The 144,179-nt window shown below is 48.1% G+C and overlaps 2 protein-coding genes across 2 annotated transcripts in view; both read left to right on the top strand.

The window, feature by feature from the left end:
- Positions 1 to 14,939, top strand: part of ESPL1 (extra spindle pole bodies like 1, separase) — a 196,879-nt gene extending 181,940 nt beyond the window's left edge. The window contains exons 29-31 of the mRNA XM_075337218.1: positions 4,671 to 4,754; positions 4,827 to 4,991; positions 13,996 to 14,939. Of these exons, the coding sequence (XP_075193333.1) occupies positions 4,671 to 4,754; positions 4,827 to 4,991; positions 13,996 to 14,197 (451 nt within the window). The 3' untranslated portion in view covers positions 14,198 to 14,939. The remainder of the gene's footprint in view (positions 1 to 4,670; positions 4,755 to 4,826; positions 4,992 to 13,995) is intronic.
- Positions 14,940 to 28,468: 13,529 nt separating this feature from the next.
- Positions 28,469 to 133,352, top strand: AAAS (aladin WD repeat nucleoporin). The gene is made up of 17 exons (XM_075334535.1): positions 28,469 to 28,603; positions 35,431 to 35,559; positions 50,738 to 50,865; positions 50,954 to 51,009; positions 51,117 to 51,208; positions 53,227 to 53,273; positions 62,112 to 62,210; positions 64,758 to 64,901; positions 72,319 to 72,439; positions 80,784 to 80,908; positions 80,985 to 81,045; positions 81,165 to 81,255; positions 99,503 to 99,596; positions 99,673 to 99,740; positions 100,118 to 100,199; positions 105,774 to 105,858; positions 132,885 to 133,352. Exons 2-17 carry the CDS (start codon positions 35,437 to 35,439, stop codon positions 133,026 to 133,028), a joined length of 1,560 nt encoding a protein of 519 aa, XP_075190650.1. The 5' UTR covers positions 28,469 to 28,603; positions 35,431 to 35,436; the 3' UTR covers positions 133,029 to 133,352.
- The last annotated feature ends 10,827 nt before the right edge of the window (positions 133,353 to 144,179 follow it).

The following is a 144,179-nucleotide window of genomic DNA, read 5'->3' as shown; positions in this document are numbered from 1 at the left end:
TACAATGTGATACAATGTGAAATAAGACTTTTCTGAAATGCATATCAATAGCAAATCTGTTGATTTTTTTTTTTTTTTCCCTCATATATTACAGGGGCGCAGGGTTTAATTTTACTTTACCAGAGTGCAAGGTCTAGATATTCTTCTTCTCTGGAATGTACCAACTGTATGTGAGGCAGGGGGTGGACTGCTCTAGTTTTATGCAGCATTGGTATGATAAATGGACGCCTTTTTGTAGCTTTTCAATCTGTAGCGGCATCATGATCTGTATACTGTTGAAGATACATCTCCTGCTCTCTACTGGAGATAAGCAAAGCACAAGACTTAGAGGATTTATAGAATGGAGTGCATGATGGAGCTGTATCTAGAAAGGCTAAGGACCAATATACTGCAGGATGTGTCTTTAAATACAGGGGTTGAGAGCAGTAATGTATTGCAGGAGTGTGCTATATATATAGAACACTGAGACGAGCTGCATACTACAGGATGGGACTGTATATACAGGGGTTGAGAGGAGGACAAGAGTGATGTACTGGAGGATGGAGCTGTATATAGAGGGGCTGTGAGGACTAATGCACTACAGGATGAAGCTAAATATATGTGGACTAAAGCTGGTGTCACACACAGCGACAACGACGTCGCTGCTACGTCACCATTTTCTGTGACGTTGCAGCGACGTCCCGTCGCTGTCGCTGTGTGTGACATCCAGCAACGAGCTGGCCCCTGCTGTGAGGTCGCAGGTCGTTGCTGAATGTCCAGCTTCATTTTTTGGTCGTCACTCTCCCGCTGTGACACACACATCGCTGTGTGTGACAGCGAGAGAGCGACGAAATGAAGCGAGCAGGGAGCAGGAGCCGGCGTCTGGCAGCTGCGGTAAGCTGTAACCAGCGTAAACATCGGGTAACCAAGGGAAGACCTTTCCCTGGTTACCCGATATTTACCTTAGTTACCAGCCTCCGCTCTTGCTGCCAGTGCCGGCTCCTGCTCTGTGCACATGTGGCTGCAGTACACATCGGGTAATTAACCCGATGTATACTGTAGCAAGGAGAGCAAGGAGCCAGCGCTAAGCAGTGTGCGCGGCTCCCTGCTCTCTGCACTGTGACATGTAGCTGCAGCACACATCGGGTTAATTAACCCGATGTGTACTGTACCTAGGAGAGCAAGGAGCCAGCGCTAAGCGCGGCTCCCTGCTCTCTGCACATGTAGCACAGCGACGTTATGATCGCTGCTTCTGCTGTGTTTGACAGCTAAGCAGCGATCATAACAGCGACTTACAAGGTCGCTGTTACGTCACCGAAAATGGTGACTTAACAGCGACGTCGTTGTCGCTGTCGCTTAGTGTGAACCCAGCTTAAGTGTAATGATGTACTGTATAATGGGGCTTTAGAGGGGGTTGAAGATCATGCTGCTTGATCAGTTAGTATATAAAAGGGCTAAGTGGAGTGATGTGCACATGATGGTCCTTGTACACAGTCAGGGTGGAATCATTAATTTGCCTATTCTGCTATATTGTCAAGTCACACTGGTCCATTAAATATAGAATCAATTAACATATATTTCTTATAAATTTAGCCTAGAAACATGGTGAATCATTCATCAATGCATCCCAATTAGGCATGAATCCGTGAAATTGGCCAAAAATGTTCTTTTCAATCGAAAGCCTAAACTTATTATTTATCAGTCTTGTAATAAGATGTCCTTGTTTATTGTGCAGCCCAGCTGGAGGATACAGATGCTTAATCTATAGGAGAACATGGCTGTTTCTAAGGGGTTAATCTACAAAAAAAACACTGCTGCTTATAAAGGGTTAATCTCAGTCTTTAATACATATACTGTATAGAGCCAAAAGCCAAACCATACAGAGAAGGCTGTAAGGCTACATCCGCATGCTGCGTCTTTGTGGTGACCCACAAAACTGAACCTTGTGGTCCGAAGAAAACGCAGCCTGTGGTCACAAAAACACATCCAAACACATGTGTTTACCAAGGGTTTTGCCCTGTGTTTTTGACGATGCTTTTATTTATGTAAAGGGTGAAAAATGATGGGCAGACCAGACTGTAAAGTCCAACCCCCACGGATTCAAAGGCACGCTAGTGCTGGGGCTGGAATTCCCAGGGAATTGGGATCAGGCACTCGAAATAAGTAAAAATAAGGAAAAAATAATAAAGCGAGCATGCTGTACTTGCTGAGTTACCTATGCGGCTGTAACTGCTCCTGCAGCCTCTCATGCACTTGCAGGGCCGCTCATTACCTTCATTGCATATGCACTGCTTCCCCCGCCCACCAGCGTCTGTGATTGGTTGCAGTCAGATGCCCCCCCACACTGAGTGACCGGATCTGACATTTACAATCACAGACCCAATTGATGTAGGGTCCCCCCATAATATGATACCCAGCACAGATAAAGCATACGCCTACAGGCTCTAGCCTCCAGCCGCACGCTTATCTTTGAGGTTCATCAAAATAGGAGAAACCACTTGAGGCTTTTTTTTAGTTTTAAATAAATAAAAATTAAAACAAAACTGCGCGGTGCCCCCCCAATTGATACCCAGTCAAGATGAGGCCCAACAACTGAGGGCTGGTATTCTCAGGCTGGGGAGAGCCATGCTTAGTGCGCTCCCTCCAGCCTAAAAATAGCAGCCGCCTAGGATTGCAGCATCCATTAGATGTGATAATCCCAGCATTTTACCTTGCTCTTCCTAATTGCCCTAGTGCGGTCGCAATCTGGCTAATAAGGGGTTACTGTCAGCTCACAGCTGCCATTAATACTTAGATTAGTAATGGGAGGTGTCTGAGACCCCCCACTATTACTAATCAGTAAGTGAAAAATGTACACACACCCAAAAAATCCTTCATTTGAACTAAAATACAGAAAGTACCCTCTTTCACCACTTTAACCCCCAAAATACCCCTGCAGGTCCGACATAATCCATTGATCTACGAGTCCTCCGAACACTAGTGAGAAAAGCAGGAACAAAACTCCAAAATAATTGACATGCTGCATCTTTGTGGTCACCAAGCTGCAACGTGCGCACAGCAAAAATGAAATCTGTCTTTGCTGGGGAGGAAACAAATGCAGTTTAGTGATCCAAACTGCACCCAAAAAACGTGGCAATAAAAGCAGCTCGCACATAAGGCCTGTTACTTATAATGCTGCTTCTATCCTACTTCTGATGCTCGATTTTATATACAGGAATCCATTTTCCATTGTAGCGTTATATAACTACGTTCAGCATGAAGAGACTCCCCTCTGCTCCCCTAGTCTCCCCCAGCACAATGGTATCTCCCAGCTAAGCAGCAAGAAGTCTCACAAAGCTGTGAAAATGACAGTGGAGAGCGCAGACGTCCGCCTCCGCTTCTGGAAACTCCAGAGCTTTTATCTAACTTACTGAGCAACTTTTAATTGTAGATATTTGATAGACGTTTTATATTTTATTTTATTTTTTGCTTTGAGATTTTCCAGGAGGTGGTAGGTCACTATGCTACAGCTATGTGACAGAGGCTTTATGATGTACGGTTTTGTGTGACCGCAGTATGTAGTGAACAGCAGGAGCCTGGGGGTGTTAACAGCAAGAGATCCGCTCAAGGGCTGGATGAGAGAAACCTCTGCTCCTGGCCTTTAAACCCCTGAGATTCCGCTGTCAAGAGCAACCTTGGCATATAAGGAGTAGGGGGCTGTATTACACTGAAATAAGGTAATGTTTTACAAAGGAACATATTCTATACTCCCCTACCATTCCATGCCTGGGTCCCCAGTCTGTCTCTGTTCCTCCTGATGGGGCTGGGCATCTGATTGGTGGTCACCTGCCTGTATGGTCATAACACTGTACAGACAGGTGGGGGATGGGAAGTTAAGGATACATTGCTTTTTATTTTTATTTTCTGCTGGGGAACCTGTCAGGTGGAATATGCACCCAGAGCCACGAGCAGTTCTGGGTGCATATTGCTACTCCCTGCCTAACCGTCCCTGTATACACTAGTATAGGTAACGAGATCTTTAGAAAGTGTTTCTAAAGATCTTTTACCATATGTTAATGAGCGAGGGCAGTTGTCCCCAGGGCCTTAGTTCCCTTGGCCAGTGGCCCCCATTAGCATGCCCACAGGGGCGTACTAACATGCTATCATGCTAATGAATATGCAGCGTCACAGGATGAGCTCACTCACCTCTCCACCGCAATTGCTGGATTTTGGCTCTGCACATGACCCCAGAGGTTCGGTCATGCGCACTACTTCAGTTTGAGTCCAGGATGCGTACACCCGGCTTCATAGTGCGCATGATCCAAACTCCGAGGTCATGCACATTGAGCCGAAATCCCCTATCGGACGCGATGGAGAGGTGAGTGAGATCATCCTCTGACACTGCACATTGATTAGCATGTTAGCACACCCATGGGGGCATACTAACATGCTTATGGGGGTGACTGGCTGGGAACTAACGCCCAGGGGACTAGTCCACTCATTCATTAGCATACGATATAAGATGTTTAGAAATACTTTTTATAAAGATCTCTATCTATGCGAGTGTATACAGGGACGGTTAGGCAGGGAATAGCAATATACACCCAGAACTGCTCATGGTTCTGAGTGCATATTGCACCTGACAGGTTCCCTTTAAGTGATATATTAGTTGCCTCCTCAGTCAGTGACCTTGAGATTGAATTGTCTTACAGTGAGCCTGGATGGAAAGGAGTGATCCGATCCACTCCAAAGTCTGAGGAGCTCCAGTCTGCCCTGACTAAACAGGATCTCTATATGTAAGTATATGGTGTAGAGCTTGTGATACCGATGAGACCAGCCAAGCCCATGACTCTGTGTCCTCTGTACAGTTACGTGGGACATGGCGCTGGCGCACACTTCTTGGATGCTCAGACACTGCAGCGATTGGACTGTAATGCGGTAGTGCTGCTGTTTGGATGTAGCAGTGCTGCCTTGGCGGTTCGAGGAGACCTGGAAGGAGCAGGCATAGTCCTGAAGTACTTAATGGCTGGATGGTAAGTGTAGTGTCCGTTGTATTCTACATTACTATAGTACATGTGTGACTGTATGGTGTCTGAACATGTGGCCCTGGATCTTCTGATATGTGGTAAGTTATGTTTTGCACACTACCAACCCTTCACATGGTGTGTAACTGAGATGCTTGTCCATCTTTTAGAATTTTTTTTTTTTCTTTTTAAATGAATTTATTTTATTTCATTAAATGCATGGTTTGCCTTCTGTAGCCTCTCTACTGTCTATTGCTGGCTGCAGAATGGTTTAACTGAGAATTCATCAGTGAGCTCATTCTCCTAGCCAGATGGAAGAGTTTATAACTGTCTTTCTTTATCGTTCCTATGGGAGACCCAGACCATGGGTGTATAGCTACTGCCTCCGGAGGACACACAAAGTTACTACACTCAAAACGTGTAGCTCCTCCCTCCTAGCATATACACCCCCTGCTAGCCAGACCTAGCCAGTTTTCATGCTTTGTGTCAGGAGGATCACACACACACATGCATCCTTTTTTTGATTTTTCATTTTTTTTCTACAGATTTGGAAGAAAAGCGGGTCCACTGGACCCCCGGCATGTCCCTTCACACCCCCCTGGCGGCGGTGCTGTTAAGGTTGATTCAGGGCAAGAGCCCTTCATGCCGTGCTCCTTCACCATCCCTTAGGGGCTCTGGCTTGAAGTTAGAGCCAACACGGTTCTCACTGCCTTGCAGGAGACCGGCCTCCATCCGCAGCCCTTTGGCAGGACCCTGCTGGACGGAGCACTGGACCCCCACCCCACCAGGGACTGGACCCTGCGTCTCAAAGCTAAGTATAGAGACGTTATTCAGAGGGTCCTTCTGCAATGTGGGGCACTTTATTGGGGGGACAGTGATTGACTTTGATAATGCTGCTTTTACTGTGTTTCCGGCCGGTTCCACGATTTTTACTGTGTACCGCGCCGATGATGCCTGATTTTCGGCCGCATGCATAACTCTAGGCCCCGGCTTCAGCCGCGGCCTACTTTCGTTTCGTTCCCCTGCATGTCAGTCATGCAGGGGGACGCTGCAGCGCCGCCCAACCGCCGCTCTGCACAGGGGAGGACACTCCTTGTTGGGGAGATGATTCCCTCCCCTGTACATCTTCTTAGCCCTCCGATTCCCGCTCCTGGGTTAACCCCCGCCCTCCCCCCTCGCTCTAGCGCCATTTTCTCAGCGTTCTTAGTACGCTGATCGGCGCTGGCTGCTCTGCAGTGCAGAGGGAGTGGATCTGGGGGTCCAGGCTTGGAACCTGGGGGGCACTCACAATAGCGGCCTGATAAGTCACAACCTCTGGTTGTGCACTTTTTATACACTATCAGGGCATTCTGAAGGAGTTAATTCTTTATTTTAGAACCTCCTCCTCAGCAGCATGTCTCACTAGGAGCAAAGCTCCAGGGCTGTACACTACATGTTCTGCATGTAAGCTTATATTGCCTGAACCGGCCCATACTGTAATGGTTCTTATGTGGTGGTGCCTCAGCCTGGAGTCGCCCCAGGCTGAACCCCTGTCTTGAGTATTCTAGACATTCTAGACAGAGCCCCCCACCTCTGCAGCAGGTCTCACAGAGCGAGGCTGCAGGCTGTTTTTATTATCCACTGCTGGTAGGCTCGTACGGCGAGCTCATAACCACTGTGGCCCCTCAGCTTGGAGGCTCATTCATGGTCCCTCCAGCTGCTCCGGGGTCGGCTGTCCCGGCATCTGCTGAGCATGCAGCCCCCTTCTCAGGGCGTTTTCTGCTTGCTCAGCAAAGCTCACAGACCCCGTCCTCCTGACAGGGAGACGCAGGGTCCCCTGTCCTCCCCGTCCCGCAGCTCCGATACGAGCTGACTCTCTGGACGAGGAGGATGTCTCTATCAGGGGCTCGGACGCTGCTTTAGGTACTTTGATCCGTCCGTAGGTGACGCGGATGCGAATGATTGGATTGCGTCCATTATACTTGTATTGGACCTCCATCCGCCTGTATCAGGGGAGTATTCCCCGCTGGCAAAAGGCATCAGTATACCTTTAACAAGACGAGGAGTGTGTTCCTTAACCACTCCAGTTTTCAGCCCGCTGCGTCCAAGCCCGCAGCCTGTCCTGCAGATCCCACAGCGGGGTTCTGCTGCCTGTCTCCCCCTCCCATCAGAGGTGGTCAAGGAGTGTACTCATTCGCCAAGGGTGGCCACTCCGGTGTCTAGACTTTCAGCCCGGATAGTTGTATCAGTTGCTGACGGCACCTCTATAAGGATCCCACGGTACATTAATTTTGTACTGTACCTCAATCCGCCGGAGTTACCTTATCTAGGTGAACACAACGTGTGTTCCTTAAACCACTCCAGTTTTCAGGCCCCTGTGACCAGCCCAGGGTCCGCTCTGACAGTCGCTTCCCATGAAGCGTGATTCTGAGGACTGGGTTTCCCCCGTCCACCAATGGTGGTCAAGAGGTGGGCTCATTCACCTCAGGTGGCTCAGCCCGGACCGTTATGTCAGTGGCTGATGGCTCCTCAGAGGAGATGCATTCCCTCACAGGGACTCTATGCCCAAGACGGTTGCCTGACCTTCCAGACTTCAGTCTTTTCATCCTCTGCCAAGTCTGCCATGCTGGACACCGCACGGCGGTGGTCTTGGCTACTTTCCTCGCTATCCGCAGGCTCCTGTGGCTTCGGAAATGGAAGGCAGATGCCTCTATAGAGGTTCCTTACTGGGCTCCCCTTTGGTGGGACCAGTCTCTTCGGAACCAACTAGATGAAATTTAGGAAGCTCTCGGCGAGGAGAGTTCTTCCTTGCCACAAACCTAAACCAGGGAACCTGTCCAGGGCAGGAATCAGTTGAGGTTTCGGTGGTTTCCGTTCCTCCATCTGATCGTCCTCTAGCTCGGCCTAGGTTCATAGAACCAATTGGCTTGAAGCTGCGTCTTTAGAAGACCGCAGGAGATGCTGCCACTTAGTCAGTCAGCTTCCTCCGAGCTATCTAGCCGCCAACCTCCTCCTGGTCGGTGGCAGGCTCTCTCCACTTGGCAACGTATGGTTCGAACACGTCTCCGTTCAGTGGGGGCGGGATTATATCTCCCATGGCTACAGGATGGAATTCTGTCCACCCGCCAAACAGATTTTTTCTGTCACCTCCTCCCGGCTCCAAGGCTTCTCACAGGCCGTGCATTTCTTGCAGGCCAATGGAGTAATTGTACCGGTTCCCAACTGGGAACGGTTCTGAGATTTTTGTTTAAATCTATTTCCAGTCCCCGAACAGGGCGGTGCCTTCCGGCCTGGATCTTTAGCTTTTCAAGCATGGTCAGGTGTGGCGTTTTCACATGGAGTCTCAGTCTTGTTCCGTGTGTTTTTTTCACCGGACCAATCAAGAACCCAAGGAGATTCCCTAGCAGCCATCGGCATCAGAGATGCCTTTCTGCAGGGGTCAATCGCAGGTTCACACCAGCGTTGACTACGTTTTGCCATCAGAGTGGTCCAATTCGTGGCTCTTCCCTTGGGGTTAGCCACGGCCCATCGAGTATTCTCATGGGGCTGCTGTGATTAGGGTCCTGCACCCCTAGGGATTGGCAGTGATCGGTTGCCCTGGACGGCCTTCTTCTCAGGGCTTCATCCAGTGCAGACTCTTAGCAGAGTACTTCGCTTACTCTCGCCACTCTAACCTATTCGGGTGGCTTGTCATTCTGTTCAAGTCCACTCTGACTTCGAACCAGAGGTTCTCAGGGACGCGATTCGAGACTCTGTCGGCTCTTATGAAGCCGCTCTTAGTCGATCAGTAGTCCCTCCGCTGGCGGTCGACGTCGTTCTATCAGACACCAAATACAGGTGCTGGTCAGACGGTGGCGTCAATGGAAGCGATTCCTTGCCCGCCTGCGTCCTCTGAGACTGGATGTTTTCCGCTGTACACGCGAACTCCCTCCTTCCACGGTGTGGTGGCTTTGCCACTGACCGGGGGCTTGTTTGCAGTGGTGGTTTCGGCCACTCTGTCTCAGGGACGCTCCTTCCTGGCCCCGTCCCGGGTGATCCTCACCACGGTGCTGGTCTTTCCGCCTTGGGAGCAGTATATCTCCACCGCGGAGCGCAGGGCGCTTGGACTCTGTCCGAATCAGCCCTCTAGATCAATGGGCTGGAAATCAGAGCTGTATTCTAGCTCTCTAAGCCTTCACCATCTGTTGGCGGCTAGGCACATTCGAGTTCAGTCGGATAACGTGACAGCGTTTTCCTACGTCAACTTCCAGGGCGGGACACTCAGCCGCCTGGCAATCTTGGCGCCTCAACATTCTTCAGTGGACAAGGGACTCCTAGTCCACCGTATCCGCAGCCCACATCCTAGATGTCAAAACTGCAAGGCAGACTATTTCAGCTGTCCAACCGTGGTCCACAATCCTCAGGTTTTGCAGTAGACACACTGGTTCATGTTTGATCCAGCTTCGCCTCTACCTCTTGCCCAGAGTCCTGCGCAAGATCAGTAAACAAAAAAAAAAAAAAAAGAGGGGGCCGTCGGGTCATTCTCTTACTCCAGACTGCCCCAGGCAGGCTTGGTATCCTGACCTGCTCCTTCTGTCCGTTGGGTTGCCATGGCATCTTCCGGACCGTCCAGACCTTTTCTCAAAGGTCCGTTTTTTCTGTCAGAATTCTGGATTCTCAGATTGACGGCGTAGCTATTGAGTCCTGGATCTTGGCGACTTCTGGTATCCTTCCTGAAGTCATCTCCGCTATGACTCGAGCTCCAAGGTGTCCTTGGACCTTTTTAGCCTTGCCGACCCTCCTGTCCCTTCCACAGTCCGGTCTACAGCTAGGACTATCCCTCAATAACGGACAGGTCTCGGCTCTGTCAGTATGTGCCAGCGGCGTATCGTCCGGCTGGCTCCGGTGCGCTCCTTTAAGGGCGCGTCTCACATCATTCCGCCTTTCCGGCGGCCTATGGAACCCTGGGACCTTCATCCGGTCCTCCCGGTTCCCGGAAACCCCCCTCTACGCCTCTTAGGGAGGTTTCTTTGTTTTATCTTTCACAGAAAATAGTCTTTCTAGTGGCTATAATTTCCCGCCAGGGAGTTCTGGCTGCACTCTGAGTCACCCCCTTCTTTGGTCTTTTGCATCAAGACAAGGTGGTCTCCGTCCGACTCCGGACTTTTTTCCCTAAGGTGGTTACTGCTTCCACCTTATCCGGGGCAATTTTCCTGCCTTCCTTTTGTCCGGCTCCTGTTCATCGCTTTGAGGAAGCGTTGCATCTCCTGGATCTGGTGCGGGCGCCCCGGATCTATGTGTCTCGCACCGCCGTTATTAGGCGGTGCACCTCTCTCTCTGGTACTGACTGCTAGTCAGCGTAGCGGTCTCGGTATCTAAGCCGACCCTGGTTCGTTGGCTTAGGTCGGCCATTTCCGAGGCCTACAAGGTACTCAAGTGCCTTCCCCGCCGGGGATCAGAGCACATTTGATCAGACCGGTCCGTGCCTTTTGGGCTTTCAAGCACCAGGCTACGGCTCAGTAGGTCTGTCAGACTGCAGCTCGAATTAGTCTGCGTACTTTTTCGAAGCTCTATCCAAGGCATGCTCTTGCCTTGGCAGACGCGGGCTTGGGCTGACGCATCTTTCAGGCGTCTGTCGCCCATTTGTGAAGTTGGGTTTTCCTGCTTCTCAGTTGTCTGTTTATTCCCACCCATGGACTGCTTTAGGACGTCCCATGGTCTGGGTCTCCCATAGGAACGATAAAGAAAAAGAGAATTTTGTTACTTACCGTAAATTCTTTTTCTTATAGTTCCGTCATGGGAGACCCAGCACCCTCCCTATTGCCTGTTGGCAGGTTTCTTATTCCGTGTGTCTTCACCGGCTGTTATTGTTGTAGACAGAGATCCCGGTTCTTCCGGATTTTCCTTTGTCTCTTCTTGTGGGTGGATGTCCTCCTTCAGCTTTTGCACTAAACTGGCTAGGTCTGGCTAGCAGGGGGTGTATATGCTAGGAGGGAGGAGCTACACGTTTTGAGTGTAGTAACTTTGTGTGTCCTCCGGAGGCAGTAGCTATACACCCATGGTCTGGGTCTCCCATGACGGAACTATAAGAAAAAGAATTTACGGTAAGTAACAAAATTCTCTTTTTTCCTAAGCCCCTCTCAGCTGATTTATGACCATAGACCACATCAAAGTTGAATATGGTGAAAAACTAAGAGCCTCTAAAAGCCAAATGGTGCAAAAAAACAAGAAACAATTGCAAAATGATTTTCTCAATCACTTCATTAGGGACACAGGATGACCACGGGGTGTATGCGGCTTCCAGGGGGCGGCCTATGACACTATGCAAGTGTCTCCTCCTCAGCAGGGTACACCCAACAAACGTGTATTTAAGAAAAGAAAATAGTCTCCAGAGATCTACAGTATCATCTATCCATTTGGCCTCTGAGATACCCTCTAATCACAAGAATGGGCTTGTAAAATGCGCCCTTGGGATCCCATGGATGGCAGAGTGCAGTGTTTACACAGGCATGGTCACCACTCCATGTTAACGGCATCGCAGTGGACCATTCTCAGGATCAGTGGGGGTCCCAGCAGTCAGACCCTAAGCCATCAGGGCGTAGGTGATAAAGATTTTTTTTTCACATTTTAGCAAATGAACTCTTCTGTAAACTCTTCACCAGTAGGACATGGCATCACTTCTTGGTAGTTGGGAATTTAACTAAGGGTCTGCCATCATCTTCAGACTGACAGGAGTCGCAGTCATGGCATGTCTTGGGTTGCCCTAACATATGGATCTATTCCTTTTTGAAGGGACCGTAATTCTACGAATTTATATAGAAATTTAAAAAAAAGTAATTTTTAAAAAGTTTGCTGAAAAAAGTGGCAAAGTCTGTTCCATTCGGCTTTAGGCTATGTGTGCACGTGTGCGTATTACATGCTGTTACGCTGCGATCTGCAGCACAGCGTAACTGCATGCGTCCTTCGTCTCCTGCACAGTCTATGGAGATTGTGCAGGGGCCGTGCGCACGTGGCATATTAGAACGCAGCGATTCGGCTGCTGCCCGAATCGCTGCGTTCTAAGAAGTGACATGTCACTTCTTCCGTACGGTTTGCATGCGGTCTATAGGGAGAGGCAGCATGCAGAGCGCACGTTCTCTGCTGGCACCATGCGCTTCAGAACGCAGCTTTTCAGCTGTGCTCTGAAGCGCACCTTTTAGGTGCGGTGCAGAGCGCACACGTGCACACATAGCCTTAGGGTAGAGGGAAGGACTTAAAGGAAATCTGTCAGCAGGATTTTTCTACCCCACCTGAGAACAGCATGAGGTAGCGGCAGAGACCCTCATAATAGTGATGTGCCATTTAGTTTACTGGGTGCAACAGTTTTGATAAACTCATTGTTCTTCTGCTGCAGTGTTTAGAAAGCTGATCTGTGTATAACCCTGAGCACACCTCTGATTGGCAGCTGTGTACACTGTACATGGAGATAAAGCTGCTAATCAGTAGTGGTGTGAGGCTACACAGCAGCAGTAGGCCGGGGCCACATGAGGATCTACTGCGATCCTCGCATGACACTCAGCTCACGCTGGCAGCACAGCAGCTGAGGAGGGGCGGGCCGGCTCTGAGGAGGGGCTGGCTGGCTGGCTCTGAGGAGGGGCTGGCTGGCTCTCCTCCGTTGCCGGCTATTGCCATTCTTCCCCCGCACTCGTAGTACACTGCTGTACCGCAAGAGCAGTGAGATATATTTATTCCCCCCCCTCTATTCTCTTGCCCCATAGACTTGACCGATTAGGGCTGAGAAAATAATCGCTCATGTGCGCTGGGACATAGGCTAATATTGGTCCGAGTGTAATGCGATAAAACATTGCATTCCACTCGCTCAGATTTTCATGCCGTGTGGCGTAGGCCTTAGGAGGTGTAACAGCTAGTCCAGTAGTGATTTTCTGCTGGTAAAACACTGATTTTTATTGAACCAAACAGCCCAGTAAGTGACACATTCTTTGAATCCGACTCTCTGCCCCTACTTCATACTGTTCTCACATTACTTAGTAAAAACCTGCTGACAGATTCCCTTTTTAAAAGGCTGTTATACGAATTAATTAAAAATCACTCTACAAGCAGCAATGCTGCTAAAATAAGAACACAATCTTTATTTGGCCTTTTACGCCTTTACACTCCCCAACTCTTCCTGTGTTCTCCTGTGTACTGTGCCAGCAGATGTCACTACCTGTGTACCCCAAGCGTAGCTCATCGCTGCACGCATTGTTCTTCTTATACGGTATAATGCTTGAGGCCGGTGATTGGCTGCTGTGGGGCAAACGGGGTGCAATGTCCCAATCCAATGTAAAGAGGGAATTGGGGAGGGAGGGAAATTTGAGCTGCAGGCCTGGAGTGTGTGTGTGTGTGTGTGTGTGTGTGTGTGTGTGTGTGTGTGTGTGTGTGTGTGTGTGTGTGTGTGTGTGTGTGTGTGTGTGTGTGTGTGTGTGTGTGTGTGTGTGTGTGTGTGTGTGTGTGTGTGTGTGTGTGTGTGTGTATGTATGTATGTGTATATATATATATATAATATATGTGTATATATAATATATGTGTATATATATATTTATTTATCTGCTTGCATATGTGCACACACATATACACATCTATATAATATATATATCACATTTATGTACAGTATGTGTGTGGAGATTATATAATGCTACCGTTCCAAGGCTGCAGCCCAAAACTCTCCCCTTATTCCCTTTACATTTGGATATATAATTATCTGTACTTGCCTGTATTGCTGGTTGTTGGGTGATTTTCAATTAAGTTGCAGGACCCTGGTAATATACCCAGTCTTGAAGGGTTTTTTGTCCCCTCCCCCATTGACATTGTGCCTCCACATTCCCGATACCTGTTGATCGTACATTTTCCGGCAGCATTGACCTCTCCCAATAAGGAAAGTGAGCAGCGTCGGTCTGATTTATGTTCCCCTCATATCTTGCCCATTGACTATACCTAGTAATATTTGGGGGAAAGGCACTGTAGGTTAAATGATTTGCTTATTCAAGTCTTATGCTTTTTATTTTTTTTAACACAGCCCCCTGGTTGTTGGTAACTTGTGGGACGTCACAGACCGAGAGATTGATCGCTACACGGTGGCTTTCTTGCAAGGCTGGATGAAGGCCGGGCCTGGAGCCTCTCTCCTGAAATACTTATTTAAGTCTCGCCAGGCTCCTAAGCTGAAGTACATCATTGGCGCGGCTCCTGTGGCTTATGGGTTACCGGTGGCCCTGCAGTGACGCTGACTGTTCTGTGCACCATTCAGTGCATTGTATAGACACATGCTTACAGGCTGACTCCGTGTAATCTATGTAAATGCTATTGTATATGTACAAACACCTAAACTGCATTTCTCATATTTAAACGACTTATTTGTGACGTAGGAAGAAAATGAAATGTATTGTGGCATTAAATGCAACACACAGGTCTCGCCTGCGGGCCAAGGACCCATGGGTTTTATATTATTCCAGAAGTCGAGTAAATGGTCGCTTATGATCAATAACGTGTATATAAGTTCAGCTATTTATTGGCAGGATCTGAGGGAGCACATGAACTCTGCACTCACAGGGGCTGTTTTATACATTGGAACATTTTGTATACCGTATGTGGTTTTTAGAGTTGAAAAATAAATTAAAAGTTGAACTTGTGATTTTTAATATATATATTTTTTTTTATGTTGTAAGCTTTTTGAATGTGACATACGTGTGGGGGGGGTCTTTGTTCAGAGACCCTCGCCGATCACACTGTGCAGAAGGGCTCAGAGTTGTACACACTCAATAGAAAGTCTGTGGGGTCCGTACACAGCTGTGCAGTTTTTGGAGCGAGCAATAGGGGGTTCTCAGGACCTGGACCCCTACCGATCTCCACCATGTTCAATGGGCTACAATATATGAAAAAGATTTAAAATGACAGTTACGTTATAAATATATTTCTAATGGATGAGCGTGTTAAGGGAAATTATATAAACTTGCATAATAAAGACGTTGCCTTCTATTTATGTCTTATGCTTTTACTTTCATTTTCACTATTCTGGACTATGCACTTTAGTTTTAGATTATCAAACAACTACAAAAAAATATACTAAAATGATATAGCTTATAGTAATATATACAAGGCTTCAATAGAGCAATGTACAGATCTGTAGACTTACTATTGAGTATACACTGCTTATGTAGGACCTGCACACTTCAGAGAGGCATTTTGACTAATTGGAGGTCTCAGGCCTCAGCCCCACCCACAATTAAAGGGGTTGTCCGGTCATAGGCTTCAGAAGCCTGCAATCACAAAGTAACTATTAACAATAGAGTACAGGAGTTCATAATGTATATATTATTAATCGACTAAAGTCACCATATCATACATTACTATAAAAATTAGACTTAGTCTGAACGTTGAATAGACTATCAATAAGGGCATCAATGCACACAGTTTTTTGAAAAAGTATGACAAATTATTTCTACCTTGTATTAAGTACAGGTCTTACAAGACTGGATGTGTCTGGCCACCTGGGTACTGGGCAGTGGTGCCACCCATATCTTGTCCACCACCACACTTATAACTGTTTTTGTCAAGTGTTCATTGGTTACCTGGACCATTATTGAGTAGAGCACTCATGGCAGAGAAAGCTTACCGCCCTTTAAGCACAGACCTTCCTCAGACAGATGGCTCCCTGCGTCTCACACGCCGTTCCTTGCTGAATCCCTTGTTCCTGTAAGGATTTAAGAACACGAAGAGTGACAGATGTCACGGACGTGACAGGTGCCACCGAGGTATCGTGCTGGTCTGCATTGGTAAAGGACTCAACTCTAGGCCCGTTCACTGTTTCTTTGTTATCTGCACCTGTGCGAGCATCTCCTCCAGCTCCCTCAGTCAGCTCAGACGTGAGCCCTATCTTCCACTGTACCAGGCTCATTTGATAACAGGAGAGCCTCCACCTGGGCTCATGAACTCTACGGTCTTTTATAGGTTTATCACGTCACACTAAAAAAAGATCTGCTGCCTATATCCACATTTGACTATCTTACCACTTTCCGCACAACAGCGATTGCAAATCTTCATCTTTCTCCTATTCCGATGGGAGAGGAGCGAGTGGTTCAATTTTTATTACCTCATGTTGTGTAACCTCAGCATATCCAGTGTAGAATCAATCAGCATCTTGGTATCTGGATCAATCTACGGATAAACTGAAAATCTGCATTAGCAATGGGCTCATCTGAGACATGTTCAAAACCTGACAATTCTTGTTACATCAGAGCAACCGTTAGATATGTGTATGTCTGCTGTATCCTCCATTACAGATAAAAATATAAAGAAACTTGAAAGAAAAACTCAATCGATGAACAAATTAAAAACTTAAAAATAGGTGTGACTTTTCATATCTTTCCCCCCCCCCCTTTTTGAATATATTATCCAAAGCATAACTAGATTCAAAAAGTGTGTGGCACCAGAGCTCTACATTTAGGCATAAAAGTCACATTGTGTGGATTGTACATATCTAGGAACATCTTTAATATTGTTTTCATCTGTAACTTAATAATGGAAAACCATTTCAATGGCTTTTTACCCTTTGCTTGAACTACAGAAATCTGTATTACAATCTTTCTTTCTACAAAAAGAAAACAAATGATTCAAGACATTAAATATCATAAACTCAGAATGCCAAAAATCATCCACATACCTTAAACCAAATTATTATTAATAAATTAGATTATTAATACAGATTATAACTAACGCAACACAACAGATTTGTAAAATATATTATCAGCGAATTGTCAGCATCTCTGTGTCCAAATATACTATAACTTATTTATGTGCATGAAGGGAGAAAGAAAGAACTAGAACAACTAAATGCTGGCCATCTAGTAAATCACCATAAAATGCTGATTTGCCAAAGAAAATTATCTGACTAACAGACTTCTATGCTCCAGTTTCTACCAATAAATCCAAACATGTCCGCAATTAATTATATTCTTTTAGAATAAACTTAGTAAAATAAACTATTTTTAATTACGTTTTCCAATACAATTTACAATGAATTAAATGTGGAAACACCCCCATGTTTGGCCCTCTCTTTCACAGCTTGTCCACAATAGATCCCACTGCAAGGTGAGATAAAAAATCCTGCTCCACAAGTATTTTTTGTTGTTTTTTTTCTAAAAGTTACTCCTCCCCCCCAAAACCAGAAGCAAATAGGCTTCTTCAATACCAGGACACAAGTCAAATCTCTCTTCTTCCGTTGGATTTTTTTTCCTTTTTTTTCTAAAACATGTAACTCAGGATTTATTCACCCCATTCATAACTGGAATATGTATTTTTATTTTTCATCATATCTGTATTTAAGTTGTTTTTTTTTTCCTCTTATTCTTTTATTGCTTACTAATTAATAAGACATTCCCCCTATGACTGTCCTGACTCAATCCAACCTGCACACTGGATCTATTTTAAGTGTCTTTCACAGCCACCTCCAGCACAACTACTCAATCATTCAATCTTTTAGTACTATAAACTTTTTCTAATGGCTTTAATTTATTATTTTTAATATAGTAATGGACTTTAACATTTTGATCTCTGAGACTCACATTGCAAATACTCATTATATCCAATTCCCTACTAATCTGACACTCTATGACTGTCCCAACTCCCAAATATTACTTTATCAATATGTGTAGTTTCCCTTACTAACACTTCATGTTATTCAGTGGGTGCACTGAAGGCTATAGAGGGATGGCTCCCACAGATTTACTAACAAAATGGCCACTGCCAGAATAGCACATGGTTTTTGTCTAAGGGTGGTTAAACCATGTGGGCGGGGGGAAGGGAGAAACTGATTTTATTTCTGCTAAACTTAAAAGTTTAAACAATTATCCTTCCTGCCTATATTCAATACTTTATACATACACACACATGATCTTAGTCTAATTATAGACAAAAACACTTATTTTTCTGGCTAAGTATGTGGTAGTCTATTGTTCAAACATTTACAGGGCACATGTTCTTCTTCACACATCCCCCCACTCACTTCCTGTCTTTGTCTCTGGCCACCATCTTGGGTGTAAATAAAAACACATGCTCTGTCTTAAAATGGCTGCCACCAGGAATATCACATGGTTTATCAACACAGTATTACGGCCAAGAGTCCCCACATCCACAACAAAGTTTACTCTCATTCGGATTTTTACGGTCATAACTAGAACAGGCCCATACCTCACCATCGCCATTATATGGTGGTGGCATTTCACAAGGTATATTTTTGTAATATACCTAACTCGAAACTCAGTCTTTCTTTTTCCTTTCCCCTTCTACCCAATTCTCTCTATATAGACACTAAATAAACTTTCAGAAACCCTTCCCCTTCCCCATGCGCAAGCAGCATATAATCCATTGTAACATGACTTTTCATGAGTCTCAACTGATGTACATGGGTCTAATTTGCCATCTGAATTTGGCCTAGTGCCAATACAACACAACTACATCAATTTCTTTTTCTATGCAGACCAAGATAAAAACACCAACAAACAAAAAGACAAGGGATATGACTCACAACTGAAAACACTAAGTAAAGTTTTGTTAAGTCTGCAGCAGGCGCCTATTCACTGTATCCCTGCCCAGTTCCTACATGTTCCGTAATTCACAAAGACACCAATAGTGTCACCCCTGGCTACAAGGTGCCCGTACCAGCCAATTCACATCCAGCGCTCTTTCTAGACCCCAAGACACCTCATACCAATTATATCACCCAAACTTGCGCTAAAAGCCCCAATAGTATCCATACCAGCCACTTCACGACCAGCGTTAGGCCCCAAGACTACCACATACCAGCCTTAACTTAAACGCTATGCCCCAATGGTATCCGTACCAGCCCTTCCACGCTACACTGCGCTAGGCCCCAAGATTACCACATACCAGCAGTCCCATGTATTTCCTCACAGAACCATAAACTGTACCACAGGCGACAACCATATACTAGACCACAGACAGTATCCTTTACGTTTCCAGACGACTCTCACAAACCCACTTGCTCTCCTGACTACCAGTCAATCTCCCCTTTAGACAACACAGAACAGGCAGCAGGCAACTAAACATGTGGACGGTTCTTCCACAATTAATATGGCCAACAGCCGTGAGACCCGTCTGCCGTCTATACAGATACCCTGAAAACCGGACACACTCAGGCAATCAGCGCAGCACACCCCAAGAGGCACATGAAAAGGCTAGAGATTATGAAAATCAGCAGACTTACCGTGCTCTGGGTTAGGAGGAGATCAATCTACTGTCTCCTGTGGTGTGTAGCTCATCCTGACATTCCAATTGCCGGATTCCATGGGTTTTTGGGCATCTACGTCTGATGGCCCCATGTTGGGCACCAATTTGTTAGAGTGAACACTTAACCTGGGGTTCACTCGTTGCCTACTGCCTGATTCTAATTAATGTTGGATCGAGTGAATGCTTGAAAAATGACATCAGACACACACAGTCGGATATTCATCTTTCCTCGATCAGAGGTGGCCCAGAAACAGAGATTTATTCAAGAACATGCCTTTATAAAAACTAGGAAAGGGGTCATGGTCAGCTCAACAGTGGGCATACTTGGATGTGTCCATTCGTCAGTGGGTTGAACAATGTGTTAGTCCATGAGCTGATTGGTGGGTGTCATCGTAGGTGGATCTATGACGTCATTGGATGCATCAATGGTGATGCTGATGGAAGGGACGTCATCTGGTGGATCCATGCTGATGGGAGGGTCTATGATGTCATCGGTGGCCATCTTAGTTATCTCTGAAAACCTGGTTCATGTAAGGCAAATCGACACACTTCTCACAATCCCCTATCAAGAGGTTAATCAAGTATTTCATCTAATGGCTCTCCTCAACATACTGAACTCTAAAGGGCCATTTACACACTGTGACATCGCTAACGATATATCGTTGGGTCACAGTGTTTGTGACGCACATCCGGCGTCGTTAGCGACATCGCAGTGTGTGACACGTACGAGCGACCTTCAACGATCGCAAAAGAGAGAACCTCATTGGTTTTGGAGAGGTCGTTTACCAAAAATCGTTGTATGTGCAGTAATGAGGTTGTTCCTCGTTCCTGTGCCAGCACACATCGCTATGTGTGACACAGCAGGAACGAGGAACATCTCCTTACATGTGGCCGCCGGCAATGAGGAAGGAAGGAGGTGGGCAGGATGTTACGTCCCGCTCATCTCCGCCCCTCCGCATCTATTGGGCGGCCGCTTAGTGACGTCGCTATGACGCCGAACGAACTGCCCCCTTAGGAGGCGGTTCGCCGGTCACAGCGACATCGCTAGGCAGGTATGTGTGACTGTTCCTATCGATGTTGTGCGCGCCATGGGCAGCGATGTGCCCGTGACGCACAACTGACGGGGGCAGGTATGCTCGCTAGCGAGACCGCAGCGTTTAAAGTACCCTTAAGACTGTGTGCCCACGATCAGGGTTCACTGTGTTTTGGATGCAGTGTGTGTTGGATGCGTCAAAAATGATGCGTTGTACAGTATAAGCACAGTGGTTGGGATTTCTAGAACTCCCATGCCCACTGTGTTTAATTTTCTCGCAGCGTAAAATGACATGTGGAGCGGATTTCCGAACCACAAACATGTCAATTTATTGCTGTGGAGCCGCAAGTGTTCTCCACAGGGAGAATAGAAAGTCCATGCAATATGCAAAAACTGTAGAAAAAGATATGAATCGCAAATCCCGCAAATCATACTTTGATCTAATGCCGTTAGGCATAAGTTACATAACTGATCATAAGGTTCTTGGTTTAACATTCTGATCAGACTGTATGAAGCCCACTGCCACGTCACAGCGAACCTCTGAGTGGGTCCCTAACTCTAATGCCTTAAAGGTGCAGCGCCGAGTGACAACCACCGCTTCTACGGCGATGCACCAGCAGGGCAGGTGACTTGGTGCCTCACAACACCATTCTACAAGGCAGAGCCCCCATGACTCCAGGCCACACCGCCCCACCGACAGAAAACCACCACAACAGTGACCGCCACACAGCACTAGCACAACATGAAATGGGAGGAGTGCTGATTCAAGTAAAAACAGAGGTGACAGACAATGCAATATGCAAAAACTGTAGAAAAAGACATGAGTCGCACATCCCAAAATCAAACTTTGATCTAATGCCTTCATACAGTCTGATCAGGTCACCTGCCCTGCTGGTGAATTGACGCTGACTCAGTTGTTGGCGCACGGCGCCGCACTTTTGAGGCATAGATTATGAACTCACTCAGAGGTTCGCTGTGACGTAACAGGGGGCTTCATACAGTCTGATCAGAATGTTAAACAAAGAACCTCATGTTCAGTTATTTAATTTTTGTCTAGTGGCATTAGAAGTGTGATTTTGGGATGTGCGATACATGTCTTTTTCTTCAGGTGTGCTATTTTGCATTCTATTCCCCTTTGTTATTTACTTGTGTGACGCCCTGGCGCCGCCAGGTGGTCACACAGAATAGGCCCCCGCATAACACCTTCCCACACAGGGCTACACCTAGCCAACAAAATCCTAGTCACTCCCCCAGGGTAGGAAAGGCACACCAGTGGGCGGGACCAGGCAGATGGAGAACGCCCACCTAGGGGTCTAGAGAACCCGGGGCGGGAAAAGCAGTAGTTGAGAGTTGAAAGTTGACATTCAAGTGGAAAGGTGTCAGTTTAGTGGAGTGGAGTAGTTGAGAGGAGAAAGTGAAGTGAAAGTCAGAAAGGAAAGGCGTCGGGGTTGGAGCCCCGGCGTACTGGCTAGGTGGCAGATGGTGGTCCGTGTCTGTCAGGAGATGGGAAGACAGCTGCAGGAGATCCGAGGTGGACCAGAACAGGGTAGGAGCCCGCCGGTACCGACACCGGAGAACCGACCCGGAAACCGTGCACAGAGGGGGTACTTGGACCCTGAAGCCAGGACCGGAACCAACGGCCTAGCTAATTAACCAATTGAGGGCAGGATTATAGGTCCTGTCCCGACCAAAGTCCCAAAAGCAGACAACCACCCACTGTGGGGGATAGGGCATCCGCCAGGGCCCGGTAGATCCCAAGGGTCAGCGTCAGCGGGCAAGGCTCCCAACCAAAGTACCGGGAGTGGATTCCTGTGTTTCACACCGGGAAGTCCACCACACCAAAAACACAGTGCAGAGGAAAGTGACACAGACCATCAGCCCGGGTGTGGGACCAGAATACACCCGGCCGCGGCGGCTGGCCACCAGCACCTTGGTTTACCATTGGACTTGTGTGATTCATTCAATCGTGAGTAAACCAACATTCCCCGGTGTGACCAGGCGTGCCGGCCCCTGCAATCACCACCCTCAGCACAGAGACACTGGGCCCCGGGGCATCGATCCCTACTCACAGAGGGGTTAACATCCAGCTGCCATCCCATCGCCCCCCGGGTGCCCCACAACGGCAGCGGTGGTGCCACACTTCACCACACATCGTGGGTGGCGTCACAGACTGTTTACGGCAAATCCCGTACAAATACGTCACCTTTTATTTGAAGTGTCCGCGTGACCCCCAGGTCCGGTAGAATCCCTCGAGCCACACTGCGGATCCAGATCCGAGCAGCACGACTACTGGCACGGGGGCGGCACACCTCAAAACCTGGTGTCACGAACAGGATTGTAACCCATTCACCTACCTGGAGGAAGTGCTCCTTGGTCTGGACTGTCAGCGGTGTTCCGCTGCAAAAATTTTGAAAAGCCGCAATTTTGCCGCCATTTTTGAGCGCGAAAAACAACAACCCAGCGTCTTCTTCCCCGGGAAAGGGCGCAAAGTTGAAGCCCCGCCCCCTGGGAACACGGTCGGAAGGAAGTAACTCCGGAGGCTGAAAACGAAACTAGTGAGCCGCGCGAAGAGACTGCTCCCGAAAAACCAGGGGAGCGAGCGGAAAACTGTGGCACCAGGACTCTGCCATCTTCGGTTCCTGGACACCATCTCGAGAGGATGTCTGACCGGTCCGGCAACCCGACCATGGAGGAACCTGCTCCCGGGACTGCTGACTTGGTAGAAGCCCAGACCGCAAGGATGTGCCACAGGATCCAGACCTAGGCTAATAATATGCTGGCAAGATGGATGGCCGAGATGAGGCATCTGGCCGCAGCCGTTCAGGCACGCGAAGAGGAGATGGCCTCGGAGGAGCGGGTAAGCGACCCACTCCCCTATGTTCCACCAGAACCGGCCCAACCGGTTGAGGAGTTCATTCTGCCCCCGTCCGCCACGTCGCCCGCACCTGCAGTTAGTGCCCCAATCGGTCCACTGCCCCAAGCCACGGCAGCGGTACCCGTTACATCTGCCAGCGAGGAGTCGGCAACGGGGTCCTCGGGCCATGAGCACACCACCGCTCCGGCACCCGTACCAGCCCCGGGCCAAACCCAAACCGGAAGACATCCCCTCCGGCCCCAAGCCCCGATCCAGAGGATGGCAGCGCGCTTGATGACGTCGGCTCCAGCAGCCCGCCCGGCCGCAACAGAGGCGGCGCCCGACCAGAAGTTGGCCACAGCAACGACGCCGACCGCTCCCCAGTACCCGGTTGAGGCGCAACCGGGATGCACCTATAGGACGGCAGAGCAGGCCGCGAGTCATCGGAGCCCTCCACTTCAAGGGAGGCCAGTTGTAGCTGGCAGTGAGGGTATCCGGATGAGCCAAGCCCAGGAGCAGGAGGAAACGGAGCACGGAACCAGTGCCCCGTACTGGGAGCGGCAACGGCAGCAGCTGAAGGTTGAAATCGCTGCCCGAGAAAAGCGGAAGGCGGAAGTGTTAACCCGCACCTACCGGGAGAAGGACAATCTCTGGCAAGCAACCTTCCAGGTGCGGGGCCCGACCTATCAAGGACAGGTCTGGCATTTGAACGCTCAGAAAGGATGGGGCTTCATTTATGAGCCGGGCATGGATGCCGAAATTTTTGTTTCCCGGAGGTATGTGGCCCCACAACTGTCTACGGGCCACCTGGATCGAGACCTGGAGCCCGGAGAGCTGGTCTCCTAAACCCGACACTGTGGAGAGAGGGGGTGGTTCGCCCTAGACATAAGGAAGTGGGTGAAGATGGGGGGGAGCAGCTGTACCTTCACCCCTCTCTGCCATCCCCAACTACAGATGATGAGTAATGTAGCTGTTCCCGGCTACCCCAGTTGTTGACCCCGTTGGAGTTTTCCCAGTTTTAAAATGGACCATCAGAGGAAGAGAGTTCCGGCACACTGTACTGTTTCACAAATTAGAGGAAATACACTGATTCAAGTATTCTTAATCCGTTTTTCTTTATTGATAAATAATGTAGTGCTGTACATGAATAGAAAATCCGCCAGGACGTTTCGGCCCTAGGCCTTCATCAGGTCAGACAATCTGACTGGAGTATATTTATATGTGAATAAAACAGAAAAACAGATATCAGCGGGTGTAAATAATATATACAGTAGTGACAATCCAAATGAAAATAACATAGTACATATTTGAGGAGATATAACATAGAGGGCAAATTCACAACAAAATGACATACAATATGTTGTATTACCGAGAATGAATACAATTATAATAGCCTGGTAACACACAAAGTACCAGGGAAGGGCCCATAATGACGGTGTGGTATGCTAAGAAGAGGACAAGTGGCTCACCCATGCCAAGCAAAGATCCGTAATTAGGGGAAATAGTGAATAGCCGATCGTTATAAATACATAATCCAGCATGGAATCTAGTCCTATGGCAAAAATTGGTAATATACCATCCTCATTATATCCCGCCATGTTACATTGTTCTATATGACATACAATGTCCATTCATTGTTGTCCACAGACATATCCATTGCTACTGGCAACAGCAGTACATATAACGTGGATAGTTCATTGATTACCCAATCTGAAATAAACGGATCCCGAGCCATAATAACTAATAGGCCTTTAGCCTTATTACATCCACGCAGGTATTGGCTATACTTACCTCATACTTACATACCCCACTTGGATATCCACTCATTACCTTACATGTATACTCTCTTTCTGTATAGGACATTTTAGGGTGCTTTCACACATCCGGATTTTTGCTCTGCGGCACAATACGGCGTTCTGCAGAAAAACCGCAACCGGCTTTTATAACGCCGGTTGCGTTTTTTTTTGCATAGACTTACATTAGTGCCGTATTGTGCCGCAGGGGCTTGCGTTCGGTCCGGTTTTGGCCGCATGCGGCAGATTTAGCCGATGCGGCGGCCGGATCGAACGTCCCCTGCAACGTTTTTTGCTCCGGCAAAAAACACCGCATTGCGCCGCATCCGGCCGCTGCGGCGCATTTTTCAATGCATACCTATGGAGGCCGGATGCGGCGCGATGCGGAAAAAAACCGCATCCGGTCGCCGCATGCGGTTTTTTCCACTGCGCATGCTCAGTAGCGTGCCGCAACCGGAAAAAAACGGACGGGCCGCATGTAAAAACTTATGCAAAGGATGCGGTGTTTTCGCCGCATCCGTTGCATAGTTTTCACAGCCGGATTGAGCCGCAGGGCTCAAACCGGATGTGTGAAAGTAGCCTTAGTCCACCCAGCCCACAGAGTCTTCCCACAGGACTTTCCTAAGATTCCTACCTCTCCACAGGTATGCTCATATATACACTATACCCCATTTTTTCTCGCTATATAGGCTTTTTTGCTTATTTGATTTATTCTCCCCCTTTTTTTGCCATAGGACTAGATTCCATACTGGATCTTATGTATTTATAACGATCGGCTATTCACTATTTCCCCTAATTACGGATCTTTGCTTGGCATGGGTGAGCCACTTGTCCTCTTCTTAGCATACCACACCGTCATTATGGGCCCTTCCCTGGTACTTTGTGTGTTACCAGGCTATTATAATTGTATTCATTCTCGGTAATACAACATATTGTATGTCATTTGTTGTGAATTTGCCCTCTATGTTATATCTCCTCAAATATGTACTATGTTATTTTCATTTGGATTGTCACTACTGTGTATATTATTTACACCCGCTGATATCTGTTTTTCTGTTTTATTCACATATAAATATACTCCAGTCAGATTGTCCGACCTGATGAAGGCCTAGGGCCGAAACGTCCTGGCGGATTTTCTATTCATGTACAGCACTACATTATTTTTCAATAAAGAAAAACGGATTAAGAATACTTGAATCAGTGTATTTCCTCTAATTTGGGAAACAGTACAGTGTGCCGGAACTCTCTTCCTCTGAGTACTATATTTATTTTTCCAGAGCACCTGCCCTAGGTGATGCTAGGTCTTATCTCTTTTGTGGACTGTTAAAATGGACCATGGCCGAGAACTGGCAGGCCAACCCAAAAACTTTTGGGCTTTATAAATACCCCTACCTACCTTCTTATTGTGCACGGCACAGTCTCTGGAGAGGCTGATTGGAGGAAGGGCCTGCGGTGGAGTAGGCCGAGGCCCAGTCACTACTGCAATCGGTGACTAACCTCCAGGTCAAGGGTCCCCGGACTATGGGACCCTCAACAAGGACTGTCGGGTAAGGAACTTTTTACCCGGCCCGTGTGGGCATCACCCGGACCCATTCCTGGACTTGGGAAAAGGGGTGTGCACCAGTTTTAGTGGTGGCACAAGGGAACAGGTTGTTTTGGGTGGGGGCGCAATAAGAAGGTGGTCCGTTCCGTCCCGTTCCGGTTTTTGCAACGTTTAAGAATGGTGCCTCCCATTAAGGGAAGAAATGTTTTAAATGTTAATATTCTTGTTATTCCCTTTTTCTTTATATTTAACAGTTCCGGTTACAATAAATGTTGGTGGTCGGACAGCCCGCGGACGGTCTGTATTTAACCAAGGGGAAATGTGACGCCCTGGCGCCGCCAGGTGGTGACACAGAATAGGCCCCCGCTTAACACCTTCCCATATAGGGTTACACCTAGCCAACAAAATCCTAGTCACCCCCCCCCCCCCAGGGTAGGATAGGCACACCAGTGGCGGGACCAGGCGGAAGGAGAACGCCCACCTAGGGGTCTAGAGAACCCGGGGCAGGAAAAGTAGTAGTTGAGAGTTGAAAGTTGACATTCAAGTGGAAAGGTGTCAGACTAGTGGAGTAGTTGAGAGGAGAAAGTGAAGTGGAAGTCAGAAAGGAAAGGGTGGCGTCACAGACTGTTTACGGCAAATTCCGTACAAATACGTCCCCTTTTATTTGAAGTGTCTGTGCGACCCCCAGGTCCGGTAGAGTCTCTCGAGCCACACTGCAGATCCAGATCCAAGCAGCCCGGCTGCTGGCACGGGGGCAGCACACTTGAACCAGCACTCCTCCCATTTGGCACAGGCGTTTTTTAATTAGCAGGAGACTGCAAAAAGGGGTTCTGCCATTTTTGCTCCTAATTCACACACTGGAAGCTTGTGGAAGGTGCGTGTACAGCTCCTTTCACAGTGTGCTAGTGCTGTGTGGTGGCCATTGTAGTGGTGGTTTTGTGTCAGTGGGGCCTGGAGTCATGGGGACTCTGCCTTGCAGCATGGGCGCTGTGAGGCACCAGGTCACCTGCCCTGCCGGTGCATTGTCTCTGCTGCAGCGGTTGGCGCAGCACCGCACTTTCTAGGTATAGATTAGGGGCCCACTCAGAGGTTCCCCGTGACGTGGCAGGGGGCCTCATACAGTCTGATCAGAATGTTAAACCAAGAACCTCACGTTCAGTTATGTAATTTTCGCCTAGTGGCATTAGATCAAAGTATGATTTTGGGACGTGCGGTTCTTAGCACTCCTGGAGAAAAAGTCCACAGCGGCCGAACCTCGATCGTGGGCACAGGCAGCTGCGGTCTCCTGTGGACAGCACTCGCGGCCCTGCAGGAGAGGACACGTCCAGGATGCAGCATGTCTAGATCGTGGGCACGTATTCTTAGGCTATGTGCACACATTGCGTTTTTTTCATGCATTTTTGCTTACATATTTTCACAAATCTGCAAAGAAATTCTTATTCCAGCAAAGTCAATGAAAATCCTAAAGTATTGTGCTCACGTTCAGGATTTTTTCTGTGCAGAGTTGGTTGCAGAAAAAACATACAGCAGGTCAATTCTTTCTGCATTTTTGGCTGCTTAGTCATCATTGAAAGCAATGGAAAAACGCATAAAAAACGTGGCAAAACAAGCGGCTTTCCTGTCAAGAGATGCTGATTTGGTGATTTCTCTGAAGAAATTTCTTCAAAGAAATCTGCAATGTGTGCACATAGGCATAAATGCCGCTATCCAGCTTGCGAATGGCATTTAAGAGGTTAAACTTTAAATTTTCCATCTGACACATCTCTTTAGTCATTTTCTGTCTACAGCAAATTCCGGCTCCCGTGAGCGCGCGCCGCAGATCCAACGATCCCGGCGGCTCCACTATACTGAGGGCTCACGTGATCAGCCTTGTGGGCGTGGCCAAAGGTGCTATATCCGTAGGCGGCTCCGTGGACACGCCTCCTTCCCAACCACGCTTTGCCTGACGTCATCGTTGGAGACCGCGCCCCTCAGCGCTGGACGGAGACTCCCATCAGGCAGCCTCATACTGGATAAGCTTCATGGCAGTCACATGACCTGCAAACGTCTGCGGCTGCGCTACTCATCTGCCGTGAATGACGTCATCCATCCGCGTCCCCGTGCCCGCTCTCAGCTCTGATTCGTCAGGCCGGAGGCGCGGATTTCTGAATATCCCCTCAGGTCGGTGCAGTGTGACGTGGTGTTAGGTCTTTATATCGCGATTATGTACACGACATATGATTAATGTAGAATGCAGGGAATGGCTGATGCTATCAGCGGTGATTGACAGGTCATGCTGGAGCTTGTGGTTCCACAGCAGCCTGGGTGCAGCATGTCGCCTGTTGTCATCAGAGGTTTGGTGTCTGTGGTGTCAGGGTTATATATTTAATGCCCCATTACCAGCTCTGCCATAAACCCTGCAAAACCTTCACAGGGGGCAGATCCCACAACAAAGGGGTAGATCTGGAGCCATGAAGTAGAATTTAGCCTGATGGCTTTTCAGGAGGCGGCCGTGGCTTTCCAGGAGGCGGCCGTGGCTTTTCAGGAGCCGGCAGTGGCTTTCCAGGAGGCGGCCGTGGCTTTTCAGGAGCCGGCAGTGGCTTTCCTGAAGCGTCTGCCGTGGCCTCTCTTATGCTGGGGATTTGTCACTGGCTTATAAAACTCATAGGGTGCCCGTGTCTAATGACTGTGTGCACATCCTGTTTAAAGGGACTCTGCCAGCAGGTTTTTGCTATGTAATCCTAGAGCTGCAGGACGTAGGGGCTGAGACCCTGATTACAGTGATGTCACTTACTCAGCTGTATTTTGCTGTTTTCAATACAGTGTTTTATCAGCAGGAGATTATCACTATAGGACAACTGGCCTTCTAATACACCTTGTTCCTAGCACTGATTAGCAGCTCTGTCACTATACAATATGCACAGAAAGCTGCCAATCAGTGGCGTAGGCTGGGTTACTTTAGTGATGGGCAGTTTGCCTCTGGGGTGAGCCGAATCACTTGGCTCTGCTCACCAAAAAGTGCTGACTCCTTTGGATCCTAAATAGATCCGTATTAAAGAGGTGGTTCACTAAACTGATAGGGAAGGCTTTTTTTAAATACCTTGTTCAGCCAATTCTGCCTCTGAGCAGCGCTATTGCAGTCTGCTCCTCCCCAGGAAGTGCCCCCCTGGCTTCGTGACCTGTGAGAGTCGGTGATGTCACGTCAACTCCCAGTTGACTCGACATCACCATGGCAGGCCCAGTCTTCCTGAGTGCTCGTCACAGCCCAGCATCGCTCCTGCTTGCGGCGCTCTGCAGCAAAGGAGGGAGAGCACGACATGCTGGGCTGTGACGAGCGGTGATACACTGCCCACAGCCCAGTCACTTAGGAAGACCGGGGTCTGCTGCGGTGATGTCAGGTCAACTGGAAGTTGAAGTGACATCACCGGATCTCAGAGGTCACGGAGCCCGGGGAGGGTCACTTCTTTGGGATGAGCAGACCACAGTAGCACCGCTCAGAGGCAGAATTAACTGATCAAGGTATTTAGGAAAAGCCTTCCCTATCAGTTTTACAGGTATGTGGCCACTACTGCAGAGTAGTGAAGCACCTCTTTTAAATGTGTTCATCATAGGTGAGCACACACTTAAAATGAAATTAACGTAGCCAAAATCCTGCTAATTTCAGCCAGCCAATGAAATTGATTCATAGGGATAGTGTCATTTTATGTCTGGTGAGAGCCCCTCAGGGAATTTAGTGCCTTTCACTGGGATGCCGGCTCTTTGTGTTGGATTGCTCGCGAATGACCCATTACTAGGTTATATATGTGGCGCCCCTGAGGCTCAAGTCGCCACAGGGTACTGTACCCCTCTCCGGGTGTGGTGCTGATCATGGATCCAAAAGGAGGTCTGTACTGGTTTCATCATCCATAACCACAAAAGGCCCCTTTACACACTGCAACATCGCAAACAACATCACGGTAACGTCACCGGTTTTGTGACGTAATAGCGACCTCCCCAGCGACATTGCAGTGTGTGAAACACATCAGCGACCTGGCCCCTGCTGTGAGGTCGCTGATCACTACACATCTCTCAGGACCATTCTTTGGTCCTTTGTTTCCCGCTGTGCAGCATGATCGCTAGAAAGTCTCAGTGTGTAAAGGGGACTTTACAGCGACTTCGTTAGCGACTTCCCTTTCAAAAAGCTACTTTACAACGTCCCCACTGACTAGCTAGGTCGTTCTGCAGGTCCGGATTGCTGTTTTCCAGGTTTGCCTGTTTGACAGCTCACCAGCGACTCAGAGACTTTGTAGCGATCCCGGCCAGGTTGGGATCGCCGGTGGGATTGCTAGAAAGTCTCAGTGTGTAAAGGGGCCTATACACACATGGGTTGTCGCTTCCCCACTGGAGACTGGGCTAGGGTCGGGTATAAAAGGGGTTTCCAACAGTGTGTGGCATTAACAGGATGCCATTACAACAGGGGCCCCAATTCACTAGCTTAGGACCTGGTTAGGGGGAGGAACGGCCACCAGGGGGAGTTAGGCTACTTTCACACACCAGTTTTCTGCATTCAGGCACAATCCTTTTTTTTCCTGATCCAACGGATCCGGCAAAAAATGTAAAAACCTTATCCACCGGATCCGTTTTTTAACGGATCCGTTATGCCGGATGCGTAAAAAAAAACGGATCCGTTGGATCCGTTTTGCATTCGTTTTTGCATCCGTTTTGTCCGTTTTTTGGGGGGTTTTTGTGCTGCATCCGTTTTTTTTTCAAAATATTATAGCATGCTCAGTTTACAAAAACGGATCCGGCAGCTGCATCCGTTTTTTGCCGGATCCAGCGTCCATAGGCTTCCATTGTAAAACACGCCGTATCACGCCGGATCCGGCGCGATGCAGTTTTTTTTGCCGGACAAAAAAACGTTACAAGATACGTTGCCTCCGGCCGCCGCTTTAGACAATTATGACGGATCCGGCAAAAGCCGGATGCAACGCAAGGCTATCAGGCAGAATCCGACGCTAATACAAATCAATGGGGATAAAACGGATCCAGCGCCGGATCTTGTTTATCCGTTTTTTTCCGGATTGTGCCTGATGGAAAAAACTGATGTGTGAAAGTAGCCTTAGGCTATGTGTCCACGGTAGAATGTACCTGCAGATTTTTCTGCATGAAAATCCGCGACTTTCGCGACAAATCCGCACCTTATTTTTGCCGCAGATTTACCGCAAAATTGCCGCGGATTTTGATGCGGATTTTTTATTTTTTTTCCCCATTCTATACCCAAAATCCGCACCAAAATCCGCAACAATAATTGACATGCTGCAGATTTTTCCGGATCAAAATCCGCGGCAAATCCGCCGCGGAAAAATCCGCGGCATGTACACAGCATTTCCAAAATGTCATTGAAATGGCTTGGAAGTGCCGCTGCTGCAGATGTTCGGAAAATCCGCAGCAAATCCGCGGCAAAATCCGCGGTAAATCCGCAGCGTGGGCACATAGTTTTAGGCTGCTTTCACACATCAGTTTTTTGGCATCAGGCACAATCCGGCGAAAAAACTGAACATTTGCATCAGTTTTTTCCATCAGTTCCTTCAGTTTTTTTGACAGATCCGGTGTGATGCTGAGCATGCTCAATTAAAAAAAAACGGATCCGACGGCCGGATCCGTTTTTTGCCGGATCCGGCGTCCATAGGCTTCCATTATAAAACATGCCGGATCCGGCGCGATCCGTTTTTTGTTTTTTTTTTGCCGGACACAAACGTTCACTTTAACGCAGGGCTGTGGAGTCGGTAAACCAAACCTTCGACTCAAACTTCTCAATTTCTCTTGCACCGACTCCAACTCCGAAATATATTGCTTATAGTTAGGGGAAAAATGTATTGTAGTACATGAACATGTGTATGTGAACATCAGACATTTCATTATTTTTATGATACAATAATCAAGATATTTGAATAGAACATAAAATATATTTATTGGATACAACTTTAGAACACAAAAAACTGTAAATTGCAAATATGTAATACACTATGTAATATACAGTAGATTACAGATATATCTTGTGTGTGTATATATATATATATTGTATTACATATTTACAATTTATTATTTTTTTGTGTTCTAAAGTTGTATTCCAATAAATATATTTTATGTTCTATCCAAATATATTGATTATTGTATCATAAAAATAATTCAATGTCTGATCACATTGTACTACAATACATTTTTCACTTAAATATAAGCATTATGCTAAATGCTATTATTTAGTAAAATATTCAGCACATTCTGCGTTGCACTACTGTCCCCAATTTATTATATATTTTCGGAGTCGGTGCATTTTATACCGACTCCGACTCCACCAAAATGAGCTCCGACCACGACTCCGACTCAACAGCCCTGCTTCAACGTTTCATCCAGCTGCCGGACAAGTAAATTTTGCCGGATTATGCAAAAAACGGATGAAACGCAAGGCCATCCGGCACAATCCAGCGCTAATTAAAGTCTATGGAGGAAAAAACGGATCCAGCGATAACAGACACCGGATCCGGTTTTTCATGTTTTTGCCGGATTGTGCCTGATGGCAAAAAACTGATGTGTGAAAGCAGCCTTAGGCTAAGGTCACATTTCCGTTGTTTTGCATCAGTCACAATTTATCGCCTTGAGGGATTACAGTATCCTGCAAAATATTTTGCAGAAATCCTGTTTTTCCCCATAGACTTCTATTAGTGACGGATTGTGACTGATGATGCTGCGTTGCATCCGCTGCGTCGCGGTTAGTAGTTTTTTAACTGACCGCCGGGTGGGAGCAACACAGCCTGTAACGTTTTTTGAGCAGCGCAATCCGTAGGATTTTGCTGCGCATGCTCTCTCTGCCTCCCTGCCCCCGTAACCAGGATACACATCGGGTAACCAAGCAATGCGCTTTGGTTAGTTACCCGATATTTACAGTGGTTACGTGTGCAGGGAGCCAGCACTAAGCGGTGTATGCTGGTAACCAAGATAAATATCGGGTAACCAAGCAAAAAGTGCTTTGCTTTTACCCGATATTTACCCTGGCTGTGCAGGGAGCCCGACACTTCCCCGCATTCAGCATGTACTCACACACACACTCGCCTGTCCCCAGCCCTGCAGTCCCCGCGGCACTGACGTCCTCAGTGCCACGGCCTCGCTCGGCTCCACCCACCCCGAGCTCCGCCCCCCGCACACAACGGAGTCCGACAAAATTTTGTTCTTTATCATCCGTTGTACAGCGCATCAGTCACATACGTCAAGCAACGCACGTGACTGATGCAAAACAACGGAAATGTGAACTTAGCCTTAGCAGTCACATACTCAGTTTACAGAGTTTAGGGAGTTCTCCAGCAGGCGTGACAGCGTGTGGACGTCTTTGCCGGTAGCTCCTGTGGGACACAGGAGTTTAATTGTCGCTGAGGAGGATACTGTGTCAGTTCCCCCGTGGCCAGTGCTGTTCAGGGTGCAGCACCCTAGGGTGGTGTAATTCCACGTAGCACCACCAGATTCTGCCGGACAGAGGAGTTCCATGCCCATCCGACCACACAAGTTTCCAGAGCCAGGTGACATATAGGACTTCCGGAGCCTAGATCATGGTCCGACTCAAGGGGATCCCCGCTACTGGCATAGGGAACTGTACTCTACCTAGTACGGAAGGGACTCTAACTGCGTCAAGCCACAGGGACCCGCACTAAAAAGTGCAGTGAGGAAGCGCCCACAGACTACCGGACCGGTTCTGACCTCCCGCGGATTCGGGATCGACCTGAGCCCATCACTGCAGTGACCAGTGTGACCCGGCTGGCAGCTGAAATTGTGAGTAAACTACACCCTGATCCTGCAGAGACTGTGTTGGCTCGTTCTTACTGGCGCTGCCGCCCAGCGCTTTGGTTCCAATGGCCATTATAACCCTCATCATCCACCCGCGGCCAGCTCCGCCTCTGGGGAGTGACACCATCCCGCCTGCCTTAACACCTGCCTCGGTGAGAAATCCGGCAGCCACATACCACAGGTGGCATCATGAAAAACGTTTCCTAATACCCAGCTTCCCCCACAATTTACTGTATGCTTTGGGGCAACGGAACCGGGCAAGCCAACCCTGTGACAACACCTGACCCGACCCAGCGAAGAGTAGGTTAACCGCCTGCCCTGTGGGGCGCTACATATACAGCTCGAGAAAACTGAGTCTGCTGCACCCAGTATACTAAGTAATTCATTGCAGGAATCAGGGTCTCTGTCCCTTCCTCATGTTGTGGTCAGATTATACAGCACAAACTTGCTGACAGATTCACTTTGAGGTTTTCCATTTTAAGTGTTTTATTTGAGGGGGGGTTTGCACCGGAATGCATTGTTAACAATAGATAAATATAGCTGTTTTTACTCTTGTGATTCCACTGCGCCTCTGGTCTTTATGTAAAGATGTTCAGAGCAATCACTCGGCAGGTGTTGCTGTCTACGTAAGCATCACCATTGAGCTCAGTCATTGGTAGCATTTGTCATGCATCATGCAGGGAAATAGACTTCCTATTCCTACATGGAGCTTAGAAGGCATGGGCTATTCAGTTTTTAATGACATGTCAAATGCCTGATGGAAAAGAGAAGAAATAACTGGATAGAAAGTAAAAATGAGCAATTGTAAGTGCACAGTGCTATATAATATGATGACTTTAATATATGAAATAGGTAAAATTTTTCATTGGCTGAGCAGTCATTAAAAAGGACTCCGCTGTCTGTAGCAATGACCCACCTCCACCAGTGATTGGCTGCAGCAGTTACATGTCCCTGTGTCACTTCCACTTCCGCTGCAGGAAGTAAAAGCTCATAGGGGAGCAGTGGGGGGTAGCGATGTAGTCATGTGTGGACATAGTTTGGTGATGTTTACCGTAATTGGGAGATGCTCAACCATTTTTTCCCATAATTTCTGGATGCACACAGAATGTTAGCGCTAATGTGATTCAAGACTGTTGAGCTATTTTCAAACTAACAATACACTTTGTGCCCTGTGCTCCCTCTGTCATACACAGATCACCATGTGCTCCCTGGACCTGTTCCCTCCACCTCTGCCTAGTGGCAATGTCTCGCTATATGAATACAACAATTCGATGATTCCCTGGATGGCGGATGAGAGCCCACCTCCCTCCTTCCACACTGCGGTAAGAGCTTGTGTTACCAGAATGGATAATGGGTAATAGTCTGCTGGAGAACATAATAAACTTGTAGATGGTGGGACATATCAGAAGTCATCAGACCTCTGTAGAGTTTCCCTGCATCTGGAACATACACCCAAACTGAAGATTGGTGCGGTGGGCTCCACTACTGCGCTCTCAGGAGCTCGTGAATACATCCTCATTATCAGCCACTCATAAGGCACTGATTCTCCAAAAGTTTGGTGATGTACACTGATCCTCCACACTATACCTGCTATGTAGGTCAACAGATGTCATTTAAAATGGTCTCTGATTCCCAAGCCAAAAGATTAAAATCCGAATAAACCCCCCCCCACCCCTTCCCCGATCTACAGATCCGAGGTCTCTTGTCATCAATTTGAACTCAAGCTGGGCATTTGCACATTCAATTCTACATTCAAAGTCTATGGGACTGGTGGAGATACCCAAGCGCAATACTCAAATCTACAAAATCTAAGCATCTTATTGGTTGCATGAGCATTTTACCACTGATTGGTTGTATTTTAATCTGCTACATGATTGGATATTAATTTCAACTAACGTTCTTATAGGTGATTTCATACCTTTTGATTAACAGTGTGGGCATACTGCCATGGGAGGGGGTGTATGTGTGTTGTTCTCTTATCTATATAAAGAATGAGCATTGCGTTCCTTCTCAAGCAGAAAACAGTAGAAGACGGGTTTTCAAAGCCACGCTATTAACCAATCCAGATCGATGACAGAATTAATGTTTCTTTATTATCATGCACAGGTCAACGCGTTTCAGGAGTACAGTGGAACCTTGGTTAACAAGAACAATCCGTTCTGGGAGTGTGCTTGTTAACCAAGTTACTCGTTCAGCAAAGCAAGATTTCCCATAGGAAATCATTGCAATGCAGACAATTCGTTCCACAGCTTAAGTGTCCCATCCTGGTCCCCTATTGTGCCATTCCAGACACGTACAAACACACACAAACACACACATTATTATGCTCACCTTACCTTCCGTTCCCTCGACCGCCTCATGGAACTTGTAGGTCGCCGGTACAGGATGTGTATCAGGTAACCATCACGACGAGGAAGGAACTTCCGCTGCCAGAGCGCTGACGTCAAAGGCAGGAGCCGCTTGCCTCTGATTGGCCAGCGTGCTGCCTTTGAGTAGCGGCTGACAGGCGAAGTTCCTGCCTCGTCGCGATGATTGCCGATACACATCCTATACCGGCGAACTACAAGAACCATGAGGCCGGCGATGGAACGGAAGGTAAGGTGAGCATGATATATGTACCATCGCCGGCCTCATGGATCTTGCAGTTCGCCGCGAGGATTCCTCCCTCGACGCAAACTTCAAGAACCATGAGGCCGGTGATGAAACGGAAAGTAAGGTGAGCATAATACTTTATGTGTGTTTTTGTTTGTACGTGTTTGGGGTTGTTTGTGTGGACTGCATGAGCGGGTTAGAGCGCGGTGGATGTACGGAACTGGAAGTGTGTGCGGTGAGCATTCTGCTCTTACAGCAAAGCTTTCACGTAAACAGAGTTACAAATTTACAGAAAGCTTTGCTCGTTCAGTGAAATACTCGCTAACTGGGTTACTCGTTAAGCGAGGTTCCACTGTACTCCGCTCCCTTCATCAGGACGACAGGCCAAAAGCATCAAATCACTGCCTGTTGTTATGATGAAGGGAGCGGAGTACTCCTGAAACGCGTTGACCTGTGCATGAAAATAAAGAAACATTAATGGGGGCTTTACACGCTACGATATCGTTAATGAAGTATCGTCGGGGGTCACGATGTTTGTGACGCACATCTGGCGTCATTAACGATATCGCAGTGTGTGACACTTATGAGCGACCTTAAACGATCGCAAAAGCGGCCAAAATCGTTTGTCGCAGAGAGGTCGTCCTAAAACAAAAAAGCGTTTTCCTCTCATTAGAGATGTTGTTCCTCGTTCCTGCGGCAGCACACATCGCTGTGTGTGAATCAGCAGGAGCGACGAACATCTCCTTACCTGCGTCCACCGGCAATTTCGGAAGGAAGAGGTGGGCGGGATGTTTATGTCCCGCTCATCTCCACCCCTCCGCTTCCATTGGCCACCTGCCGTGTGATGTCGCTGTGACGCCGCACGACCCGCCCCCTTAGGAAGGAGGCGAGTCGCTGGCCAGAGCAACGTTGCAGGGCAGGTAAGTGCATGTGACTGGGGTAAGCGAGGTTGTGCGACACGGGCAGCGATATGCCCGTGTCGCACAACCGATGGGGGCGGGTACGATCGCTAGCAAGATCGCAGCGTGTAAAGCCCGCCTTATTCTATCACTTTCATCGATCCGGATTGGTTAATAGCGCAGCTTTGAAAACCCGTCTTCTACTGTTTTCCGTTATCTGCCAAACCCAGGGCTACAGCTTTTGACCTGGACTGTACATGTGTTTATAGGAGTTAAAAGAAAAAGGTTTTGGTACTGTTAGCCAGTTGAAAAATGATTGATTGCTCTCAGTGAGAGAAACAAAATTAAAATTTTGTAGTTGTGATACCTTTTAATGGCTAACTAAAAATAAAAATAAAATGTGATGTTATAAAGCAAGCTTTCGAGACATCTCAGGTCTCTTCCTCAGGCATGGTATGACAAAATATCTGAAGAAACACAAATATATACACAAAACAGGGCAGAGCGATGCATAGAAAAAGGACATTTAAATAAACAAACACTGAGCTTGGAAAGTGAATCCTTAATTAGCTTTGATTAGTGGTGTGAGTTTTATTGTCCCAATATCCATGTAGGATCAGAGGCATGGTGCCCTAGCAGTCTCTGGAGCTGACCTCTCAGATTTTGTAATGAGTCATAAATCCTCCTGAGAGGGTGAGTCGAAGTTCTATGCCCTCAGACACACCAAGAGGAACTTATCCTTGCAATGTAAAGAGCTGCAAAACCTGCGCTCATGTAGAGACCAAAGACCGGATACAGAGACCAAAGACCGGATACAGAGACCAAAGACCGGATACAGAGACCAAAGGGCGGATACAGAGACCAAAGACCGGATACAGATCCCTAACACGCAGAAGGACTATAAGATTCCTGAGACATTCACATGCTCCTCTTCCAACGTGGTGTACTTAATCCTGTGCACTATATGTCCTATTGGGGGCCTCTATGTTGGAGAAACAGGACAGAGACTGAGAGCAAGGATGAGATCTCACCACACACAATTACAGACAAAAAAAATCCATTTACCTGTGGCTAAACATTTCTGTGCTCCAGGACACAACATAAACACATGCAAGTTGTCATATTAAAAGGCAACTTCAGATCACAGAGCCATCGCAGGGTCTGGGAATACAAATTCATCACAATGTTTAACTCTGTGGACACAGGACCCTACCTCTCAGGAGGATTTATGACTCATTACAAAATCTGAGAAGTCAGCTCCAAAGACTGCTAGGGCACCAGGCCTCTGATCCTACATGGATATTGGGACAATAAAACTCACACCACTAATCAAAGCTAATTAAGGATTCACTTTCCAAGCTCAGTATTTGTTTATTTAAATGTCCTTTTACTATGCATCACTCTGCCCTGTTTTGTGTATATATTTGTGTTTCTTCAGATATTTTGTCATACCATGCCTGAGGATGAGACCTGAGATGTCTCGAAAGCTTGCTTTATAACATCATATTTTATTTTTAGTTATCTATTAAAAGGTATCACAACTACAAAATTTTAATTTTGTTTCTCTCACTGAGAGCAATCAATCATTTTATAGGAGTTGTGACTGGCACTACTTCTATAGGTGAGTTTCATTTTAATTATTACTCCTTCCCTATTGGGGTAAAACACTATTTGCGCTTTTGTCCACAGCTTTTTATATTTACAAGGAAAAATATAGACCGTGTGTTAACTCGAAGGTCAGTGCGTGTAGAAAATGTGTCTTCTTAGAAATTTGAACATGAACGCATTGTGCAACAAAAACCCATATGGTGTTTAAAAACACCATGCAGAAGACAAAATGGATGCTGGTGTTATATTCCAAAAGGGTTATCACCGTCATGCCTGCTTTCTTTTATTGTGGTTAAAGTGAACCTGTCAGGTCCAATATGCACCCAGAACCATGAGCAGTTCTGTGTGTATATTGCTAATCCCTGCCTAACTGTCCCTGTATACACTAGGATAGATAAAGAGATGTTTAGAAAAATTATTTCTAAACATCTTTTATTGTAAGCTAATGAGCGAGGGGACTAGTCCCCTGGGCGTTGCTTGCCTTGTTAGTTGGCCCCATTAGCATGTTAGTACACCCCTGTGGGCGTGCTAACATGCTAATGAATACGCAGCGTCAGAGGATGATCTCACTCACCTGTCCGCAGCCATCACATCCGATGCTGGATTTCGGCTCAGTGCGCATGATCCCGGACTTCGATCATGCGCACTATGAAGTCGGGTGTACGCTTCCTACCTTCAAAATGAAGGAGTGCGCATGACTGGAAGTTCAGGATCATGCGCAATGAGCTGAAATCCAGCGTCGGATGCGATGGCAGTGGAGAGGTGAGATCATCCTGTGACGCTGCACATTCATCAGCATGTTAGTACGGCCCTGTGGGTGTGCTAGCATGCTAAGATGGCCGACTAGAATGGGAAGCAACACCCGTGGGACTACCGTATTTTTCGGACCATAAGACGCACTTTTTCCCCCCCAAATGTTAGGGGAAAGTTGGGGGTGCGTCTTATGGTCTGACTATAGGGCTGCGGCCGGGAACGAGGGTGCTGCGGTGGAGCGGGTCATCGGGGGCACGAGCAGGCAGCAGCAGCAGCGCCTGCCGTGACCACGTGGGCCCGCTCATTACATATGCATGCCCATTTCTCAGCGCAGAAGCCGGCACTGACAGGTGGGCGGGAGGATGAGCAGGGACGCGCGCATAGTAAAGAGCCGGTCCGCATGATCACCCCTGGCAATTACAGCCTGAAGTGATCATGTGCGGCTGTATTCACTGCCCCCCGCGCGTCATCATCAGCGCGGGGGTGCAGTGAATCAGTACACTCACCCGTCCCCGTGTGTGGAGCCGTCCCCCTGCTGCACGCGATGTCTTCCTGTCTGTGCTGGTCAGCTGATCTGTGCTGGTCAGCTGATCTGTGCTGGTCAGCTGATCTGTGCTGGTCAGCTGATCTGTGCTGGTCAGCTGATCTGTGCTGGTCAGCTGATCGGCACAGACAGGAAGACATCGCGTGCTGCAGGGGAACGGCTCCACACACACAGGTCATTGCCGCTGAGAGGAAGATGATCGGTGCTGCAGGGAGTGAGGAAAAGGTGAGTATAAACGTTTATTTTTTTTCTCTGTGCTATAGGATACAGGCCATATACCAGGATGGTATATGAGCACGATGGGGGCATATAGCAGGATGGGGGTATATGAGCAGAATGGTGTTATATGAACAGGATCGGGTTATATGAACAGGATGGGGGTATATGAACAGGATGGGGGTATATGAACAGGATGGGGGTATATGAACAGGATGGGGTTATATGAACAGGATGGGGTTATATGAACAGGATGGGGTTATATGAACAGGATGGGGTTATATGAACAGGATGGGGGTATATGAGCAGGATGGGGGTATATGAGCAGGATGGGGGTATATGAGCAGGATGGGGGTATATGAGCAGGATGGGAGTATATGAGCAGGATGGGAGTATATGAGCAGGATGGGGGTATATGAGCAGGATGGGGGTATATGAGCAGGATGGGGGTATATGAGCAGGATGGGGGTATATGAGCAGGATGGGGGCATATAGCAGGATGGGAGTATATGAGCAGGATGGGAGTATATGAACAGGATGGGAGTATATGAACAGGATGGGGGTATATGAACAGGATGGGGGTATATGAACAGGATGGGGGTATATGAGCAGGATGGGGGTATATGAGCAGGATGGGGGTATATGAGCAGGATGGGAGTATATGAGCAGGATGGGAGTATATGAGCAGGATGGGAGTATATGAGCAGGATGGGAGTATATGAGCAGGATGGGAGTATATGAGCAGGATGGGAGTATATGAGCAGGATGGGAGTATATGAGCAGGATGGGAGTATATGAGCAGGATGGGAGTATATGAGCAGGATGGGAGTATATGAGCAGGATGGGAGTATATGAGCAGGATGGGAGTATATGAGCAGGATGGGAGTATATGAGCAGGATGGGAGTATATGAGCAGGATGGGAGTATATGAGCAGGATGGGAGTATATGAGCAGGATGGGAGTATATGAGCAGGATGGGAGTATATGAGCAGGATGGGAGTATATGAGCAGGATGGGAGTATATGAGCAGGATGGGAGTATATGAGCAGGATGGGAGTATATGAGCAGGATGGGAGTATATGAGCAGGATGGGAGTATATGAGCAGGATGGGAGTATATGAGCAGGATGGGAGTATATGAGCAGGATGGGAGTATATGAGCAGGATGGGAGTATATGAGCAGGATGGGAGTATATGAGCAGGATGGGGGTATATGAGCAGGATGGGAGTATATGAGCAGGATGGGAGTATATGAGCAGGATGGGAGTATATGAGCAGGATGGGAGTATATGAGCAGGATGGGAGTATATGAGCAGGATGGGAGTATATGAGCAGGATGGGAGTATATGAGCAGGATGGGAGTATATGAGCAGGATAGATGGGGGGGTATATGAACAGGATGGGGGTATAAGAACAGGATGGGAGTATATGAGCAGGATGGGGGTATATGAACAGGATGGGAGTATATAGCAGGATGGGAGTATATGAGCAGGATGGGGGTATATGAGCAGGATGGGGGTATATGAACAGGATGGGGGTATATGAGCAGGATGGGGGTATATAGCAGGATGGGGGTATATGAGCAGGATGGGGGTATATGAGCAGGATGGGGGTATATGAGCAGGATGGGGGTATATGAGCAGGATGGGGGTATATGAGCAGGATGGGGGTATATGAGCAGGATGGGGGTATATGAACAGGATGGGGGTATATGAACAGGATGGGGGTATATGAGCAGGATGGGGGTATATGAGCAGGATGGGGGTATATGAGCAGGATGGGGGTATATGAGCAGGATGGGAGTATATGAGCAGGATGGGAGTATATGAGCAGGATGGGAGTATATGAGCAGGATGGGAGTATATGAGCAGGATGGGAGTATATGAGCAGGATGGGAGTATATGAGCAGGATGGGAGTATATGAGCAGGATAGATGGGGGGGTATATGAACAGGATGGGGGTATAAGAACAGGATGGGGGTATATGAACAGGATGGGAGTATATGAGCAGGATGGGGGTATATGAACAGGATGGGGGTATATGAACAGGATGGGGGTATATGAACAGGATGGGGGTATATGAGCAGGATGGGGGTATATGAGCAGGATGGGGGTATATGAGCAGGATGGGGGTATATGAGCAGGATGGGAGTATATGAGCAGGATGGGAGTATATGAGCAGGATGGGAGTATATGAGCAGGATGGGAGTATATGAGCAGGATGGGAGTATATGAGCAGGATGGGAGTATATGAGCAGGATGGGAGTATATGAGCAGGATGGGAGTATATGAGCAGGATGGGAGTATATGAGCAGGATGGGAGTATATGAGCAGGATGGGAGTATATGAGCAGGATAGATGGGGGGGTATATGAACAGGATGGGGGTATAAGAACAGGATGGGAGTATATGAACAGGATGGGAGTATATGAGCAGGATGGGGGTATATGAACAGGATGGGAGTATATAGCAGGATGGGAGTATATGAGCAGGATGGGGGTATATGAGCAGGATGGGGGTATATGAACAGGATGGGGTATATGAGCAGGATGGGGGTATATAGCAGGATGGGAGTATATGAGCAGGATGGGGGTATATGAGCAGGATGGGGGTATATGAGCAGGATGGGGGTATATGAGCAGGATGGGGGTATATGAGCAGGATGGGGGTATATGAGCAGGATGGGGGTATATGAACAGGATGGGGGTATATGAGCAGGATGGGGGTATATGAGCAGGATGGGGGTATATGAGCAGGATGGGGGTATATGAGCAGGATGGGAGTATATGAGCAGGATGGGGGTATATGAGCAGGATGGGGGTATATGAGCAGGATGGGGGTATATGAGCAGGATGGGGGTATATGAGCAGGATGGGGGTATATGAGCAGGATGGGGGTATATGAGCAGGATGGGGGTATATGAGCAGGATGGGGGTATATGAACAGGATGGGGGTATATGAGCAGGATGGGGGTATATGAGCAGGATGGGGGTATATGAGCAGGATGGGGGTATATGAGCAGGATGGGAGTATATGAGCAGGATGGGAGTATATGAGCAGGATGGGAGTATATGAGCAGGATGGGAGTATATGAGCAGGATGGGGGTATATGAGCAGGATGGGAGTATATGAGCAGGATGGGAGTATATGAGCAGGATGGGAGTATATGAGCAGGATAGATGGGGGGGTATATGAACAGGATGGGGGTATAAGAACAGGATGGGAGTATATGAACAGGATGGGAGTATATGAGCAGGATGGGGGTATATGAACAGGATGGGAGTATATAGCAGGATGGGAGTATATGAGCAGGATGGGGGTATATGAGCAGGATGGGAGTATATGAGCAGGATGGGGGTATATGAGCAGGATGGGGGTATATGAACAGGATGGGGGTATATGAGCAGGATGGGGGTATATAGCAGGATGGGGGTATATAGCAGGATGGGAGTATATGAGCAGGATGGGGGTATATGAGCAGGATGGGGGTATATGAGCAGGATGGGGGTATATGAGCAGGATGGGGGTATATGAGCAGGATGGGGGTATATGAACAGGATGGGGGTATATGAACAGGATGGGGGTATATGAACAGGATGGGGGTATATGAGCAGGATGGGGGTATATGAGCAGGATGGGGGTATATGAGCAGGATGGGGGTATATGAGCAGGATGGGGGTATATGAGCAGGATGGGAGTATATGAGCAGGATGGGAGTATATGAGCAGGATGGGAGTATATGAGCAGGATGGGAGTATATGAGCAGGATGGGAGTATATGAGCAGGATGGGAGTATATGAGCAGGATGGATTGGGGAAATATCAATAGGATGGATGGGGGGTATATCAATAGGATGGGGGTATATGAACAGGATGAGGGAATATGAGCAGGATGGGGGTTTATAGCAGAATCATATACAAGGCAGGAGGATCATTACCAGGATGGGGTACCTTAGTAGAGAATTTGGGGACATTACCCCCATAAGTGTCAGCAGCAGATACTCGCCCCATAACAGTGTGTCATGACCACATTTTTTTGCTTAAAGTTTTATTTTCCTATTTTCCTCCTCTAAAACCAGGGTGCGTCTTATAGTCCGGTGCGTCTTATAGTCCGAAAAATACGGTAGTCCCCTCGCTCATTAGCATAAGATAAAAGATCTTTAGGAATACTTTTTCTAAAGATCTCTTTATCTATGCTGATGTATACAGGGACGGTTAGGCAGGGATTAGCAATATACACTCAGAACTGCTCGTGGATCTGGGTACATATTGGACCTGACAGGTTCATTTTAAGGATTACATCCTTAAAGCAACTTGGAGCTAGCTGACCTCCTCAGGGGATGTAGAGTCTTTTCATGGCTGTCCAGTGGACGTTCATTGTTTTCTGTAGATGATGCTGATCCTTTGTAATGGAGATCCATGACTCCCATCCGTGACCCACTATAAGACCACGAATGCCTACTGAGAACCATAAGAACCATAGCTAGAATTAACTATCACAGCAGCAAGTCATAAGACAATGGGCATTCTTCAGGATGATCAGCACTTCCCAAATGAGCAATATTAATACTGAAGAATAAGTCACCAATATGGAAAAGGGTATTCTGCAGTATTTTTTCGGTGGTCTGCTGAACAAATCATGTTCACTGAAGTGGTAGCTCTTTACCACACTGTTTAAATAGACCAATAATTGGACAATAAAAAAGCAGACAAACATTCAGAAGCTTCTTTAAGCCATGAGTCTCATAGACGGTCTGAGCGATGCTGACTTGTACAGGGAGACGACGTTCACAGGTCAAGATGGCAGCAAGCTGGGGAACCACCTAGTGCTGGGGTACGTTCACACTAGGATATAGATTTATTTTCATTCAGAAAAGTAGGACGATTTTTTTTTCTCTTTGCATACAGACAGGCAATTGACGACAATTTGTGGTTTTTAATTTTTTTTTTTTTTGTTTTCTGTTTTTTTTTTCTCAGCAGTTATTCATTTCCAGCATCATTTACAATGTCTTACGTTACAGAATGGTGATGTATACGTAAAGAATGGATGCCACTAGGATCTCTCCCATAGACTTGAGTAGCTGCTGTTTTTTGTTTTTTTGTCCTCCGGCCGAATACAGCCCAGAAAAAAAGAGCAGCACTGCCCGGTCTCATTGAATGACGTGAGTCTGAGACCAGTCCCTTTTTTTTTTTTTTTTTTTTTTTTTCTTTTCGCATTGCACTCGTCCACGTTATACATTAGTGTAAGCGAGCCCTCAATATGGTGTTTTATTTGCTTCGGAGCATCTCTGTGATTCAGCCTATTCATAGAGCAAAGGCTAGCTTCTCCCACATACCAAGTGTTATCCATAACTGAGCGTTTGCGTTGTGGTCTGTGGCATCGCAGGTCCATACAGTTCTAATCTAAATAATTGTTTGCAAGTTAAATGAACACTGGCTACATAACTACACTACTTGATGTGGTGTATGGTGAAAATGGTCACCGGCTGCCACTCAGTTCTTGAGCAGGTAGGCAAAAACTCAGGGGTGATGTGTTATTAGATGGGTTAAGCTATTTACCGTATTTTCGGTTTATAAGACGGTCCAGATTATAAGACTCACCCCAAATTTAGAAGAGGAAAATAGGAAAAATGTATTTTTAATGTTAAAATGAAGGTCCATCTTATATTCCTTGTGTGTGTCTTAATCCTAATGCTTACCAGGGAGGAGCGGCGCTGGTGGTGGAGTGGCTGAGGAAGGTCACAAGAAGCAGGGTCAGCAATGCTGCGGGCTCAGAGGGAGTGTTGCGTCTCAGGAGGGTCAGTGGACGTAGGGTCAGCGATACTGCGGCCTCAGGGTGTCACAACGGCAGGCGCCATTGATCTGCCGGCGTGCTTTAGGGGTGTGACTGCAGTGGAGGACTCAGGAGGGTCACAGGACAGTGCCTGATCTGAATGCGGACCCCATTGAATCTCTGCAGCCTTTTTGTTGAAGTTAATCGCGTCAAACACAGATGATTCAATAGAGCCCTCAGTCAGATCAAGCGCCCGCTGCCGCCATGACACTGCAGTGACACCCTCGGTATTGGCAAATCTGCCTCTTATGACCCCACTCCACCACCACCTCCCTGGTAAGCCATATCTGCATTGTATGACGCACCCCCATTTTACCCCCAATTTTTTTTGGGAAAAAAAAAGGTCTTGCAATCCAGTAAATACGGTAAATTGGGCGGCACGGTGGCTCAGTGGTTAGCACTGCAGTCTTGCAGCGCTGGGGTCCTGGTTGAAATCCCACCAAAGGACACCATCTACAAGGAGTTTGTATGTTCTCCCCGTGTTTGCGTGGGTTTCCTCCGGGTTCTCCGGTTTCCTCCCACACTCCAAAAACATACTGATAGGAACCTTAGATTGTGTGCCCCAATGGGGACAGTGTTGCCAATGTATGTAAAGCGCTGTGGAATTAACAGCGCTATATAAATGAATAAATATTATTATTATATTATATTTGTTTCATTGATCTACTGTGCTAATTGTCTCTTCAGAGAGAAAGAAGACTTGAACTACAGTGCTACTGATTGGAAGTTATAATCGTAAAAGTCAATACCCTATAATGATATTTGCACTCATGAGGGGCAAATACCCCAAAACACATGTCTGCAAATGGAGTGTCTGGTTTGGCGTTTACACTAAGGCAAGTGTTAAGGCTCATTATAAGATCACTGATGACCTTTAGGCTTGCTATCTCCATTAGGTGGCACTAGAGATTGTCACTAGCAGAGACATTGATTTACCAGAAAGTCAGTAAATGTTACTAATAAAGATAATATGCAGTGGGGTCGAATCATTTTGATTGTAGACCACTATATTAAGGTGGGGTCACACATAGCGACGCCGCAGCGATCACGACCAGCGACCTGACCTTATCAGGATCGCTGCTGCGTCGTTACATGGTCGCTGGTGAGCTGTCACACAGGCAGATCTCACCAGCGACCAGTGACCAGCCCCCAGCCAGCAGCGACGCGTGGAAGCGTAACTAAGGTAAATATCGGGTGTGGAGACACGGGGCTCAGTGGGTGCTCTCGTCCACTAAAACCCACCGCCTTTAGAAAGACAGCGTGGCTCAGGGCTCATCCCGACTGAACGCCGGCCTCCTTAACCGTGGGCGTAACACTACTCAGACAACACAGGGTGAGGGAACCACAATAATTAGACTTTATTGCATCCCCAAACAATTAACGGCACATAACACATAACTAGCAAAACACACAAATGTAACAGGCAACAGAGTCTCACCCTTCCGCTAGCTCACCAGGGATTTAGAATGTCCGTGCCTCAGAGGTTCCAGGGCTATTTACTCCAATCCAGCAGCACCCCGCTTTTGGCGGGCACCCACCGAGAAAGGAATAATTCCAGATTTAGGAAGCTGGCTGAGGTCTGCAAAGTCTGTAACAGGTGACTGAACTGTCCCAACCTGAGTGTCCTCCTTAGGTAGTCCTGGTATGATGATACAATCCTGGCAGCCGGAGTCGAAATCCCTAGGCTGTGGATATGGTCTCCAACCGGAACCGGAGTCCCTAGATTGAAGCCATAAGATATCCTGATCCTCTAGTCAGCTCCAAAGAGCTTAGACTGGATCCATCAGCATCCATCAACAACCTGGTGGCTTAAAGAAATCCCTTTTATAGCCACAGCCTTCCACTTAGATACACTGCGTCCTCATCGATTGGTTGGACAAGAGCGCCTCTCCCATTGGATGAATCTCAAGCTGCATGGACAATGTTCATCCAAATGATGTCTACAGAAAGACTGAGAGTATACATATAGTCTGGGAGTCACCGACTAGACAATGGCTACTAAGGTAATCACATAAGCAATACACAACTACAATACAATGATTACTGGAAAGAGTCTGGAGAAACAATACGTCTGGCTTTCAGTGGCCAACACAATTACATGAGTCAACAAGAGTCTTGTAGAAACAATGAGGGACTTATCCCCCGTCTATATACAATCTATCATCCTGTCTGGCTGAATTTTAAGAAACTATAACCCATGAGAGTCCATGTCGTCACATCGGGTAACCAAGGAAAGCACTTCTCTTGGTTACCCGATATTTACCTTAGTTACTAGCGTCCGCCGCTCTCACGCTGCCAGTGCCGGACCCCTTTTCCCTGCACTCCTAGCCAGAGTACACATTGGGTTAATTACCCGATGTGTACTCCAGCTACGTGTGCAGGGAGCAGGGAGCTGGCACTGGTAGCGTGAGAGCGGCGGACGCTAGTAACTAAGGTAAATATCGGGTAACCAAGGAAAGGGATTCTTGGTTACCCGATGTTTACCATGGTTACAGCTTACCGCAGGCTGCCAGACGCCGTCTCCCGGCTCCCTGCTAGCTTCAGTTTGTCGCTCTCTCGCTGTCACACACAGCGATGTGTGCTTCACAGCGGGAGAGCAACGTCCAAAAAATGAAGCAGGACATTCAGCAACAACCAACGACCTCACAGCAGGGGCCAGGTCGTTGCTGGATGTCACACACAGCAACAGCGACGGGACGTCACTGCTACGTCACAGAAAATGGTGACTTAGCAGCGACGTCGTTGCTATGTGTGACACCACCTTTAAAGATATAGTTGCAATCAATCTTTTAGAGCGTCGCACCCAGAGATTGGAAATCCTCATTGTCAGATAAGATGGTGCAAATGTCGCGGGCGGAGGAGGGGACGATGCGCTCACCCACTGTTTGGGTCCGGCTGCTGCTGCTCGGTGTCTCGAGCGATGGGCCGGATCCCGGGGACTCGAGCGGCGTTCCTTGCCCGTGAGTGAAAGGGGGGTGGTTTGGTTTAGGGATATTGTCCGTGACGCCACCCACGGTTGTGGTGAGATTGGTGACACCACCGCTGCTCTGGACGGGGATCCCGGGAGCGGTGACAGGGAGCAGCTTGGATGTTGGTTCTCCCCTCCGTGGGTAGGGGGGTTGGTTGTCCCGGGGCCCCGGTGAGGGTTAGGGATGGCAGGCGGGTTACGGGGCCTGGTGAGGTGCAGGGTCGCGGGGGCAGCGCTGTGCCGCACGGCACGGTGGTACTCACTCAGCCAATGACGAATGCAAAGTCTCCGGTAAAACAAACGGCTGGATGGACGGGTCCCACAGACGGCTGCGGTGTTTCTCCTCCCGGTAGGTTGATGTTGACTGCCTTTCCGTGCACCTGTGTTGTGTTTACGGTTCCAATGGCTTCCCATTGGTAACCCACTCCCCAGCTTGGATGGATGCTGAGGGAGCCCCTTTTGCCCGCAGGCTCTGGCCCTGGGAACTGTAGCCTTGGCGGTGACTGTGTTTCCCTGTACGGTTTGAGCGGTTGCCTTCAATCGGGTCTTGACTGCTGGGAAACCCCGGAGGTTCCCTTCGCTAACGGATTTGACCAGTTTTACGGCGACTCCTAGCCTGGTCGGGGTCCGTAAGCCCTGCCGAATGGTGCTGGCTTCTCTTTGCTCCCCGATCTGGTACCGTCGGGCCACCGCCCGTCCCCGGTCCTTATGGTTCACTCCAATCAGCCTCTCCTGCAGACGGTCACCACCGTTTGCCAACCTTGCTGTATGTGCCCGGATCACACACCCGGACACGGTCAGTCTCCTCTACTACCACTTCACTCCTCACTTCCTTAACTCCAAACTGATCTGACTTCCTTTTCCCGCCTCCAGGACTGTGAACTCCTCGGTGGGCAGGGCCAACCGCCTGGCTCCACCCCCTGGTGTGGACATCAGCCCCTGGAGGGAGGCAATAAGGATTTGTGTTTTACCTAGATGTGCCTAGCCGGGGTGTGGGGTGTGTTGTTGTAGTACCTGTGACGTCCTGGCTTGTCCAGGGCGCCACACAGACATATATAGCTGATGCTCATTTTGCTTTCATGTCCCTACAGATGGTCAACGTCTCTGAACTCATGATCCCTCTGGACGCCCTGAAGGCTCCTGGCCGGATAGAGCTGAGCAGTAAATCCGCATTTATACATCACAAGGAGACGGTCTGGAGTCGCTGCTTAAATGCATGGTGTGCGCCCTCCTCCTTCTGTATCGTGTGCAGCCCAGCACTTATTGGGATAATGTGGGTGATGTAAATCCTCTGGTTTCCTCCCCAGGCACCAAACCGGACTTGCTGGACTGCTGGAGGAGATATCCAACTTTGAGGAGGAGGGTAAGATCTGAGTGCCAGCGGGTCACTATGTATTTCACAAGGGTTGAGTGTTGACTTTCCGGGCAGCCATTATAGTTACCTGGTGACTTGTGATTTGTTCATTGCAGTGCCCCCTATGGTGAGACACGTATCATGCTGTTTTCTTGCTGCATGCCGATGGGTTTCTTCTTTTCATGGATCACTGTTTCCACATCTTTTAGTAAGTTGCTTGTATTATATAGGTGAATAAATGCTTAAAGGGAGCTTGGCAGGAATAGTTTACTGCTAAAACTAGTGGTATGGCTGTATAGGTCCTAGTACAATCAAAATGATGCCTCTTGTAGTGATCTAATGAGGCAGAGCTGAGAATCAAACTGTTAAGCCACATGCAAATTAGCCTGGGAGTGCAGTGGGGGGGGGGGGGGGGGGGTGTCTGTGAACTCTGCCCTATCATACTCCCAGGCTTATCTGCATGTGGCGCTGGCTCCTTACATTACTACAGCACAGTCATCGCTTTTATTGTTGTACTAGGACCAATACACCCATACCACTTGTTTCAATAGTAAAATCATCCTTTACAGGATCCCTTTGGCTCTGTGCCCATGGGACAATGTACTCGCAGATTTTGATGCAGGTTTGTTCGCAGCTTTCCCGCAGCTGCTCCCCGGAATCCGCAGGGATCCATTGCTGCGGAATTCAAGCATTTTTTTTTTTTTTTTTTTTTGCAGTAAACCTGTGGGACATGTGTGGAAATACTTGCGGAAGTCCCGGCCTCTGTCTCCATAGGGGAGAGGCAGGATATCTGCAGATATTTCCGCTTGAATAATTGACATGCAGTTACGTGTGGCTGCGGGAAATCCGCAGCATATTCCGCAGCCGCACATACCGCAGCATGGACACAGCACTCCCCAAATCTCCTAGGATAACATGGGAAGTATCTGTACTTGCTAAAACCTGCGGATTTATCTGGAAAATCCAGATAAATCTGCAGGTTTTCCGTGGCAAAATCTGCGGGTACATTGTCCCGTGGGCACATAGCCTTTCAGCAATATAGTGTTATCAAAAGTTACTTTTCGATTGTCGGTATGATACAAAGGTTTATGGCAATTTGAGCTCAGGCAATGCAATAGTGTAACAAAGAAACAAGAGACCAGTTCAGCTCACCATAGTAGGTAGGATATGGCAGAAGGTGCAGTGGAAAAATATCAGGCCGGTTCCTGAGTAGAAGCAATCCAGATTAGGAGGAGACCAGTATCCTCAGATAGTATCTTAACACCTTTGCGTTATTCTTCCAAACGTTAATACATAGACACCGTCAGGTCTGCACGTTTCGAACAAAAGAAAATGTTCTTAATCATGACACTAACTGAACAGAAATAACAAGCTTAAATAAAACCCACCACCATGCTAGATGCCAGAAGGCAGTAAAGGGGGCTTTACACGATAGCGATATCGCTAGCAATTTGTAGCGATAGCGAGCGTGTAAGTACCCGCCCCCACCGCGCATGTAATTGTTTGTGATCGCTGCCGTAGCGAACATTATCGCTACAGCAGCGTCACACATACTTACCTGGTCGGCGGCGTCGCTGTGACTGCTGAACAATCCCTCTTTCAAGGGGGAGGGACGTTCGGCATCACAGCGACGTCACCGCAACATCACTAAGCGGCCGGCCAATCAAAGCGGAGGGGCGGAGATGAGCAGGACGTAACATCCCGCCCACCTCCTTCCTTCCTCATTGTGGCCGGCGGCAGGTAAGGAGACGTTCCTCGCTCCTGCGGTGTCACACACAGCGATGTGTGCTGCCGCATGAGCGATGAACCACCTGGATAAACAACCCTTACCGATTTTTGAGTTTGGGACGACCTCTCCACGGTGAACGATTTTCACCATTTTTAAGGTCGCTGGTCAGTGTCACACGCTGCGATATCGTTAATGACGCCGGATGTGCGTCACTAACAACTTGACCCCGACGACAAAACATTAACGATATCGTAGCGTGTAAAGCCCCCTTAAGTCTGGAGTGCAATAGGGGGGTATGGTGTAAAGTGGGTTTACATTAGGAATGTCTATAAATTCCAAATACCATGTCTGATTAGTGGGTAGAGGTGCTGAGAATGGCGTTTCCTAGACAAACTTTCCTAGGGAAGAGGTGACACACATGGGTGGTATTAACCATTTATATTGGAAGCTATATCAAAGGCAGAGTCCTCTTTCTTGTAATATGTTTGCGTCCACAGATGAAGAGTGAGGATCTCACAGCGGAGTTCTCTCAGGCTTGTGACTGGTGAGTAGCGCCTGATTTAAAGTGACCACCTCACAATATAAATGGAATAATAAATGCTTAGTTAGAAATCCTGGTGTCCTCCTTTTTTTGTGTTCTGGTGCAGCTCCGACTCCTAGATCTCTCTTCATGATTATTATTCTTATATGGCTGCCAGCTTTCTGTATGCACAGTGAGCTCTGTAAGGGGTGCTTCACACACAGCGAGCTCACTGCCGAGATCGCTGCTGAGTCACACTTTTTGTGACGCAGCAGTGACCTCATTAGCGATCTCGCTGTGTGTGACACTGAGCAGCGATCTGGCCCCTGCTGCGAGATCGCTGCTCGTTACACACAGCCCTGGTTCGTTTTCTTCAAAGGCGCTCTCCCGCTGTGATGCACAGATCGCTGTGTGTGACAGCGAGAGAGCGACAAATGAAGCGAGCAGGGAGCAGGAGCCGGCGTCTGACAGCTGCGGTAAGCTGTAACCAAGGTAAACATCGGGTAACCAAGGTGGTTACCCGATATTTACCTTAGTTACCAGCCTCCGCCGCTCTCACGCTGCCTGTGCTGCCGGCTCCGGCTCTCTGCACATGTAGCTTCTGTACACATCGGGTTAATTAACCAGATGTGTACTGTAGCTAGGAGAGCAAGGAGCCAGCGCTCAGTGTGCGCGGCTCCCTGCTCCCTGCACACACAGCTAACACACACCATACCCGATGTTTACCTTAGTTACCAGTCTCCGCAGCTTCCAGACAGCGGCTCCGTGCAAGCGCAGCGTCGCTTGCACGTCGCTGCTGGCTGGGGGCTGTTCACTGGTCGCTGGTGAGATCTGCCTGTTTGACAGCTCACCAGCGACCATGTAGCGATGCAGCAGCAATCCTGACCAGGTCAGATCGCTGGTCGGATCGCTGCTGCATCGCTAAGTGTGAAGGTACCCTAAGTCTGAGACACTGCCCCCGCTCCATCTAAGAGCAGGTACAGGTCGGTGAGAACCAAAACACAATGTACAGTGGAACCTCGCTTAACGAGTAACCCAGTTAAGGAGAATTTCGCTTAACAAGCAAAGCTTCCTGTAAATTTGTAACTCGGTTTACGAGAAAGCTTTGCTGTACGAGCAAAATCCTCACTGCACACACTTCCGGTTCCGTACATCCACCGCGCTCTAACCCGCTCTTGCAGTCGACACAAACACACTCAAGCACGCACAAATACACATACAGTATTATGCTCACCTTACTTTCCGTTCCATTGCCGACCTCATGGTTCTTGTAGTTCGCCGACTCATCGCGACGAGTGAGGGGAATCCTCGCGGCGAACTACAAGACCCAGGAGGCCGGCGATGGAACGGAAGGTAAGGTGAGCATAATATGTGTACCTTCATTTCCATTGCCGGCCTCCTGGGTCATGTAGTTCGCCGCTCCAGGATGTGTATCGGCAACCATAGCGACGAGGCAGGAACTTCAGCTGTCAGACGCTACTCAAAGGCAGCGCGTTGACCAATCAGAGGCAAGCGGCTCCTGCCTTTGACATCAGCGCGCTGGGTGCGGAAGTTCCTCCTTCGTCGCGATGGTAACCAGATACACAGCTCGTACTAGCGAACAGCAAGTCTCAGGAGACCGGCGATGGAACGGAAGGTAAGGTGAGCATAATATGTGTGTGTGCGTGCGTGTGTGCGTGTGTGTGTGTGTGTGTTTGTGGGACTTTGTTCATGTTTTTGTGTGTTTGTGCATGTGTGGAATGGCACAATAGGGGACCAGGATGGGACATTTATCAAGTTGTGGAACGAATTGTCTGCATTGCAATGATTTCCTATGGGAAATTTTGCTTTGCTGAACGAGTAACTTGGTTAACAAGCACACTCCCAGAACGGATTGTTCTCGTTAACCAAGGTTCCACTGTACATTGTGTAGTCAAAGCTCTGGACTGCTCCATCTATGAACCGATATGTGAGAATCCATGCACAATGTGCATAGTGTACCCTGAGACACTCCTCGTTCGGCCTCCTTCACACGTCCATGTGCCCGGTACGGGTGAGGTCCGTTTTCACATGTACCAGAGATACAGACACACGTAGACCCATTAAAATCAATGGGTCTGTGCACACCAGTGTGTTTTCACATTGTCCGTGTAGAGCATACATGTGCTCATGTGCTCCACATATAGACATGTGCGTTTTTCTCCTGCAGCACAGAGGTCACACGGCCAGCACACTGATGTGATCAGCGGGACATGTACTGGAGAAAACACGAGTCTGTGAAATAAAATGATTTCTTTATCGTTCCTTTGGGAGACCCAGACCATGGGTGTTTAGCTTCTGCCTCCGGAGGACACACAAAGTACTACACCTAAAAGTGTAGCTCCTCCCTCTGAGCTTATACACCCCCTGGTGAGCAGACCCAGCCAGTTTATCGCTTTGTGTTCAGGAGGCATACATCCACACATGCATTCTCATATGATTTTTTCCTTTTGGAATTAGTTTGAAGAACTGCGGGTCCACGTCTGGACCCCCGACATGTCCCTTCTCACCCCACTGTGTCGGCGGTGTTGTAAGGTTGATTTCCTAGGCTGGAGCCTTACATGCCGTGCTCCTTCACCATCCCTCCTGGGCTCTGGCTTGAAGTGGGAGCCAGCACGGTCTCCATGCCTGGCAGGAGACCGGTCTCCATCCGCAGCCCTTCAGGACCCTGCTGGACCGGAGCACTCATCCCCAGGGACCTGGCCCTGCGTCTCAGCAGCTAAGTACCTGAGACGTTTATATTTGGGGGTCCCTGTGCTTTATTGTTTGGGGAGAGTGTGCTTACTGTATTTACTGACATTTCCGGCGGGTTCTCTAGCTGTCGCCCGAGAACCGCGCCGATGGTGCCTGCGCGTCGGCCTCGCCGCTCAAATTTAGGCCCCGGCTTCGCCGGAGGCCTAGTTTCGTTTCACTGCCCTCGCATGTCATTCATGCAGAGGGACAGCGCGGCTCCTCCCGGCGGCCGTTCTGCACAGGGGAGGGACACTCCCCACTGCTGTGCGTTTCCTCCCCTGTAGGTCTCTATGGCCCTCCAGATCCCGCTCTTCATGCAAGTCCCGCCCCCTCTCTTCGCTCCGGCGGCCATTTTCTCAGAGTTCACTCAGCGCTGGTCTGCGTTCTGCATCCCTGCTGAGGTGCTGTGTTTGGGGGTCCGGGCTTCGGGATCTGGAGGGCACACAACACCGCTTTTCACAGCACAGCGGTCTGGTAAGCCACAACCGGCTCTGATTGTGGACCTCTGTATATACTCTCTGGGGTTCATTCTCTGGCAGAGCCCCCACTCCAGCAGCATGTCTCACACGAGGAGCAAGGCTCCAAAGCTTTACTCTTACTACTTTATATGCGCTGCATGTAAGCTCCTGCTGCCTGAACCGAGCACCTATCCACATTGTGGTGCCTGCTCTACCTTGGAGGTGCCACAGCCTGGAGTCTCTCCCCCAGTGGTCTCTCAGGCTGCTCCTGCTCCTGTGGCTGAGCCCCCGGCTTGGGTAGAATCCTTTTCTAGGTCTATCTCCCAGTCTTTTGCTGAGTCCATGGGACTTCTGTCCAGGACTTTGCTGAACAGATCTTAGTGACTTGATTGCTTCCATTAATTCTGTACTGGATCTCAATCCGCCAGTATCAGAGGAGCAACCCTCTCTGGCAGAAAAGCACCAGTTTACCTCGCCTAAGAGGGCAAAGAGTGTGTTCTTTAACCACTCCAGTTTTCAGGCCGCTGTGTCCAAGCCCAGGGCCTGTCCTGACAAACGCTTCCCAAAGCGTGGTTCTGATGACCGTTTTCCCTTTCCACCTGAGGTGGTCAAGGAGTGGGCTCAGTCCCCAAAGGTAGACCCCCCCCCGGTGTCTAGGCTCTCAGCCCGGACCGTTGTGTCGGTGGCTGATGGCACCTCCCTTAAGGATTCCACTGACTGCCAGATTGACCTTCTGGCCAAATCCGTATATGAAGCGGCGGGGGCCTCGTTTTCCCTGACTTTTGCAGCAGTGTGGGCTCTCAAAGCCATATCTGCTTCTCTAGAGGAGATGCATTCCCTCACCAGGGAATCTATGCCCGAAATGGTTGCCTTAACTTCTCAAGCTTCAGCTTTTTCATCCTATGCCATGTCTGCCATGCTGGAGGCTTCTCACCGCACTGCGGTGGCTTCAGCTAATTCCCTCGCTATCCGCAGGATCTTGTGGCTTCGAGAGTGGAAGGCAGATGCTTCTTCAAAGAAGTACCTTGCTGGGCTCCCTTTTGCTGGGTCCCGGCTGTTCGGAGAACAGCTGGATGAAATTATTAAGGAAGCTACTGGCGGGAAGAGTACTTCCATGCCACAAACCAAAGCCAGGAAACCTGCCCAGGGTAGGAATCAGTCGAGGTTTCGCTCCTTTCGTTCCTCCAACTGGTTGTCCTCTAGCCCTCGGCCTCGTCCACTAACTCAGCCAAGGACCAGAAATCCAACTGGCGCCCAAAAGCGCGTCCACAGAAGACCGCAGGAGCTGCTGCCACTAAGGCAGCCTCCTCGTGACTATCTGCCCGCTCCAGCAACGTCCTTAGTCGGTGGCAGGCTCTCCCACTTTGGCGACGCTTGGTTTCAACATGTCTCCGATCAGTGGGTGAGAGATATCATCTCCCACGGCTACAGGATAGAATTCTCTTCCAGACCGCCAAACAGATTTTTTTCTCTCAACCCCCCCCTGCTCCAAGGCCGCTGCCTTCTCACAGGCCGTGGCATCCTTGCAGGCCAACGGAGTAATTGTACCGGTTCCCGCCCGGGAACGGTTTAGAGGTTTCTACTCAAATCTCTTCCTAGTCCCCAACAAGGACGGTACCTTCCGGCCCATCCTGGATCTGCAGCTTCTCAACAAGCATGTTCAGGTGCGGCACTTTCGCATAGAGTCTCTGCGATCAGTCATTGCCTCAATGACCCAAGGGGATTTCCTGGCGTCCATCGACATCAGAGATGCCTATCTGCATGTGCCAATTGCAGTTTCATACCAGCGTTGGCTACGTTTTGCAATCGGAGAAGATAATTTCCAATTTGTGGCTCTCCCCTTCGGGTTGGCCACAGCCCCTCGAGTATTCACCAAGGTGATGGCTGCAGTGATTGCGGTTCTGCACCTACAGGGGTTGGCAGTGATTCTTTACCTGGACGACCTTCTAGTCAAGGCTTCATCCAGCGCAGACTGTCAGCGGAGTTTCTCGCTCACTCTCGCCACTCTAGCCCAATTCGGGTGGCTGGTCAATCTTCCCAAATCCACTCTGACTCCGACCCAGAGTCTCACGTACCTAGGGATGCAGTTCGAGACTTTGCCGGCACTTGTGAAGTTGCCCCTAGTCAAACAGCAGTCCCTCCATCTGGCAGTGCCCTCTCTGCTGAGGCCCCGCCGTTATACCCTCAGGCGTCTGATGCAGGTGCTGGGTCAAATGGTGGCGTCAATGGAAGCTGTCCCCTTTGCCCAGTTCCATCTGCGCCCCCTGCAGCTGGACATTCTCCGCTGTTGGGACAAGCGGCCTTCCTCCTTACACAGGTTAGTAGCTCTGTCGCCACAGACCAGGAGCTCTCTTCAGTGGTGGCTTCGGCCCCTCTCTCTCTCTCCAGGGGCGCTCCTTCCTGGCCCCGTCCTGGGTGATCCTCACCACGGATGCCAGTCTATCCGGCTGGGGGGCGGTATGTCTCCACCACAGAGCGCAGGGCACTTGGACTCCGTCCGAGTCAGCCCTTTCAATCAATGTGCTGGAAACCAGAGCCGTGCTTCTAGCTCTCCTAGCTTTTCACCACCTGTTGGCGGGCAGGCACATTCGAGTCCAGTCAGACAACGCGACAGCGGTTGCCTACATCAATCACCAAGGCGGGACACGCAGCCGCCTGGCAATGTTGGAGGTACAACGCATCCTCCAATGGGTGGAGGACTCCAAGTCCACCATATCCGCAGTCCACATCCCAGGCGTGGAAAACTGGGAAAAATTATCTCAGCCGTCAATCCGTGGACGGTGGCGAGTGGTCCCTGCACCCGGCAGTGTTTCAGTCAATCTGCCGCAAATGGGGCACTCCGGACGTGGACCTAATGGCATCCCGTCACAACAACAAATCCTGTTTACGTGGCTTGCTCCCACGATCCTCAGGCATTCGCCGCGGACGCTCTGGTTCAAGACTGGTCCCAGTTTCGTCTGTCCTACGTGTTTCCCCCTCTAGCTCTCTTGCCCAGAGTCCTGCGCAAGATCAGAATGGAGGGCCGTCGAGTCATCCTCATTGCACCGGACTGGCCCAGGCGAGCTTGGTATCCAGACCTGCTCCATCTGTCCGTAGAGATGCCGTGGCATCTCCCGGACCGTCCAGACCTACTCTCGCAAGGTCCGTTTTTCCGCCTGAATTCTGCGGCACTCAAATTGACGGCGTGGCTCTTGAGTCCTGGATTTTGATGGCTTCTGGTATTCCTCATGAAGTCATCTCCACTATGACTCGGGCCCGTAAGTCTTCCTCCGCTAAGATCTATCACAGGACTTGGAGAATTTTCCTGTCCTGGTGTCGCTCTACTGACCATCCTCCTTGGCCTTTCTCCTTGCCGACCCTTCTGTCTTTTCTACAGTCCGGTCTGCAGCTAGGACTGTCCCTCAACTCTCTCAAGGGACAAGTCTCAGCTCTGTCAGTTCTGTTCCAGCGGCGTCTCGCTCGGCTGGCTCAGGTCCGCACCTTCATGCAGGGCGCGTCTCACATCATTACGCCTTACCGGCGGCCCTTGGATCCCTGGGACCTTAATTTGTTTCTCACGGTTTTGCAGAAACCCCCCTTTGAGCCTCTTAGGGAAGTTTCCTTGTATCGTCTTTCACAGAAAGTGGCCTTTCTGGTGGCCATAACTTCCCTCAGGAGAGTCTCTGATTTGGCTGCGCTCTCTTCGGAGTCACCTTTTTTGGTTTTTCATCAAGACAAGGTGGTTCTCCGTCCGACTCCGGACTTTCTTCCTAAGGTGGTCTCTCCTTTCCACCTTAACCAGGACATTACCCTACCTTCCTTTTGTCCGGCTCCTGTTCATCGCTTTGAAAAAGCGCTGCATACTCTGGATCTGGTGCGTGCTCTCCGGATCTATGTGTCTCGCACCGCTGCTCTTAGGCGGTGCACTTCTCTTTTTGTGCTAACCACAGGTCGACGCAAGGGCCTCTCTGCTTCTAAGCCGACCTTAGCCCGTTGGATTAGATCGACCATTTCAGACGCCTACCAGAGTACTCAGGTGCCTCCCCCGCCGGGGATCAAGGCACATTCGACCAGAGCTGTCGGTGCCTCTTGGGCTTTTAGGCACCAGGCTACGGCTCAACAAGTCTGTCAGGCTGCCACTTGGACTAGCCTGCATACCTTTTCGAAGCACTACCAAGTGCATGCTCATGCTTCGGCAGATGCGAGCTTGGGCAGACGCATCCTTCAGGCGGCTGTCGCCCATTTGTGAAGTTAGGTTCTGCCTACTTCTTAGTTTTCTGTTTATTTCCCACCCATGGACTGCTTTGGAACGTCCCATGGTCTGGGTCTCCCAAAGGAACGATAAAGAAAAAGAGAATTTTGTTACTTACCGTAAATTCTTTTTCTTATAGTTCCGTATTGGGAGACCCAGCACCCTCCCTGTTGCCTGTTGGCAATTTTCTTGTTCCGTGTGTTATCACCGGCTGTTGTCGTGGACAGAGTCTCCGGTTGTTCTGGCTCTTGCTCTGTTCTACTTGTGGGTGGCTATTCTCCTTCAGCTTTTGCACTAAACTGGCTGGGTCTGCTCACCAGGGGGTGTATAAGCTCAGAGGGAGGAGCTACACTTTTAAGTGTAGTACTTTGTGTGTCCTCCGGAGGCTGAAGCTAAACACCCATGGTCTGGGTCTCCCAATACGGAACTATAAGAAAAAGAATTTACGGTAAGTAAACAAAATTCTCTTTTTTCTACACTCACTTGTCTGCACCGCTGATGTCTCCGGCACTGCTGTCACTTGCTTCCTCGGCCCCCTCATTATGCTCATTCCATATTTACTGCATCGAGGACTGGAAGCAGCAGCAGCGCTGGACACAGCAGCAGAGGGGACAGGTAAGTATAGAAGTTCATGCTGTCATTGTGTTATGCGGATGTCACACGGATAGCACAGGGCAGCACACACATACGCACCTACACCACGGACAGTGCATAATGTGTGTGTTTTGCACGGACGTGTTAAAAAGGCCTTTAGGATGGAGCAGTCCACAGCGGGGGGAGCGTCTCAGACTTAGCGCTTACTGTCCATACGGGAACCTGGCAGCCATATAATAATCATGAAGAGAGGTCTGCGAATCCCAGGAGCTGTACCACAAAAAAAATGACACTGGGTATTTCAGCTATGCATTAAACATTTATAGTGACATTTTTGCTGTTATGTGGAGGATTGTTTAAAGGGAATCTGTCAGCAGGTTTTTGCTATGTAATCTGAGAGACCTTGATTAGTGATGTCACTTACTGCGATGTGTTTTGCTTTTTTAATACAATCAGTATTTTATTAACATGAATTTATCATTACAGAACAAGCTGCCTCAAGTCTCCTGGTCCAACCCCACCACTGATTAGCAGCTCTTTCAATATATAATGTATACAGAAAGCTGTGGTGTGGGTGAGGGTATACACAGATGAACTGAGCGCTGCTAGATCTTTAGCAGAGAAAACTGTCTCTATCATGACTGCTGCATCAAGTAAACAAAGTGACGCATCACTAGAATCAGGGTCTCTGTCCCTACCTCTTGCTGCTGTCAGGTTACTTAGCTAAACCTGCTCACAGATTCACTTTTGTTTACCATTGCCTAGTCACAGGTCCAAATTTTGCTGGCATATAAACTGGATTCTTTTTGTTAATATATTATGTATCAGGACTGGCTGTTCTCTCCGAACGTTTGCTTGGCATCCGCACACGAACAAGTTTGCCCTGGCACTTGTAGATGACTCTATTCGAATATACACCACAGGAAGGTAAGGTGGGCCGCATTGTTGGTATTTTCCTTGACACAAGTAAGTACTACGGAATAGACAGGCAATGATCTTAGCAGGGATCTATGGTACATGCATGGTAAATGATGCGCCAACTAAAGGGCTGGGCTAACAGGAGGTAAACCGTGTGAATGCCAATGTAAGAAGTGCTGCAGAATACAGATCTCAGAACAAGGAAATGGAAAGGTCTTCACAGGTAAATTTAAAAAAAAAAAAAAAATCCCATGATGAAGCTGCTGTACTCCTACAGAAACCTCTTAACTCCCGATTTATTTGTTGATTTTATTTATTTTCATTTTTATTATGTCTTGTAACTTTTAAGCATTTTTTAAAAAAAAAAAAGTTGCATGTTTTCTAAAAAAAACAAACCTAAAATCATTCCATGGGTCGGACTGGAGTAATTGTCAAGAATTTAGTCTTTGTCAATAAGGGGGGCTTTACACGTTGCGACATCGCTTCCGAAATATCGTCGGGGTCACGTCATTAGTGATGCACATCCTGCGGCGGTAACGACATCGCAACGTGTAAATCCTAGGTGCGACGATAAACAATCTCAAAAGCATCGAAAATCGGTGATCTGTGTAGCGTCATTCATTTTCATAATGTCGGGTCGACTGCAGGTACGATGTAGTTTGTTGCTCCTGCAGCTCCACACATCGCTGTGTGTAAACCCGCAGGAGCGACAAACATCTCCTTACCTGCGTCCACCAGCAATGCGGAAGGGAGAAGGTGGGCGGGATATTACGTCCTGCTTATCTCCGCCCCTCCGCTTCTATTGGCCGGCCGCTTAGTGACGTCGCTATGACACCGAACGCACCTCACCCTTGAAGGAGGGATAGTTCGGCAGTCACAGGGACATCGCTGACCAGGTAAGTGCGTGTGACGCTGCCGTAGCGATAATGTTCGCTACGGCAGCAATCACCGCATATCGCATGTGCGACGGGGGCGGGTGCTATCGCGCTCAGCATCGCTAGCCGATACTAGCAATGTCGCAACGTGTAAAGTACCCCTAAGTTGCAATTGAGGATTCAACAGAAACCTTTTTAAATCCCAAATGTTGTATACAATGACAAACATAAAAAAAAGAGGAAAATAAATCTAAAATAGACTTCATAAAAGAACAAGTGGGATAAAATGAACCAAAAATGGGCAAATGCAATGAATATAGATCTTTGTATTTGGGCAGACATCTTTAATCTGAGCTTGTTGTAAAGTTAGGGTACGTGCGCAGACAGCGTTTTTTTAAGACTGTGTTTTTGTCCCGTTTTGGCCGCAAAAAAACGCACCTGCGGCAAAAACGCACCGGTAAAATACGTATGCGTTTTTGGCTGAGTTTTGCTGCGTTTTTGATCACTGCGTTTTCCTGCGTTTTTCCAATGCATTGCATGGGTGAAAAACGCAGGAAAGAATTGACATATCCATTTTTTTTTTTTTTTTTTTTTTTTAAGCTCAAAAACGCAGTTGAATAAAAAAAAAAGTTACGTGCGACCAGCAAAAATGAAAAATCATAGACTTTGCTGGGGAAGCAAAGTCATGCAGTTTGAAGCCCAAAAACGCACCAAAAAAAACGCAAAAACGCCCAGTGCACACATAGCCTTAATCGTCTCTGTATACTGACAACCTCACTGCTGTAGACGGTAGCCTCTCTAATCAAGCAGAAATGCAGTGTAAAGCATGAAGGAGGCTTAAGGCTGCTTTACACGCAGCAACATCGCTAGCAATGTCGCTCGTGAAAGCACCCGCCCCCGTTGTTTGTGCGTCACAGGCAAATCGCTGCTCGTCTTGCACACTATCGCTAGGACCCGTCACACATACTTACCTTCCTAACGACGTCGCTGTGGCCGGCGAACAGCCTCTTTTCTAAGGGGGCGGTTCGTGCGGCGTCACAGCGACGTCACACGGCAGGCGTCCAATAGAAGCGGAGGGGCGGAGAGCAGCCTCATGGAAGTCACGCCCACCTCGTTGCCGGAGGATGCAGGCACGGTGTTGTTAGTCGTTCCTGGGGTGTCACACGTAGCGATGTGTACTGCCTCAGGAATGACCAGCAACCTGCGTCCAGAACAAGGAACGACATTTGGGAAATGGACGACGTGTCAACAATCAACGATTTGGTGAGTATTTTGTATCGTTAGCGGTTGCTCGTACGTGTCACACGCAACGACGTCGCTAACGAGGCCGGATGTGCGTCACAAATTCCGTGACCCCAACGACATCTCCTTAGCGATGCCGTTGCGTGTAAAGCCCCCTTTAGAGCAAACAGCTTTGTGATAAGTGTTGTGGATTTCAGACTACCTTTGACTCCTATTAGGTAATGCAGTTAGGCGCCTGGAGCCACAAATCATAATGTGCCGTAATAAGCCATTATTACAGGGTAACTGCACAATATGATAGCATTATAGACAATATTTTGTCACTATTTTGTACAGCCGTAGGTCATGTACCTCGTGTTTGTTTATTATGCAGCCTCATATTATTTTTATCACTACTTCTTTTTTTTTTTATTTATTTTTATTTTTATTTTTTTTTTAGCCCAACGATCCCGACATTAAAACATCGTCTGCAGAAGGACGTGGCAAGTCTAGCATGGAAACCATTTTGTGCCTCAATTTTAGCTGTGGCATGTCAGAGCTGTGTCCTGGTGTGGCACATCGACCCCACCTCTCTGTCCACCAGGTAATGTTTATTACACTGAGAAATCCATTGTTTTTCTCCTCTCTTATTATCTTCAAAACTAGGTTAGTCCAGTGGTCTGGATTCCTGGAGGTCACCAGAGGGGAGATGTCGTCATATTACATGTCAAAATCCACCAGAACAGGAGCCAGTGTCTTTCAAGGCTCTTGCAGACGATCACATTTTCGGTCTAAGTGCAAGCTATCAAATAATCTGATTGCTTCCGGACTTTTTTCCTTGGAATGAGAGGGTCAAGATCTTCACTGACAGAATGGAGAAGATGGAGAAACTTATATTTCTTTGTCGCTCCATTGGGAGACCCAGACAATTGGGGTGTATAGCTACTGCCTCCGGAGGCCACACAAAGTATTACACTTTAAAAAGTGTAACCCCTCCCCTCTGCCTATACACCCTCCCGTGCATCACGGGCCCATCAGTTTTATGCTTTGTGTTGAAGGAGGCTGACACTCACACAATGCTCCACATTTTAGTCAGCAGCAGCTGCTGATTATATCGGATGGAAGAAAAGAGGGCCCCTAACAGGGCCCCCGGCATGCTCCTTCTCACCCCACTGAGTCGGCGGTGCTGTTAAGGTTGAGGTACCCATTGCGGGTACACAGGCTGGAGCCACATACCGTTTTCCTTCCCTATCCCTTAGGGGCTCTGGGTGAAGTGGGATCCTAACCGGTCATCCAGGCACTGGGACCGGGCTCCCTCCGCAGCCCCTGGTGGTATCTGCCGGACAGGAGATGGAGTATCGTCAGGGACATGGCCCTGCATCTACAGGTACTCTGTGTCCCCTTTGGGACGGTGCATGAAGCACCTTGGCCTTAGACACTGCAGCGACTGCGGTGTGATTTTTTTTTTGACCGGGACTACCGCGCCGACCGTGCCTGTTTGCCGGCCGCGGTTTTTACTTTAGTCCCCGGCTTTTGCGGCCTAGTGTATTAAACTCCCGCCCCTGGGCCTGCCAGTCAGGGGGAAGGGCGGGACGGTCGGTATGACGCCGACGGTGAGGGCTGGAGCACACTTCGCTGTCCTCCTCCCCCCCTCACTGTTCACTATGGGGCGCAGATTCCCGCACTTTTGTGGTTCCGCCCTCGGCTCCCTCCTCCCCTCGGAACGCCGGCAGCCATTGTTATATGGCATGATTCTGCCGGTGGAGATCTCAGAATGTGCTCACTGTTCGGCAGCACTGCAGCTCTAGGAGAGGGGGTTCCTAACCGGTCGCCATGCACTGGGACCGGGCTCCATCCGCAGCCCCTGGGGGATTCTGACGGACAGGAGACAGGACATCATCAGGGACAGAGCCCTGCATCCATAAGGTACTCTGTGTCCCCTTTGGGGGACGCTGCATACAGCACCTGGGTTACAAACGCCGCAGCGGTTGCTGTGCGGTTTGTGAGACCGGGACTACCGCGCCGACAGCGCCTGTTTGCCGGCCGCGTCTTTAACTTTAGTCCCCGGCTCTTGCGGCCTAGTACCATATACTCCCGTTCCCGGGCCTGCCAGTCAGGGGTAACGACGGGACGTCGGCAGTGAGGGCTGGAGCATACTTGGTATCCTCCTCCCCCCTCACTGTGCACTGTGGGGCACCAGTTTCCCAATCGGGTGCTGGCCCCCCCTTAGGTGCCGAAGTGTGTGTGTGTGTGTATATATATATATATATATATATATATATATATTTATATGGTATATGATTTCACTGTTCGGCAGCACTATTTGCTTTTGGCTATATACCCTCGCTGATTACTAAGAGGTGACATCAGCAGGTCGTCCGCAAACAGTAAGGGTGCCAAGGCGCAGGCTTTCTTTGCAACCTGTACCTCTTGTGCGGCTATATTGCCGGCAGGTTCCACCTATCATTGCAAATGCTTGGCCCCTGGGGCACTCACTCAGCCGGAGCCTCTGGCACGGGTGGGACCCTCGGCTCAGGTGGTACCACCGGTTTCCAGCACAGATGGCAGGGACAGAGTTTGCACGTTTGACTGAGCAACTCTCTGAGTCATTCCATGGCCCAGTCTATGAACAGAGGGGCTGCTAAGATGGAAGCTTTGCAGTCCAGAACGGTAACACAGGGCCAGGGAGCTGTGAGTTCATCGCCCCCAGGCCCCTCTGGGTCGGTATAACAAGGGGCTCCTGGGGTAACACCCAGATCCCACGGTGAGAACTCCGACACGGACCGCGGCCTCACACAGGCTAACCGGGCTCGCTGGGAACCTTCCACGACTTCACTGTCGGAGTTAAGGATGAAGCGGAGGTCGCAGCTCAGGGCTCTAAACCTAACGTTGCGCTCAATCTGGATACACCTGAAGGGGACGCCATAGTAAATGACCTTATAGCGTCCGTCAACCAGGTGCTAGACCTCTCTTCCCCATCTTCTCCTATGGAGGAGTCGGCTTCACAGCGGGAGAAACACCAGTTTAGGTTTCCCAAATGTACACGGAGTGCGTTTTTTTCGATCACTCTAACTTCAGAGAGGCTGTCCAGAAGCACAGAACTTTCCGGACAAGCGCTTTACTAAGCGCCTTAATGACACACGTTACCCTTTTCCCCCCTGACGTAGTTAAGGGTTGGGCTCAGTGTCACAGGGTGGATCCTCCAGTCTCCAGACTGGCGGCTAGATCCGTAGTATTAGTGGCAGATGGTTCATCTCTCATGGATGCCACTGACAGGCAAATAAAGCTTATGATGAAATCCATCTTGAAGCCATAGGCGCATCTTTTGCTCCGGCCTTCGCAGCCGTGAGGGCTCTCCAAGCTATCTCAGCTTCTCTGGCTGAGATTAATGCGGTCGCACGTATCTCTGCCCCGCAGGCTGTGTCCTTGGCTTCTCAAGCGTCCCAGCCCTCCTCGTCCAACAGGCCACAGAAGAGCCAGAGGAACTCTTCTCCACGGCGGTCTAAGTCACGTCCTCCAAAGACCACCGGAGGCACCGTCTCCAAGGCGGCCTCCTCATGACTTTCGGCCGCCCCAAACCGCATCCTCGGTCGGTGGCAGGCTCTCCCGCTTTTGCGACGCCTGGGGCCACATGTCCAAGACCGATGGGTGAGAGACATTCTGTCTCACGGTTTCAAGATAAGAGTTCAGCTCTCGTCCTCCGACTCGTTTTTTTCAGAACATCTCCGCCCCCCGAACGGACCGTTGCGCTTTTCAGGCGGTGGACACTCTGACAACAGAAGGAGTGGTGATCCCCGTTCCCCTCTGGAACGCGGTCGCGGTTTTTACTCCAATCTGTTCGTGGTGCCAAAAAAGGACGGCTCATTCCGTTCCGTTTTGGACCTCAAATTGCTCAACAAACATGTGACAACCAGGCGGTTTCGCATGGAATCCCTCCGATCTGTCATCGCCTCGATGTCCCAAGGAGACTTCCTAGCATCAATCGACATCACAGATGCCTATCTCCATGGCAGATCGCTCAAGGGCATCAACGCTTCCTGCGTTTCGCCATCGGGGACGAACACCTTCAGTTGGTGGCACTGTCTTTCGGCCTGGCGACAGACCCACGGGTCTTCACCAAGGTCATGGCATCCGTCGTAGCGATCCTACACTCTCAGGGCCACTCGGTGATCCCTTACCCAGACGTTCTCCTAGTCAAGGCACCCTCTTGGGTGGCTTGTTAACACAGTCTGACCGTTGCTCTGGAGACTCTCCAGAGGTTTCGGGTGGATCATCAATTTTCCAAAGTCAAAATTGTCTCCGACCCAGTCACTGACATACCTCAGGATGGAGTTTCATACTCTCTCAGCGATGGCCAAGCTGCCGCTGGACAAACAGCGGTCGCTGCAGACAGGGGTGCAATCCCTTCTTCGGGCCCAGTCGCACCCCTTGAGGCGCCTCATGCACTTCCGGGGGAAGATGGTGGCAGCAATGGAGGCAGTTCCATTTGCGCAATTTCATTTGCGTCCTCTCCAATAGGACATTCTCAGCAAATGGGACAAGAGGCCGACGTCCTTAGACAGGAACGTCTCTCTGTCTCTGGAAGCCAAGACCTCACTTCAGTGGTGGCTTCTCCCCACTTCTCTGTCGAAAGGAAAATCCTTTCTGCCCCCATCCTGGGCTGTGGTCACGACGGACGCGAGCCTGTCAGGATGGGAAACGGTTTTTCTCCACCACAAGGCTCAGGGAACCTGGACTCTGACAGAGTCCTCCCTTCAGATCAATGTTCTGGAGATAAGGGCAGTGTATCTAGCCCTCAAGGCGTTCCATCGGTGGCTCGAGGGCAGGCAGATCCGCATACAGTCGGACAACGCCACGGCGGTTGCGTACATCAACCACCAGGGCGGCACTCGCAGTCGTACAGCCTTCCAAGAAGTCCGGCGGATACTGCTGTGGGCGGAGGCCACAGCCTCCACCATCTCCGCGGTTCACATTCCGGGCGTAGAAAACTGGGAAGCAGACTTCCTCAGTCGCCAGGGCATGGACGCGGGGGAATGGTCTCTCCACCCGGACGTGTTTCAAGAGATCGGTTGCCGCTGGGGAACGCTGGACGTCGATCTCATGGCGTCTCGGCGCAACAACAAGGTCCCGGCATTCATGGCACGGTCTCAGGACCACAGAGCTCTGGCGGCGGACGCCTTAGTTCAGGATTGGTCGCAGTTTCAACTGCCTTATGTATTCCCTCCTCGGGCAATGCTGCCCAGAGTGTTGCGCAAGATCAGGTCCGACTGCCGCCGCGCCATTCTTGTCGCTCCAGATTGGCCGAGGCGGTCGTGGTACCCCGATCTGTGGCATCTCACGGTGGGGCAACCGTGGGCGCTCCCAGACCGACCAGACTTGCTATCTCAAGGGCCATTTTTCCATCTGAATTCTGCGGCCCTCAACCTGACTGTGTGGCCACTATGAGACAGGCCAGGAAACCAACGTCAGCCAAGATCTGTCACAGAACTTGGAGGATCTTCTTAGCCTGGTGCTCGGAGAGGGGGTTTACCCCCTGGCCGTTTGCCTTACCCAGTTTTCTTTCCTTCCTTCAATCAGGATTGGACAAGGGTTGTCTCTCGGCTCTCTCTAAGGTCAAGTCTCGGCGCTTTCCGTGTTTTTTCAAAAGCGTCTAGCCAGGCTTCCGCAGGTCCGCACGTTCCTGCAGGGAGTTTGCCACATAGTCCCACCTTACAAGCGTCCGCTGGAACCCTGGGATCTCAACATGGTTCTACAGGCTCTTCAAAAACCACCTTTTGAGCCGCTGTGGGATGTCTCTCTATCATGTCTTTCGCAGAAGGTGGCATTTCTAGTGGCGGTTACTTCACTCCGTAGAGTGTCAGAGCTTGCAGCGCTGTCATGTAAAGGCCTTTTCCTGGTATTTCACCAGGATAAGGTGGTTCTGCGTCCGGTCCCGGACTTTCTCCCTAAGGTGGTGTCCACTTTTCATCTCAATCAGGATATCTCCTTACCTTCATTTTGCTCTCATCCAATTCACCAATATGAAAAGGATTTGCATTTGTTAGATCTAGTGAGAGCACTCCGGATCTACGTGTCTCGCACGGCGCCATTGCGCCGCTCTGATGCGCTCTTTGTCCTTGTCGCTGGCCAGCGTAAGGGGTCGCAGGCTTCCAAGTCAACCTTGGCTCGGTGGATCAAGGAACCGATTTTTGAAGCCTGCCGTTCTTCTGGGCTTCCGATTCCTTCAGGGCTGAAAGCCCATTCTACCGGAGCCGTGGGTGCGTCCTGGGCATGGCGGCACCAGGCTACGGCTCAGCAGGTGTGTCAGGCGGCTACCTGGTCGAGTCTGCACACTTTCACGAAACACTATCAGGTGAATGCCTATGCTTCGGCAGATGCCAGCCTAGGTAGGCGAGTCCTTCAGGCGGCGGTTGCCCACCTGTAAGAGGGGGCCGTTGTTTCGGCTCTTTTTATCGAGGTATTCTTTTACCCACCCAGGGACTGCTTTTGGACGTCCCAATTGTCTGGGTCTCCCAATGGAGCGACAAAGAAGAAGGGAATTTTGTTTACTTACCGTAAATTCCTTTTCTTCTAGCTCCTATTGGGAGACCCAGCACCCGCCCCTGTTCCCTTCGGGCTGTTTGTTCTTTTGTGTACACATGTTGTTCATGTTGAATTGTTCTTTTGGTTCATGGTTTCAGTTCTCCGAACATCCTTCGGATTGAATTTACCTTAGACCAATTTATAAGTTTCCTCCTTCCTGCTTTGGCACCAAAACTGATGGGCCCGTGATGCACGGGAGGGTGTATAGGCAGAGGGGAGGGGTTACACTTTTTAAAGTGTAATACTTTGTGTGGCCTCCGGAGGCGGTAGCTATACACCCCAATTGTCTGGGTCTCCCAATAGGAGCTAGAAGAAAAGGAATTTACGGTAAGTAAACAAAATTCCCTTCATTTACTCTGCCTAATTATTGAGATGGATGTAACGTTTCCCGGTGATCAGGCAGTGTATTCAGGCTGACGATCACTCAGCAAACAAGCAAAATGCTTGTTCATTGGGTGAAATAATTTTTAAGCTTTCCTTTCTTAGCGGCACATTGTCCACAGAACCTGTACTCCGAAACCAATGGCCACCTATGTGCCCTGAAGCTATTGCTGATTGTTGTGCGAACAACATTGAGCACAGATGACCTATTAAACAGGCTGTTGAATGACTGCTGATTGGTTTGTATGTAGCCGATTGTCAGTCAGTTTTGGCCTCGGTTAAGGCCGCTTTACACGCAACGACATCGCTAACGAGATGTCGTTGGGGTCACGGAATTCGTGACGCACATCCGGCCTAGTTAGCGACGTCATTGTGTGTGAAAAGCATGAACGACTGTTAACGATCAAAATTACTTACCTAATCGTTAATCGTTGATTCGTCGTTCCTTTCCCGATTATCATTGCTGTTGCAGGACGCAGGTTGTTTGTCGCTCCTGCGGCAGCACACATCGCTATGTGTGACACCGCAGGAACGAGGAATATCACCTGACCTGCGGCCGTCCGCAATGAGGAAGGAAGGAGGTGGGCGGGATGTTCGTCCTGCTCATCTCTGCCCCTCCGCTTCTATTGGGCGCCCGCTTAGTGACGCCGCTGTGACACCGAACGAACTGCCCCCTTAGAAAGAAGGCGGTTCACCGGCCACAGCGACGTCGCTAAGCAGGTAAGTATCTGTGACGGGTGTAAGCGATGTTGTGCGCCACGGGCAGCGATTTGCCCGTGACGCACAACCGACGACGGGGGCGGGTACGCTCGCTAGCGATATCGATACAAATATCGCAGCGTGTAAAACGGCCTTTAGTCCAGTGCAGCCGATCCCTTAGCGGCTCTAGGGTTTATGGATGGGTGTTTCACAATACCTTGATCTAAAGTTAGGAATGATAGAGAGATTTGCTGTGACAGAGAAAAACGCATCTTCTCACATTTTCTACTGCATGTCTTTCTCCCATTATTGCATGTGTTACTTATGGATGTGCTTGTCTTTATGTCTGGTATTGACAGGCCTTCATCAGGCTGCGCTCAGATCCTTACACATCCAGGTCACAGTCCAGTCACTAGCGTCATCTGGTCTCCTAAAGGTGGAGTGTTACTGTCGGCATCCCCCGTTGACACCGCTATGTTGGTGAGTAATCTAGTAGAAATGTCAGTACTGGAGATCCTCTAGTCGTTACCTTGATAAAGACCTTCCTTGGAAAAGTATTTATACCCTGTGAACTCTTCACATACTTTAGTGTTACACCCAGAAACTTAAATGGGATTTTATATGGATGCTAAGCAGCAAGTATTTGTGAAATGTAAAGGAAATGATACACGGTTTTCCAAATATTTTAAAAATAAAAATCTGAAAATTGTGACGTGCATTTGTATTTAGCTCCTTGAGTCAGTACTTTGAAGGCCCACCTTTTGCTATATTTACTGCAGCAAGTCTTTTGGCGTCTGTCTGTACCAGATTTGCACATCTAGAAGATGACATTTTTGCCCATTTATCTTTGCAAAATGTCTCCAGCTGACTGAGATTGGATGGAGACGTCTGGACTGTGACTGGGCCATTCACACACATGAATATGCTTTGATCTAAACCATCCATTCCATTGTAGTTCTCGCAGGATGTTTAGGGCGTTGTTTTGCTGGAAGGTGAACCTACGCCCAGTCTCAGGTCTTTCTTTATCGTTCCTTCCATGGGAGACCCAAACCATGGGTGTATAGCTAGCGCCTCCGGAGGACACACAAAGTACTACTCTCAAACGTGTAGCTCCTCCCTCCGGGCTATATACACTCCCTGGATGACAATCTATCCAGTTCAATACTTTGTGTTTCAGGAGGAACACACACTTGCATTCTCTGATATTTTTTTCTCATTTTTATTTTTTTTTTAAAGATTTGGAAGAAAAGCGGGTCCAGTCTGGACTCCCGGCATGTCCCTTCACACCCCACTCTGTCGGCGGTGCTGTTAAGGTTGACTTTATAAGGCTGGAGCCTTCACATGCCGCGCTCCTTCACATCCTCTAAGAGGCTCTGGGTTGAAGTGGGAGCCTCCACGGTCCTCTCTGCTTGCAGACGACCGGTCTCCATCCGCAGCCCTGTCTGGTCCCTGCTGGAAGGAGCATTTACCCCCCTCTCCAGGGACATGGCCCTGCGTCTCAAAGCTAAGTATAGAGACGTTTTTCAGGGGTCCCGGGTACTTTTATTAGGGGGACAGTATGTGTGTTAACGTTACTGTACTTTCTGGACGATTCTGGGGATTTCCCCTGAGAACCGCGCCGACGGTGCCTGCTCGTCGGCCGCATTGTTAAATCTAGGCCCCGGCTTCTGTTTGGGCCTAGTTTCGGCTTCTCTGTATGTTTTGCATACAGCGCCGCCCACCGCCCGGCCAGCAGAGGGGAGGGCACTCCTCCTTGGGGAGATGTCCCCTCCCCTGTCTGTCGTCCTGTATCTCTCTGCCCTCCGTTTTTCCCGCTCCTGGGCTTATACACGCCCCCCCTCCTTCTCCCAGCGCCATTTTCTCAGCGTTCTTGCGCTAGAGGGAGCTGGATGCTGCAGCTGCATTCTATCAGGAAGGCTAACGCTTCACAGGGGAGCGGTGGAATCCGGAGGGCACACAGAGAGCAAAGGCTGGTAAGCCACAACCTCTGGTTGTGGACTTTTATTACACTCTCAGGCATTCTACAGGAGTGTATTCTGGCTGCAGAGCCTCCACCATCAGCAGCATGTCTGTCACTAGGAGCAAGGCTGCAAACATGTATGCTATATGCACTGCTTGCAAGCTCATTCTGCCAGAGCCAAGCACATACCCACATTGTGATGCCTGTGCTAATATGGTTGTGTCTCAGCCTGGAGCCTCCGCAGGGGTCCCTCTGGCTGCTTTGGCCCCGGTGGCTGAACCCCCGGCTTGGGTAGCATCTTTTTCACAAGCTCTTTCCAGGTCTTTTGCCGACTCCATGGGGCAGCTGTCCCAGACACTGCTGTCCATGCATCAGCCCCCTTCACAGGGTGCTTCGGCTGCTCCTAGCTCTGCAGAGCTCTCAGAGCATGTCCCAGGACCCCGTCCTCCTAAACGGAGACGCAGGGACCCTTCTCCCTCCTCTTCCCACGGCTCTGATTCACGTGCCGAGGTGCAGGGCGAGGAGGACTCGTTTACTGTGGGCTCAGACGCTACCTCTATGCACCCCATTGACCTGTCTGAGGGAGATGCGGATGTTAGTGACTTAATTGCGTCCATTAACTCCGTACTGAACCTCAACCCACCAGAGTCTGAGGAACAAGCCTCTCTGGTAGAGATACACCAGTTTACCTCTCCTAAGAAAGCTAGGAGTATGTTTTTTAACCACTCCAGCTTTCAGGCCACTGTTACCAAACCCAGGGCCTGTCCTGACAAACGTTTTCCGAAGCGTAGTTCAGATGACCGTTTTCCTTTTCCACCAGAGGTGGTTAAAGAATGGGCTCAGTCCCCAAAGGTAGACCCTCCGGTGTCCAGAATCTCAGCCCGCACAGTCGTGGCTGTGGCTGATGGCACTTCTCTTAAGGATCCCACTGACCGCCAGGTTGACCTTTTGGCCAAGTCTGTATATGAGGCGGCTGGAGCCTCGTTCTCCCCGTCTTTTGCGGCAGTGTGGGCTCTCAAGGCAGTCTCTGCCTCTCTGGAGGAGATGCATTCCCTCACCAGGGACTCTATGCCTGAGCTGGAGACCTTAACTTCTCGAGCTTCGGCTTTTGCATCCTACGCCATGTCTGCCATCCTGGAGGCTTCTCACCGCACGGCGGTGGCCTCCGCTAACTCCCTCGCGATCCGCAGGATCTTGTGGCTTCGAGAGTGGAAAGCAGACGCTTCCTCAAAAAAGTACCTTGCGAGTCTCCCTTTTGCTGGGTCCAGGCTGTTTGGGGAACAGCTGGATGACATAATCAAGGAGGCTACTGGCGGGAAGAGTACTTCCTTGCCTCAAACTAAGGCCAGGAAACCTGTCCAGGGCAGGATCCAATCGAGGTTTCGTTCCTTTCGTTCCTCTAACTGGTCATCCTCGAAGCCCTCGGCCGCGTCCACTACCGCAGCCAAGGATCGTAAACCAAACTGGCGCGCAAAGCCGCGTCCTCAAAAGACCGGAGGAGCCGCTGCCACTAAGGCGGCCTCCTCTTGACTACCTGGCGGCGCCATCAACGTCCTTGGTCGGTGGCAGGCTCTCCCACTTTGGAGACGTGTGGTTCCAACACGTCACCGATCAGTGGGTGCGGGATATTATCTCCCACGGCTACAGGATAGAATTTTCTTCCAGCCCGCCAAACAGATTTTTTCTGTCCACACCCCCTTGCTCCAAGGCCGCCGCCTTCTCTCAGGCCGTGGCCTCCCTGCAGGCCAACGGGGTAATTGTTCCGGTTCCCGCCCGGGAACGGTTCAGCGGTTTCTACTCAAGCCTCTTTCTAGTCCCCAAGAAGGACGGTTCCTCCCGGCCCATCCTGGACCTCAAGCTTCTCAACAAGCATGTTCAGGTGCGGCACTTTCGCATGGAATCTCTGAGATCGGTCATTGCCTCAATGACCCAAGGAGATTTTCTGGCATCCATCGACATCAGAGATGCCTATCTGCATGTGCCTATTGCGGTCTCACACCAGCGTTGGCTACGCTTTGCAATCGGAGAGGAACATTTCCAGTTCGTGGCTCTTCCCTTTGGCTTAGCCACGGCCCCTCGGGTGTTCACCAAGGTCATGGCAGCAGTGGTTGCAGTCCTGCACCTCCAGGGATTGGCAGTGATTCCTTACCTGGACGACCTTCTAGTCAAGGCCTCATCCAGTGTAGACTGCCAGCGGAGTGTCTCTCTCACTGTCGCCACGCTAGTTCAGTTCGGGTGGCTTGTCAACCTGCCCAAGTCCACTCTGACCCCGACCCAGGTACTTTTGTACCTAGGAATGCAGTTCGAGACTCTGCCGGCACTTGTCAAGTTGCCCTTAGTCAAACAGCAGTCCCTTCGTCTGGCGGTGCGCTCTCTGCTGAGGCACCGCCGTCATTCCATCAGACACCTCATGCGGGTGCTGGGTCAGATGGTGGCGTCAATGGAAGTGGTTCCCTTTGCCCAGTTCCATCTGCGTCCCTTGCAGCTGGACATTCTCCGCTGTTGGGACAAGCGGATCTCTTCCTTGGACAGGCTGGTGGCTCTGTCATCTCAGACCAGGAACTCCCTTCAGTGGTGGCTTCAGCCCCTCTCCCTGTCACAGGGACGCTCCTTCCTGACTCCGTCCTGGGTGATACTCACCACGGATGCCAGCCTCTCCGGTTGGGGAGCGGTATTTCTTCATCACCGAGCACAGGGCACTTGGACTCCGTCCGAATCAGCCCTCCCGATCAATGTGCTGGAGATCAGAGCTGTGTTTCTAGCTCTCCTAGACTTTCACCACCTGTTGGCGGGCAAGCACATTCGGGTTCAGTCGGACAACGCGACAGCGGTTGCCTACATCAATCACCAGGACGGGACTCACAGCCGTCTGGCGATGTTGGAGGTTCAACGAATCCTCCAGTGGACGGAGGACTCCAAGTCCACCATATCTGCAGTCCACATCCCAGGCGTGGAAAACTGGGAGGCCGATTATCTCAGCCGTCAAACCGTGGACGGCGGCGAGTGGGCCCTGCATCCGTCAGTGTTCAGATCGATCTGCCGCAAGTGGGGCACTCCGGAAGTGGATCTGATGGCATCCCGGCACAACAACAAGGTTCCGGTTTACGTGGCTCGCTCCCACGATCCTCAGGCCTTCGCAGCAGACGCACTGGTCCAAGATTGGTCTCAGTTCCGTCTGGCCTATGTGTTTCCCCCTCTAGCACTCTTGCCCAGGGTTCTGCGCAAGATCGGTACGGAGGGCCGTCGAGTCATACTCATTGCTCCGGATTGGCCCAGGCGAGCTTGGTACCCAGACCTGCTCCGCCTGTCCGTAGAGGTGCCGTGGCATCTCCCGGACCGCCCAGACCTTCTCTCTCAAGGTCCGTTCTTCCGCCAGAATTCTGCGGCTCTCAGATTGACGGCGTGGCTCTTGAGTCCTGGATCCTGACGGCTTCAGGCATTCCCCCTGAGGTCATCTCCACCATAACTCAGGCTCGGAAGTCTTCCTCGGCCAAGATTTACCACAGGACTTGGAGAATTTTCCTGTCCTGGTGTCGCTCTTCCGGCCGTGCCCCTTGGCCGTTCTCCTTGCCGACCATCCTGTCTTTTCTACAGTCAGGCCTACAGTTAGGTCTGTCCCTCAATTCCCTCAAGGGACAGGTGTCGGCTTTGTCGGTATTGTTCCAGCGGCGTATCGCCCGACTGGCTCAGGTGCGCACCTTCATGCAGGGCGCATCTCACATCATCCCTCCTTACCGGCGGCCCTTGGATCCCTGGGACCTTAATCTGGTCCTCACGGCCTTACAGAAACCCCCTTTTGAGCCTCTCAGGGAGGTTCCCTTGTCTAGACTTTCACAGAAAGTTGTCTTTCTAGTAGCCATAACTTCTCTCAGGAGAGTTTCTGATTTGGCTGCGCTTTCTTCGGAATCCCCCTTTTTGGTGTTTCACCAAGACAAGGTGGTTCTTCGTCCGACTCCGGACTTTCTCCCTAAGGTGGTGTCTTCCTTCCACCTTAACCAGGACATTTCATTGCCCTCTCTTTGTCCGGCCCCTGTGCATCGCTTTGAGAAGGCGTTGCACACCTTGGATTTGGTGCGGGCGCTCCGAATCTATGTGTCACGCACCGCCGTTTTTCGGCGGTGCACCTCACTTTTTGTGCTAACCACGGGTCAGCGCAAGGGTCTCTCTGCTTCTAAGCCGACCCTAGCTCGTTGGATTAGGTCGGCTATCGCCGATGCCTACCAGTGTTCTCAGGTGCCTCCCCCGCCGGGGATTAAGGCGCACTCGACCAGAGCTGTCGGTGCCTCCTGGGCTTTCAGGCACCAGGCTACGGCTCAGCAGGTGTGTCAGTCTGCCACTTGGTCCAGTCTGCACACTTTTTCGAAGCACTACCAAGTGCATGCTCATGCTTCGGCAGATGCGAGCTTGGGCAGACGCATCCTTCAGGCGGCTGTCGCCCATTTGTGAAGTTAGGTTTTGCCTACTTCTCAGTTTGGTTTATTTCCCACCCATGGACTGCTTTGGAACGTCCCATGGTTTGGGTCTCCCATGGAAGGAACGATAAAGAAAAAGAGAATTTTGTTTACTTACCGTAAATTCTTTTACTTGTAGTTCCGACATGGGAGACTCAGCACCATCCCTGTTGCCTGTTGGCAGTTTTTTGTTCCGTGTGTTTCACCGGCTGTTGTTAGTAGACAGAGTTCTGGTTTTGCCGAGTTTTACTCTATCTCTACTTATGGGTGGATGTCCTCCTTCAGCTTTTGTACTGAACTGGATAGATTGTCATCCAGGGAGTGTATATAGCCCGGAGGGAGGAGCTACACGTTTGAGTGTAGTACTTTGTGTGTCCTCCGGAGGCGCTAGCTATACACCCATGGTTTGGGTCTCCCATGTCGGAACTACAAAAAAAGAATTTACGGTAAGTAAACAAAATTCTCTTTTTTCATGGTGGGGCTGGTGTTGTCAGGGTGATGTGCAGTGTTAGCTTTCCACCACACATAGCGTTTTGCATTTGGCCCAAAAAGTTCTACTTTGGTCTCATCTGACCAGAGCATCTTCTTCCACATGCCAGTTGTGTAACCTACATGTTTTTTTGTAGAGTGCAAACGGGACTTTTTATGGCTCACTTTCAAAAATATCTTTTATCTTGACACTCTTCCATTAAGGCCATAATCATGGTGTATACGACTAGATTCTCCATCCTGAGCTGTGATCTCCGCTTCTCGTCCAGAGTGATCATGGGCCTCTAGGCTGCTTCTCTAATTAGAGCTCTCCTTACTTCTGTTGTCAGTTGAGGTGGATGGCCATGTCTCTGTAGATTTTCAGTTGTGTGATAGGTTATCCAAAAATGGAAGGACTAACAGTGCTCAGTGAGATGTGGTCTTCTTTTTTTTTTTTTTTTTTAATAACCTAACCCTGTTTTACTGTTCTCCACAACTTTATCCCTGACCTGTCTGGTGTGTCCCTTGGTTTTCATGATGATGTTTGATCTCTAGTGTTCTCAACAAACGTCTGACTTTTCACAGAACAGTTGTTATTCTGAGAGTAAATTGCGAACAGGTGATTTCAATTTACTAATTAGGGGATTCTGTAGCAATTTGGTCGCTCAAAATTTTATTTGGGGGTATCCATCTACAGGGGCTGAATACAAATGCACATCACAATTTTCAGATTCATATACTGTGTATAGATATGTATATGTGTGTGTGTGTGTGTGTGTGTGTGTGTGTGTGTGTGTGTGTGTGTATATATATATATGTGTGTGTGTGTGTGTGTGTATATATAATATATATATATATATATATATATATATATATATATATATATATATATATATATATATTATAATGTATATGTGTGTGTGTATATAGATATATATAAATTATTATTATTATTTTTTTTTAAATATTTAAAAATCAATGTATCACTTCTTTTACACATCACAAATACTTGCATCTTAGTGGTGGTATAAAAAAAAAAGCCGTAGTATGAGTTGGTGTACATGCAGCATGTAAGCTAATGTTCATACTTGCCATAAGACATAAAAAACCACGGTGGGATGGCTTTATACTTTTTTGATCAAAAACAGTGTTTACGAAGTACCCTATATTTATTTATATGCACAACTCTTTTATTTAGTTACAGCAGGGTATATGCCGGTATTGTTTTGATCTTTGGTGTTTTAGTGGTGGTATATCACATAAAAGCCTGATAAAATGCATTTACATTTGTGTGTGTGACGGGAAAAAAAGGAAAAGTTCATGGGGTATGATTACTTGTTGAAGGCACTGTATGCATGCATGAAACATTTGTTTGTATTCACCTTCCTCTTACGATCAGTTAATATGCAGTAAATTTAATTTGACCACAACAGTTGATAGATTCCAATCTGTTAGATATTCTGAGTTATCAGATGCTTGTAGAACCTTCTGTGGCCTTGTATGTTCTTACTTGTATGTTTGGGTTTTTTTGGCAGCCACATAGACAGCAATAGATTGACCGACTCTGATACTATTCAATTGTACAACAGTATCTTCTGCCCATGCGGTAATTTGGTCATTGGGAGGGTGAGGAGGAGAGCTGTGACATCACCTCTGTGTATGATGCTCCTACTGTATATAGAGGGTGTTATCCATCATTGTAATTCTGACTGTGATGATAATGAGACATCTGAAAAGCATTCCGTACAGAACAGGAAGTGCGAGTCTAGTATTTGGCTTAGTGTCCAGAGAGGAAATTGCAAGATTTCAATTTAATTTTTTTGGTACAAAAAAAAAGTGTGTGTGTGTGTCCAGTATATAATTTAATATACTATGCTTCTAATCTCACCAGGTTATTGTTCATCTTAATGCTGCATACATGAGATTTCTTCTTTTGTGTTATCAGGTGTGGGATGTCGCTACAGAGAGCTGCGTACCATTACAGAGAGTAGGCGGGGGTGGGGTCACTTTCCTGTCTTGGTCTCCAGACGGCAGCAAGGTGCTTTCTGCCACCCCATCTTCTATGTTCCGGTGAGCTGAAATTATTGTACCTTGGCAAGACGTGTCCATTGGCGATTATCTATATGTCTATGTTGGTATGTTCCAGGGTATGGGAGACATACATGTGGACTTGTGAGCGCTGGCCAACACTCAACGGTCGATGTCAGGTATGTTTGAGGGGGAAAGGCCAAAATTGTTTTCTATATATCCTTTGTTTTGCTATTCCAGACGTGGTTTTTATCTTTTTTTTTTTTTTTTCTTTTCTTCTTGTTATTCCCCGACTTAGACTGGATGTTGGAGCCCAGATGGCAGTCGTTTGCTCTTTGCTGTAAAAGGAGAGTCTGTAATATACAGTTTATCATTTTCTGTATTAGCAGGTAAGTTCTCCAGAAATGCAATTTAATTAGCAAAGCACAATAGTTTTGTCTTGGGAGTTTATCCCTATAGAATTAAAATGGCCGACATCTTGTTCGACTGAGAGAAACTGTTTGTTCGGCCAGTGCCTGTATGTGCAGAAGAGTCTCCGCTGTTGTGACCTGGAGATTGATCGTGCAAGTTGTAGGTAATCTCCAGGTCAAAGGATTTGCTCAGCATTCAGAAAGAAACGGGGGACAGCAGTGTGAGCAGCCTCTTGTTTCCTCAGCCCACCGAGTATCTCTTGTATGAGATCAGAAATACAGGGTGGACAGCAATGTGAGCAGCCTCTTCTTACCCCAGCCTACCAAGTATCTCCTGTATTCGATCAGAAAGACAGTATGAACAGCAGTGTGAGCAGCCTCTTCTTACTATAGCACTCTTGGTATCTCCAGTATTAGATCACACAGACCTAGCGGGAGCAGTCTCTTCTTACCACATCTCCCCTGGTTTATCCAGCAATAGATCAGAAATACAGAGAGGACAGTAATGGAATCAGCCTCTACTTATCTCAGGAACCCTGGTATCTCCAGTATTACTCTTAGATCAGAATATCCTCTGGGAGCATATTTTCCTACACATGAAGGAGGACAGAGCATCTACCGCAGATGCTCACAAGCACCATTCCTATTGAAATGTTATGATTGTATTATTAAAAATAGTGCTAAGGAAGAATAGTGCAATAATCAATAACTGATCTGATACGAGCTCTCAAATTTTAAGTGTTCAGAAACAGAAATTGTTCACAGGCAGGAGCTTGTTATCATGCTGCTATAGAGAAGAGGCCTTTTCTTTAACACTTCATTGGGAGACACAGGAAGCCATGGGTGTATGCTTCTGCAAACTAGGAGACTGACACTGCAAAAAAATGAACTCCTCCTCAACAGGGTACACTGACCAACTGGACCCAAGCTTATTGGTTTTCACTTCGTGTCAGTAGGAGGCAGACACTGTATCCATTGGAAGCATTTCTACCTTACATTTATTGTTTTTTGATTTGTCTTGCCCCCTTCCCCACCTGTAGTCATTATATCTGTACATCCTGTAAGAAAAGGTTACCATCAGGTCAGCCCACAGCACTTTACTCCGTTTGCGGCAACCCCTGTATGTGGTACCCACAGGTCGCCCCCACTGCCCTCAACGAGAACTCGCCTTCACCTCCTGAGTGGACTGCAGCACTATCACAGTCGATGGCAGACCTAACCAAGGCTTCCCAGAGCTTGGTCTCAATCATTGAGCATCTGCCAATCTCTTCAGCCACCTCCTGGGGCTCCATTTGCTTTCCAAGATGAATCGAACTCCCTAATTCATAGACTTATGCACAGCAGATTGCGTGAGCAATCCAAAAAAAGGACGCGTACCATCTCCTCTTGACACATTGAACCCTAGCCAAGTCTGCATTAGAAGCCGCAGGATCCTCTCTTTGCCCATCTTTCTCCCCTAATTGGGTCTCTAAATCAGGTTCCATGTGGAAAAACAGCTTTGTCAGGTTATCCCTATCTGGGGCCCTAACCAATGAACTAGCAGACCTGGCCAGCCATATAGCTCACTCAGGAAAATATCTCCCGTCTGCTTCCCAAGACACTGCCAGGTGCTCAGCCCTAGTGTTCAGCAATATCATGGCCATATGTCAGTCCCTATGGCTTAAAGCATGGAACACTGATGCGCCATCCAAGAAGTCTCACAAGTCTCTTTTCTGGGTTCCCGATTCTTCAGAACCCAGAAGTAACAGATTATTTCAGATGCTACAAGTGGGAAGAGCACCTTACTCCCTCAACAGAAGCCAAAGCGCTCTCTTCCTAGAAGACCAACTCTTCAATTCCGTTACTTTCTTCAGTTTTCATCTTCAGGCACTTTCCGCCATCAGGAAAACAGCCAGCTGCGGCAGGAATGGAAAAGGACATCCTTTAGACCAGGCCCTTCCTGGAGTTCACGTAGACATCAGGGTAGATTGGTAACATTCAGATCTCACAGATTTTCCTCCACATGACGGGGCACTCCGACCTGGGGAATTTCCCAGGATGGCCAGTCGTCTCCTGATTTAGGACACACTGCTTTCGATGTTGAAGACTCCTGAGTCAGGGAGGTAGTCTCTTCAGGCTTCAAAATAGAATTCTCCTCTCTCCCTCAGTCCCACTTGTTTGAGTCCCACCCACTAAAGGACCCCACCAGCAATTTTCAAGGCCATTTCTTCCCTCAGGCCAATCAGGCGTCATCACTCCCATCCCGCGAGTGCTTTTCAGGTTTTTATTCAAGCCTGTTTGTGGTCCCAAAGAAGGATCTGTCTGACCAATTCTGGATCTCAAACGCTTGAACAAACGTGTTTGTATATGACATTTCAGAATGGAGTATCTTCGCTCCGTGATGGCATTGATGGAACCAGCAGAGTTTTTCTGTTCAGTGGACATTCAGGATGTGTACCTTCACCCCTTTTTCTGGAGCACCAGAAATTTCTGTGCTTTGTAATTCAAGATTCTCTTTCAGTTCACAACCCTTCCGCTTGGCCTAGCCACGGCTTCAAGGGTCTTCACCAAGGTTATGGCAGCGGTCATGGACATTCTTCAAGCCAGGGGGATCCTAGTCATCCCTTATTTGGACAACATTCTTATCAAAGCTCCCTCTTTCTGATCTTGTTTTGAGAATCTCCAAATCACTCTCGACAATAACTTATCTTGGCTGGATGATAAACCGATTGAATTTATCTCTGATCCCGGCCCAGTGTCTGACTTTTCTAGGAATGTTATTCGATACTTCATGTTCAAGAATCTTCCTTTCAGAAGAAAAGTTCTCAGGACTGATACAAGAGATATGCTCTCTCAGGCCTCTCTCCACCAGGGTTGCTTCGGGTTCTGCATGAGCATATTGGGGAAGATGGTAGCCATAATGGAAACGGTCCCATTTGCACAGTTTCACACCTGACCCCTTTGACTTGCTCTTCTCTTTTAATGGGACAGCACAGTGTCATCTCTGGACCGACGACTCCTTCCTCACGAGTCACAGTCTTTAAACTGGTGACTACACGGGGGGCGTGGCCTAGCTCAGTATGTGAGTGGAGGCAGATCCTGTAGCTCCTGCCAAGCATCTAGAAAATCCCTAGGGAAGAAACCCAAAAAACACTCTCAGAAGTCACAGGCTGCAGCTGGACGACCCTCTGACCTCCCTGACCTGATTGCATTGCTTACTGGCACAGATGTGACACACGGAGGGGGCCAAAAAAGCAGGTGGGAGAAGTGGAGAAGCAGAATCAAGATGGTGCCGTGGGCAGCATGGAGCAGAGAAAAGATAATGGTGCAGACGCTGAGGAGATCAGAAGACAGGCTGCAACACGGCTGGAGCGTTTTGCCAGGCAGGAGAGCGGTGCCCATCACAGAGAGACAGTGAGAGGAGAGCTGCAGATGAATATGGTACTTGCAGACAGCATGGTGCTGAGTGCAGGAGGAGGGAGGGGTGAGATCAACGAGGGAGCTCAGGCCTGCAAGGCAGAGACAAATCCCAGATCTCAGGCAGCACAGCTAGGAGAGCTGACACTGAATATCCCTGAAGAGCCCACTCTGAGAGACATCCTCACAGCAGTAATGCTATGCAGAGCATCTATTACTGAGGTGACCCAGCAGCTGGGGAGCCTGAGAGAAGACATGGCATCCATGCGGCACAAGCTTCATGAAGTGAAAGAGAGAACAGGAGAAGTTGAGCAGAGAGTCAGTATCATGGAGGACCGCATGGCAGGATCTGACAGAGACGGGCAGCGTGCAGCACAGCAAATAGCAGCACTCCTAGCAAAAACGGATGACCTTGAAAATAGATCAAGGCGTAACAACCTGAGAATAATTGGCGTTCCAGAGAAAGTGGAAGGTACATCCCCAACTGAATTTTCTTTGTCGCTCCATTGGGAGACCCAGACAATTGGGTGTATAGCTATTGCCTCCGGAGGCCACACAAAGTATTACACTCAAAAGTGTAAGGCCCCTCCCCTTCTGGCTATACACCCCCAGTGGGATCACTGGCTCATCAGTTTTCATGCTTTGTGCAAGGAGGTCAGACATCCACGCATAGCTCCACTATTTAGTCAGCAGTAGCTGCTGACTATTTCGGATGGAAGACAAGAGAGCCCATACAGGGCCCCCAGCATGCTCCCTTCTCACCCCACTTTATGTCGGAGGTGTTTGTTAAGGTTGAGGTACCCATTGCGGGTACGGAGGCTGGAGCCCACATGCTGATTCCTTCCCCATCCCTGTTACAGGGCTCTGGGCGAAGTGGGATTTTAACGGTCTCCAGGCACTGAGACCGTGCTCCATCTGCAGCCCCTGGAGAAGACGCTGGATATGGAGCGGAGTATCATCAGGGACAGGCCCTGCTTCCTCAAGGTACTCTGTGTCCCCGTGCATTTCGCACGCACACCGCAGCATTGCTGGGTGTGTTAGTGCGCCGGGGACATCAGCGCTGCTGCGCTTGTGCCATTGTCTCACTTCAGCTTAGCTGAGTGGGCAGACTTATGTAGAACGGTCGTGCCGGCCGCTGGGACTGCGACGCGGCTGGGACTTGTGGTGCGCCGGGGACTTCCGCGCTGGCCGCGCTTTTACGGCGGCCGCGCTTATAAATCGAGTCCCCGGCTTTTGCGGCCTAGTTCGTTCGTTAACGCCCACAGGCCTGCCAGTCAGGGTAGGGGCGTGACGCTGCACATCACGGCAGCCCTGAGAGCTGGAGTATGTTTTGCATACTCCACCCCTCTCACTGTGTGCACTGTGAAACCGGATTCCCGCACTTTCTCAAGCACGCCCACGGCTTCCTTCTCTAACACAGGACGCCGGCAGCCATTATTGTCAGTTCTTTCTATAGCGATAAAACAGACAAGTGTGGGAAGACCCTGACAGGGATTCTGAGGTTCACACAATCGCTGTGAGCAGGCGTTAAACAGCACTTGTGGTGCTAACCCCACTAGTGCCGAAGTGCATTGAGATATATGCTTCTACGCTATGCATTGCACTGTTTTGGTCGTACTTTTGTATATATCCTCCTTATTGTGCGGAGGAGATTACAGCATACTGTCTGTGGAAAACAGAGGTGCAGAAGCACATGTTTTCCATGCAGCCGGTACAGCAGGTACGGCTATATGGCCGGCAGGTTACATACACCCCCATTGTATGCAACTCAGCCGGAGTCTCTGCTAATGATCCAGAGGATGGGGATGAAGTCTGCAGTGTTTACTGACAGATTTTCTGAGACTATGGCTGTGATACTGGAAGCCTTGCAGTCCAGACAAGTCTCTCACACCATGAGCACTGTTGAATCATTGATCCATGGTCCCCCTCAGTGTGAACAATTACAGCTCCGGGGGTGTCACGTGCATCCCAGAGTCACGGCTCTGACACGGACGACAGTCCCAGACAGCCTAAGCGGGCTCGCTGAGCGGCCCTCAGTTTCATCGCACTGGTCAGGGTCCCGCAGGTGGACTCTCTGGGTGCTGACGCGGAGATAGCTGCTCAGGAGTCTTATCCTGAGACCGCTCTCAATCTGGATACTCCTGATGGTGACGCCATAGTGTATTATCTTATAGCGTCCATCAATAGAATGTTGGTCATTTCTCCCTCAGCTCCTCCTGTGAAGGAGCCAGCTGTACGGCAGGAGAAATTCTTTTTCAGGTATCCCAAGCGTAAATTAGGTATTTTTCTGGACCACTCTGCCTTCAGAGAGATAGTCCAAAAACACCACGCTTATCCAGATAAGCGCTTCTCCAAGCGGCTTAAGATACACGTTATCCCTGCCCCTGACGTGGTCAAGGGCTGGACCCAGTGTCCCAAGGGACATCCTCCAATCTCCAGGCTTGTGGCTAGATCCATAGTTGCAGTGGAGATGGGGCTCCACTTACAGATGCCGCTGACAGACAGATGGATCTCTGGTCGAAATCCACCTATGAGGCTGTAGGCGCGCCGTTGGCTCCAGCATTCGCAGCCATAGAGGCACTCCAAGCTATTTCAGCTTTTCTTACACAGATGGACACGGTCACACGTACATCTGTACCGCAGGTGGCATCCTTAACCTCTCAAATGTTTGCATTTGCGTCTTACGCGATTACGGCTGTCCTACACTCTACGAGCCGTACGACAGTGGCGTCCGCTCACTCCGTGTTTTTACGCAGACCCTGGTCGTTAAGTGAATGGAAGGCAGATTCTGCTTCCAAAAAAGTGCTTAACCAGTTTGTTTTTTTCTGCGGACCGACTGTTTGGTGGGCGTTTGGATGAAATCATTAAACACTCCAAGGGTAAAGATTCATCCTTACCTCAGCCCAGACAAACAAACCCCAACAGAACAGGGGTCTCCTCGTCCAAAAAGGACTCAAAAAGATCAGAGGAGCTCAGATTCGTGGCGGGCTCAGTCACGCCCAAAACAGACAGTCTGAAAACCCGCTTCCAAGGCGGCTTCCTCAGGACTTGCAGCCTCCTCTCTTCGCATCCGCGCTCGGTAGCAGGCTCTCCCGCCTTGGCGATATTTAACTGCCATAGGTCAATGGCCGTTGGGGGAGAGACATTCTGTCTCACGGGTACAGGATAGAGTTTAGTTCGTCCTCCAACTCGATTCTTCAGAACTTCTCCACCTCCCGGCCGAGCCGTTGCGCTTCTGCAAACGATGTGCACTTTATAGGCAGAAGGAGTGGTGACTCCGTTTCTCTTCAGGACCAAGGTCACGGTTTTTGCCCCAAATTATTTCGGGTGCCAAAAAAGGACGGGTCGTTCCGTCCCGTTCTGGATCTAAAACTGCTCAACAAGCTCGTGAGCACCAGGCGGTTCTGGATGGAATACTCCGCTCCGTCATCGCCTCAATGTCCCAAGGAGGTTTCCTAGCGTCAATAGACAGGATGCTTATCTCCACGTGCCGATTGATCCAGAGCACCAGCGTTTCTGCGCTTCGTTATAGGAGACGAACACCTTCTGTTCGTAACTCTTCCTTCCTGCTGGCGACAGCCCCACGGGTCTTCGCCAAGTTCATGGCAGCAGTAGTGACAGTTCTGCACTCTCAAGGTCACTCCGTGATCCCGTATTTGGACGATTTCCTGGTCAAGGCACCCTCTTAGGGAACACTGCCCGTATGTTGCGCTGGAGACTCTCCAGAGTTTTGGGTGGATCATCAACTTTTCAATGTCAGATCCGACCCTGACCCAATCGCTACCATATCTAGGCATGGAGTTTCATACTCTCTCAGCGATAGTGAAGCTTACGCTAAATCAACAGCGTTCACTACAGACAAGGCTGCAATCTCTCCTTTAAGGACCAGTCGCACACATTGAGACGCCTCATGCACTTCCCATGTAAGATGATAGCAATGGAGGCAGTCCCTTTCGCGCTGTTTCCTCTGCGTCCACTACAATGGGACATTCTCCGCCAATGGGAGGGGGAGTCGACGTCCCTCGACAGAGACGTCTCCCTTTCTCAGGCGGCCAAAGAATCTCTCCGGTGGTGACTTCTTCCCACCTCATGATCAAAAGGAAGGTCCTTCCTACTCCCATCCTGGGTGGTAGTTACGACAGACGTGAGTCTATCAGGGTGGGGAGCAGTTTTTCTCCACCACAGGGCTCAAGGTACTTGGACTCAGAAATAATCCAACCTTCAGATCAATGTTCTGGAAAACAGAGCAGTGTATCTTGCTCTACTAGCCTTCCAGCAGTGGCTGGAAAGCAAGCAAATCCGAATTCAGTCGGACAACTCCACAGCGGTGGCATACATTTACCACCAAGGAAGAACACGCAGCCGGCAAGCCTTCCAGGAAATCCGGCAGATTCTGACGTGGGTGGAAGGCACGGCATTCACCATATCCTCAGTTCACATCCCAGGGGAAGACTGGGAAGCAGACTTCCTCAGTCGCCAGGGTATGGACGCAGGGGTATGGTCTCCTCAAGATCTGTCGCCGCTGACAGATGCCGGACGTCGACCTAATGGCGTCACGGCACAACAACATCGTCCCGGCTTCATGGCACGGTCTCACAATCTTCGATCTCTGGCGGCGAACGCCTTAGTTCAGCATTGGTCGCAGTTCTAGCTACCTTATGGGTCACGCCGCTGGCATTGTTGCCCAGAGTGCTGCGCAAGTTCAGGGCCGACTGCCGCCGCGCCATCCTCGTCGCTCCATTGGCCGAGGATGACGTGGTACTCGAATCGGTGGTACCTCACGGTGGGCCAACCGGAGGCACTACCAGACCGATCAGACTTGCTGTCTCAAGGGCCATTTTTCCATTTGAATTCTGCGACCCTCAACCTGACGGTGTGGCATTGAGTCCTGGAGCCTTGCGTCTTCAGGATTATCTCAGGACGTGGTTGCCACCATGGGACAGACTAGGATACCAACATCCGCCAAGATTGACCACAGGATGTGGAAGATATTCTTATCTGGGTACTCGGCTCAAGGGGTTTCTCCCTAGCCGGTTCCATCGTCTATGTTTCCTTCCTTCCTGCAATCTAGGTTGGAAAATGGGTTGTCGCTCAGCTCCCTCTCGGGACAAGTCTCAGCGCTATCTGTATTTTTTCAGAAACGCCTAGCACGACTTCCGCAGGTACGCACGTTCCTGCAGGGAGTTTGTCTTCTCAGCACTCCGTACAAGCGGCCGTTAGAGCCCTGGGATCTGAACAAGGTTCTAATTGCTCTTCAGAAGCCGCCTTTCGAGCCCAGGAAAGATGTTTCCCTTTCCCACCTTTCACGGGAAGTGGCCTCTCTAGTACGGTCACGGCTCTTAGGAGAAGTTTTCGAGCTAGTAACGCTCTCATACAAATCTTACTTCCTGGTCCTTTACCAGGACAAGGTAGTTCTGCGCCCGATTCCGGGATTTCTCCCTAAGGTGGTATCCCACTCTCATCTCAATCAAGATATCACCTCACCTTCTTTGTGTCCTCATCCAGTCCACCAACTTCAGAAAGATTTGCAGCTGTTGGATCTGGTGAGAGCACTTAGGTTCTACACGGATGCACTCTTTGTCCTTGTCGCTGGTCGGCGTAAAGAGTCGCAAGCTTCCAGATCCACCCTGGCTCGGAGGATCGAGGAACCAATTCTTGAAACCTACAGTTCTACTGGGCTTCCGGTTCCTTCAGGGCTGAAGGCCCATTCTACCAGAGCCGTGGGTGCGTCCTGGGCATTACGGCACCAGGCTACGGCTCAGCAGGTGTGTCAGGCACCCACCTGGTCGAGTCTACTTACTTTTACCAGGCATTATCAGATGCATACCTACGCTTCGGCAGACGCCAGCCTAGGTAGATAAGTCATTCAGGCGGCGGTTGGCCACCTGTAGGAGAAGGCCGTTTGACGGCCCTATCATGAGGTATTCTTTTACCCACCCAGGGATTGCTTTTGGACATCCCAATTGTCTGGGTCTCCCAATGGAGCGACAAAGAAGAAGGGAATTTTGTTTACTTACCGTAAATTCCTTTTCTTCTAGCTCCAATTGGGAGACCCAGCACCCGCCCTGTTTTCTCGGGGGTTTTTTCGGTTTTTCGGGTACACATGTTGTTCATGTGGAATGGTTTCAGTTCTCCGATGTTCCTCGGATTGAATTGGTCCTTAAACCTGTTATTGGCTTTCCTCCTTCTTGCTTTGGCACTAAAACTGATGAGCCAGTGATCCCACTGGGGGTGTATAGCCAGAAGGGGAGGGGCCTTACACTTTTGAGTGTAATACTTTGTGTGGCCTCCGGAGGCAATAGCTATACACCCAATTGTCTGGGTCTCCCAATTGGAGCTAGAAGAAAAGGAATTTACGGTAAGTAAACAAAATTTCCTTCTTTTGAGGAATGGCTGAAAAGTAAAATTGGATCTGAGCATCTCACCCCTCTATATGCGGTGGAAAGAGCCCATAGGGTTCCCACCCGCCCCCTACCTCCTGGACACCCACCGCGACCTGTTCTGGCCAAAATACTGCACTACAGAGACAGGGATAATATCCTGAAGTATGCCAGAGGACACCCGGACCTGATCATCAATGGCTCCAAGATATCCATTTTTCCAGATTACTCCATAGAAGTGCAAAAGCAAAGTGCCAAGTTCATTGACATCAAGAGAAGGCTGAGACAACTGAACCTGGTATACTCCATGATGTACCCGGCGAAACTCAGAGTGGTAGCTGGAGGAATAGTGCACTTTTTCCTGGATACTAAGGAAGTGCTAAGATGGCTGGATAGCAATGAACAACGCTTGCGGCGGGAGGGTCGTGAAGGGGAAGCTGGAGACTGAATTTTGGGGACACCCTACCTCCCATTGCATGCAGTGGTGTAGAAGAAAAATACTATGCTATGGTTGCCGGGGAGGAGTTCCTGTTTGAAAATTTTAAAAAAAACTTTTTTTTTTGTTTACCTCGGCAATCTAAATTTAAATCTACATTTAATGGACTCTAGAGAAAAGGGGTCTTCAAACACCACTGAGGATGGGAGGAAATGGAATCCTGGCTATGGAAAGGGACTTTCCAACTCATACTGGACTCGCAATGCATAAATACTGAATTAATTTTTATCCCCCCCCCCCCCCTTCTTTTTTTTTTTTTTTCTTTTTCTTTTTCTCCCCTCTCGCCTCGTCTTATTCCACTCTCTGTCTTCTTCTTATACTACTTTTCTCTTTCTCTTCTTTGTTTTACCCACTTCCCCTCCCCCTTTCTTTCTCCCTTTTTTTTGTTTTGTTTTTTCCCTTCTTTGCCGTAACTTGCTTTCGTTCTTCCCCCTTAATATTAAAAAAAGGGGCATTGCGAGAATATGGCAGGACTGCAATACTGATCAGATGGACAGCCGGATACCGTGCACGACAAACAGGCGGGGTCCGCCCCTCCTTCTGGAGGTCCTGGTTCTGGTGTTATTGATGGTTGATAGGGCCCTGTCCGTCGTAAAAGAGGAAACACGACAAAAGATGGACACTGTATCTGGCAGACTTGCCAAGGCAAACATATGCCCTCCGTCCCTGATACAAAGGGGACTGGTGGCAACGATGTGTTACTATGTTTATTGTTGTGGGGGGTGTTTATATTGGGGGGGAGGGGGAGGGTGGGCCGGTCGACAGTCTCATTTGGCCTATTAAGGAGCTCTGGGAGAACGAGAATTTGTCAATCATATGGCGGGACGCATTAAGCTAATTAGTTGGAATGTTAGGGGCTTATCCTCTAGCATCAAAAGGCAAGCAGTATTTCAATTTTTACGCACAGAAAAACCTGACCTAATTTGCTTGCAGGAAACACACATGACACCGGAGAAGCTGCATCTACTGGATAGAAGGTGGCTCAGGGTGGGGTATCATTCTACATATTCTGCATACTCTAGAGGGGCCAGTATACTAGTCCGCTCAGGCGCACGGTTTGAATTTCTAAAGGTCATCGTGGATAAAGATGGGCGGTATGTATGTCTTTCCTGTAGGCTGGGGACAAGAGCCGTAGTAATTATATCCCTATACATACCTCCGCCATATTGCAGCAAACTACTTCACAGTCTGATAAATTTATTGGCAGACTTTCCGGGGGTTCCCTTTATGATAATGGGAGATTTTAATAATATTCCGAATTCACATTGGGACAAAGGGAGACATGAGGTACGAAAAATGAGGGGTAACTGTACACCATTCGGTAATTTACTTAAAGAAACGGCGCTGATTGACCTGTGGAGGACTCGGCATCCGGAAGTGTATCAATACTCCTGTTATTCGGCTACGTTCTCATCCCTGTCGCGCATTGATCTGGCCTTGGGCAATGAAGCAATGCAAGGTTTGGTAGTGGGTACTAAATACTTCCCCAGGACGATATCAGATCATTCGCCCCTGTGTGTAGAAATAGACCTGGGGGAACAACAAAACCAAAATTGACCCTTATGGAAATTAAATCCCTTTTGGTTACAATTAGTGGAAGAAGGGGGGGGGTATTAGTGATAGTTTAAGGGAATACCTTAGGTTCAATGAAGGATCAGCATCTATTGGAATGGTTTGGGAGGCAATGAAGGCGAACCTGAGGGGATTGTATATAAGGGGTATATCTAAGGTAAATTCGGAGGCAAGAAGGCAGAATCAGCTTGCGTTTCAGGAATTGGGGGAGGCGGAAGATACTTTAATATCAGACCCCACGCCGGCGGCAAAAGCTAGGATGAAGGCAGCTCAAAAGATGGTTAATAGATTGACCATACAGGCAGCGGAGAGAAAGAAAATGTTCCAAACCATGCAGTCCTTTGAGAATGGAGAACGGGCGGGTCACCTATTATCAAAGATAGCTGCGGCACAGAGGGAATCGACATATATTGCACGGTTACGGTCAGTAGATGGGGCAGTTGTCACGGACACCTCGTAGAAACATTCTACTCTGATCTATACTCAGTCAAGGTGCACCCGGAGGCGGGGGAGGTGGATGAATTTCTAGGCAGAGCTCAGGTGCCAGTCCTCTCAAGGGAATCTAGAGAGTTACTAGATTAGCCATTTGACTTAGAGGAGTTAGAGCTAGCTCTGAGTGATATGGCGAATGATAAGGCGCCGGGGGTAGATGGGTTTCCGGCTGAAGTATATAAGCAACATAGGGAGGTTTTACTGCCGGTGCTGCTTAAGGTATATAATTCATGTCTGGAAAGAGGAGAGCTTATGCCGTCTATGCAGGAGGCAATAATTGTGGTACTCCCTAAAGAAGGCAAAGACCCGGGTTTGCCAGCCTCTTACAGACCGATTTCACTATTGACGGTAGATGTAAAGCTCCTGGCTAAGATGCTTGCAAATAGGCTCACCAAAGTCATTACATCCCTAATACACCCAGATCAAGCAGGGTTTATGCCCAACAAATTCACGGCAACTAACCTTAGGAGACTGTACCTGAATATGCAGATACCGGCGGAAAATAAGGGGAAGCGGGTTATTCTCTCCCTAGACGCGGCCACAGCTTTTGACAGCGTAGAGTGGGGGTACCTATGGGCTACAATGCGATCAATGGGGTTTGGGGAAGTGTATATTAGGTGGGTGCAGCTGTTGTACTCTGCTCCTACGGCAAGAATTAGGGCAAATGGCAGCATGTCAGATAGATTTTCTCTCTGTAGGGGCACAAGGCAGGGGTGCCCACTGTCCCCCCTGTTGTTTGCTATCGCTATCGAACCACTGGCGGCGGTGATGCGGCGGGATCCTGGTGTAGTGGGTTAGCGATATGGGAGTGTGGAGGAGAAAGTGGCCTTATATGCGGACGATTTATTATTGTTTCTGGCAGATGCAGGGAATTCCTTGGAGGCGGTAATGAGGGTCATATCTAACTTTGGAAGGATATCAGGGCTCACGATAAATTGGGACAAATCGGTTTTGATGCCACTAGATGAAACGCCTTCCAATGTAGTGGTGACTTGTGCTCTGGTTCAGGTGGTGTCAGAGTTTAAATATCTGGGAATTATGATATCCAATAAACTAACTGACTATGAACGTCTTAATCTCACCCCCCTTTTACTTAAGTTCAAACAAAAGATTCTGGCCTGGTCCAAACTGTACCTTTCGGTGGTGGGGAGAGTCAACTTAGCTAAAATGATACTAATGCCCCAACTGCTCTATGTGCTCCATAACGACCCGGTATGGCTACCACAAAATAGGTTTTATAAAATAAATTCTATTCTCCGAGGCTTAATCTGGGGAAGGAAGCGCCCACGGATGAGGTTAGAATATTTACAGAGACCAAAAGACGAAGGGGGACTGGCTCTACCTAATCCTTGGTGCTATTACTTAGCTGCCCAGAGCCAACACATGGTGGGGTGGGGAGTGACAGGTTTGGAGACCTCGGCGGGGAAAATATTACAGTATGTGATCGGAAAAGGTCCTCTGCTGGCAAGTCTGGAGGCGGGAACGTTTCGTCCACACTCTGCATTATATCCTACTATACAGTTGATAGATAAAGTATGGGGTAAGATCAAACAGATGAGACAGGTAACCGGGTTCACTAGATATACCCCCATGTGAGACAACCCCCAACATTCCGGAATTTTTATCCCTTAAAGAATTTGGGCAATGGAGGAGAATTGGTATCTGGTACCTCTCCCAAGTGATGGATGGAAACATATTTAAGACTTTTGAAGTACTGCTAAAAGACTTCCCACTGGGACATAGTATGTTTTATAAATACCTGCAGCTACGTCACGCATTTGAATCGCAGAACAGAATAACACCAATTGTTATACAATCAGATAGTGTAATTAATATATTAGGGACGCAAAGAGGGACGGCAGGATGTATATCGATGGTCTGCGGGGGACTTCTGTCCATGTCGGTTGGGAGGCAACAAATTGGGGCATATGCAAGGTGGGTGGAAGATTTGGGAGAAATTGGGGAGGAGAAATGGGTGTCTATTTTGCAATATGTCATCAAAATATCTCTGAGCGAGGCAAAACGGCTATCGCAATTATATGTTATATACAGATTATATAGAGCCCCCGAGTGGATGAAGAAAATGGGAGTGAGAACAGATTCAAAGTGTCCAAAATGTACTGTGGAAGAAGCGGGGATCATGCACATGTTGTGGGAATGCCCGTGTTTACAAGGGTTCTGGATCACAGTGTTAAATTTAATTAAATCAGTGATGCAAGTGGACCTACCCAGAAACCCTCTGGTGTGTGTGCTGGGCTATGTGGATGAAGTGGGGGCGGATGAACAAGAAAAACTGGCAGTGGCACGATTGTTGTATCCAGCAAGGAAACTAATTGCCTTGTATTGGCTATCTGAAAAAGCACCGACACGTAAGGAATTTGTTGAAAAAGTGAATTATATTATTTATATGGAGAAAAATGTTTATATTAAAAGGGGAAGGAGAACTCAATATGAGAAGATCTGGAGCAAGTGCCTGGACTTTCCAGGATTAGCGTCATTTGATCTACTGAAAGATAGGATATTTAGACTATAGGTAGGAAAGGAAAGATCGCAGTGGCTGAGAAATAAGGAGGGCAGGTCATTATGTGAATAAAGAGGGATGCAGAGAGTGGAGGGGTGAGACTGTCGACCGGAAGAGGGTGGGGGGGAGGGTAGGGGGTATGTGTGAGGACTACCCTCACAATTTATGTTCATGAAAGCTTTAAAATGCAATAAAAATTTATCTGATTTTAAAAAAACCTGGTGGCTACACTCCCCCATCATTCTTCGTGGGAGATAATTTCTACCAACATACTGGAAAATCGTGACAAAATATGCTAGCCTTTTTGGCTGGGGAGCAGTGTTTTGGAGTTTCATAGCCTCCTGGGCTGTCCAACATCAGACCTCGGTGTGTCAGCTCTGCAAGGCTGCTACCTGGTCCTCTAAAACTTTGTAAAGGTGTGCATAGAGTGCACAATTTGCCTTGGCAGATGCCATCCTGAGCAGCAAGATTCTTCAAGCACCTGTATCGTGAGCTTAGGCCTGAGCTTGGCTTCCTTCTGTTTCTTCCCACCCTCAGGATTGTTTTAGGACTTCACATGGTTTTCTGTGTCCCCCGATGAAGTGAGAGAAAAGATGATTTTGGATACTCACCTTAAAATCTTTCTCGGAGCCTTTATTGGGGGATACACCACTCGCCCTCTTTTGTTTTTATGTTGGGCCAATTTGTTGGTATTTCCTAATGTTGCGTCTCCTACTGCTTTCTCACTAACTGATCAGCTTGGTTCCAGTTGGTGGGTGTAGCCTTTTGAGGAGGAGGTTTTTATGTAAGGTGTCAGCCTCCTAGTGGCAGCAGCATACACCCATGGTTTCCTATGTCCCTCGATGAAGTCTCCGAGAGAAATTTTGCAGTGAGTACCCTGAATGTTCTTATTGTTATTAGATTTCAATTCAGAGACCCATTTACATGTACTTTCCAATTCTCTGTTCATGTCCATTATTGGAAAAAAGAGAGAAACACACGACCAATTATCCCCCAACAAATCCATATGGATAGATAGAACAGTGGCACACTTTACCTGGGAGACTAAGAGCGGCCAGAGAGCGGTGTCTGTGTCCTTCCCGACGGCCGTTTCGGCTGGAAGCCTTCGTCAGGGGGCGTGGGCAAGTGAGGGGGAAGTGTGGATTAAAAGGGGGCATCAACCAATCAACGCGGTTGAAGTGCCAGTGACGCAATAAGTGTCCAAGGCAGCGCAAGACGCACAGCGCCTCACCGCGCCGCCTCCCGCCCGACAGTTCCGGTCACATGACCGCCACGTGTGCGCATCACGTGGCCATCATGTGAGCAGACGTCACGCAGGGAAGGCGGCGCGGCACCGCGATGACGTCCACCGCTCCCGGACACATGCGCACTGGCACTCCAACCAGCGATGGGGGATAAGGTTTATATATAGAGAGAATGAAGGTGGTAAGAATATAGATCTATCTCACAGCACGGCAATCAGACATCGTAATAGCGATATAGTTATTGATATAAACAAGAATTATTATACCTTATGCGATATCAAATATCCAGGGCTAACAATGCAATTTATATATGGAATATCAAAGGATATGCTAAATACATGCAAATAGCAATATATATAGTGTAGAGCAAAGACAGATATTTAACATCAAGCATAGATAGCACATATACAGAATCTGTCATGTATGATATCCAACATGACAGTTAACATATAACATAAGTTGACAATAACTGTTATATTTCTTGCTTGATGTTGTCCAATTGCATCATAAAATAAAAGAGATAGCATCATCAGATAGTACAATACACCAGCATCCATCATCGATATTGAATCATAAAATGAGAGGAAGATGCCTAAAATAGAACAAGATAAAAAAATTAATTTATAAATTAAAAACAACACCATAACAATAAACCCCGTCCTGAAGGTAAGAGGACCACCACGGCTATCACAAAAATGGGGCATAGGAAATATTCTCATTTAGACCCAAAGGGTGAAGAGTTTTTAATGTCCAGATCCATCTTGTCTCCATCATGGCTAGTCTTTGACTAATCTTTCCCCCACGGATATTAAGATCAAGGCGGTCAATGCCCCTGACCCTTAATAGTGTCGGATCCGATTGATGACATTGTCGGAAATGACGTGGAATGGTTTTAAGTGATAGAATATCAGAGCAGTTGGCCGCTGCAATTATCCCGTTAACGTGTTCCCGGACGCGAACCTTAAACTGCCTGGTTGTCAAGCCGACATAAATTTTGGGGCAGGGGCAAATGGCATAATAAATAACCGCCGACGTGGTACAGGAAATTAACTTCTTGATGGTAAAGGTATTTTCCCCCGCAGAGTCCATAAACGTGTCAGTCCTGTCCACATTCGTGCAGGCCACACAACGCCCACAAGGTACACAACCAGTACGGGGAGCCACAGGACCAAAAGGAGGCGGCTGAATGCACTCATCATAGTGACTTGCCACGAGATGGTCGCGGAGATTTTTTGACCTACGAATGCTTAGCATAGGCCTATCTGGGATCATCTGAGCCAAAACCGGGTCGGCCTGCAGAACTGGCCAAAATTTCTGCAGGCACGATCTCCTGGCCGAAAATTGGCCGTGATAATTGGTGACAACTCTCAGGGTTTCCCGCGATTGAGATCTTTGAGGGGCATATAGCAGGGAGTGACGGGTAGAATGTCTCGCCCTATTATAAGCTCTTTTCACACATCGCCTGCTATAACCCCTATCATAGAACCTATGCTTGAGGTCTAGGGCTCGGGCCTCAAAATCCGAATCAGTGGAGCAGATCCTGCGAAGGCGCAGGAACTGGCCCACCGGAATGGATCGGATCATGTGGCCGGGATGTGAAGAGGACGCATGCAATAGTACATTTCCCGCAGTCCTCTTACGAAATATGTCAGTTTGAATGGTGTTAAAGACATCTCTTTTGACGATGACGTCAAGAAAGTCGACGGACTGAGCATGGTGAGTGTAAGTGATATGAATATTTAAATCATTAAGATTCAGGACCTTCATGAAGTCATGGAGCTCCATCTCCGAGCCCTGCCAGATCATAAAGATGTCATCGATGTACCGCGTCCAAAAGGGGACGCGGTCCATCGATGGCAGCCGATCTGACAGGAAGAGGTCCCTCTCCCACAGCCCCAGGAACAGGTTGGTGGGTGTAGCCTTTTGAGGAGGAGGTTTTTATGTATGGTGTCAGCCTTCTAGTGGCAGCAGCATACACCCATTGTTTCCTATGTCCCTCAATGAAGTCTCCGAGAGAAAAATTTTGCAGTGAGTACCCTGAATGTTCTTATTGTTATTAGATTTCAATTCAGAGACCCATTTACATGTACTTTCCAATTCTCTGTTCATGTCCATTATTAAATAGGGGAGGCACAAGCTTGTGTTGGTGGAAGTGAACGTGCAACCCCAGTCGCTGATGTGTCTGAAGTGGTTTTTGAAAGGGAGGAGGGTGAAGTGAGGTAAGTGTGAACAAGACTGAAGTCCAGAGTAACATTACTGAAGCTATAAAACTCATCTCATCATTCTATATTGCAGAGTTGGAGGGGAAATACAGTCTATGGTCTGGGACCCTAGTGGAGAGAGGCTGGCCGTGCTTCTGAGAGGTTGGATCTAGTCACTTTACTATACCTATATTTGGGCCTCATTCACACACGTTTTAAAATATATTACATTAGATGAATATTATTTCAGAGGGAGACATCCACGCAGCTCCGAGTAGGGAATCTTGTCCTAAAAGGATCACTGTATTTCCACATATGCAGAACAGTTTTCTAATGGCATTGGTCACCTCTATTCTGCACGTGCGCAGGATTTCAATCAAGTCTGCTCTGGTCCCGGTAAACACCAGCGCTGTCAGTAAAGTAGTGGCAGATCTTGGTGGCCAAACTAATCAATGGAGGGTGCTCTGGACCATGGTGCCCTGAACACCTAATTTATAGATAACTTCTAGATGTGTCTCACTTATTCATCTCCCTTTCAGAAAACCCAAATGATAAGACGAGTGAAGCAGCCATTGCCGTGTACCGCACGAAGTACAACCCAAAGTTTGAGCTCCTTCCTTGGTAAATCTTGAATCTATTTTTGTATTTTATGGTGACTATATGTAAAGTATCAGTTATGATTTAAAGAAGCTTCAGTTTGACCCCTATCCATATGCCCTACAGCATTTGGACACTATAAAGGGGTTCCCCATAGGATAGGAAGCCTCTGCATTACATAGACCTCTGTGCATTTGATCATTTGACATGTGATGTTTAATTCTCTCTGCAGTTTTCTCTGGAAAGGAAATTTGTGCCTAGACGTGGCTTTCATATACAGTAACAGCTATTTGCCAAAGATTAGTGAAACCAGACTCGTTGTGAACATCTGATTTTTTGCGTCAGCTCCTTTTTATACCTCTTCCAGATATTCACTGTACATGCACAGTGCATGTTGGGAGAGTTTGCCTACAGCAAGCACATGAGTTGACCCTGCACCATACACAGCGCGTGCTGTTTGTGATGTACAGCCAGTACCTGTCTGCAACAGCGGTAATCTGAGCGAGCTCTGATTATTTTGATAGTAAAACTTGTGTTGATATCCAGTGTGGATTTGTTACACTGCCTATTGGCCCTCCATGACATGATGGTGGGGTTAGAATGAGTTGCCATGGTAGCCAGGACCTACTAAAAGACCCCATCACCTCCATCTTGTAATCCTATGAAGCCCACCCTGTTGGGCACGATAGTCAGTTTCGTAATATTTAATATATAGTTCAAGAGAACAAACGCTTCTAGATTCATATTCACTGTAATTGATTCTTCTGCCGGGAACCCACCGGTATCCAGACTCTCCGCAAAGACTATCCTCCCTTGGTCTGATGGAGCATCCCTCAAGGATCCCACTGACAGGCACATAGAATCCCAGGCAAAGTCAACATTTCAATCCGTTGACTCTATACTGTGAGCTGCTTTTGCTGCAACATGGGTATCTAAATCAGTATCGGCCTGGGCCAAACAATTATGAGGCATTCTTGGAGGTGCCTCTTCCGTCGACTTGGCAAACCTAACTGACCAGTTTGCTCTCGGCAGAAAATGTCTCCTCTCGGCCTCTCTTGATGCTGCCAGTTGTGCTGTGCAAGCCTCCAGTAACCCAGTGGCTATCCACAGACTGATATGGCTCAAAGCGTGGGAAGCCGACCCAGCATCTAAGAAGTCTCTCACCGGTTTACCCTTCCAAGGATCTCACTTGTTTGGAGCCAAGTTGGACCAGATTATTCAGGAAGTCAGGGCGATAAGAGCACCCTGCTCCCTCAACCTAGAACTAGACGCCCTCCTATCAGACGAAAGACTATGCCCTTTTGATCCTTTTGGCTATTCTCCTCTTCGAAAGGGTCCAATCGGCAAGAGAAAACATCCAGGCAGCCGATAAGGAAGAGAACTTCAGTTAAGGCAGTTCTCTCACACAGTTAACAGTCCAAAACTCCCAGCAGCCAATCCAGCAGATTCTCATTCACATGATGGATTACCCCCACCTGGGACGCCTCTCGAGTGGGCAGACGTCTTCACCCCTTTCAGGACCTTTGACTCTCTGTTATCAAAGATGCCTGGGTCAGAAGTGGTTTCCAGGTACAAAATTAGAATTTGCCTCTGTTCCCTAAGTACCGTTTTTTCTAGTCTCATCCCCAAAGGTACCTTGCCCTAATTCCAGGTTTTTTCAAGGCCAGCTCTTCTATTTTCCAGCTACGCGTCATTATTCACATCCCCTCACAAGATCGCTTCACTTGTTTCCGTTCAAATCTTTTTGTAGTGTCCAAAAAGGACTGCTCGGTTTAACCCATCCTATACTTAAAAGTCACTGAGCAAATGAGTTAATCTGCGTCATTTCAGAATAGAGTCCCTTTGTGCAGTGATCGCCTCCATGGATCCCAACAAATTCCTCTGCTCTATCTTTTACATTCCCATTTTTAAGGGACACCAAAAGTTTCTAAGCTTCGCAGTTATAGTGTCATTTCCAGTGTGTAGCCCAACCTTTCAGACCGGCCACTGCTTCCAGACTGTTCACCAACATCATGACGGCAGTAATGGCCATACTACGAGCCAGAGGTAATTGTCATCCCTTACCTAGATGACCGCCTCATCAAAACCCAATCCTTCTCATCAGCTTAGAAGAGTCTCCAGATCACACTTGATACTCTCACCTCAGCTGGATTATCAACACCCCAAATTCGTCTTTGATTCTGTCCCACCGCCTAGTTTTCCTGAGATGCTCTTCGACAAAATACTAGCAAGAGTCTTTGTTCCAGAAGCAAAGATGCTGGCTCTCCACCAAGGCATTTCTCTCTTATGACGTCCTTGTCCATGGCCCCTACAATTTTTCATGGCCGTCATAGTCAGAATGATGGTTGTTTTGGAGGTAATCCCCTTTACACAGTTCCCTACCAGACAACTACAGCTCTCTTTTTATGTCTGTGGGACAGGACTGTTCCTTCCCTGGACTGATTGATCTATCTTACACTTTAAGGTCAAACAGTCCCTGACTTTGTGGCTGCTGTCCCCGCTCACACGTAAGAGTCTGTCATTTCTTACAATTAATTGGCAGGTTGTAACGATTGTTGCCAGTCTACTTGGCTGGGGAGCTGTCTTCCAAAACCTCATAGTATAAGTCCAGTGGAACACACAGGAGTCTTTCCTGCTTATCAACATCCCCAAGATCAGCAATTCTTCTATCCCTTTTTCATTAGCAAGACCTTCTCTCGGGCCTTCTGGTTTGTATTCAGTCCGACAATGCCACGGCGGTGGCATACATCAAACACCAAGAACGTACGCAAATTTGATCAGCCATAACATAAGCCTCTTGGACTCTCTCCTGGGCAGAACATACGTAGAGTTCCAGCCATATCCGCAGTTCACATTTTCAAAGTGGACAACTTGGCTCCAGACTGTCCAAGTTGCAAAGATCTAACCACCAGTAAATGTTTTCTAAACCCGGCTGTATTCGAGCAGATCTGTTTTCAGTCGGATTCCCCGGGCGTTGATCTTATGGCATCCAGACTGAACAACAAGGTTCCTCGGTTCATGTCCAGGTGACGCGATCTATTTGCTATCGACGCACTAGCAATCCCAGAGTCCCAGTCCTGCCTCCACTATCTCTTTCCTCCTCTGCCTCTACTACTCACGCTGATGAAGGCCGAACGCGTTCCAGTAATTTTGATCACCCCAGACTGGCCCAGAAGGACATGGCATAGCGGAGCTGGTCCACCTCCTTGAAAACGTCCTGTGGAGACGCCATGATCGTCCAGTTCTGCTTTTCATGGGCCCCCTCTTCCACCAGAATTCATATTTTTTTTTTTCAACTTAACAGCATGGCCATTGAAGCTGCGGTTCTGAAGGTCTCTGGTTTCTCCAATCAAGTCATTCAGACCATGATCAGAGCCTGAAAACCTTCCTCTTCACATATCTATCATTGTACCTGGAAGGTCGTCTTTCGTTGATGTGAGTCCAATCGCATCGCTCCAATGTTTTTCTCGCTTCAGTCTCTCCTGGCCTTCTTACAGTTGGGCCTGGACTGTTATATCAATGTCTCTCTTCTTTTTCTGTTCTGTTTCAGAAAAATTTGGCTGCTCGTTTTCAAGTTTGCACTTTTCTACAGGACTTGGCTCAATCTGTCCCTGCCTACCAGTCTCGGGTGGAACCATGGGATCTCAACCTGTTACATCCTCCCTTCAAACCTCTGTGGGACATCTCCCTGTCCTTTCTATCTTAGAAGCTTACTTTTCTAGTAGCAAGTACGTCCATTAGACGAGTTTCTGAGCTGGCAGCGATTTTGTGCCGCTCCCCCTTCCTCATCCTTCACCAAAATAAGGTCTTGCGGCCTGTGCCTTCGTTTCTTCCCAACATGGTTTCTGCCATTTAACCTTAAAGGGAATCTGTCACCAGGTTTTTGCTACTCCATCTGAGAGAAGCATAATGTAGTGACAGAAACTCAGATTCCAGTGTTGTATAACTTATTAGGCTGCTGGTTGTCATTTTGATAAAAATCACAGTTTTCTCTGCTGCAGATCTAGCAGTTATTTGAATGTAGAGCAGGTTATACTGAGCTCATGCAGCTGTTGGACTATCTGGCAGCACGCCAACTATTTCTCTAATGGTAATCTTTGGCTAATTAAACAGGGATTTTATAAAAACTACACTACACAGCCCAGTAGGTCACACGTCGGTGGAATAAGTTTCTCTATTCCTTCATCATGCTACTCTCAGGTTAGGTGGCAAAAACCTGGTGACAGAGTCCCTTTAAGATATTGTCTGTTCTTCATTTTGTCCTTTTGCCTCTCCTGGAATGATCTCCAAGCAAGTTGGATTTCGTTAGAGCCATTTACATTTACCTTGCCAGGTCCATTTGCAATTACCTTGCCAGGTCCAATCAAGTTTGACATAAGGATTCCTTATTCATCATCCTGGAAGGCGCTTGGAAGTAACTCCCGGCCTCCAAAGCTACCATTGCTCTTCTAGATTTGTTCTGCTATTCCTGAAGCCTACCAGACGAAGAATAGAACTCTTCCATCCGACTTGTGGGCTCATTCCACTCAGGCAGTGGGGGCCTCTTGGGCCATTCGGCATCATGCTTTCTGCATTGTAGGTTTGCAAGGCAACTATGTGGTCTTTTGTACACACGTTTTCCAAGTTTACTGGTTTCATACTTATTCCCCAGCTGATGCCAGCCTAGGCAGGATAGTGTTGCTAGCAGAAGTTGTGCGACCTTCATCCTAAAGTTCTTTTATCTTCATATTTTTTGTTTTGTTTGTATGTTTACCTACCTTCCCACTCCTGTGGACTGCTTTGGGATTGTGCCATGGTCTTCCTGTGTCCCCAAATGAAGTGATAGAGAAAAGAGGATTTTGGGTACTCACCGTTAACGAAGCCTTTATTGGGGGACACTGTACCTTCCCCTTCTTTAGAGATTGTGTTTTCCATAACTTATCTGTACTAAATATATTGCTTCTTCTACTGGTTAGTTTGGTGCCAGTTGGTGGGTGTACACTGCTGAGGAGGAGCATAGTGGCAGCAGCATACACCCATGGTCTTCTTGGTCACCCATGAAGGCTATGAGAAAGCTTTTTACAGTGAGTACCCAAAATCCTTTTATTTAAAGTCTATATAAAAAGATAATTTTGAATTGCTCACCCTATTCCCAATACAAATATAAAGTAATAGAAAAAAAATATCACATTGTTATTGTCATTGTGCATGGCTTTAAAAAGAATGCATAAGCTCAGAAAATGGCAACACAACCAAACTTTGATTTTGTTGTTTTTTTTTTGTTTGTTTTTTCTTTCTTCTAAACGTCTGAAAATTTTTTTTAACCACTGGGAGAGAAAAAAAGAAGTTTGGAATTGGTTTGATCATACTGACTTAAAGAATCCTGTATACAAGTTGATTTTACTACGCATTTAGTCTTTAAAAAAAAATGGTTTTATAGCATTTTATTTAGCTTCACTTTGAATTTTTTCCCGTTTCTCAGTGCTTTATATACAGTAGTAACGTAGAAGCTACAACTCGTCCCATAATAAAAAGACAAATCCTCAATATTTTTGTTTTTTCATTTTATTTCTTTAAGGTGATAACTTGTTTTTATTCTCCGTTTTCTCTTCTATTCAGTGGCTTTCTTCCAAATCAAGTGGGAGAAGTTCCACAACTCATGCAATTTCACCCAGTTTTTAAGAAGGGAGCGCTGCTTTCTGTGGTAAAGTATTTATTTTTTTATTTATTTTTTTGTTTTCTTTTTTTTGAGAATGGCTGTTTACTTATAGCATTGCTGTCAGACAGCTGTAGATTTAGAGGCTTTATTCGGATCCTTTTTTTTCTCCTTTTCTCCATATGGGGCTAAGAACTCACAGGCAAGGAGATGTTAACTACCGACCTGTTCTTTGAACAATCTCTTCTGGCTCGGGGCAGTCACAGACCGCTCCGGTCGGTGATTCTCCTGCTATCTGTGACATCTCATTGACAGAGTAGCTTCTTTTCCAGTCGGCTGTCAGCGGGGCGTCAGTGAAGTGCAGAGTTCGAAAGGAAAGGCGTCAGGGTTGGAGTCCGCCGGTACCGACACCGGAGAACCGACCCGGAAACCGTGCACAGAGGGGGTACTTGAACCCTGAAGCCAGGACCGGAAGAAACGGCCTAGCTAATTAACCAATTGAGGGCAGAATTATAGGTCCTGTCCCAACCAAAGTCCCAAAAGCAGGCAACCACCCACCGAGAGGGATAGGGCATCCGTCAGGGTCCGGTAGATCCCAAGGGTCAGCGTCAGTGGGCAAGGCTCCCAACAAAAAGGACCGGGAGCGGACTTCTGTGTTTCACACCGGGAAGTCCAACACACCACACGCTGAGTGCAGAGGAAAGTGATACGGATGATCAGCCCGGGTGTGGTTCCAGATACACCCGATTGTGGCGACCGGGCACCAGCACTTTGGTTTACCACTGGACTTGTGTGATTTATTCAACCGTGAGTAACCTAACATCCCCCGGTCCGACCGGGTGCGCCGGCCCCTGCAATCACCATCCCTGACATAGAGACACTGGGCCCTGGGGCATCCATCCCTACCCACGGAGGGGTTAACATCTAGCTGCCATCCCATCGCCCCCGGGAGTCCCACAACAGCAGCGGTGGTGCCATACTTCACCACACACCGTGGGTGGCGTCGCAACAGTTTACGGCAAATCCCATACAAATACATCCCCTTTTATTTGAAGTGTCCGCGCGACCCCCGGGTCCGGTAGAATCCTCGAGCCACACTCCGGATCCGAGCAGCCCGGCTGCTGGCACGGGGGCGGCACACCAGAATAATGAAATATTAATGAAATAATGAGAAAGTTTTAAGGCATTTTTATTACTTTCTGCAAAGTCAAAAGTTTACATACATTTCATTAGTGTTTGGTACCATTGCCCTTAAACTGTATGACTTGGGTCAAAGGTTTTGGATATCCTTCCACAAGCTTCTCACAATAGTTAGTAGGAATTTGGGCCCATTCCTCCTGACAGAACTGGTATAACTGAGCCATGTTTGTAGGTCGCCTTGCTCGAACCGGCCTTTTCAGCTTTGCCCATAACTTTTTCAATAGGATAGAGATATGGGCTTTGTGATGGCCACTCCAAAACATTGACTTTGTTATCCTTAAGCCACTTTCTAACCTGTTTGGCAGTGTGCTTCCGGGCATTGTCCATTTGGAAAACCCATTTCCATCCAAGCTTTAAGTTCGTGGTTGATGTTTTGAGATGTTGCTTCAGTATTGCCACATAATCTTCTTTCCTCATGATGTCATCTATTTTGTGAATTGCATCAGTCCCTCCTGCAGCAAAACAACCCCACAACATGGTGCTGCCACCCCCATGTTTCACAGTTCAGATGGTGTTCTCAGGCTTCAAAGTTTCTCCCTTTTTTCCTCCAAACGTAACGATGGTCATTACGGCCAAACAGGTCCATTTTAGTTTCATCAGACCACAGGACATATCTCCAAAAATTAAAGTCTTTGCAAATAGACACAGGAACAAACATTAATCTGTCATCTTTATGTTGCTTTTGAAGTAATGGCTTCTTCCTGGCAGAGTGGCCTTTCAGCCCATGTTGATACAGTACTCGTTTCACTATGGATAATGACACAATCTTACCAACATCTGCCAGCATCTTTACAAGGTCTTTTGCTTGTGTTCTTGGGTTGATATGTACATGTCTGACCAAAGCACATTCATCTGTGGTACACAGAATGCATCTCCTTCCTGAACAGTATGATGGCTGGACAATCCCATCTTGTTTGTGCTTGCGTATAATTATTTGTGTAAATGACGAAGACTGGTATCTGGAAACAGCACCCAAAGATGAACCAGACTTGTGCAAGTCTACAATTCTTTTCCTGAGATTTTGGCAGATTTCTTTTGCTTTTCCCATGATACTACACAAAGAAGCAGTGTGTTTCAGGTGTGCATTACAATACACCCCCAGGTGTGTCTCTAATTAACTCAGTTGTTGCCAATAAACCTATCAGAAGCTTCCAACGACATGACATCATCATATTGGGCTGTCCATATTGTTTAAAGGCATAGTACTCTTAGTGTATGTAAACCTTTGACTTTACAAAAAGTAATTAAAAATGCCTTTAAAACATTCATTCTTTGTCGCTCCATTGGGAGACCCAGACAATTGGGTGTATAGCTTCTGCCTCCGGAGGCCACACAAAGCATTACACTTTAAAAAGTGTAACCCCTCCCCTCTGCCTATACACCCTCCCGTGCATCACGGGCCCATCAGTTTTTTGCTTTGTGTTGAAGGAGGCTGACACATTCACGCAAGCTCCACATTTTAGTCAGCAGCAGCTGCTGACTTTATCGGATGGAAGAAAAGAGGGCCCTAACAGGGCTCCCGGCATGCTCCCTTCTCACCCCACTCTGGTCGGCGGTGCTGTTAAGGTCGAGGTACCCATTGCGGGTACAAAGGCTGGAGCCACATGCCGTTATCCTTCCCCATCCCTTAGGGGCTCTGGGTGAAGTGGGATCCTAACCGGTCACCATACACTGGGACCGGGCTCCCTCCGCAGCCCCTGGGGGAATCTGACGGACAGGAGCCGGATATCATCAGGGACAGGGCCCTGCTACTCTGAGGTACTCTGTGTCCCCTTGGGGACGGCGCATAGAGCGCCTGTGTAAAGGACGCTGCAGCAGCTGCTGGGTGTTTTTGTGACCGGGACTACCGCGCCGACCGCGTTTGTTTCCCGGCCACATTACTAACTTTAGTCCCCGGCTTTTGCGGCCTAGTACCGCATACTCCCGCCCCCGGGCCTGCCAGTCAGGGGTAAGGGCGGGACGCTTGACTAGACGTCAGCGGTGAGGGCTGGAGCATACTTAGGTATCCTCCTCCCCCCTCACTGAGCACTGCGGGGCACCAGATTCCCGCACTTTCTGAGGCACGCCCACGGCTCCCTCCTCCTCTCAGAACGCCGGCAGCCATTGCTATCAGCACTTCTGCAGGTGGAGAACGTCAGACCGAGCTCCACAGCTCTGGGAGGCCCAGGCAGGGAATCTGGTGGTCACACAACCGCTGAGGGCGGTCGGTAAGCCGCACCTGTTACTAGGTGCTGGCCCCCCTGGGTGCCGAACTGTATATATATATTCTTACTGTGTATACATTTACTCTGTTCGGCCGCAGTAATTGTTTTTGGCTATATACCCTCACTGTTTGCTCTAGGAGGAGACAACAGCATGTCGTCCGCAAAAAGCAAGGGTGCCAAGGCACAGGCTTATTTTGCAACCTGTACCTCTTGTGCGGCTATGTTACCTGCAGGTTCCACCTACCCTCATTGTGTGCAATGCTCGGCCCCTGTGACACTCACTCAGCCGGAGCCTCAGCCACGGGTGGAGAGCTCCGGCACACTACCTCAATGTAGTCAGACACAAAAGAGTTTCTTTTTATACTTATTTTATTTTGAAAAAAAGATTCATGCATATGATGTCCACAATTTTAACGTTTCGACCATATTTTGGTCTTCATCAAAGGGACCATCTAAATACAAATGTGAACACAAATAATTACAAAGCATATAACAAATGTACAAAAAAATCATCACATATTGTCAACGTGGGGGTTCAGTTTAGAAAAGCGGAAGGATCAATTAGGATTTATGATCATTGTAAGTAGAACATAGGAGGTGTATAATGACCATGATACCAACACCCTGTCATAAAATGGAAGGTGTCCGAATGGTGAGGATAGTGTTGTACGGAGTGTAACTGATAAAGCTAACGTTACCTGTGGTAGTTAGGCCAGGTGAGTTGTTACTAGGAAATGCTTCGCGGCAAGTACCGAAGGACCGTAGCTCAAGAGTATAATTAACCATATATTCTATCAAGGATACAAAACAACAACAGGTCTAAACAGCTGGATATAAATGTCAAATCCTCATTCTATATGTACCTAACATTAATACCTTAGAACTATGGATCATGTGTAATACGCCCGGCCGCTATATTAGTTCGGCTCATTCAAATTCTATAGTTAGGTGCAGCCACTGTTTCCTCTATAAGGAGACAAAGAGACATAAGTCCATGGGATCCACACACTGGATCATATTATAAGGAGAACTTACATGTACTCACTCTGTAACAGGGTCTAGTAAGGAAATAGGAGAGCAATATTTTGCTCCAGTATCCTATAATACATAACACAGTATATCGTGACTGTACTGATTATGTGTCTACGGACATATGACTTATATAGTGAGACCTACCAATAAGGTGCAACAGAGTAGTGTCCTTATCCTAGTTGAAACCAGTTCCTGTATACTCTAGTGTTGCATGCGGAAGTCCTCTGAGCAATAATCCCTGTCTAGTATAGGGAACCAGGCTGCAGTATATATAGTAGGTGAGGGTCTCTAATAAAAGAAATTTTTTCAAAAATGAATATACTTAGCTTATCTATTAGAACTTAGAGATCATAACATAGTTGATAGACCTGTTCAGGTTCCTAAATGGTTATGGGTATCGCCCAAGGGGGACCCGACTGTCTAAATAAAGACAGAAGGAGGACATGAGTAAAGTTATATAAACAAGCCGCAAAGCATCACCCCGTAACTCACCTGAACCGTGTGAAAAGGCAACAGGACCTGCTCCCTCAGTGTGGCAGTGATGAATGCCGGCTAGTGGGGGTTTATAAAGGGGAAACCTGCACTAATCATTTCCTGTTGCATAATTGAGGAAGTGGGGTGGTGGCCCAGTGTGACGTTTGCGTTCCAAACGTCATGTGACTATCCGTTGCGTCACTTCCGGTTTCGGGTGACGTCACTTCCGGTTTGCGTTTTGCCGGTCTCAGGTGCCACTAGTGAAGAGGGGAAGGCTAGGAGGGTGGGTCCTATGAGTGACGATAGTGTAGGGGGCGTCACTAATCCAAAATAAGTGGTAAATAGGTGCCGTTCTATGGGCTGCATATCAGAAAAAGTGCCCAGGAGTGCGGTATCAGTAATTCTGAAAGAAAGGAGAAATATATTAGAATCGCAAAATGGCATAGATCATTACATTTCACCATAGTTTATCATGTTTTAAACATAAGATGATCTATCTTATCTCATGTGTAAACCTATATCGATGTTATACCTCAACATGTGCACACTAATGAAGTAAACATGCCATATATGTGCACCAATGTGCTAATCTAACACCCTAAACAAAGGAATATGTACAATGTGCACATATGTATGTATACATACACTGGATTACACATGATTAGAGACCTCCAATATATTACTATACCATGTATAGAAAATCCCAATATACGTAACAGCAGGGTCCCAGGGATAATGAACATGAAGACGGGAAGGGAGAAAAGGGGGGGGGCTTGGGGGGTGGTTGGGGGGGGAAAGGGGGGGTTAGGGGAATCTATATAAAAACCCTATCGTAATGTGAAAAAATATGGGGCCCGCAAACTATATACACTATATGATCTAAGCTATATACATCTATATACAGATATACAAAAAAACCAGCCTGAAAGCATCCCAGATTGTTAGGTACCTAAAAGAATCATATAGAGAGTAAATTTATCAGAAGCTGTATTAACATACATCAATGAACCAAAATACTGCAGGGTGAGATCAAGAGCAGAGCCATAACGACCAATATAAGAAAAACCACTTATAGACCTGATTCGTATCTACGGTTCAGCCCGTGTGGTTCTATAGTGTCTAAAGTGTGAATCCATTTGGCTTCAACTTCCCTTAAGCGTCTAATCCTATCACCACCCCTGCGGAGAACATCAACAGAATCAATCACCTGAAAGCGTAATTGTGAGATCATATGTCCTTGTGCAATGAAATGTTGGGGTATGGGTAGTAACGACCGGCCACAACGGATATCAGACTTGTGCTTATTGATGCGGTCCCGGACATGCTGGGTAGTCTCCCCAACATATCCGAGACCGCATGGACACTTAATAAGATAGACTACATAGGCACTATTACAAGTGTATAAGCCCTTGATGTTGTACATTTTGCCTGTTCTAGGGTGTGAGAATGTTCCACCCTTAATTACATTAGAACACTGGGCACATCCCAAGCATGGGAATGTGCCCCGCTGTGGTGTGTCCAAAAACGCTTGTCGTGACTTATATGTGGTCGAGCCTATGTCAGCCCGAACCAAACTGTTTCTCAAGTTGTCCGATCTTTTGAAACAAAACAGTGGTGGGTTGCCGAATTCTGTTACACGTGGATACGCCGCAGATAACAGGGACCAATGTTTCAGTATGATCTGTTTCAGTAGGGGAGAAAAGGGATGAAAGGTGTTGATAAACGGTATACAATTACTAGTGTCACAAGGTCTAATTGTTCCAGGTCGAGTGACTGCAGCCACCGCTGGAGGATAGCCCCTCTCAAGGAACTTATTGCTCATTTCTTGGTGGCGTATTGTCCTGGTATCACTATCAGAGACCAATCTATCAACACGTATGTGCTGTGAACATGGTAACGATATCTTCATATGTTTAGGATGGTTACTAGTATACAACAATAAACTATTCCTATCTGTTGGTTTGGAATAAATATCCGTAGTCAGTGTCCCTTCTTTCTGCTTAATGATCATACAATCAAGGAAATTGATCTGAGTTAAGTCTTGGTGTATTGTGAACGTGAGCCCCACCATGCATGAATTAATACGACTGAAAAATTCCATCAAGGAGTCTAAACCCCCGTCCCAAATGAGAAAGATATCGTCAATATATCTGCGCCAAACCAAGGCGTGTTTAATGACCAAGGGGTGGGGGTGGACAAATCTCTCCTCAAAAAATGCCATAAAAATATTCGCATAGGGGGGTGCCATGTTAGAACCCATGGCAGTCCCCCTCCGTTGAAGATAGAACTTATCTTGAAATAGGAAGTAGTTCCTGTCCAGGATAACTCTGAGCAAGTCAATGCAGAATTTCTTGTTGTTTACAAGAAGTGAGGTGTAGTTATCAAGGAACCAATTTGTGGCTTGTATACCATCTTCATGATTGATACTCGTGTAAAGGCTATTGACATCCATACTAGCCAGAATGGATGTTGGCGGGATCTGATGTAATTCTGTAATAATCTCGAGGAAATGAGACGTGTCCTTGATGTATGATTGTGTTAATGGTACAAATGGGGACAGAATCTTCTCGACAGTTTTTGCCAACGGAGACAGTATAGAGTCGGTCGAGGCCACAATGGGCCTACCCGGTGGATGGGAGGGGTTCTTGTGTATCTTGGGTAAAGTGTAGAACACAGGTATAACGGGATGTGTGTTATTTAAAAACCCATGTAATTTCTGATCTATGATGCCTAATTCCAGATATCTTCTGGTCAAATCTCTAATCGTCTTGGCAATTTGTGAAGTGGGATCCTGTGCCAATAGCTCATATGTCTCACGATCTGATAACTGACCCATTATCTCCGAAACATAATACTGCTTATCCATGATAACTACCGCCCCACCTTTATCTGCTGGCTTAATAACAATAGAGGAATTATTTCTAAGGCTGGCTATAGCTCTGCTCTCTTCCACAGATAAATTATTCCTGACATGAAAATCACCTGCCGTGATTCTTTTGTTTAATTCCCTAACTTCATTGGAGACTAGTTCAACATACGTCTCTATCGGATGATAGGACCTTGGGGGTACATAGGAGCTGGGGACCTGTAAATTGAGCTTTTTCAAAGAGAAACATAACTCCTCTGTACTCGGCATAATGTTAATGCCTTGTGTATCTGACAGTTCATTCTGTGCAAAATGAGCTTTAAGGCGGATGGATCTAAAGAAACGTGAGAGTTCCTGTTCAACCTTAAATGTATCATACGATGGAGTATGACAAAATGTTAAGCCCTTTTGGAGTACTAAGTATTCCGCTGGTGATAGGATGTAGGAGGAAATATTGAAGACCAGGTTGAACTTACCTGTGATCTGGTCCAAACACGTTCTCCCCTCTGGTACCGGTTGGGATCTCCGCCCCCTCCTTGTCTTCTTCTTGGTGGTAACCTGCGTTGTCCTAAAAAAGTTGGTGGCTGCCTCTGTGGTCTGGAATCGGTGTCTGATGTGTCCGAGGAGGAGTATCCTCCGTAACCCTGGGGTCGTCTGGTGTTGTAAGATTCTCCAGCCCGCCATCTATATACCGTTCCTCTGGTGTAGTCCTCCTGGTCTCTAAGAAACTTACTCCTCTTTCTGGCTTCTAGGTCCCTCCGAAACTCACCGATGATGTCATCTGTCTTCTTCTTGAGTTGTGCTAGGTCTGATGCAGATAATGTGTGCTTCAGTTGTTCGTCCGCTGCTCTGATGTTGTCGGATACAAGGCTAATTTCTTTCTGTAAGAAATCTATTGTTAGAACGATAATATCCATGGAGCATTTGTTAATAATTGCCTCAAACCGATCCCAAAACTCAATATTCTCGGAAAAGAGGGTTGGTCTTAATGCCACTCTGAGGCCCCGCGGGATCCTTTTCGTGCGGTGATATTCCGCTAAAGTGATTGCATGAAGTTCTAATGACGTATGTCTACGTAGTTCTTTCTCCAGATCTCTTTTCCGTATATCCTCTGACGGGATGCTTAAAAAATTGCTGGAAGAGAAAAGAGATCTGGAGAAAGAACTACATAGACATACGTCATTAGAACTTCATGCAATCACTTTAGCGGAATATCACTGCACGAAAAGGATCCCGCGGGGCCTCAGAGTGGCATTAAGACCAACCCTCTTTTCCGAGAATATTGAGTTTTGTGATCGGTTTGAGGCAATTATTAACAAATGCTCCATGGATATTATCGTTCTAACAATAGATTTCTTACAGAAATAAATTAGCCTTGTATCCGACAACATCAGAGCAGCGGACGAACAACTGAAGCAGACATTATCTGCATCAGACCTAGCACAACTCAAGAAGAAGACAGATGACATCATCGGTGAGTTTCGGAGGGACCTAGAAGCCAGAAAGAGGAGTAAGTTCCTTAGAGACCAGGAGGACTACACCAGAGGAACGGTATATAGATGGCGGGCTGGAGAATCTTACAACACCAGACGACCCCAGGGTTACGGAGGATACTCCTCCTCGGACACATCAGACACCGATTCCAGACCACAGAGGCAGCCACCAACTTTTTTAGGACAACGCAGGTTACCACCAAGAAGAAGACAAGGAGGGGGCGGAGATCCCAACCGGTACCAGAGGGGAGAACGTGTTTGGACCAGATCACAGGTAAATTCAACCTGGTCTTCAATATTTCCTCCTACATCCTATCACCAGCGGAATACTTAGTACTCCAAAAGGGCTTAACATTTTGTCCTACTCCATCGTATGATACATTTAAGGTTGAACAGGAACTCTCACGTTTCTTTAGATCCATCCGCCTTAAAGCTCATTTTGCACAGAATGAACTGTCAGATACACAAGGCATTAACATTATGCCGAGTACAGAGGAGTTGTGTTTCTCTTTGAAAAAGCTCAATTTACAGGTCCCCAGCTCCTATGTACCCCCAAGGTCCTATCATCCGATAGAGACGTATGTTGAACTAGTCTCCAATGAAGTTAGGGAATTAAACAAAAGAATCACGGCAGGTGATTTTCATGTCAGGAATAATTTATCTGTGGAAGAGAGCAGAGCTATAGCCAGCCTTAGAAATAATTCCTCTATTGTCATTAAGCCAGCAGATAAAGGTGGGGCGGTAGTTATCATGGATAAGCAGTATTATGTTTCGGAGATAATGGGTCAGTTATCAGATCGTGAGACATATGAGCTATTGGCACAGGATCCCACTTCACAAATTGCCAAGACGATTAGAGATTTGACCAGAAGATATCTGGAATTAGGCATCATAGATCAGAAATTACATGGGTTTTTAAATAACACACATCCCGTTATACCTGTGTTCTACACTTTACCCAAGATACACAAGAACCCCTCCCATCCACCGGGTAGGCCCATTGTGGCCTCGACCGACTCTATACTGTCTCCGTTGGCAAAAACTGTCGAGAAGATTCTGTCCCCATTTGTACCATTAACACAATCATACATCAAGGACACGTCTCATTTCCTCGAGATTATTACAGAATTACATCAGATCCCGCCAACATCCATTCTGGCTAGTATGGATGTCAATAGCCTTTACACGAGTATCAATCATGAAGATGGTATACAAGCCACAAATTGGTTCCTTGATAACTACACCTCACTTCCTGTAAACAACAAGAAATTCTGCATTGACTTGCTCAGAGTTATCCTGGACAGGAACTACTTCCTATTTCAAGATAAGTTCTATCTTCAACGGAGGGGGACTGCCATGGGTTCTAACATGGCACCCCCCTATGCGAATATTTTTATGGCATTTTTTGAGGAGAGATTTGTCCACCCCCACCCCTTGGTCATTAAACACGCCTTGGTTTGGCGCAGATATATTGACGATATCTTTCTCATTTGGGACGGGGGTTTAGACTCCTTGATGGAATTTTTCAGTCATATTAATTCATGCATGGTGGGGCTCACGTTCACAATACACCAAGACTTAACTCAGATCAATTTCCTTGATTGTATGATCATTAAGCAGAAAGAAGGGACACTGACTACGGATATTTATTCCAAACCAACAGATAGGAATAGTTTATTGTTGTATACTAGTAACCATCCTAAACATATGAAGATATCGTTACCACGTTCACAGCACATACGTGTTGATAGATTGGTCTCTGATAGTGATACCAGGACAATACGCCACCAAGAAATGAGCAATAAGTTCCTTGAGAGGGGCTATCCTCCAGCGGTGGCTGCAGTCACTCGACCTGGAACAATTAGACCTTGTGACACTAGTAATCGTATACCGTTTATCAACGCCTTTCATCCCTTTTCTCCCCTACTGAAACAGATCATACTGAAACATTGGTCCCTGTTATCTGCGGCGTATCCACGTGTAACAGAATTCGGCAACCCACCACTGTTTTGTTTCAAAAGATCGGACAACTTGAGAAACAGTTTGGTTCGGGCTGACATAGGCTCGACCACATCTAAGTCACGACAAGCGTTTTTGGATACACCACAGCGGGGCACATTCCCATGCTTGGGATGTGCCCAGTGTTCTAATGTAATTAAGGGTGGAACATTCTCACACCCTAGAACAGGCAAAATTTACAACATCAAGGGCTTATACACTTGTAATAGTGCCTATGTAGTCTATCTTATTAAGTGTCCATGCGGTCTCGGATATGTTGGGGAGACTACCCAGCATGTCCGGGACCGCATCAATAAGCACAAGTCTGATATCCGTTGTGGCCGGTCGTTACTACCCATACCCCAACATTTCATTGCACAAGGACATATGATCTCACAATTACGCTTTCAGGTGATTGATTCTGTTGATGTTCTCCGCAGGGGTGGTGATAGGATTAGACGCTTAAGGGAAGTTGAAGCCAAATGGATTCACACTTTAGACACTATAGAACCACACGGGCTGAACCGTAGATACGAATCAGGTCTATAAGTGGTTTTTCTTATATTGGTCGTTATGGCTCTGCTCTTGATCTCACCCTGCAGTATTTTGGTTCATTGATGTATGTTAATACAGCTTCTGATAAATTTACTCTCTATATGATTCTTTTAGGTACCTAACAATCTGGGATGCTTTCAGGCTGTTTTTTTTGTATATCTGTATATAGATGTATATAGCTTAGATCATATAGTGTATATAGTTTGCGGGCCCCATATCTTTTCACATTACGATAGGGTTTTTATATAGATTCCCCTAACCCTCCCTCCCCCTCCCCCAACCTCACCCCCAACCCCCCCCCCCCTTTTCTCCCTTCCCGTCTTCATGTTCATTATCCCTGGGACCCTGCTGTTACGTATATTGGGATTTTCTATACATGGTATAGTAATATATTGGAGGTCTCTAATCATGTGTAATCCAGTGTATGTATACATACATATGTGCACATTGTACATATTCCTTTGTTTAGGGTGTTAGATTAGCACATTGGTGCACATATATGGCATGTTTACTTCATTAATGTGCACATGTTGAGGTATAACATCGATATAGGTTTACACATGAGATAAGATAGATCATCTTATGTTTAAAACATGATAAACTATGGTGAAATGTAATGATCTATGCCATTTTGCGATTCTAATATATTTCTCCTTTCTTTCAGAATTACTGATACCGCACTCCTGGGCACTTTTTCTGATATGCAGCCCATAGAACGGCACCTATTTACCACTTATTTTGGATTAGTGACGCCCCCTACACTATCGTCACTCATAGGACCCACCTCCTAGCCTTCCCCTCTTCACTAGTGGCACCTGAGACCGGCAAAACGCAAACCGGAAGTGATGTCACCCGAAACCGGAAGTGACGCAACGGATAGTCACATGACGTTTGGAACGTAAACGTCACACTGGGCCACCACCCCACTTCCTCAATTATGCGACAGGAAATGATTAGTGCAGGTTTCCCCTTTATAAACCCCCACTAGCTGGCATTCATCACTGCCACACTGAGGGAGCAGGTCCTGTTGCCTTTTCACACGGTTCAGGTGAGTTACGGGGTGATGCTTTGCGGCTTGTTTATATAACTTTACTCATGTCCTCCTTCTGTCTTTATTTAGACAGTCCGGTCCCCCTTGGGCGATACCCATAACCATTTAGGAACCTGAACAGGTCTATCAACTATGTTATGATCTCTAAGTTCTAATAGATAAGCTAAGTATATTCATTTTTGAAAAAATTTCTTTCATTTATTAGAGACCCTCACCTACTATATATACTGCAGCCTGGTTCCCTATACTAGACAGGGATTATTGCTCAGAGGACTTCCGCATGCAACACTAGAGTATACAGGAACTGGTTTCAACTAGGATAAGGACACTACTCTGTTGCACCTTATTGGTAGGTCTCACTATATAAGTCATATGTCCGTAGACACATAATCAGTACAGTCACAATATACTGTGTTATGTATTATAGGATACTGGAGCAAAATATTGCTCTCCTATTTCCTTACTAGACCCTGTTACAGAGTGAGTACATGTAAGTTCTCCTTATAATATGATCCAGTGTGTGGATCCCATGGACTTATGTCTCTTTGTCTCCTTATAGAGGAAACAGTGGCTGCACCTAACTATAGAATTTGAATGAGCCGAACTAATATAGCGGCCGGGCGTATTAAACATGATCCATAGTTCTAAGGTATTTTCCAAAACGTTTTTTATTGATTTTTCAAATTTGTAAAAACATGACAAGTATCATTGCAAAAGAACATTCGTCTGACAAAATGTGACATAGAGGTGGGTGATACCCCAATTTGGAGTTCCATGTTGCTGTTCGATTTAAGATAGTATACAGTAACATTAAACCAAAACATAGGTAATGAAATATAATATAACATATGCAATACAATTCGTTAAATCTCTGTGTCGTCCCTGAATGATTTCAATTTTGCTAGCGTGTCTTGGTATTCCCAACCGTCTCGTCTCCCCCTCCCGCCAGAGCCCCCTCCTAGGTGATTCTCAGTTTACCCAGGCTGTCCTGGATATCGCTCAGGATATACCACTCCGAGTGAACAAAAGGTGCCATCAGGTTAATTATTTCTCCCTGTGTGAATTGGCTTTCAATAAAATGTCTCCATCTCACAAAAAACTTGGCTGTCAACCCATCTTTATCCCTCTCCGCTTCTAGTTTTTCCCACTTCAGAAGGTTGTGTAGTTCGCCCACAACCTCCTTTATGGATGGGCCCTCCCTTTGAGTCCAGTGTTTTAAGATGCAACGCTTAGCTATCATGGCTATGTCATGCGTTATTGCGTATTTCCTCTTTTCCTGCGTGCTCGGTCCTCCTCCTACTCCTCCCTCAAAGGAGTGGAAAATCCACACCATTAAGTCTAGTTTGCTGAAAATTCCCCATGTTGACTGGGCAAATAGTCTGACTTGGTTCCAGAACCTAGCGATTGTCTCACATTCCCATAGCCCATGCAGCATATCCGTTTTCTCTTTTTGACACTTAGGACACCACCTATCCCTACCTGGTATGTTGAAACCTATAATGGCCCTATGTAGAATTCTGAATTGAGTGTCTCTCCATCTCTCATTGGTAATATGTTTCCGCACTTGTACCCATCCTCTCAGTATATCATCCACCACTTCTTCCCTTCCCAATTGTTTCCCCCACGCTTTTAAAGTCCGACTATCCTCCCGTGAGATAAGCACCCCCCTTAGCGATCGATAAATTTTAGAGACATTTATACTTGTTACATCACATTCCAGTAACTCATCAATCGAACTTCTGTTCAGCTCTCTTCCAACCACACCCAGGTCTCCTATTATTCCATGTTTCAATTGTTCATACTGGATGACATGTGAGCTATTAAGGTTGTACTTATCCAACACTTCCCGACCTGTCATCCACCTCCTGTCCTCCACATTCATAACATCTATCATTCTCCTGACTCCCCTCTCTTTCCATCTAGTAAATAGCTTGTTTTCTCGTCCCAGGGGAAAATTTGGGAATGCCCAGGGGTTCAAGTACTTGGACACTTTCCATGAGAGCCCCAGTTTTTTCCTTACCGACTTCCATGTTAGCATGGTGTCTCGGAATATAATTGAGTTCCTTATGTGCCCTTCAACCCTGGATAGTGGGGAGTGCAGAATGGACGTCAGATCCCACGGTGACGCATATTTAGTTTCCATCGCATGATCTGAGTGCCTACTCGTTCCTCTCACCCAATCAATTACATGCCTCATGATACATACAAGATTATACCCTTGGACATCTGGAAAGTTTAGACCTCCCTCCTCTGCTGACTTCATCAGCGTACGCAGCTTTATTCTGGGTTTCCTTCCCCTCCACAGAAATTCTGTATACGCGGAGTTGAGCTTATTCACATCCTTTAGTTTTAGCAATAGCGGGATTGTCTGGAAGGGATACAGCAGCCTAGGAAAGCTCATCATTTTTATCAGGTGGCATCTTGCCAGTAATGGAAGTGGCAAACCTTTCCATCCCTTTAATTGAACTGTAATTTTCCTGATTAGCGGTCCATAATTCAAGTTATAGATTGTTTCCACCGATCTTCCTATATGCACTCCCAGGTATTTAATTGAAGATTGTGCTATAGGAATTCCACATAGACAGCCATCCCTTATTTGTCCCCCCATTGTCCCATGATGCCCCTTTAGGAACATGATCTCGCATTTTTTTTTGTTCAGTTTGAAACCGGAGAATGAACCAAATTTTTCAATCAAGGCAAGAGTCTGTGGCAAATCCGCACCGGGGTCCCCCATATAAAGTATGATGTCATCAGCAAAAAGCGCTGTCTTTACTTCTGAACCCCTTATCTTGATTCCTTTAAAGCTATTTTGTCCCTGTAGTATTCTTGACAACGGCTCGATTGCCAGGTTGAATAAAAGAGGAGATAATGGGCAGCCCTGTCTTGTTCCCTTCATCAAAGGGAACACGTCTGATAGAAAGCCCGGAGTGTGTACCCTAGCTCCCGAGTTGGCATAAAGGTTTCTAATGTAAAGTCTCATCTTGCCTACAATCCCTATGGCCTCCATTACCCTGTCTAACCACCCCCAATTTACATTATCAAACGCTTTTTCTGCGTCAAGTGTAACTAGGGCAGGTCTAGCCCCTCCCTCAGTGAGACCCAGTCTAACCGCGTCTACCACTAGAATTGTCTTTCGGATATTGGTAACGGCATTTCTCCCCTTAATAAACCCCACCTGGTGATTCGTAATGATCCTAGGTAAGATCTCGGCCAGTCTATTAGCCATGATCTTGGACATAATTTTTAAATCCTGATTTATGAGCGATATAGGTCTATAACTAGAGGGATCATCCAGGTCCTTGGTTCCCTTGGGGAGTAATTTAATATATGCTATGTTGGAATTTTTGGGTATTTCCGCCCCTCCCAGGAAAGCATTAAAGACTGAGGTTAGATCCGGCGAGATCAGATCCTTCAGAGCCTTATAGAATTCACTATTGAAACCGTCAGGTCCCGGTGCCTTGTTGGTGTTAAGCTCCCCAATTGTTCTCGTCACCTCCTCTACTGTGATATCTGCGTTTAAGGCACTCAAATCTTCCTCCGTCAAGCTAGGCATTTGGGCTTGTCTTAGCCACTCTGCCTCATCAGTCATGTCGTTATTCCCTGACCCATATAGTTTTCTATAGTAATCTCCCAACAGTTTATTAATGTCCTTAGGATCCGTAGTCACCTCTCCCCCCTTTGTTTTCAGTTTAGAGATCACTGTCATCTTTCTGCTGCCCCTTGCCAGATTGGCCAACATCCTTCCCGCCTTGTTGCCAAACCTATGTAAGTCAACCTCCTTGTGCGACCAGAATAGTTGTTCCTTTTTTTTGGCCCATTCGTCAAATCCCTCTTTTGCCTCCAGCCATCTGCCTTTTGTCATGGGAGATCTATTTGTCACATAATTTGTATATGCTACCCGTACTGCTTCACTATGGAAATTATAATTCTCATTGGTTTTCCGTTTGATCATGGCTGCGTACCCCACCAGACGGCCCCTTAGGACCGCTTTTGCCGTTTCCCAAAATATCACTGGGGACTCTCTATGTTCCTTATTGTCCTCTGCGAATTCTCCCCACCACTCCTGTAGCACCTTATGGAAATTATCTTGCCTGAGAAGGAACGAAGGGAATCTCCATATGATATCGGTACCTCTCCTGAATTTCTCTCTAATGCCCAATCTCACCGGACTATGATCAGAGATCACCATATTCTCTATCACACAATCTTGCGTTCCACTCAGTAAGTCTTGCGAGATCCAGAACTGATCAATACGTGACCAGCTATCATGAGGGTGAGAGAAGTGTGTATACTCTCTGTCATGTGGGTGAGTTAGTCTCCAGATGTCTTTCAGTCCTACGTCTTCTAATGTTACATCCCTATTGTCTAAACTCCTGCCCACATTAGCTGTCCCCTCCTCGCCCCTCCTCCTATCTTCAGCTGAGTCTGGGACGGTGTTAAAATCGCCTCCCACTATAATGTTAGCCTCCCCATCTGCTAATATGGTGGCCTTTATGTCATCATGAAATGTGATTTGTTGTGAATTTGGGCCATAGACATTATAAATACTGAGTTTACCCGCTGGACTAACGATTGTTAAGTGCTGCCACCTTCCATGGTCGTCTGCCTCATGTGCCACTACCTCATGACTGAATTGTTTATTTATTAGAATCATAGTGCCCGCTTTTCTACCTTGTGCCGCTGCCCCGTAAACGGTGCCCACCCAATGTTTCTTCATGCGGAAAAAGTCCTCCCCCCCCAAGTGGGTTTCCTGTAATAAGGCAATGTCTGTCTTTAGTCTTTTCAGATGTCTCAATATCATTGCTCGTTTGTTAGGTGATCTCAGCCCTTTAACATTCCACGTAGTTATCTGTATCATGTTAACCTGTGTATTCTGCTTTTACTACTCCCTCCCCTATGGGCCCCTGCATCAAGGAAGACGAGATGTTCGACACTAGAATCACAGTTGGTACCACAAAATCGACACTCCCTTTCCCCACCTTGCAAATATAACAAATACAACAAAAAGCATGTAACTGTAAAACATATTTTCCCTTCCGAGAAATCCACGGCGCTTCCCGCCACGTTGGTGAGCTCCCCTATTCCTAGCCAAAATATGTAGCTCCCTAATCACCCCCCAAAAAATATATGTTCTATCCCCGGACTAACTGGAATAAGCCTTTGAAAATTATGCAAAAATTAGCACAGTATGTCAAAACCTCAGCAAGATTCTCCAGTCCTACTTATCTCTGACTCCAGGTAGCCATCAGTCCGCCCAGAACAGGCCCACTTCATTTGAATTTGGATGATGTTCCTGGACAAAGGAGAAAAAGAAAAAAAGAAAAAAAAGACCAAGGGGAGAGAAGATGGAGAAAGAAAGAAGAAGAACAAAAAAAAAAAAGAGGAGAGGGGGGGGGAAGAGGACCCAGACTTTGGGATGTTTTCCTCTCTTTTCTCCCTTCCCCCTCCTCCTCTCACCTCCCCAACCCTCTCTCCGTAATGCATCCTCCTCAACGCCTCTCCCTGTTTGGGAAGAGAAAAAAAAAAAAAAAAAAACAGGCAAAAAAAGGAAAAACAATGAGCGAGTTCCAGTTCAGGTATCATGGTTTCTCTCCAAGGGTTGGTTCCTGTGTTCCAGGCGAGAATTATGCTGTCGACCCGGGCTTGACCTCCTTTCCTCCCTGGTCTCGACTTGCTTTTGTCCCCCAAGACGTCCCACATCTCTTCCTGAGCTTGTGGGGGATCCTCTTCTATTATTCCCTTCTCCACTAGCTCCTTTTTCTTGCCTTTCTGACCTAGTCTTGTTGAGCTCTGCCATGAGAATGTTTTCTGCTTCTTTGTAGTCCTTGTAGTATACAAACGAGCCATTGGGGTTTCTAACTTTCAGTGTAGCAGGGTATAATAGCTGGCACTTTACTTTTTTGTTGTACAGAAATGAGCAAATTTTGGTAAATTCTTTTCTCCTTCTGGATACTTCCGCTGAATAATCCCCAAAAATTAGCAGTCTGTTGCCTTGATATTGTAGTGGACGCTTTCGTTCTCTAAAGGCCCTCAATATTTCCTCCTTATGCTTATAATCAAGGTATTTGACAATCACCTGCCTGGCTCTTATCGGGGTATTCTTGTTTGAGTTTTGGCCCTCTCCCTTATTCGCCTCCTGGTGTCTCAGTGGACCCACTCTGTGGGCTCTTTCAACTCTGAATTTCGCCTTTATGCCCAGGGCCTGCGGTAGCTCCAACTCGCATATATTATCCAACTGTCCAATCGACACAGACTCTGGCAACCCGACTATACGTAGGTTGTTTCGTCTCGATCTGTTTTCCAAATCGTCCGCTTTATCCTTCAAGTATTCATTAGATTTTGCTAGAGCTGCTATTTGTGCTTGCATAGCCAGTATTGTCTCCTCGGAGTCAGATATTCTCTGCTCTGATTCTGCCAGTCTAGAGGCATGGGCATTTATCTGTTTTTGCATATTAGCTAATGATGTTTGTATGGCTGCCTCAATAGCCACTTTAACCTCTTTTGACAAGTGTGATGTCACTTCTTCAGCCAGTTTTTTATAGTCCACATTAAGCTTTTGTGTGTACTTGTCTTGGCCTGCAGGTGGTGCTGTTTTCTTAGTTCTCTTTGTCTGGACTGGGCCACCACCTCCATCCCCCCATAGCTTGCAGGCTTGTGATGTTGGTGTAGTAAGCTGCTTTTTGTTTCCTTTGGAAGGGGTACTATGAATTCTTGCATTTGACTTCCTGTGAGTCTGAGTGGGATTAATCTCCCTGTACTGTTTGTCAGTTTCATCCTCCAACACTGCTGTGTCTCTGAGCTGCCCTGCTTTGTCTGCATCTTCTCTCCCCTCTGCCTCCATATCCCCTTCATCCTCCCATTGCGATCCACCATCATCAGTCCCCTGCATCCACCTCTATCCTGCTGTGTCCTCCTGTGACTCCTTGCTCATATCTTCCTTATCTCCTGTCTCCTTGCTCATATCTCCCTTATCTCTCCCCTTCCAGCTCTGTGTTTGCTTTTCTGAGTCTCTCACCATGCGTTCAGGCTCCTCCCCCATCAGGCTCGGCGCCATTATCTTATCTTCTCCCCTGTCCATATCAAAGCTTCTCCAGGCTGACTCACCGCTCCCAGCACTTCTCAGGAGGTACCGTTCCATAGCTGTCTGCTTTAGGTAACCTCCTGTGCTGCTCTCTGTTTGGTGGCTCGTCCGGGGGGTCTGTTTTTAGTCGGTTTCTGTGAGGGGTGGCAGGAGCTTCTCCTCTATGCTTCCACCTCAGCCAGGACAGGAACCGGAAGTCCAGTTCTAAGGTATTAATGTTAGGTACATATAGAATGAGGATTTGACATTTATATCTAGCTGTTTAGACCTGTTGTTGTTTTGTATCCTTGATAGAATATATGGTTAATTATACTCTTGAGCTACGGTCCTTCGGTACTTGCCGCGAAGCATTTCCTAGTAACAACTCACCTGGCCTAACTACCACAGGTAACGTTAGCTTTATCAGTTACACTCCGTACAACACTATCCTCACCATTCGGACACCTTCCATTTTATGACAGGGTGTTGGTATCATGGTCATTATACACCTCCTATGTTCTACTTACAATGATCATAAATCCTAATTGATCCTTCCGCTTTTCTAAACTGAACCCCCACGTTGACAATATGTGATGATTTTTTTGTACATTTGTTATATGCTTTGTAATTATGTGTTCACATTTGTATTTAGATGGTCCCTTTGATGAAGACCAAAATATGGTCGAAACGTTAAAATTGTGGACATCATATGCATGAATCTTTTTTTCAAAATAAAATAAGTATAAAAAGAAACTCTTTTGTGTCTGACTACATTGAGGTAGTGTGCCGGAGCTCTCCCCCCTTTTTAGTCTACGTATTTTCTCCTGAGCACCTATATGGTGAAGCAAGGTCTTCCCTCCCTTTCAGCCACGGGTGGGACCCCCGGCCCAGGTAGAACCACCGGCTACCACTGTCCAGGTGGCAGGGACAGAGTTTGCAGTGTTGGCTGACAAACTTTCTGAGTCACTTTCTCAATCCATGACTCAGTCTATGGATAGATGGTCTGCCAAGATACTTGAAGCTTTGCAGCACAGACCGGTAACACAGGCCCCGGGCACTGTTGAATCATTGCCCCCAGGCCCCCCTCGGTCGGAGCAGCAAAGTGCTCCTGGGGTGACTACTGGGCCCCACGGTGAGGACTCCGACACGGACCGCAGTCCCAGACCGGCTAAGCGGGCTCGCTGGGAGCTTCCCTCGACTTCATCACACTGCTCAGGGTCTCAGCATGAGGACTCTCTAGAGGATGAAGCGGATGTGGCAGATCAGGGCTCTGAACCTGACGCTGCTCTCAATCTTGATACACCTGACGGGGACGCCATAGTAAATGACCTTATAGCGTCCATCAACCAGGTGCTAGAACTTTCTCCTCCAGCTCCTCCGATTGAGGAGTCCGCTTCTCAGCAGGAGAAGTTCCAATTTCGTTTTCCCAAACGTACACGGAGTGCGTTTTTCGATCACTCCAACTTCAGAGATACAGTCCAGAAACACCGAGCTTTTCCGGACAAGCGCTTTACTAAGCGCCTTAATGACACACGTTACCCCTTCCCCACGGACGTAGTTAAGGGTTGGGCTCAGTGTCCCAAGGTGGATCCTCCAGTCTCTAGACTGGCGGCTAGATCCATAGTAGCAGTGGCAGATGGTTCATCGCTCAAGGATGCCACTGACAGGCAAATAGAGCTCCTGATGAAATCCAGTTATGAAGCCATAGGCGCGTCTTTTGCTCCGGCATTCACAGCCGTATGGGCAATCCAAGCTATCTCAGCTTGTCTGTCTGAGATTAATGCAGTCACACGTGCCTCTACTCCGCAGGTGGTGTCTTTAACCTCTCAGGCGTCGGCTTTTTCGTCCTACGCCATGAACGCCGTCCTGGACTCTGCGAGCCGTACAGCGGTAGCATCCGCCAATTCAGTGGCAGTCCGCAGGGCCATGTGGCTACGCGAATGGAAGGCAGACTCTGCTTCCAAGAAGTTCTTAACCGGTTTGCCATTTTCTGGCGACCGTCTGTTTGGCGAGCAATTGGATGAAATCATTAAACAATCCAAGGGAAAGGACTCGTCCTTACCCCAGTCCAAACCAAACAGGCCTCAGCAACGGAAGATACAACCGAGGTTTCGGTCCTTTCGGCCCTCAGCCAGGTCTCAATTCTCCACGTCCAACAGGCCACAGAAGGGCCAGAGGAACTCTGATTCATGGCGGTCTAAGTCACGTCCTAAGAAGACCGCCGGAGGAACCGCCCCCAAGGCGGCCTCCTCATGACTTTCGGCCTCACCAAACCGCATCCTCGGTCGGTGGCAGGCTCTCCCGCTTTTGCGACGCCTGGCTGCCACATGTCCAAGACCGATGGGTGAGAGACATTCTGTCTCACGATTACAGGATAGAGCTCAGCTCTCGTCCTCCGACTCGTTTCTTCAGAACATCTCCGCCCCCCGAACGAGCCGATGCTCTTTTTCAGGCGGTGAGCACTCTGAAGACAGAAGGAGTTGTGATCCCCGTTCCCCTTCAGGAACGTGGTCGCGGTTTTTACTCCAACTTGTTTGTAGTGCCAAAAAAGGACGGATCATTCCGTCCCGTTCTGGACCTCAAACTGCTCAACAGACACGTGAAAACCAGACGGTTCCGGATGGAATCTCTCCGCTCTGTCATCGCCTCGATGTCCCAAGGAGACTTTCTAGCATCAATCGACATCAGGGATGCTTATCTCCACGTGCGGATTGCACCAGAGCATCAGCGCTTCCTGCATTTCGCCATCGGAGACGAACACCTTCAGTTCGTGGCTCTGCCTTTCGGCTTGGCGACAGCCCCACGGGTCTTCACCAAGATCATGGCAACAGTGGTGGCAGTTCTACACTCTCAGGGACACTCGGTGATCCCTTACTTAGATGATCTTCTAGTCAGGGCACCCTCCCGGGTAGCATGCCAACACAGCCTGAATACTGCTCTGGAGACTCTCCAGAGGTTCGGGTGGATCATCAATTTCCCAAAGTCACAATTGACTCCGACCCAATCGCTAACTTACCTCGGGATGGAGTTTCATACTCTCTCAGCAATAGTGAAGCTCCCACTGGACAAACAGCGTTCACTACAGACAGGGGTGCAATCTCTCCTTCAAGACCAGTTACACCCCTTGAGGCGCCTCATGCACTTCCTAGGGAAGATGGTGGCAGCAATGGAGGCAGTTCCATTTGCGCAGTTTCATCTGCGTCCACTCCAATGGGACATTCTCCGCAAATGGGACAGGAGGTCGACGTCCCTCGACAGGAACGTCTCCCTGTCTCGGGCAGCCAAAGTCTCTCTTCAGTGGTGGCTTCTTCCCACTTCTCTGTCGAAAGGAAAATCCTTCCTGCCCCCATCCTGGGCGGTGGTCACGACGGACGCGAGTCTGTCAGGGTGGGGAGCGGTTTTTCTCCACCACAGGGCTCAGGGCACCTGGACTCAGCCAGAGTCCGCCCTTCAGATCAATGTTCTGGAGATAAGGGCAGTGTATCTAGCCCTAAAGGCGTTCCAGCCGTGGCTGGAAGGCAGGCAGATCCGAATTCAGTCGGACAACGCTACGGCGGTGGCGTACATCAATCACCAAGGCGGCACACGCAGTCGTCAGGCCTTCCAAGAAGTTCGGCGGATTCTGCTGTGGGTGGAAGCCACAGCCTGCACCATCTCCGCAGTTCACATCCCGGGCGTAGAAAACTGGGAAGCAGACTTTCTCAGTCGCCAGGGCATGGACGCAGGGGAATGGTCTCTTCACCCGGACGTGTTTCAAGAGATTTGTTGCCGCTGGGGAACGCCGGACGTCGACCTGATGGCGTCCCGGCACAACAACAAGGTCCCGGCATTCATGGCACGGTCTCAAGATCACAGAGCTCTGGCGGCAGATGCATTAGTTCAGGATTGGTCGCAGTTTCGACTGCCTTATGTGTTTCCTCCTCTGGCACTGCTGCCCAGAGTGTTACGCAAAATCAGGTCCGACTGCCGCCGCGCCATCCTCATCGCCCCAGACTGGCCGAGGAGGTCGTGGTACCCGGATCTGTGGCATCTCACGGTGGGTCAGCCGTGGCCACTGCCAGACCGACAAGACTTGCTGTCTCAAGGGCCATTTTTCCATCTGAATTCTGCGGCCCTCAACCTGACTGTGTGGCCATTGAGTCCTGGATCCTAGCGTCTTCAGGGTTATCTCAAGCGGTCATTGCCACAATGAGACAGGCCAGGAAACCAACGTCCGCCAAGATCTACCACAGGACGTGGAGGATCTTCTTATCCTGGTGTTCGTATCAGGGTTTTACTCCCTGGCCGTTTGCTTTGCCCACTTTTTTGTCATTCCTTCAATCCGGAATGGACAAGGGTTTGTCTCTCGGCTCTCTCAAGGGACAAGTATCGGCGCTTTTCGTGTTTTTTCAAAAGCGTCTAGCCAGGCTTCCGCAGGTACGCACGTTCCTGCAGGGAGTTTGCCACATAGTCCCTCCTTACAAGCGTCCGCTAGAACCCTGGGATCTTAACAGAGTGCTAACGGCTCTTCAGAAACCACCCTTCGAGCCGATGAGGGACGTTTCTCTTTCACGTCTTTCGCAGAAGGTGGTCTTCCTAGTGGCAGTCACATCACTTCGGAGAGTGTCTGAGCTAGCAGCGCTGTCATGCAAAGCCCCCTTCCTGGTGTTTCACCAGGATAAGGTGGTTCTGCGTCCGGTCCTGGATTTTCTCCCTAAGGTGGTATCTCCTTTTCATCTCAATCAGGATATCTCCTTACCTTCCTTTTGTCCTAATCCAGTTCACCAATGTGAAAAGGATTTGCACTTGTTAGATCTTGTTAGAGCACTCAGACTCTACATCTCTCGTACGGCGCCCCTGCGCCGTTCTGATGCGCTCTTTGTCCTTGTCGCTGGCCAGCGTAAAGGGTCACAGGCTTCCAAGTCAACCTTGGCTCGGTGGATCAAGGAACCGATTCTTGAAGCCTACCGTTCGTCTGGGCTTCCGGTCCCTTCAGGGCTGAAAGCCCATTCTACCAGAGCCGTGGGTGCGTCCTGGGCATTGCGGCACCAGGCTACGGCTCAGCAGGTGTGTCAGGCGGCTACCTGGTCGAGTCTGCACACTTTCACGAAACACTATCAGGTGCATACCTATGCTTCGGCAGATGCCAGCCTAGGTAGGCGAGTCCTTCAGGCGGCGGTTGCCCACCTGTAGGAAGGGGCCGTTTTACGGCTCTTTTTATTCAAGGTATTCTTTTACCCACCCAGGGACTGCTTTTGGACGTCCCAATTGTCTGGGTCTCCCAATGGAGCGACAAAGAAGAAGGGAATTTTGTTTACTTACCGTAAATTCCTTTTCTTCTAGCTCCTATTGGGAGACCCAGCACCCGCCCCTGTTCCCTTCGGGCTGGTTGTTCTTTTGTGTACACATGTTGTTCATGTTGAATTGTTCTTTGGTTCATGGTTTAGTTCTCCGAACATCCTTCGGATTGAGTTTACCTTAGACCAATTTATAAGTTTCCTCCTTCCTGCTTTGGCACCAAAACTTATGGGCCCGTGATGCACGGGAGGGTGTATAGGCAGAGGGGAGGGGTTACACTTTTTAAAGTGTAATGCTTTGTGTGGCCTCCGGAGGCAGAAGCTATACACCCAATTGTCTGGGTCTCCCAATAGGAGCTAGAAGAAAAGGAATTTACGGTAAGTAAACAAAATTCCCTTCATTTCTCATTATTCTGGAATTTGGCAAATATAAATAATTTTGATTCCTAATTTGATCTAAAACGGGAAAGGTTTATTCTGATTTCAACTGTATGTGTGCCTTGGATTTTATGTAGATACACACAGAGGTTTGTTTGGTTTTGGTTGGTTTTTTTTTTAGGCTCATACAGAGACATTAATTGCAGGCATTATTACATGCCCTATTTTGCAGGGAAACTACCCTTCAGCAAGTACAGTACTTCATGGAAGTACCATGCAGTGTCTTATTATACAGGTCTATACAGACACCTTCTATCACTTAACTATGTGCTTAAACCCTTAAATGGAGTCAGTCAGCCAAAACTGCCAGTATTTAGTATGGACATAGCCTTGTAGGCGATATAACCCCTTATACAGTGGAACCTTGGTTAACGAGAACAATCCGTTCTGGCACTGTGCTTTTTAACCAAAGTACTCGTTCACCGAAGCAAGATTTCTCATAGGAAATCATTACAATGCAGACAATTCGTTCCACAACTTGTTAAATGTCCCACCCTGGTCCTCTATTGTGCCATTACACACACACACACACACACACACACACACACACACACACACACACACACATATTATGCTCACCTTACCTTCCGTTCCATCACCGGCCTCCTGGATCTTGCAGTCCGCCGGTACAGGATGTGTATTGGGTAACCATCGCGATGAGGGAGGATCTTCCGCTGCCAGAGCGCTGACGTCAAAGGCAGGAGCCACTTGCCTCTGATTGGCCAGCGCGCTGCCCTTGAGTAGCGACTGACAGCGGAAGTTCCTCCATCGTCGTTCCTCCTGTAGCGGCGAGCTACAAGAACCATGAGGCCCGCGATGGAACGGAAGGTAAGGTGAGCGTGTGTGTGTGTGTGTGTGTTTGTGCGGACTGCAAGAGCGGGTCAGAGCGCGGTGGATGTACAGTGCGGTGAGTATTTGCTCGTACAGCAAAGCTTGCTCGTAAACTGAGTTACAAATATACAGAAAGCTTTGCTCGTTAAGCGAAATACTCGCTAACTGGGTTACTCGTTAAGCGAGGTTCCACTGTAGCATCTTTAGTGTTGTAATAGCTGGCTTCATTCTGCAGAAATTGAAGTGTAATTATATATGCTAACTTGGTGCTCTGTGCACCCGTGGTGTGGCCAAGAGCCACAGTTCAAGGTTTCCCATCTGGATTTGCATGTTGTCATTTGCTAATGTTGTTTTTTCTTTCCTTTTCTTTTTTTGTCTTGTGCTGCGTGTTAACGTTTTTTGCACCAAATTCATCAAAATGTCACATGCGATTCATGAAAATAATGCAAAATGCGGTTTATCTTTTGTCATTAGCCTGGAATAGTATAAACATTTTATCGGTTTCCATTACATGGAGTCTATAGTCCTTACTGACCACCTATGCATTCTTTCTCCCCCTTGTATTGCACCCTGTTCTGACTGTTTTTTCTTCCTAGCTGTGGAGCTCTGGCCGCCTCTCCCATGTTCCCTTCTACTTTGTAAATGCGCAGTTTCCACGCTTCTCGCCTGAAACTGGCACCATTGTATCTGGAGACACAAGCAGCGCTACTACCATACGTTCACTATTCACAGAGACCTAAACACGGCAGAATGAATTGTGAACTACATCCTACACCGTGGAGGTGGACTTCTTCTATCTGATTTGTCTCTGGTGTCACTGGACACATTATGGGACTGCAGGTCGTCAGCCGCAATCCTGACACTTTCAGCTTGGAAATCTGCACATGGGGCTGCTTTATCCTGACAACATTTTGGATAGTAATCACTCATCCTTGTAGATTATCTGTCGTCTTCTTCAGGAATGAAGCTCATCCCCATCGTCCTCCGCTCTGTTCATGTTTGGATTGTACACTGTTAGAACACCCAGAATATCCTATATTACCATTAAAATTATTTTTTGGGGGGGTGTGGTGTGTTTCTGGTTTTGCGTGTTGCTGTTTTTCAGATGGTAATATGCGTTTATTATGTAAACAAAACCTATAAACTCTCTTAGGAAACTCCCGACAACTTATCTTTTGCCTACAGTGTTCTTAAAAGAGCGGGTGCTGATGTAAAATGCACAAAGGTATTTATGGTTCCCAACTATTCACTGACAACATCATGCAAATAAAGCTTTAAAATATTTCTATTAAATCACTTTATAAGATAATTTTAATGCCTCCTAAATCGCTGTAATTGTGATGCTGAATAGATAGGACTATATGAAGGCTAAGTTCACAATGGGCATCTTTTGCTGCGTTTTTGAGGTCACAAAGATGCATGCATTTCCTATTCCCAGCAAAGTCTATGAGATTTCCATTTTGCTGTCCACACTGGGAATCTTTTGTTGGTGCAGCATGTCAATTCTTTTTGCATTTTTACCGTGTTTTTGAGCCCTCCAGGCAATAGATTTGACTTGAAAAACACGGTAAAAACGCATTTCGTTTTTGTCACAGTGTGTGTTTGGTGCATATTAAGATGGACTCAAGATGCACTGACCAAAAAAGATGCCACGTGTGAACATAGCCTTAGAAAGTGCTATGTGCCACCTACAGTACTTCTTCATTCAGGAAAAAAAAAGTTTTAATTATATGCAAATGAATAGAGAAATATCCACTGGGTGTAGTATAACGTATTTTTCGCTTTATAAGACACACTCTTGTTCCCCCGAAATTTGAGGGAAAGTAGGGGGTGCGTCTTATAATCCGAATATACGGGGGGGGGGGATTTTATATATATATATATAATCTCTATCTCTACTAGAGTCCAGGGGAGGTGGAGGCAGCTCTAGAGCGCTGCTGGGGGTTGGTGAAAGCTGTAGGCTGGCAGCGTCAGATCTCCTGCTCCCGCTCATATAATATGCACTGCCGCTGTCCATCACTGTTGTGCTGGGTTGGGGCAGCGGCGCATATTATATCTGCCTGCGCCCCCTTTAATAGCACATGCCGCCCCCCCTTCCTGTGTTAGATATGACCCCCATGCTGCTGCCCATAGTAAAATAAAAAACTATTTACCTCCTCCAGCGCTGATCTCCCGGTCACCTGCTGCCGCTGTGATCATGCACGCAGAGATGATATCACTCTGCTGTGCCGATCACATGACCGGCACCGAGAACCAGGAAGTGCAGGAGATCAGAAGCACGGAGGGAGACACGAGGGAGGACAGCACTGGAGAAGGTAAAGTGTTTATTTTACTATGTAACACGGGACGTGTGCCATCCATAGGGGGCCATGGGCAGCACAAGAGGAAGTGTGCCATCCATAGGGGGCCATGGGCAGCACAGGGGGACGTGTGCCATCCATATGAGACCTGTGCCAGCCGTAGGGGATATGTGCCATCAATGGGGGACATGTGGCATCACTGGGGGACGTGTGCCAGCACAAGGGGGCTATATTCAAAATAAGGGGGCCAGATACAGATTAAGTGGGCTAATTTTAGCATGGGGGGGCTATGAGGGACATATATCCTTTATGATTTGTTAAATGGACATTGGCATTATAAGACTGACCTCATTTAACATTACAAAAAAAAAATCTCTTTCTTTTTCGCTCCTAATTGGGAGACCCAGACAGTGGGTGTATAGCTACTGCCCTCTGGAGGCCGCACAAAGAACTACACTTAAAAGTGTAAGGCCCCTCCCCTTCTGGCTATACACCCTCCCGTAGGAGTACAGATTCCTCAGTTTTAGCTTTGTGCGCAAGGAGGTCAGACACGCACGCATAGCTCCATTGTTTTTAGTCAGCAGCAGCTGCTGACTATGTCGGATGGAAGAAAAGAGGGCCCATACAGGGCTCCCAGCATGCTCCCTTCTCACCCCACTGTATGTCGGAGGTGTTTGTAAGGTTGAGGTACCCATTGCGGGTACGGCGGCAGGAGCCCACATGCTGATTCCTTCCCCATCCCTTTTTACAGGGCTCTGGGTGAAGTGGGATTTACTGGTCTCCAGGCACTGAGACCGTGCTCCATCTACAGCCCCTGGAGAAGATGCTGGATGGAGCGGAGTACATCAGGGACATGGCCCTGCTTCCTCAAGGTACTCTGTGTCCCCGTGCATTTGGCGCTCACACCACAGCATGCTGGGTGTTGTAGTGCGCCGGGGGACATCAGCGCTACGGCGCTTGTGCCATGGCCTCATTCAGCTTCGCTGAAGCAGGCACACTTATAGGAATCGGTCGCGCCGGCCGCTGGGACTGCGGCGCGGCTGGCACTTGTGGTGCGCCGGGGACTTCAGCGCGGCCCGCGCTTTTACGGCGGCCGCGCTGATAACTCGAGTCCCCGGCTTTTGCGGCCTGCTTCCGTTCGTTCCCGCCCCCAGACCTGCCAGTCAGGAGAGGGGCGGGACGCTGGCCAGTGCATCAGCGCCGAGGGCTGGAGTCGTTTTTACATACTCCAGCCCTCACAATCGGCACAGAGGGGACACTGTTTCCCGCACTTTTGTTTGGGAACTCCCACGGACCGCCCCTCTCCACAGACGCCGGCAGCCATTCCTGCTGACACGCTGAGCTGCAGAGGGGAGCCGGGGAGACCCAGACAAGGAATTCTGCAGCCTCTTACCCGCTATTCAGCGGGCGGTAAGCAGCCCTCAGGGCTCACCCCCTCTTGTGCCAGTAGTATTCTTAGTATTTTGTTTCTACAAATACTTTGTATTGCATAGCGCTGGTCGCCCTTTGGCTATAGACTCTCTCACATTGCAGAGAGCCAGCAGCATGTCGTCCGTAAAACGCAAGGGTGCCAAGGCACAGACATTATATGCTTCCTGCACCGCATGTGGGACTTTTCTACCGGCAGGCTCCACGGACCCCCATTGTGTGCAGTGCTCGGCCCCTGCGGCGCTTGCACAGTCGGGACCTCTGCTGGACGTGACCCAGGGTGTACCACCTGTGAATGCTGTCCAGGTGACAGGAACTGAGTTTGCAGCTTTTGCTGACAGAATGTCTCTCACTATGTCACAAATTCTTGACACATTGCGAGCTAGGCCTGTACTTCAGGCCACGGACACTGTGCAATCATTGCCCCCTGGTCCCCCTCAGCTCCAAGCTCCGGGACGGGCATATACACCTCAGGGTGAAGACTCTGACTCGGACGATGGCCCCGGGCAACCTAAGCGGGCTCGCTATGACGGGCCTTCACATTCATCTCAATGGTCAGGATCCCAGCGAGATGAATCTATGGGTGATGAGGCGGACGTAACTGATCAGGATTCTGATCCTGGGACCGCTCTCAATCTAGATACACCAGATGGTGACGCCATAGTTAATGATCTTATATTTAACATCAATAAGATGTTAAATATTTCCCCACCAGCTCCTCTTGTGGAGGAGTCAGCTTCGCAGCACGAGAGAATCCATTTCAGATACCCTAAGCGTACTTTAAGCACTTTTCTGGACCACGCTGACTTTAGAGACGCAATCCAGAAACCCCACGCTTGTCCTGAAAGGCGTTTTCCTAAACGGCTTAAAGATACACGCTATCCTTTTCCCCCTGAGGTGGTCAAGGGTTGGACCCAGTGTCCAAAAGTGGATCCTCCAATTTCCAGACTTGCAGCTAGATCCTTGGTTGCAGTTGAAGATGGAGCGGCACTTAAAGATGCCACTGACAGGCAGATGGAGCTCTGGCTGAAATCCATCTATGAAGCGATTGGAGCGTCATTAGCGCCTTCTTTTGCAGCCGTATGGGCGCTCCAAGCTATCTCAGCCGGGCTTGCGCGAGTTGACTCCGTCACACGTGCATTTGCCCCGCAGGTAGCACCATTGACCTCGCAAATGGCGGCATTCGCGTCGTACGCGATTAATGCTGTTTTTGACGCTACAAGCCGCACGGCAGTGGCGTCAGCCAACTCCGTTGTTTTGCGTAGGGCCCTGTGGTTGAGACATTGGAAAGCAGATTCTCATTCCAAGAAGTGCTTAACCAATTTGCCTTTTTCTCGTGACCGATTGTTTGGAGAGCGTTTGGATGAAATCATCAAACACTCCAAGGGTAAGGACTCATCCTTACCGCAACAGACAAAACAGACCCCAACAGAGGAAGGGTCAGTCTGGTTATCGGTCCTTTCGAGGACCGGGCAGGTCCCAATTCGCCTCGTCAAAAAAGACTCAAAAAGACCAGAGACGCTCAGATTCTTGGAGGTCTCAGTCACGCCCAAAAAGGACAGCCGGAGGAACCGTTGCCAAGACGGCGTCCTCCTGACTTGCGGTCTCCGATTCCCACACCCGCGGTCGGTGGGAGGCTTTCCCACTTTGGCGACATCTGGCTGTCACACGTCAAAGACCGTTGGGTGAGGGATATTCTGTCTCACGGGTACAGGATAGAGTTCAGTTCTCGTCCGCCAACTCGTTTCTTCAGAACTTCTCCACCACCAGACCGAGCCGATGCTCTGTTGCAGGCGGTGGCCGCTCTAAAGGCGGAAGGAGTGGTGACCTCCGTCCCTCTTCAGGAACAAGGTCACGGTTTTTACTCCAATCTGTTTGTGGTCCCAAAAAAGGACGGATCGTATCGGCCCGTCCTGGATCTAAAGTTGCTCAACAGACACGTAAAAGTCAGGAGGTTCCGGATGGAATCCCTACGCTCCGTCATAGCCTCAATGTCTCAAGGAGATTTTCTAGCATCAATAGATATCAAAGATGCGTATCTCCACGTGCCGATCGCACCAGAGCATCAGCGTTTCCTACGCTTCGTCATACACGACGAACACCTGCAGTTCGTAGCGTTACCTTTCGGTCTGGCAACAGCCCCCCGGGTCTTCACCAAAGTCATGGCAGCAGTAGTAGCTGTTCTGCACTCGCAGGGTCACTCGGTCATCCCGTATCTAGACGACCTGCTTATAAAGGCACCCTCTCAAGAGGCATGCCAACACAGTCTGAAGGTGGCACTAGACACTCTCCAGAGTTTCGGGTGGATTATCAACTTTCCAAAGTCTCATCTAACCCCGACACAATCTCTGACTTATCTTGGCATGGAGTTTCATACTCTCTCAGCGATAGTGAAGCTTCCACTGGACAAGCAGTGCTCGCTACGGACTGGAGTGCAATCTCTCCTTCAGAGCCAGTCGCACTCACTGAGGCGCCTCATGCATTTCCTAGGAAAGATGGTAGCAGCAATGGAGGCAGTCCCGTTCGCGCAGTTTCATCTGCGCCCTCTACAATGGGACATTCTACGATTCAGTCGGACAATTCCACGGCGGTGGCGTACATCAACCACCAAGGGGGAACACGCAGTCGCCAAGCTTTTCAAGAAGTCCAACGGATTTTGACGTGGGTGGAAAGCAGAGCGTCCACCATATCCGCAGTTCACATCCCAGGCGTGGAAAACTGGGAAGCAGACTTTCTCAGTCGCCAGGGCATGGACGCAGGAGAATGGTCCCTTCACCCGGACGTGTTTCAGCAGATCTGTTGCCGCTGGGGGACGCCGGACGTCGATCTGATGGCGTCACGGCACAACAACAAGGTCCCAGTTTTCATGGCACGGTCTCACGATCACCGAGCACTGGCGGCAGACGCCTTGGTTCAGGATTGGTCGCAATTCCGACTCCCCTATGTGTTCCCACCTCTAGCATTGTTACCCAGAGTTCTCCGGAAAATCAGGTCCGACTGCCATCGAGCCATACTCGTCGCTCCAGATTGGCCAAGAAGGTCGTGGTACCCGGATCTGTGGCATCTCACGGTAGGCCAACCGTGGACACTACCAGACCGTCCAGATTTGCTGTCTCAAGGGCCGTTTTTCCATCTGAATTCTGCGGCCCTGAACCTGACTGTGTGGCCATTGAGTCCTGGATCCTAGCGGCCTCAGGTTTATCTCATGAGGTTGTTGCCACAATGAGACAGGCTAGAAAACCATCCTCAGCTAAGATCTATCACAGAACGTGGAAGATATTCTTAGCGTGGTGCTTGGCTCAAGGGTTTTCTCCCTGGCCATTTGCATTGCCAATTTTTCTTTCCTTCCTGCAGTCTGGGTTGGAAAAAGGTTTGTCGCTTAGCTCTCTTAAGGGTCAAGTCTCCGCGCTATCCGTATTCTTTCAGAAGCGCTTGGCACGGCTTTCTAAAGTACGCACGTTTCTCCAAGGAGTTTGTCATATCGTTCCTCCTTACAGACGGCCATTGGAACCCTGGGATCTGAACAAGGTTCTCATTGCTCTCCAGAAGCCGCCTTTCGAGCCTTTGAAAGAGGTTCCCCTTTCTCGGCTTTCACAAAAGGTAGTTTTTCTTGTGGCGGTCACGTCTCTTCGAAGAGTGTCCGAGCTAGCGGCGTTATCTTGCAAATCTCCCTTCCTGGTGTTTCACCAAGACAAGGTAGTACTGCGTCCAATTCCAGAGTTTTCTCCCAAGGTGGTTTCTTCCTTTCATCTCAATCAGGATATCACTTTGCCATCTTTGTGTCCGCATCCAGTTCACCAATTTGAAAAGGGTTTACATCTGTTGGACCTGGTGAGAGCACTCAGGATTTACATTTCTCGCACGGCGGCTCTACGCCGTTCTGATGCGCTCTTTGTCCTAGTCGCTGGTCAGCATAAGGGATCGCAAGCTTCCAAATCCACCCTGGCGCGGTGGATCAAGGAACCAATTCTTCACACATACCGTTCTGCTGGGCTTCCGATTCCATCTGGACTGAAGGCCCATTCTACCAGAGCCGTGGGTGCGTCCTGGGCATTGCGGCATCAGGCTACGGCTCAGCAAGTGTGCCAAGCGGCTACCTGGTCGAGTCTGCACACGTTTACCAAACACTATCAAGTGCATACCTACGCTTCGGCAGATGCCAGCCTAGGTAGACAGGTCCTTCAGGCGGCGGTGGCCCACCTGTAGGAAGAGGCTGTCTGACAGCCCGTTCATGTGGTATCTTTTTACCCACCCAGGGACTGCTTTTGGACGTCCCACTGTCTGGGTCTCCCAATTAGGAGCGAAAAAGAAGAAGGGAATTTTGTTTACTTACCGTAAATTCCTTTTCTTCTAGCTCCAATTGGGAGACCCAGCACCCGCCCTATTTGTTCTTAGGGTTTCGTTTTTTCGGGTGCACATGTTGTTCATGTTGTTTCTTAAGTTCTCCGATCGTGTTATCGGATTGAATTTGTTTTTGAAACTGTTATTGGCTTTCCTCCTTCTTGCTTTGATACTAAAACTGAGGAATCTGTACTCCTACGGGAGGGTGTATAGCCAGAAGGGGAGGGGCCTTACACTTTTAAGTGTAGTTCTTTGTGCGGCCTCCAGAGGGCAGTAGCTATACACCCACTGTCTGGGTCTCCCAATTGGAGCTAGAAGAAAAGGAATTTACGGTAAGTAAACAAAATTCCCTTCTTTCATTCACCATATTTGGGGGTGCGTCTTATAATCAGGTGCGTCTTATAAAGTGAAAAATATGGTAAACATGGACTCGTCTTTTCCTGTACTGCTCCCTGGGATTGAAGTGCCAGACGCTGCATGTCTCATTTACAGCATGTACAGAATAGGCTATAATACCGCCACTCCCGAGAAAATCTCCTATTACATGCTCATCTGTGCCTTTGCGCTTCAGATCGTGGCATCACATCCATCTTGGTAAACTATAAAATCTGAACTGGTGATTGTGCAGAAGGCGTATACACAGGAGACTTCAAACCTGCTGTAGAGAATGCACAGAGCCAATCCATTGGTATTTATGGGGCAAAAAACCAGCTGACACTTTGCCTTCAATGCAAAGGTCTAATAACATTAAGCAAAGGCTGTACGGTTGGGTTTTTTAACATGAAGAATAAAAAAAAGTTTTTTTTAATTATTGGATCAAAGATCTTCATTTCGGCGAGCACATTCCAAAACCATGAATTATCTTTTCCGTCAAGCGTCCTGGTGGAGTTCATCCCCTGCCACAGGGAGGCAAAAACAGTTATTGAGCTTTCACGAGTTGTGCATATACAATGCGCTCTGGTGAGCATGATACCTGGATCTAATATCTTTTTATAAAGGTATCACCCTATGTCTGGGGCGCTCTGTTTCACCAGTTTATCTAAAACCTCATTTTTTTTTTCCTCATATATTCAGGTTTATTAACCTTATTGGATTGACCGACAGCACTGTAGATGTTCAATAATAATAAGTTAATCATCAAAAAAAAGTGCCTAATGATTATGTATAGTTTGTGTTTTAGGCTATGTGCCCACGGGGACATTGTCCTGCGGATATATCCACAAGACATTCCCGCAGGTGCTCCCAGAAATCCGCAACAGAACTTTCTCTGTTTCAATGCTGCGGATATACAGCGGAATGTCGTGCGGGCATTCTGCATTGAGGATACAGTACCATGGCTTCGGCACTGCATCCTCAATGCAGAACAAGTGCTGTAGTGATCGGGGTGCTCATACTTACCTCCATCATGCAGCACCTCGCTTTCCGGCGGCCGGGTCACTGTCAGGCAGCGTCTGGTTCACTGTGCTGGAGGTGGGCGGGCCTGAACTAGCTCCGGCTGTCACATGACCGGAGCTCGTGCAGGCCCCGCCCACCTCTTCCTTCCTGTACCTGGCTGGATCCACCGCACCGCTGCATCGGACGGAGAAAGTGACTCGGGTCTCTATCAAGGCAGGTAAGTATATGCGACCCTGCGGAGAAATCCGCAACAATAATTGACATGCTGCAGATTTTTCCGCACGATTTCCGCTGCGGAAAAATCCGCAGCATGGGCACAGCATTTCCCAAATGCCATAGAAATGGCTGGGGAGTAGCTGTGCTGCAGATTTCTGGAAAATCCGCAGCTTTTCCGCGAGAAATCCGTGGCAAAATACACGCATTTTCCGCAGCGTGGGCACATAGCCTAAATCTTTTAAACCTCTGCTTTTTCTTGGCTTTTTTGTCCAGTGAGTGATCCGATCAGTGACTGATAGCTAGTACTTGTACAATGAAAGCTGTCACCGATAGGACCGTCCACTGGACCGAGAATAATAGAGCAGAGGAGGAAATGATTACAGCCCAGGTTATACTGAACCTTTTCTCACAAAACTATATATCCATCTGCTCTGTGACTTACTGCTCACAGCTTGTATTGTATTGTATGAAACAATATGGATAAAAGAAATCCAGGTTTAATGCTGCGCTAGAAACCACATGAATTCAGGAGTATGTGTTGAAATCCTTTTTCTTTATTTCTGCAGGTCAACGGATTTCAAAGACATATCCGCCTTCCTCATCAGGACAAAAGAACAGTATAGCAACGTCCACAGAACAGGAGTAATATATACCTGGTATATAATATGTATATAATTACCCCTGTTCTGTGGATGTTGCTATACTGTTCTTTTGTCCTGATGAAGAAGACGGCTATGTCTTTGAAACGCGTTGACCTGCAGAAATAAAGAAAAAGGATTTTATCACATACTCCTGGATTCATGTGGTTTCTAGCGCAGCATTAAACCTGGATTTCTTTTATCCATATTGTTTTATCTCTCGCTGACCACATTTTGATATGTGCATCAAGGAGTTGTGCCTGACACAACTTCAAAAGGTGATTGTGCCTTTGGCACCATATTTGCAAAATCCTATACCTGGTAAGACCCTATGTGCGCTTTCTCTTCCACAGACAAATAATTGTATGGTGAGAGATTCCCTTGAAGACTCCTTTCATCCAATCACTATTTCATTGAGATCTAAAAACATTTTCAGTTGCTAAGTATCAAAAATCAATTTAACTTTCTATTATGTGTACTAACAAAATGCCTGGTGATGCCAGAGGTGTTATGTCTACTGAATATTTTTGGTGTGCTCAGCCATGCGCACTGTTGATGTGCGCTCAGTTTATCCCACGTCCACAAGATCACACAGTGCAGCAGACCATGGACATAACACGGTAACTGTCACAATATATGATAGTGAATTGAAAAACATTCTGTTATTACTAGTGTAAAAAGAATTTTGTTTTGTGAACCCAAGCACCCACTGCAGCGGATGCCTCCATATATGAAAATACCTGTGAAAGCCAAATTGTACTTTTTCTTTTAGTCCATTTTATGCAAAAAGGTTTGGGGATAATTTATAGCCTAAAATGAAACTCCTCTTGGGCTCACAGTGCACTGCTCCTCGTAAAATATTAGACTATAGAATCCCTCATCAAGGAACGGTAAATAATGAAATGTGGTTTTTGTTTAACATTAGTACTGAACGATGTAGAAAATACCGCACCTTTCCTATTGCAGTTGTATTTATTTCTCGTAAACAATAACTCCCTGAAATCATTTACTTAGTTCTTACAATTAATGATTTACAACTCTACAGTTAGGTCCAGAAATATTTGGACAGTGACACAAGTTTTGTTATTTTAGCTGTTTACAAAAACATGTTCAGAAATACAATTATATATATATAATATGGGCTGAAAGTGCACACTCCCAGCTGCAATATGAGAGTTTGCACATCCAAATCGGAGAAAGGGTTTAGGAATCATAGCTCTGTAATGCATAGCCTCCTCTTTTTCAAGGGACCAAAAGTAATTGGACAAGGGACTCTAAGGGCTGCAATTAACTCTGAAGGCGTCTCCCTCGTTAACCTGTAATCAATGAAGTAGTTAAAAGGTCTGGGGTTGATTACAGGTGTGTGGTTTTGCATTTGGAAGCTGTTGCTGTGACCAGACAACATGCGGTCTAAGGAACTCTCAATTGAGGTGAAGCAGAACATCCTGAGGCTGAAAAAAAAAGAAAAAATCCATCAGAGAGATAGCAGACATGCTTGGAGTAGCAAAATCAACAGTCGGGTACATTCTGAGAAAAAAGGAATTGACTAGTGAGCTTGGGAACTCAAAAAGGC

The sequence above is a fragment of the Anomaloglossus baeobatrachus genome, chromosome 2 (assembly GCF_048569485.1).
Source record: "Anomaloglossus baeobatrachus isolate aAnoBae1 chromosome 2, aAnoBae1.hap1, whole genome shotgun sequence".
Taxonomy (NCBI): domain Eukaryota; kingdom Metazoa; phylum Chordata; class Amphibia; order Anura; family Aromobatidae; genus Anomaloglossus; species Anomaloglossus baeobatrachus.
The sequence above is the reverse complement of the archived record's forward strand: the minus strand, read 5'-3'. Positions and strand labels throughout refer to the sequence as shown.

Bases quoted from the DNA above. Each gene is read 5' to 3' on its own strand.
- AAAS (XM_075334535.1), top strand. From the start codon at position 35,437: ATGTGCTCCCTGGACCTGTTCCCTCCACCTCTGCCTAGTGGCAATGTC. The intron at 80,909-80,984 runs GTGAGCTGAAAT...GGTATGTTCCAG, and splicing joins ACCCCATCTTCTATGTTCCG to GGTATGGGAGACATACATGT. The intron at 99,597-99,672 runs GTAAGTGTGAAC...TCTATATTGCAG, and splicing joins AGGGAGGAGGGTGAAGTGAG to AGTTGGAGGGGAAATACAGT.